The sequence below is a fragment of the Bactrocera tryoni genome, unplaced genomic scaffold, assembly GCF_016617805.1.
Source record: "Bactrocera tryoni isolate S06 unplaced genomic scaffold, CSIRO_BtryS06_freeze2 scaffold_151, whole genome shotgun sequence".
Lineage (NCBI taxonomy): Eukaryota > Metazoa > Arthropoda > Insecta > Diptera > Tephritidae > Bactrocera > Bactrocera tryoni.
Genome location: NW_024395869.1, coordinates 1 through 106872, shown reverse-complemented (window position 1 = coordinate 106872; position 106872 = coordinate 1). Strand labels below are relative to the sequence as shown.

The 106872-nt window shown below is 34.9% G+C and overlaps 3 protein-coding genes across 9 annotated transcripts; all 3 read left to right on the top strand.

Annotated features, from left to right (window-relative positions):
• The first annotated feature begins 4367 nt into the window (after window positions 1-4367).
• On the top strand, window positions 4368-4856 carry LOC120780100. The gene is made up of 2 exons (XM_040112383.1): window positions 4368-4463; window positions 4737-4856. The coding sequence occupies exons 1-2, from the start codon at window positions 4371-4373 to the stop codon at window positions 4839-4841; spliced, it is 198 nt and encodes a 65-aa protein (XP_039968317.1). The 5' UTR covers window positions 4368-4370; the 3' UTR covers window positions 4842-4856.
• Window positions 4857-25334: 20478 nt separating this feature from the next.
• On the top strand, window positions 25335-61618 carry LOC120780099 (growth factor receptor-bound protein 2). Its single transcript, XM_040112382.1, has 5 exons — window positions 25335-25698; window positions 59999-60096; window positions 60171-60290; window positions 60369-60534; window positions 61378-61618. The coding sequence occupies exons 1-5, from the start codon at window positions 25621-25623 to the stop codon at window positions 61549-61551; spliced, it is 636 nt and encodes a 211-aa protein (XP_039968316.1). The 5' UTR covers window positions 25335-25620; the 3' UTR covers window positions 61552-61618.
• Window positions 61619-67955: 6337 nt separating this feature from the next.
• On the top strand, window positions 67956-96314 carry LOC120780098 (cholinephosphotransferase 1). Of its 7 annotated transcripts, none has more exons than XM_040112381.1 (8): window positions 67956-68845; window positions 79625-79865; window positions 79956-80114; window positions 81649-81777; window positions 87039-87170; window positions 95165-95323; window positions 95402-95566; window positions 95792-96314. In XM_040112381.1, exons 1-8 carry the CDS (start codon window positions 68628-68630, stop codon window positions 96023-96025), a joined length of 1437 nt encoding a protein of 478 aa, XP_039968315.1. In that variant the 5' UTR covers window positions 67956-68627; the 3' UTR covers window positions 96026-96314. The 7 variants fall into 7 exon arrangements, with proteins under 7 accessions (XP_039968315.1, XP_039968311.1, XP_039968314.1 ...); XM_040112374.1 differs by lacking the exons at window positions 81649-81777; window positions 87039-87170 and adding an exon at window positions 89893-90024 and having other exon boundaries at window positions 67958-68187; window positions 68585-68845; XM_040112375.1 differs by lacking the exons at window positions 81649-81777; window positions 87039-87170 and adding an exon at window positions 89893-90024 and having other exon boundaries at window positions 67958-68187; window positions 68463-68845.
• The last annotated feature ends 10558 nt before the right edge of the window (window positions 96315-106872 follow it).

The following is a 106872-nucleotide window of genomic DNA, read 5'->3' as shown; positions in this document are numbered from 1 at the left end:
ACAGATTATTTTCTTAAGCAACAATATAATCTCCGAAAAATTGTTTAGATCGGCTTAACTATAGCATATAGCTGCCATACAAAATGAACGATCGGAAAAAAGTTCTTGTATGGAAAACTTTTGCATTTGACAAGATATATTCACGAAATTTGGTACAGATTATTTTCTTAAGCAACAATGTAATCTCCAAAAAAATTGTTCAGATCGGCTTACTATAGCATATAGCTGCCATACAAACTTAACGATCGGAAAAAAGTTCTTGTATGGAGAACTTTTGCATTTGACAAGATAAATTCACGAAATTTGATACAGATTATTTTCTTAAGCAACAATATAATCTCCGAAAAAATTGTTTAGATCGGCTTACTATAGCATATAGCTGCCATACAAAATGAACGATCGGAAAAAAGTTCTTGTATGGAAAACTTTTGCATTTGACAAGATATATTCACGAAATTTGGTACAGATCATTTTCTTAATCAACAATATTATCTCCGAAGAAATTGTTCAGATCGGCTTACTATAGCATATAGCTGCCATATAAACTGAACACATAACTAAATGAAATGCACCTGTGAAGGGTATACATATAAGCTTCGGTGCAGCCGAAGTTAACGTTTTTTCTTGTTTTTTATATACAAACATTAATTTTTCTTAAATCCTAATTGTGTCCAGCAAATGATCTCACCAAAAATAAATAATTACTATCATATTTCAAAACCTAAAATATTCATTAGGCATTATACATACAACATATACATACATACATATGTATAACTAAATAAATGATATTCAAACAAGTTCCAACTTTGTAAATGCTCTTAATCCTTATTGAAAACAATTTGAGCTCATAATAAATGTGATAATAATTGTTAGTCTTGGCTGGTTACATATTTCGTTGTACGAAAAATCCAGCTATTTTCTCAAAAAACAAAAAAAAAGTATTCCAAGAAATCAAGAAGTTTTAATCGCATTGCAAACACACCCATCCTCTTCGACATTTTTCAACAGCTTCCTTGCTTGTAATCCTCCGAAAGTCCAGCGGATTACAACATCAGCTTGAAATTGCAAACGAAACCGGTATTTTTCCACGGCATCTACTAAAAAATAATAATTTGGCTTGTGATCGCGTCAGCGTACAACTGCTTAAGCCTTTGGCGTTGCTCATATTCAGCCAACAGCAGCAAATTGATACTTTTTATAATGCTATGGATGCTCATGTATTTAATATTTTTTCCATTTTGTGTATCAACTTGACCATTTTTGGCCAGCTGCGCGCTGCTCGCGTTGTTTACTGTCATAAAGCCCGACATCCTCCTCACTTTTGACAGCTTTCAGCCAGCAAACATACTATATGCAAATTAATGACTTCGGCCCTTTCCTGCTTAAATCAATTTTCCATATACATACGTATGTATGTGTGCATTTATACCCCGCAGTATTTTCCATGTTTGCGCTTTTTATGTTTTTCATAATTAACTTTTTATTTTCTCGAGGTCCATCCCTTTTGTTTTGTGCCGCAATGTCCAGTTGTAATCCTTTTGTTTCAGCCCAGCCACCCCTTTTCCTTGTGGTGTTTGAGGAAATCACCTTCTCCTTGCTTTAAGTTTATCTTATTTTCCGCCTTAGCGGCTTAAGACTGCCCTTTGAAAAATGATTATGTTCCCGTTGTCTCAGAGGTGCTGTTATGATTCAATTAACGGCGGACAAGTTGACCAAGTGTACAAAATTTATGTGTTGCTGCTTTCTAGCCCTTAGTTTTCCGCATCCTTTTCCTGCTTGTTTTCCTTTTTTTGTTTGTAAGTTGCTTGGACAAGTTCTCTGATTACACAATATTGTTCCTGCCTTGCGGCTCTCACACTCATTCGCTCTCTGTGTTGTCATAAATTAAAATATTCTTAACTTATGACGAAGTAACTGTCAACTTTAACGGTTTATTTTGGTAATCTTGACTAATGGTCATTTGATATTTTTTTTGCTGCCTGCGAGGACGTGGAAAGAGTATGGAAAGGGAAGGAAAATCACAAAAATTAAGCAAGCGCACCTACCGCATCAGCCATTAAATTGGCTTGAGGAAAACAGTAATATCATCTCTGAGCTAATGTGAAATAAAATAAATTTTAACGAATATTCGAAGTTTAAATGCATTTTTTTTTAAACGAAACATGTCCGGGCTATAAGATGGATGCATTAGAACCTTCTTACCAAGCTCCCTGAGTTTCTGACGAAACACTATTACAGTGTATGGCCTAATGTTGTCCTCTTGAAACACAATTCTACTCTATTAACCATAGTAGTTGATTCCTGCCAATCCCACCAAAAGTATGGAAAGACCTTCCTGGCTTTGCCTTCGCGCCGACTCACCGTGTAACAACGAATCAGTATTAAACTCAAGGTACTTCAGAGCCAGGTCCTTCTCCACTTGATCTTTCCAATCGAGTGGAGGTTTTACTATTCCTCTGCTTCCCCCGGGGGATATACCTCATACAGCGCGTCGTTCCATCGAATGCAGAGCATGGAGTCATGTGTAGAAGTTCACTCAAGTGAGAAAAGTTCTCTAACTGCCATTCACTTGGGAGTGGCCCGACAGGATTTTTTTAAATATGACTCAAAGAGCTCACGACTTCCGGTCTTAGACCAAATATCCTCTGGGCAGCCAAAAAAAACATCCATTTGAAGGCGAGCTAGAGTGAGAAGGCGAATCATTACTCATTTGGGTTGTGCGCTGGGTTTGGAACTCGCCATGTAAAAAGCGTTCCTCAATGAAAAGCAAACAAGAGCCTTGGACGAGAGACTCGGACCTAGGACGTTCGATACTAATTGAATATACCACGTCAGCTTTATAAAAAACCCAGCTAGACCTCAAAGTTTCTAGACTAGTCGAACTTCAAGGGGTAGAACCATTTGCATGCCTCACCTACTTCAAAATAATATATAATGATATAGACCCATTTGTGAGCTATTAGCTTAACACTGGTCGAAATATTGCCTATAGTTTTGCTTTCTCCAAACTGGATAAGGAAGCGAAGCGAATGGATCTGGTAGTAAACGAGTGCAAGACGAAATACCTCCCGTCATCAGACAAACGGTCCTTCGTCGTCGCACTCGCGACTTGGTTCCCACTCCACTTTTGGCAGTCACAGCTTCGAACTCGTAGACAATATGGACTATCTTGGAACCAGCATTAATAGCAACAACAACGTCAGCCTCGAAATCCAACGCAGAATAACTCTTGCTAACAGGTGTTACTTCGAACTTAGTAGACTTTGTAGACTAGAATTGAGAAGTAAAGTCCTCTCTTGTCTAACAAATACCTCTACAAAACATTGATCATCTCCGTCCTGCTATATGGTGCAGAGGCATGAACGATGACATCTGATGAGTCGACGTTACAAATTTTCAAAAGAAAGGCTCTGCAAAAGAGTTATGGTCCTTTGCGCATTGGCAGCGGCGAATACCGCAGTCGATGGAACGATGAGCTGTACGAGCTATACGACAACATTGACATAGTTCAGCGAATTAAGAGACAGCGGCTATGCTGGGTAGGTAATGTTGTCCGAATGGCTGAAAACACTCCAGCTCTGAAAGTATTCGACGCAGTACCCACCGGTGGAAGCAGGGGAAGAGGAAGACCTCTACTCTGTTGGAAAAACCAGGTGGAGAAGGACCAGGCTACACCTGGAATCTCCAATTGACACCGAACACCGAAAAGGAAGAACGACTGGCGCGCTTTTGTAAACTCGGCATCACGTAAACGGTGTCTGTAGCCAATAAAGACGAGAAGAATTTTAACACTAGTCTAAATATTGCACTCAGGAACCATAAACGTTTCTGGCAACAAAGAGAGTTGAGTCATCTGCGTATACGAGTTATAACAGCCTTAATGTAAGCTGAACATCCACCAAGTCACACCACCAGTCCACCAATACACATCAAACGACTTGTATACAAACTCACCGCCTTTGCCTCACTGCCTTTGCACAACCTTTTATAAAACATAGCCGCCTTAAAGAACAGTATATGTATTTAAATTTAAGTTCAAATTTGAGTGCGACAGTTAATCGTATTTTTTCATATACCTCAACATTCCTTTCATAAATTATGACCGCAATTACTGTTTCAGCCCATTCACACCTTTGAAAGCAATTAATTACTTTTTGGAAGCGGTCAACGTCAGCAAAAGTGGCGGCCTTGTTAGCGTTTGACCAATATTTAAAACGTGCGCCATCAGCCACCAGGCATCATTTTCCAAGCGAGCATCGGACAAGAGCCAACGGCAGACGAACAAATATCAACTACGCGCGTCTACTGCTCCACTTACGCTTCAAAGCCAGCAAAGCAGACGAAGAAAGAATTACAAAGTGTGCGAAATGTTGCGATTTCTCGCTTATCTGCTTGCCATCGCCCTTATCTTATCGGCGGCGCGCATGCAAATTCTACACGCTGCAGTTATCGGCCACGGTGTAAGTACCAGTCGTAAGAAGTGTGCTAACGAAGCGGACCGCTGAGTAATCAAGCGAAACTTGTTTGTTTTAATTGAATAAGATTTATTTTAATTTATTGAAATCTCGTTTTTTTTATGCGGTTTATTTAAATGCGCTCACTTTTTGCTTGATCCGCAGCAGTCGCTTATAATTTTACACCGTCTGGCTAAGAAAGTAGCTGCGCCCAAATTATCATAACTGTGCTGTGTAGCAGTTCTTAAATATGCAAAATTTTCTTTTGTCTTTTTTCAGTCTTTTCCGCGCACACAGAATTGGGCCGCTCCTCCACCGGATTTGAGTTTACCTCCAATTTACCTGCCCGAGTTCACGCCTATAAGCGAAGATCCGCAGGAATGAGCAATCATGAAGCTAATAAATACTTAAGTATTATTAATAATAAATAAATATTAATTTTAAATATGATAAGCTGTGTATTTTATTGGTCTAATAACTTAACAACGAAGTGGAGTGAGTCCGACTTTGATATCTTAAGCCCGATATAGGCTAAAGGAGTTATAATACCTTATTTTTCCGAATTTTTCATTGTATTTACATAGACATACATATGTATGAAGCGAACCATTCCAAGTACCGACAGACCTTACAATTCCGTTGCCCTCCAAAATATTACTAATCTCTAGAAAGATTCACTGTAGCTCTGTCATTGCTCATTAGGGTGACTTAATCTAATCAAAACCAAACTATTTGATAAGTAATGTTCTCAAATATCGGATCGCCTTCGCAATATCTGATATTCGGCATCTTGCGAAACTTTCTAAAGTATGTAGATCTCGAGGATTAACCACACCTTCCAGAGTTAAGCATGAGGCAGCCTTTTAAGTTGGCGATATATTTCAAGCAGAGGACTTTTCCATTGGAAAACTCGTGGAGACAGCATCAACAGCAGCAATTCCAGCGTCAAAATATACATGGGCAGCTAAGAAGCATTCAAGACTTTAACCTCGTTTCGTTTTCGTTTCGGATCTCGCAAGGCACTTCTGTCGCCAGAACCAAGCGAAATGGTAGAACTGAAATATACAAAGTTCGTGCTGGCACTCGATAGAAGAGTCAGTGGGAACATTATTGAAATACTTCCGTGTCAAAGTATTGTGGCGACACACACCTGCAGAATGGGATTATCAGTTCGAGGAGACTGCAGGAAAAGTCAATAGCAAGGCACCAGTGTAATAATGGAGCATATCATGAGCACTTGTTTCGCATTGTTAAGATTAGGCTTTAAGAATTTTGGTGTCCCACGGTAAGACACGCTGGGAGAGATATCGTTAGTGAGGCCACAGAGTCTGTTCAAATTCTGAAAAAATAAAGCTACTCTGAAGACATCTAAAATTGCATTAGGCAGAGCACATTCCAATACTTAACCTTGGCTCTATGAACCGCTTTTTATTCTCCAGAGTGTATACATAGAAAGGCATTCTCAACTCCAGCTCTCCCCTCCTTGCTCGCTCAAGCTGGCAATATTATAAGTCTTTGGAGCAGAGTTGAGAAATGAACTTTCAAAAAGCCTGAGCTCACAGCTGAAAGGGGGGGCGGGCGGTAATGAAACTACTCAAATATATTAAAGTAATGATCCACCGAAACCGCAATGAACAGTAACCGAAGATATACAGATAAGGGAAGGCAAATGTTCTGAGTAAAGATACGGAAGTAACGTCTCCTCGACGAACAAAGCTTATATCTTATAAGCTCTCCAACATTGTCCCAAAATATCAATTCTGTGTAAAGTTTGTGGCAATTTCTGTTGGTGAACGGTGTGATAAGTTATTCGAACTTCATGACTAAATGACTTAGTTTGCTAAGGAATATCGTTAAAATGGTTACGAAATGAGAGCATTGGAGCTGCATATTTACTGATACCAATGGAATTGTCATTGGCATTAGGTGACTGTTTATAGGAAGTCTTCTGTTTCGAAAAGGTACCGAACTTGCAAAGTGTAGAAACGATGAAAGCGTTATGGTTGACTTGACCAAGTCACTGAGGTTGTTAAAACGGCAATTTGGAAGAAGAAGAAATATGTCCTGATACCAATTAACTGATTTTAGACTAGTTTGGCAGTCTAATACTGTTTGAATCGGATCATTGAAATAAGTAAGGGACCCTTACTCGACCTGGATCACTTTGAAAATTCCAAAATATGAGAATTTCGGCATGTACTTATCTATTCTTTCGTCAGCTTCTTTTTATAAGCCGAGCAGCCTCGAAATCCAAAGTAGAATAACTCTTGCCAACAGGTGCTACTTCGAAATGAGTAGGCAATTTTTATAAGTCACTCAACATACACGTCCTGCATATGGTGCAGAGGCATGGACGATGACAACATCTGATGAGTCGGCGTTACGACTTTTCAAAAGAAAGGTTCTGCCGAAGATTTATGGTCCTTTGCGCTTTGGCAACGGCGAAGACCGCAGTCGATGGAAAGATGAGCTGTACGAGATATAAGACGACATTGACATAGTTCAGTGAATTAAGAGGCAGCGGCTACGCCGACAAGGTCATGTCGTCCGAATGGATGAAAACACTATAGCTCTGAGAGTATTCCACGCTTCCGGGGGAAACAGAGGAAGAGGAAAAGAAAGAGGAAGAGCTCCACTTCATTGGAAAGACCAAGTGGAAAAGGACCTGGCTACGCTTGGAAGCTCCAACTGGCCCCAAACAGCGAAAAGGAAGAACGACAGGCGCGCTGTTATAAAGTCGGTTATTACCAAGCAAGCGGTGTCTACGCCAATTAAGAAGAAGATTTGATCTGCAAAATGCTTTCATCTACCTTTTCAATCCCACAAACTCAATCAAAATATTTGTATAAATACAGTTGAGTGAAAAAAAGTCAACAATAGCCGCTGCAGTGAAAGAAAAGCTATGTTAAACAACAACAATTCTCAACAATTGAAATAAGTAACAACAACACGAACTACTTTGTATGCCAAGACAAAAATTTAAGCAATCGCCCGAGGAAACAAGAGGAAGGCGTCGCCAGCAAAAGGTGTGAAACAGCGACAATGAGCTCAAGAGTCAATGAAGAAGTTAAATGGGCACGCAGTGACAAAACGTGTAAAGAAGTGCACATCCTCGAATGACAACGCGCGCGGAATAAACAACAGCGGATAACACACACAGAAAACAAAAGAAAAACCTTAGAAGACAGCAGTAGGTAAGACAGCCAAAACGGGGTTACGCCGCAGGACTTGTATGCAGATGGATTTTTTCGTAAAGAAATTTCGGCGAAATGCAAATGTGCAATGGGAAAGACACAGTGCCAGTAAGCAACGAAAGGAATGGGAAAGCATTAGCGAAATAACAGCAGCAAGTACAAAACGCCGCGCAGGACAGGCGCGCGGTGGAAGGGATTGACAATGCGCCGCGGTACGCACAGCCAACATACACGAGTATGTAAGCGAATAAAAGGATTTTCCTCACGAATAGACGCGCCAACAGTATATTACTAGCTTCTTTCATGTATGTGTGTGTGTGTGTATATATATGAAACTATGTATGCATGTGTGTGTTTGTCTGTTCGTCGCCAGGACACACTCGAAACAGCTGGCCGTGTAAAAGATTAATGTCCGAAAAATGGTAATTTGTAAGCGCAGTGACAAGCTGCCAAAGGTAAGCTGGCAAGCGGACGCGCGGGTAAAGGGGTGCGGCGCGCTATGCGCTGACACACGCGCTTAGCTATGCAAAAGTCGAAATTGAGTTGTAATCTCTGTGATTGTCCCACTTATGTTAATGCATGTGTATGTGAGTGACTTCCCGGAATGGTACGGCGCGCTTGTGCGTAATTGTCTATGAGTGTGTGTATGTGTGCGCGCACTTTCTTTTCTTTCATTTATGCTTAATTTATGGGCCAACGGCACTATCACACCTTTCTGCTTGACATTCGGGACGCATCCTTTCTTTGCGTTAGCCTTTTTTCAGCAACTCTATCTATATATGAGTATGTGTGTGTGTGCGTACGTGTTTTCTTTCGTTTTTTTTCAATTCTCCAGCGTTTTGTTGCCAGTATTTGAAAAGTACAGACAATGCGACACGTTTGTTTTGTAAATATTGCGTTTGTTATTAATGATCCTGCACTTCAGTTTCCAATTCGTCGCAACCGAAACTGAAAACTGTGTGCGCGTACTCGCTGTAACGTCCGAATCGCATTTGCATGCCATCGCGTCGGGTCGATGAGAATTTTCGGCATTTTTTGTTTTTTGATTTTGAAAGTTTTCCTGCTTTCCCGCATTGAAATTTAATATTTGTCATTGATTTTGAGTTTGGTGCGATCACAAATTTGCATACATACCTACAAGGCCTCAAATAAATGTTGCAAGGCCGCCAGGCGCTCTTATTTCCCCCTCATACCCGTATTTGCATACGTTTTCCATTTGTCATTTTTCACCGTCGTGTTGATAAATATTTTCGTAAACATAAATATTTTCAACTGCAGTCCCCGCCTCTTTGTATGCAAAATATCCTTTTAGCTTCATCCTTTAAATTTTTAGCTGAGTTTCTCTTGCGCTGTATCAGCTTAATGAGTTCTTAATTATTTGGTGTAAGTCTTTTTTTGCCACAGCTGTTGGGCAATTAATAATTTTTATGCAAATCTGAACCTACCTGAAGTTGGATCTAATTTCAGCACTGAAAAAATAATAAACTCAAACTTCGTTTATATGTGGACAACATCTGTTCGAAGTTATAGTTTTTAGGAGGAAAATAATTCTGATGAAATTAATTTCGACGGACTGACCAGTTATAGGAAAAAGTTCTTGAATAATTTTTTCTTCATCTTTCTATCTAATGTTAAGGTCAAATCTTAGTCCCTAGTGAGTATTATATTTTTTGCAGAAATTAATATTTTTTAAGATTATTGGATATCTAACAAAAAGTGATTTTTTTTCAATTTTGGAATCGCGGGTCTATCACTGCGATCCATCACAAAAACTTTTGTCGTGATCCAAGAATAAATTAATAATTTATTCTCCCACTTACTCGCAGAATTGATGCCACAAAGGCTTAAAGTTGAAAAGAAGTTGATTTATTCTCAACTCTCAGATTGTTCCTTAACTTGTCCTTCTCATTTCACTCAGAAGCTTATAACAGACACTACAAAAACAGACCGATAGGAACAGCAAATGACGCCATATATTTTCACGCAATTTTGACATTTTTCATCACTAAGGTTTGCCATTTGATCATGGAAAGATATACGATCCAACAACGAGTCGAAATTATTAAAATTTACTTCAGAAATTCGCAGTCAGTGGCCTCAACTTTAAAAGCGCTGCGTTCAATTTATGGTCATCATAATCGTCCTGTCAGATTAACAATTGAGCGTCTAGTGGAAAAATTTTAATCCACAGGCATAGTACAAAATGTTCCCGTGCCAGTGAAATAAAAAAGTGCCCGCAATGTCGAGAATATTGCTGCCGCTAGCGCATCAATTGAGGAAGACCCAAATCAGTCTTATACACGTCGTTCTCAAGGGTTGGGTGACGTCGTTGTGGCGATTTTTGCGAAAAGATCTTGGCCTATACTCTTATAAGATTAAATTGACGCAAGAACTGAAGCCGCTTCACCACCAGAATCGTTGTATGTACGTGAATTGAACTCAGAAACAACTTTGAAATGATCCGGTTTTTGATCGAAAAATCATCTTCAGCGATGAGGCTCATTTCTGGCTAAATGGCTTAGTCACCAAGCAAAAGATGCGTTATTGATCAGGCAGCAATCCACACGTACTTCATCAGTCAACCATTGCATTCCGAAAAAAATACGGTTCGGTGCGGTTTATGGGCCGGCGGCGTCATGGGGCCGTACGTCTTCCGTTATTATCAAGACCGGCACGTTACTGTGAATGGGAATCGCAACCGCTACCGAATATTTTTGGCCTGAATTGGATGATATGGGCTTAGACAGTATGTGGTTCTAACAAAACGGCGCCACAAGCCACACAGCGATTGTCACAATCGTTTTATTGGAAACCAAGTTTGGTGAGCGTATTATCTCACGAAAAGGCCCAGACAATTTGCCGTTATTTTTATTTTGTTCAGATGTGATGATCTGACAAAATTTTAGATGGGTGCCTACAATGAATGGTCAGTGCTTTCAAATGAGGTATGAAGCATTCAGCGCACAAAAGTACCACACAGCCAATAGACACACGAGCTGCACCCGCATGTGAAGAAGTAAACTCAAAGTTCAGTATCGAGGATGATGGTATTCACATAGAGAGACCTAGCCATAACGATGTTCGCACCACTGTATAGCGACTTAAGTACAAAAAGGATGATCTTCCTGCGAAACAATTGAAGGTCGGCGGAGATAGGAAGCGGCGGTTAATAGGAAGTATGTCTCAGTTCATCATCCCGTTGCCCATCGCACACCAAATCCTGCGAAGCATATTATGTGAAAGACTGAGCGGGCTAAGAGCTGATCGTTTCACCATTGACCAAGTATTCACACTGCGCAAACATCTGATAAAGACTCAGGAATATAAAGCCGACACCCGTCATCTCTTCGTCGATTAAACGGACTTTTGATATGCCGATAATTTGTCGTATTGCCTGAGTTTAGTATACCTGAAAAATAATATGCATCTGCGGAATGACCGTGACCAGCGCTAAGAGTGAATCTCACACGAGGCGAATCCTTATATTGAGAACTCTGCAACTTGGAACATTGAGGATACTTTACGCAGAGCAAGTGTCCATCGAGCGGACACGATATTTTATCATTCTGTACAGCGGTTTGTCTATGACAACGAGCAAGCAAGATGTCTCCGAAGCATCTTTTTGACCATCGGAAAGAAACCTGTCTAAATCGGTCTGATGAAATAAATGCAGTTAGTAGTTGGGAACTGTATTTGTGAAGCAGTTAAAGAGGCACCGACGTCGACAGCAATCATAATGGCAGTATGTATATCTCTTGAAATATAAAAATTGCGAATAACTGCTATTAAGGCTGATTAAGATGTAGAGCCACCTCTCAACAGACAAAACAAATACTCATAGTGTCCGAGATGCTGTATGCCATTGAAGCATGGACGATATCAGAAAGTCAACCAACATATGGCGCTTAGAGTGTTCAAGAGAAAAGTCCTTCGCGAGATGTTTAGTCCTTCACGCGTTGGAAACGACTATTGTGTCCGGATGGATAACAGTATGAGTTTGAAATATGTCGCGCTTTCATTTCAAAGCAGAAGAAGACCTCCATTCCGTTGGAAAGACCAGGTGGAGAATAACCTGGCTAGTACACTTTGAATCTCTCATTGGCGCCAAACAGCGAAAAGGAAGAAAGGCTGGCGCGCTGTTGTAAAATCGGCTATAGCCGCGTAAGCAGTGGTCTATGCCAAACAAGGAGAAGAAGATATAAACATCTTTATATATATGTACATATAAATCTTCTGACCGTGTGTTTGTAGTTAAACTGGTCCTAAACGGCTGGACCGATTTCGATGAAATTTTTTGTGTGTGTTCAAGGAGATTCGGGAATGGTTTAGATTCACAATTTGGTCCACTGGAAAATGTTTTTTTTTAATTAATTTTTCATTTTTAATCAATTGTTAATTTTGGAATGTTTGGCCGATAGATTGCGCTACCATCGCAGTATCCAATATTCAAACCTTAAATTGGCGTAAACGTGCCATAAACAAAACGATGCCAAAGTAAAAGGCGACATATGTAGACAAGTTTTCATAACGTGGACAGAGTTGTTCGTTCTTAAGTAATAAATTGGGTGATTCAATACATCTATGGGTAGCTGTAACATTTTTTTCATACCTGCTAACTATTGGAGGGGATATCTTGACAGGCAATTTAAAATTGCAAAAGATCTGGCATAAAAAAATTGCGGCATAACAGAACTGTTGATAAAAAGGTCTATTAAAATTTGAGATATACAGAATTTTTTTCGAAACATTGCAAGACTGATGCCATAACATTGGCAGCCGATTTTTTTTGTCTTTCCACGCTTGAGAACCGTTTCTTAATATGCAGTCCACCAGGCTGACAATTGACTCGTTTGATTTCACTGATGCACAGCCCAAATTCAATAGTATTTTTACCCCAAAAACCAATTCTTGCTTAACGAACGAAATGCTTTTTGATTCATTTTTGTTGCTTCACCAAAAATGCGATTATTCCTTAACTAATATTTATAATCTAACTAATAGAAATCATAAAGATGGTATTAGTAGTACTACCTACTTATGTATGTATCAGCCACAGTAAAACATGGGCGGGCCCTCTAGTATTCATATAAAAGTATAAATATATAAACCTTCAATCTTCTCAAAAGTACAACTGTACCTTCTGACAGTAGAGCGGCTTAAAAATTTTAAAATTCTAAACACGAATGCATTTCGGTATATCATTAAGTCGGTGTGTATGCTTGCCATATGCGTCTATGTGCTAAATGAATTTCAATTAAATGACATGCCATGATCATTTGACAGCCACTAAAAGATCTGCGTCTATATATGGACTTTGTCTACGAGCGCTGATCGTGTTCGGCTGATAAGCATAGCACGTGAGCGCTTATCAGCAGCAAGCCACAGTGCAGAGCGGGGCTTGTAGGTGTGGTGGCTAATACATTAATGGACAACGCGATAGCTATGCGCATATATTAGGACCTGCAAGGACACATATTGCATTTCGGTGGTGCTTTATCGCGTGCTGTGGCATGTACTTGCGGCTAGTTGTTGATGCTTGCCACAGAAAAGGTTAAAATGCGGCGTGCATTTATAGACAGACGTCAGCTGTTGGTGGCGTAACGCCAAAAGAGCAGACATAATAAATATTGAAATGACTAAAAATTAGCATAATCACCCTCAAAACAGAGCTTGGAAAGCATTTTACGAAATATTTCAACGTGACTAACTACAAATTTTAGTTATGCTTGTATATATGTACGTCTGTCCTGATGTAGTGTCATATGTGGCATGCAATGGAAATAAATATAGCATACGCCACAGCTAAGTAATAGCAACAGCTGCTGCATGCCACATGCCTGAATTGAATTTGAAATGCTGCTGTAGCGCCGCTTGCAGTTTACATCTTCCCGCACTCAAAATTACAAAACTAATTCATAGTGGCACACTAACGCATAGCGAGTGTATAGCAGACAGGACAAACACCCTCAACATCCATAAAGGTTCGGAAAGTAGTATGTATCTGCCATATGCGCAAAAATCGAGCACGCGCCGCAAAGAGCCGGCCACCGGTTAACAGCCGCTCAATCAGTCGGCAATGCGATCCTGCTGTTTAATTCATGTCATGTTGAAATGCCAAAAGTGGACTTGATCTATGCAATATTGAGCGACTACGCTCGCAGTACAATAAAAACAAACTAAAAAAAAATCGACGAAGAGAAATGACAGCCAAACGTACCGGCTCATCATCATTTGCGGCGATCCGTCAGCACAGCAGTCGGAGGCGCGCTGGCGCAGCAGTTGCTTGTTGCCACAGCACCCGCATACAGAGCAAGCTGCACATCCTTAGTCAACAAAAACACAAGCACGCACACACATGCTTCCTGTGGCAATAATAAAAATGTTTGCACTACCGGCTCGTGCCGCAGTCGTGCGCTCACCGCTGACTCAGCTCATCTTTCAGCTTCCATTTGAAACCCACATGCACTCACACCTCTTCACTCTGCTTATCGCCCTCGTAATAGTTTTGTGTTTATTGTTTGTTGTGCTCATCTGCCGTTCCTCATTACAACTCACCTACTAACATCAATCGCATGCAATATTGCGCATTGTTTGACTCGTCGGCCACTAATTTTAGCTCCATTTTCCAAGTGCGGCCGTTGCCTTTTGCCTTCGGCGGCATAAATATCGCATGCACAGTACTTACAACGTTTCCGCATCCTTAATTTGTTTTGTTTAAGCAATTTATTTTTAGTTGTCGCTCTTTTCCGTTGTAATGCCCTTTGTCGATTCGTTTCAGGCAATTCCTTTCTTTGTCGCCTCGGTAATATTCTATGTAATTGTGTGGGTTTAAATATGACTTTTGTTGAGGAATCGGATGTGGATTTCAATTATTAGTTTATCGTTTTCTATCTATTTTCAAAGATCTTCTTCTTCTTTATTGGCGTAGACAACGCTTACGCGGTTACAGACCAGTTAACAACAGCGCGCTCTTCCTTTTCGCAGTTCGGCACCAATTGGAGATTCCAAGTATAACCAGGTATTTCTCAACCTGGTCTTTCCAATGGAGTAGATGTCTTCTTCTTCCTCTGCTTCACTCGGCGTGTACCGCGTCGAATACTCTCAGAGCTGGAGGAAACATTCCATCCATCCATTCGGACGACATGACCTAGCCAATGTAGCCGCTGTCTCTTAATTTGCTGAACTATGTCAATGCTATCGTATATCTCGTATCGCTCATCGTTCCATCGTTCCGTCGTCTGCGATATTCGCCGTTACCTTCCGTAGAACCTTTCTCACGAAAACTCGTAAAGCCGGTGTTGTCATCGTCCAGCCTCTGCACTATATAGCTGGATGCAGATAATGAGTAACTTGTAGAGTTTGGTCTTTGTGCGTCGAGAGAGGACTATCTGAAACGTTTTCGTATCACACGGCTCAAAGAGGTTCTTCCTTATCCTCACAGAGCTTTTGGTATTGCTGAATGTCAGTTTACACGGCCATATTAGTTTTGCGGTAATACCAAGTTCAGACATAGCGGCATAAAGGCAGCACCTTTTCGTGCTGTCAAAATCAGCTTTGAAATCGACGGAGAAGTGGTGTGTGTCGATCCTGTTCTCACATCTTTTCCAAGATTTGGCGCATGGTGAATATCTGTTTAGTTGTTGATTTTCCTGGCCTAAAGCCACATTGAAAAGGCTCAATCAGTTTGTTGACGATGGGATTTAATCTTTCACACAATGCGCTCAATAGAATCTTATATATACGATGTTGGCTCATTCCAAAGAAATAAAGAACATGATTCTGTTCCACCCCAGATGTCTAATGTCTCTTAAATTGGAGCATTGAGAGTCATCCGGCTGAAGGCTGAGCGTTCACAAAGATCATGTTCCAAAGACTCATCATTCTCCGCGCATGCTCTGCATTCCGCCGAATCCACTTTTCCCATTTTCCGAAGGCGAGATCTTTAGGCTGGATGTCCTGTGCTGACCCCTACAATGTAACTAAGCTCCATTATGCTAGCAGTACGAGCTTTTTTGTCCATCCATCAGTAACACGACCTCAAAGCAACTTTGTCAATTGCGTTATGTTGCTTGTGTTCGAAGACGTGCGGTCCATTGCTTCAAACAACCTTTGAATGCGCTGAATAGCCTGGGACAGCTTAGCTGGCCAACTCGTCTGCCGTTTCATTTCCTTGTATTCCTACATAACTGGGTATCCAGTTGATATTAACTTAGTTTCTTATTGAGAATCTAATTATTGCCTGCTTGGATAACCTGTTATGTCCACAAGTTCGGCCCAAAAGACATTTGGTTTGAAGCTAATGGGTTACAAAAGAAGAAGCCCGCTCCTGTTCCAACTTCGCACTCCCTCCATCGGTGAATATATAGATTTCTCCGTTCGAACTGTCGTTCACAGAATCATTGGTCCATTCTGCTCTACTGGGGTCTCCCTTTCTCAGTCGCATTGCCAATTTAGCCCGAGTTTATTAACAAGGTTGAGCTTGCTACCATGCCCGTTGTGACGCCAGGTCTGACTCTAATGGTCTAGTACTTATAGATCAGGTTCCTGAATAGTGCCAGAAACATAGTAGCTTTAGCCTTACAAACGCAGAATAGCCAGGATTAAGTAATGATTATACGTCGCTATCTGCCAGTTACTACACTTCGCTTTTCAGGATTTCAACCAGACATTGAAAAATCATTAATTTTATTCGGGATCTTAAAGACCTTGTGAGGACCAGCCATTCAGCAATAAAAAAGCAAAGTTAGTTTTCCGTCAGACCAAAGCGTTTTTTCTTCAAAGATCATTAACCTTGCAGTTCTCAGTCCTTACCACAAAAACAGCTCGATACATTTCATTTAGGAACAAATCAAGAATTAGTCAACTTAGGTTGGCCTAAGTTTAGGAGCCAGAGAAGGTTTGGATACTAAGAGTTTATAAAAAATCTTGACTAGGATTCACTTTTAGCTTGGTGAAAGTGACTTAGGAATAGGAAATCTAATTTAAAAATATATTTTTTAAGGAAAGAAATTCTTATGGAGACGTGGAAGTCACATTAAACGGGAGCAATTGGAAACGATCTTACGTTGTATGAAAGTTTTGAAGCCGGTGCTGGTTGAGTTTGGGTTTTCTGGGATTTCTGAGAAGCCAATGTTTGATTTTACATAGCTATAGTTAGATTTTTTAGTGAAAAAGTATTATACAGAGTAAAAGGACCATCCATAAAACATTGAACATTTTTTCTTCTCCTGACAAAAGTTCAAACTTGTCAATTAATAAAATTTTATATTTGGGGTAAATTATATAAATACATTTCCTAGTGGGTACGTTAGCAACGCATGCGCATACTTCATCAGTGCGCAGAACACTTTTCGAATATTTAATTTTCAATCGCCACACTAACAACGCATAGTGTGCGCCAGCGCAGCTGTTTTTCACCGAAACTATTCTGCCCACGAAGGGATTGTCCTGTTGGCACGCATAATAAATGAGTCAATGAGAATAAATGAAGTACCGCAGGCAGACAAACAACCCTCCGGCGCGTCCTCCCCCACCGAAACAAATGCTAAATATAGACAGCGTGCAATGTTGAAAATTATTAAGAGCTACGAAATACTGTAACCGAAGAAATAACTGAAAGAAAAATAAAATTTTTAGTAGCATTTTCATGCCTCGCCTGGCAACGGCATTAGTGATCGCGACGACGCGCAGTCTTCGTGGCATGCGTAGGTGAAAGACTGCCAAAAGCAGCAGTAATTAAATCCACGTCTAAAGTATGGCGACGGCTCTTCGCTGCTTCCATTTCACCACACAGTTCGCTTCCACATGCCTGCCACACATGAAACACGGCCGCAGGATATTGAACTCTTAGGCGCATAATTCCTGGAAGTAACGCACAACAAGCCGCAATCGTATACCATTTTTATTTTATATTTTGTTTGTATTTGTTCGGCTTTGGTTGGCATGTCCTGGCGTGTCCTTTTTGTTGATTAGCCTGCTTTTCGTCTACCCACTTGAAGTGCTCACATATCCTTTTAAATTTTTCTTGTTTTTATTGTGTTTTTTACGTGGGCGTAACTGCGTCGGCGCGTGCCTATTGCCAACTGACACCGGCAACAACAACAAAGCGTCAAAATTTAATGAAACATTTGGGCCAAATGGAAAAAAATTGTGTTGGACCTTAGCAATGGCAGACAGTGTGGCCGACCGGCGCTCGCTGAGTAACGGTTTACCTAACGAAATGTCTGTTTATTGTAATAATAGCGCTTTCGTGCTTTGGAATGATTGTTAGTTATGAGTATTGGCTAATTAGCGGTACTGTCACCGTTGACAGTTGCTGACAGCTATTTTTATTTTCGCTTGTAAACATGACCGATCATATAACGGATTAGAGTGACAGCAAGCACTTACTGGGGTCGTACTACGCAATTTCACGAACTCTTGGCGATACGTGTCGGAGAAGATTGCCTGCAACTTCTGCAATCATTTAGTAAATTAAAGCACTCCGTCGATAACAAGTCTTATGAACCACCAGGAAAAATATTCTGGTTAGTCTGATAGAAAATGTTCTTCCTAGTATCCTTTTAAGAGACTTTCCAACCTAACTAAGATCAACAAACCGTTTTGGCGCCAAGAACTCAACTAGAGCTCTAGATTTTTCTATAGACGGCTCATATTTTGAAAAGTCAGACGATGTTGTCTAACTGTAAATTGATCAACCTTAAAAATACTATAAGGTATTTCGGATATAAGAATCTAAAGAAGCCTTTAAGAATTTCAACTTCAGCTCATAAAAAATCCCACAAAACTCTATTTTATATCGGTATGAACCTTTACAAGATCATTTTTTGAAAAAAAAAATAAAAAATCTAGTTGGTTTCAACTATGCAACATAGGCTTTTATTTTTTGTATTTAAATGGAGTTACTTGACTTCATTGTCTACTGAAGCTGATCCTAGTCTTTCCGATGGAGAAATATCGTATATTCACATGGCGTTGTGTTCTTTTACGGATTCACCAATCAAGTAATTCAATCCTTAATTTGGATGTAGTAATTCATTCATACCTTAGGCTTCGTTGAGTCAAGCCCATTATATTCTGCGTGGCTTGGCATGGTTGAGGGTGCTGGAAAAGACTGTACTAGCTCATGAAGCTCAAGACCTTTAGCAGCTGGCGCTCATCAGCATCTGTGTTGCACTAAGGTCCACACCAAACATGGCATTAATGTCATTTTGCACATAGCGGTGTCCGGAATGTGTGCGAATTTTGTTATCACATTCTGGGGAGCTAAGTATCTAAATGGAAAAGTCTCTGAACATTCTGGAATTCTCTTATGATTTGACGTCATAACGGATCTTTTCGAACATGGAGTTACCTAATCAAGCTTGGGCAGCATTTCCATTACCTACATACTTAGCTGCGAATAAGAAGTGGATGCGTAGAAGTCATTAGAGAGAGGAAGTAAGCTTCACAAATGCCTCAAAAGTTGGAAGAAAGGTTGGTGGACATTAGTTTCAGGTTTCCTGCCAATTGTACCATTTTTCAAGTGGAGGTTGCTGCCATTAAAGTAGCAAAAGATCTACTACTCCGGCGAACAGTTGTTGAAACTCTGAAAGCAATGTGGCGATACTAGGCTTGGGCTCACTAACCATGCGTTCAAGGCTAGTTAAGAAATGTTCAATCTCGGTATTAACAGCATAGAGTCACTTCGTGATAACGACACAGGGCACAGCTGAAAAACAGATAATTGCAAAGCTGATAGGAAAAGGCACTTTAGCCCTGTCATCAATACAATGGGAACTGATCGGAGCTCCGTTCTATTCAAGGACTTCGCGGGAGTTTGGACAGCACTGGGCGAGCATTAGTTAGACCGACCATTATTACCACAGTCGCAAGATCCATTAGGCCAAAATCAAAGCAAGAGGTCTACTGAGTTTTTGGCTCGCAGTAAGGATAGGCTTTCTCTAGTTACTGTGACTCCCGCTGAGCTGGTGAGATGAGAAATATAGCGCATAAGAAGTTTTGTATTAGCCTCAAGGCAATGTGTTGACTTATAAGATCTGATTACAGGAGCACTCCAAGTGCGAAACCCCATCTTGAGGATCAGACATTGAACTTGGGTTTCTATACTTCATTCCAATGAGGAATTTACACCGGCTTAAAGATCCATTACTTTCTCTCCTCCTTTAAAAATATCAAAAGATTGTGACTGCTATGAAAATGTTTCATTCGTTACCTGCTGATGATAACAGAGGAATCGGGAGGTCCCTACTGCGTCTCAAAGACCGTCGGCACTGAGCTACGAAGCTTTTTGAGCCATCTTCTAGTTGTCTAGAGAGAATATATTAAAATTGGAGGTGGCGCTTTACTAGTTGGTGGTAACACTAAAGAACAACCAAAAAACAATATACACATTAAAATTGGTCAATTGGACAAATTAGGAAAAGACTGCAATAGGAGCTAGACAAATGATTATATAAATATGGTCTGTCAGATAAAGCCTGGAGGTTATTGCCTCAAGAGCTCCACATGCAGCGTAAGCTTCTATACATTGAAAGGAGGAGAGAATATCTTCCTTATGTGGTTAATGGACGGTATGCTGATGACAAGTTGGGATCTCTTTTCCCTTACTGATTAGCACCAACCGTTGCTTTTTCCAGGGTTCGGGGAATATTCCGGCTTCGAGGCAGGCGTTGTTTATATTTCATAGTACTGCCGGTCGGTCTGCAGCGATTATTTTCAGAATTTCTGCTAGGATTCCGTTGTTGGTCTTGAGCTTGTTAGTAGCTAGTTGCAGTTCTTCGAGGGTATACTGGAGGATTTGTGGAAGTCCTAGAGTACATTCTGCATCACTAGACCCTTTTTCGTGGGTGTTTAACGATTTCTTGAAACAAGGTGTTCAGCTTCTCTCCCGCGGAATCAGTACATTTTGTATTACTTGTACCTAAAACTGCAAAAATTAAGCCTCTGCTGCACCTTATGCTACAACAGTGGCGGTTAAAATGTACTTTTTAGTTGCTAAGGTTTTGAACTTAACTAAGTTTAACATTGAAAAGTCATTCACAATAGTTTAAGAAAATAGTCTGAGATTTCTCTCTATCAAGCGGTAATACTTTTATTGATCTGCTCACGCAAAAATTTAGTTGTTACTACTCTCAAACAATAGTTTTTTTTAGAATTTTCAATAACAGCACTATTTTTTTATTCGAGTTCATAGAGCATTAAATTTTTGAAATTAATACGACAGTTTGATTGCCAACTTTACAGCTTGACAGCCAATGTTGTGGGCTAGCCGCTTGAATTCCTCAATAACACTGAGTTGCAACTGAATTTCAAAGTATCAACTTGCAACCCTGCACCATCATTGGGGCAGTAGAAAAATGCCAACAAAAGAGAATCCAGAAGAATTCAACTTGTCGTCTGTCATCGTTGTCGTCGGGTGTATGTAAACGCGGTTTGCGTCCGTCGCTTTTTTTCTGCACAAGTAATTCTAAAGTAATATTTAACACTCGCATTTCTCACAATAAATTTATTTAATTTGTTCACGGTGCTTTGCATAAAATTAGTGTATGTGTGTGTTTATGTTAATATTTAAATAAATATATAAGGCACAAAGTGGAGGTGATTTATGACGTATATATGTATATACATATATAAAGCAGTGGAAAGGAGTAAGAAAAGGAGACAAACTTGAGTGCAAAAGCGGAATGAAAGATATTCCTTTGTGCTGCTGGTTGGAATTCGGTGGTGCTTGTATGCGTGTGTGTGTGTTTCTAGAAAAGCAGGAATTGTGGCCTGAAACGAACCTAACAAAAATCAAGTGAACTGTCTGCATATATGGTCAGCTAACTTAATGAAGCGTAAAAAAGAAAACAAAAAAAAATTATAAAAAAGTGTGCTATTCAAAATTTGTTATGTGCATAAAAGGCAACAGTGTGCCGCTAACCAAAAATTATTTTTAATTTTGTTGTTGCTATTGACGCTTTGCTACTTTGCAACGCCCACACGCACTACAATAAATAAAATATATATTTGTAGCAACTCATTACTGGGTAGCCGTATGACAAGTCGTGCAGCTAGAAGACGCTCGGTAGGTCTTCGATGCGGCTTGTTATGTCTGCGTACGTTGTTGTTATTGTTTTACAGGATATTGAACTTGTGCAGCGTTTTGCCTGAAAGGGTCACATTTTCTACTGATCTGGCAACGCACAATAAACAGACCTGTTTGTAAAAACAACAATATTCATTAACCAGAAAAAATAATATTGTGCGCACAGGTTTTCTTGACTTGCATGTGACTAACTTAGATTTATGTAATCTCCACCAAAGCGGCTTAAGCAGTAGAATTCTTTCCAGTATACATTTAATTCTTCACAATTCTATTTCCATAATTAATTTGCCTATTTTCAATCAATCTTCATCAATTTAATTGCAACGCTCTAAATCAGCAGCAGTGAAGCAGGCAACAATTGCTGTCTCGAAATCTGCTCGACTCCAAGCGATCTCCATGCAAACATACACACACACATACACGTATGTATATGTAAATCTTCACAAAGTTCGTTCAAATTTATGTATACACATACATATGTACATATGTCCGTGGGGCCAGCGAAGATGTCATAGACATTGCCGATGAATCTATACAAAAACAAAACTCATTGAAAGTAAATAAAGAAGACACAAAAAGCGCATCATACAAAATGTGTAATACAAAATACATACATACATACTTACATACATATGTATATGTATATCCACTTATGTATTTTAATATGTTCGTATGAAATGCTAAACGACACCACGAATGCACGACGCAGCGCAGATAGCAAGAATGTTCAAAACGAATTGAATTCGAATACAAAAACAACAACAAAAAAGCAAGTAGAAAATCAGTAAGAGCAACAATCAACAACAGAAATAACAATAGCCGCATAGCGCATGGGTCAACGCATAGTTTTCAACGACACGAGGGGTATAAAATTTCGTTCGAGAACAAAACCTGACAGCACAGCGTAGCGCAGCACGTTGGCAACAACGCCACAAACAAAAAGTAAACATGCATACATGCATACCTATCTTCTGTATGTGTGTGTTTGCATGTACACATATAGCTAGCACAAATAACAATTCGCCGAAATATGCCGATTCAGGTGACGTTGGCAGCGCAGTGGCGCACACTTTTCTTCTGCTGAGAAATCAAATAAACAACAATAACAACGTTGTTGACGGCATTACCAGATGGTTGCGACTTATTTTTGTGTAGTTTGGCATTCGTGGGAGTGTATTTTGCTAAAGTGGCTGTCATTTCAAATATGATTCCTGACTTTTGCACATGTTGCTGCCACAATCTGCCGTACTCAAGGCTTCAATTCTCATTTTTGATATACATATTTCGAAAGAGAGTCTAAACCTTGCTTAATTTCTTTCCTGTAGCTAGCTAACTCCTACCTATTCAGAATCGACTACGCTAATGAGTCCCGCATGACTCTAACCACTTCTTTGTATGTTCAATGAATTCCACTCTCATCTCCTTATAGTCCGAAACCGTCGAAACAACACATAATCTGAGCTTGCCTGATGATTTCAAAGACAACTAAATTGTTGCTTGCAGGCGATGAGCTCGAGTTGCCAAGGGAATCTAAAGTGACCCCTGTGCTACTTTGTTCTCCATACTGTAGCAAGTGAAAATAATAATTTTACAGAATCAACCCCGACATACGAAATATATGGCCAGCGTGCAATGAATCCCCACATTACACTAACCACCTCTTTGCGTTTCCAACAAAACCCAATCTCATCCTGTGGTCCGACCCCGTCCAAACAACGGTTACCACCACAGTCGGCTCTACGTAACCAGAACGGATCCGTATTTTTATTCGGAACAAGACTGTCAAGCCCACAGAATTCCTCGAAAATACATCAGGAATGTTTTATGCCGATTCAGCAATAACAAAAAGCTGCATGTTTCCTGGACCTACCGTTAGATGACTTCGGTGACCACCAACCCTACTACTACTACTCAATACCCCATTAAATAACAGCTCCAACTAACTAACTTGTACCTTCTCACCTAAACACGGTCCAGATAATCATATCTATGTAAACTGGAATGGAACTGTTAGCCACGGTTATATCAACAATATAAATTCGTTAGAGCTTTAAGGTTAACATGCTCTATTATTATACCTTGAACAGAATATAAGTTTGTAACATACAGATAGAGATGTCGAAGACCCAAAAATTCGATTTAGTTGTGTCCTTTTCCCCCCTAAAAATTGACCGCAGATATCAGACCTCTATAGTATATAGCTGTCAGACAAATTGACCGACCAAAACCAAGTCCTTCATAGCACCTCTTTTTTCACGAAATTTCATAAAAAAATGTTTAATGGTTATTGTCCAACGCAGTGTTAGAGTATCTGAAAAATTATTTAGATCAGACTTCTTCTTATAGTCAAGTTTACAACAGCGCGCTAGTCGTTTCTCCTTTTCGCTGTTTGGCGATAATTGGAGATTCCAAGTGTAGTCAGGTCCTCAAAAGAGGGTCTCTCATCCGACGCTGTTTTCGCCTTGAAATGGATATTTTTGGCTACCCAGGGGATACTTGGTCTAAGGCAAGAAGTCGTGAGCCGCTGGAACCATATGTAAAATAATATTTTCTGGCCACTCCCAAATGGATGACGCTCAGAAAACTTTCTTCACTTGCGTGAACTTCTACACAACTCCATCATCCACTCAGACTCGGCTTGAACTACTATGGCATATAATGCAAAGAAAGGAATGAATGGAATTTTTTTCAAATTAAGAGTGCTATAACTTCGGTGCAAAAAGAAATTAACTCAAACTGCTCACTATTTTTTACACCTCTATATCAACATGTGCGAAATCACAGACAAAAACGCTTATAATTTCTCCAAAAAGTACATTTCACTAATCCCCTGATCATCTGGCAGCATTGACTTTATATGGGGATAAAGAGTTGATTGAGCTTTACGCCGCTTTGGCATAGCAAGCGCGCTCCGCACCCATACGTCAAACGCTTGCGGTGGGGAGTAACATGTAGGTGAGCAATGGAGCTAGCGAAATGTGCGCTGCCGCTGCCGATGTGCTGATTTCGTTGCTCAGCTTGCTGGTTCATTCTTCGAAGCTACGTCGTGCGGGCGCTACGTACAAATGTATTCTATCTATCAACTTACACATGCAAATTCTATTCATACATTATTCCGCTAAAATAGAACAAACGCGAAAATAAACCCAAAAAACGGAGGTAAAATAAATATATAAAATATCAAACAAAATTGTTGGCGTGTGCAGAACGCGTAAAAGAACAAGTGTTTGCCAAATTACTAAAATGTAAAATAGCATAAAAACCGAAAAAAGTGTAAATATTTGTTGGTTTTATTGTGGGCAACAAGTGCGGAAATCTCATGCGAATTAAAAGCTTTTCAAAATTTCAACTAAAAAAAGTTAATTGAAAGTATATTTAGAGCAAAAGTTTTTTTAACGTGTTGAATATATTTTATTTTTTTAGCTTAATAGTTTAGTGCAGCGTGAACAAACACACAAACAGCTGAAGGCTGATTTAACCTACAAATATACGTATATTTTCAATTTACTAATTTTAACGCAAGTACATAAGCAAAACACCAAATTTTATCAATAAAATTTAAACTAAACCATATTATACATATATAAAAAAAAGAAAACAACGAAGGCTGACAAAAACGGAAAACACACAAAATAAATACAAAAAAAAATAACTTTTAAGCAAAATCTAAAAGAAAAAAATATTTGCGTACTGCAGATAAACAACATTAATTGAGCGTTTTATTTTAAGCACAAATTAATTAAACAACAACAATCGCTTTTAATTAAAACGATTGTATAAATACACCGCCAAACAGGGATAGCAACAACAACAACCATAAAAAAACAACACAAAATATTTCATAGCGCAAAGTTATAACGCAACAAAAAAGTTAATCAAAATGGAAGCAATTGCCAAACACGACTTCTCAGCAACTGCCGATGACGAATTGAGTTTCCGCAAAAGCCAAATTTTAAAGGTAAGTCGCTACCAAGCTGATAAACATACGCGAAAAATAGATAAAATACATTGGAAAGTACGTAAAAGTATGTGTGTCAGTGGGTGTTGGCGGTCAGCGAGGCCACAGGCGCTTGAGGTCAGCTGGCCGCACTGTAAACATCGATATATACTCGTATAAATGTATTTTCTTACAGCTGATAAGGTCTTTGTTTAATTTTATTTTTCCTTTGTTTTGTTGTTTTTGCTCCAGTTTCATGATACTGCATTGCTGCATACATTTTAGCGCTGATTTATGGCTTTGTTGTTTGTTTTAAGTGTATCTTCCTGCTAAGCTTATCAAACAAATCTAGCAATTAAGAGAAGAGTACTTAAACTTCAATACTTCTAGTGCCGTTGGCAACGCTGTGTCTGAGAATATATTTTTTCTCTGATAAAAGCTGATGTAGTACACATTTACTCAGCAGCCTGAATATGTTCAAAGAGCAAACTCTCATAGGCATCTTCGATTCATTGTGGATTACACCAACAATCTGACTTAATGGCATTTTACACATAGTACCTCAGGCCACTGCCGGCAGGTGCTTTGCTGCGAAGTGCGCTCTAAGGCTTAGAATAGCTGAATCTATGAAGGAGTCCAAACAAGGGCACGTCGAAATTCACTTCTCCTTCACCAGCATTTCTGAAAACTTGGATCACTGCGTCGCAGAAGCTACTCGGGGCGGTTTTTCTCTGCTCAAATCCCTACGAACAGATATGTATGTGGATGAGGAGGAGTCGCTAGAGAAGACGCGCATTGAGCTTTTTCATGGATGGGTCGGAGCCAGTAGGGAAGGTTGAGGGGGAGTTTTCTGTAAGGAGCTTTCCGTCAATCTTAGCTTCAGGCTATCAAATCACCACTATCTTTTTCAAACATAAATGGTTGTTATTAGGGTGGCGGTAGACGTACTGGTACGACATGCAACCTCTTTTAAGGTAAGTGGGTATTCAACCCAAAGCAGAGCAACAATGTAAGCTTTGAGCTCGCTAACTTTGTTCTTAAAGCTAGTCAAGGAGTGTGTGCCTTCTTTAGATATATCATAGAACTACTTCAACTACAGACTGGTTTGGGTGCTTGGTCATAGAGGAAACAATGGCGGGTACAAAGCCGGCGAACTATCCAGGGGAACTCTTACCGACAAACTAGTCAGAGGAACTCTTGCTCCGCTCACATCATCATGGGACCAAGATCACATTAGATCATTTTACTTGGTGTGCACTTAGCAAGACTCGTCTTGAACTATTTCCCCTTAGCAAAGTTCTTCCTGCCGCAAACTTAGAGGTTCTTGCTGGACATTGTCCAATAGCCATTCATAAGGTAAGCTAAAAATATCTTGATGGATGCTATCAAAGTTGTTGGAGGAGGTTTGTGGTAGAAACATGCAGGTTCTTTCTCCAGACTTTGCAAGATCGATTTAAAAACATCTCGGCAATCTTGACTTCGGTGAAACAATCCGAACTGTTGTTGGGCTCGAAGCGCTTGGTCGTTTTGTGAGCGTCTTATGATCAATTATATAGGAGTTTTAAATAATACAACGGACCGGCGTTCTAATCTGTGCAAGTGAAACTCCTGTTAGGATCTACCTCATAACCTAATGTGTAGTTGCTCCTTTCAACAAGCTTTAAGAAATGATGAAAAAACTTAAAAGTCACATGAACTTAAAACAAAAACCGGGTTCAGAAATAGATGGTCATAGAGGAGTATACAGCGATAACACTTTCCTAGAGACGACATTACCAAGAAAATACACTTTAAAAAAACCTGATCTTTCCAGTGGAGGGGAGGTCTTTCTCTTCCTCTGCTACCTCCGGCGGGTACTGCGTCGAATACTCTCAGAGCTAGAGTGTTTTTATCCATTCCGACGATAAGATCATATATAGCCGCTGTCTCTTAATTCGCTGAACTATATCAATGTCGTAGTACATACATATATCTCGTGCAGCTCATTGTTCCATCGAATGCGATATTCGCCGTTGCCAAGGAACCATAAATCTTCCGCAGAACCTTTCTGGATGGATGGAGCCATGTGTAGAAGTTCACGCAAGTGAGGAAAGTTCTCTGAGCGCCAATCTTTTGGGAGGGGCCAGAAACGATTCTTTTACATAGCATCTCACGACTTCAGGTCATAGACCAAATATCCTCTGGGTAGCCAAGAATTATTCGTTTGAAGGCGAGCTATAAGGCGAAACATCCCTCCCCAGGCTTGTGCACTGAGTTTGGGTTCAGCCACGTAAAAAAACACCCCCGATGGACAGATAATGCGACGTATGTGTTCAGTTGTTATCTTTAGAAAGTCTGCCAGCACGAAAATTTTCACTTTACGGTCATCCAAGATTATTTTATGGACTTTTTTGATGTTTTCGTCGGCGACACCCTGTTTTGTTTTTATTCATTTTTATGACGCATTCTCTCTCATTAATTCATATATTTTTATTTAATCAAAGCTTAAACCCGTCATTCAGCATACACTGAAGTCCAGTAATTAAATCACGCACTTTAATTTGAATAAAATTTAGCTCAACAGCAGTTATGTGTATGAATATTCCACAATCGTTATCCATTCAGCGCATAAGCGCATTATTAAAGACCGGCCGCCACCACCTGTGCGTTGCGGAGAAGGATGCGCAACACATTTTTGCGCTGTAAATTCCTTTTTTTTGCGGAATCAGTTGTCTGGAGCATATGTCATAAACGTGTATAAACAAATTTAGCAGCATTCATTGCATGACTCAGTTGTGACTAACTTTACATTTTTACATCTGTATGTATGTACGTTATGGTTAAGCTTCTAAGAAGTGAATGTTGTCGAAGTCGCCCCATACAAGCATACACCACACACACACACAAGCACTCATACATTTGCATGTGTGTATTATGCAGCAACTGGCGGGCCATAGAAATGTTCAGTCTTCCAACTTTTTCATATGCAAATCTGCATAACAACTACAACAACTATGCGGGGAGTTCAACGTCATCGCCAATGTTGCCTGCTCTGACCCCTCGATCTCCTGTTATGCATACACGCCGCTGTGGTAGAGATGTTGGCGGGGAGATGTTAGTGCAGCGTGTGTTGCGCCAGCTCGTTAAGGTGAAAAGTAAATAGATGTGAGGTTCAAGAGATTTTCTGCACAACGCTGCGCTAAGAGGCAAGTAAAAAGAAAGCATTTTCATGCATAAAAGCAATAAATAGGGGAAAATATTGTAGTTTCTGTGGGAAAGACAAGCTTTTGAGTTACTCTTTTTTGTTTGTTGTTGTTGTTGTTGCTGTTTTTTTTCTTTGCATTGCTTTTATTTTTACAATTTTCTACTTCATCAGCGTAATTCAATTCGAGTTGTCAACGTGCACGCCAAACGGGCGGCATTTCGCCTTTGCGCGCAGTCACCGCTGCTCACCTAGCATTTTGCTCATCAGCTAGACACTTGTTAATCTGTTGCTTTCGTAGAATGAGGGAAAGAAAATTAATACGCCAACTCGGCGCAGGCCGTCAACCACACATTCTACCAACCACCCACACACATACATACATAAGTCCACTGTACTCATCCCACCTGTGTTTGGCGTAACTTACAAACTTAGGTGGGCGGAAAATTCGGTAATATGCCTGTGGCTGAATTTGAAAATTTCCATTTATGCTTGACTAAAAAGGCGAAATCTGGCAAATACCTAGGAAAAATTTGTGGAATTTGTTTTTTTATTTTGATTCGCATGTTATGTACGGATTTTTTGGGCTGATGTATACCTACGAATGCTTAATTTTGTTTGTAAGTGGCCGTTATGATTTACTGAGATTTGATGATCACCAAACACCTTTTCCCTACCATCGAAATAACACGTTTCCTGAGCGTCTTCAACTAGCTTTTGATGACCACATTCTTTGGCTTATGATTTACTGAGATTTGTTGATCACCAAACACCTTTTCCCTAGCATCGAAATAACACCTTTCTTGAGCCTCCTCATCTAGCTTTTGATGACCACATTCTTTGGCTTTTATTTTTTTTGAAGACTATCTCTTTCAAATGTTGGCCCCGGCTACATATGGTCCATCCGTGGAGTCCAATTTTCAATGACGCGTTCGAGCATTTCGACTGGTAACTGGCAGCTCTTGAATCTGTTCAGGTTTCTCTTCGTTTCTAATGCGGCAATTTTACTCGTTTACATACCTATTGTCCCAAAAATGGACATCATCGTTGAACAAAATTTGGCTCGAAAACGTCGGATCTTCTTGGAACTTTTCAAGAGCTCAAAGAGCGAAGCGATGTCGCTTGAGAAGGTCGAGCGGCTTCAGTATTTTGTATACTTTCAATTTAAGATCTCCAAGTTGTCCCATACGTCAGTCTGAGTTTCTGCGAACGGCGCCGAAACGACTCTCCACGATATTCGTGTACACTCTCAGCGACGTCTGCTATATTTTCTCTACTGCGTACTGAACGTGGTCTATTTGGTCGAATATTATCCAATAATGAGTGCTGGGACTCAAGATGGGTGATGGTGTTGTGAATAGTACGCTCAGTAGGCTGATTGTGTTCACCGTAAGTTGACACATTCTTTACAGAACGTGAATTTTCGTTTTGAACTATTTGTAAACCTTGTTCAGGCGCAAGTCTTTCCATGATGAAATACCAAACAGTACTGAACAAAAATACGTCACCACTCACGCGTGATCTGCGCAAAAGAGGCTATTGAAAAAGTACCTCCACTTGCATCACCCTCTATATATACCCATAAAATAACATAACAATATTCCTTTAAATTAAATAGAGTGAAGTCTGTTTTCAACTTCTTCTTTCCAACGGAGTAGAGGTCTTCCTCTTCCTCTGCTACCCCCGGCGGGTACTGCATCTTTTCAGAGCTGGAGTGTTTCATCCATTCTGTCTCATAATTCGCTGAACTATGTCAATGTCATCGTACATCTCGTACATCTCATCGCTCCATCAATCTGTTGACTGATGCCAAGAGCACACTGAAATTATGGATGGAATACTTCCCCAGCCTGCTGAATGGCAGTGAAAACACTTGGAACCCGTTTCCAAAGGCGATGACGATGAAGCAGACGTTCAATTGTCCAACAATGAAGAAGTCTGTTGTCAACAGTTCTTACTTTCGTAATACTTTTATCATTTAAATTTATAAGTCATTCTACGATAAAATGACAGTTTTGACATATTCTCATAAGTCTAACCATATATCAACCCTTTAATAGCACCCATTATTTAGGTTGCTGTTTACTAACCAGCAATACTGTAAAAATAGTTCTGCTTTCTTTCCACAAATTGATGAATCGGTACACTAAAAGTCACTAACCTCAAAGTCGAATGCCACTAATCAATTGTGGGATCATCTTTGAGTCAATTAAGAACTTTTTTTTTTGTAGATTTTTTGATAAATGGCAAGTATGCTGGTGGCTTATCTCGAGCTTTTTTCAGTAGCTAAGCTGCGCACAGAGTTTTTATAGTATTTGTGGAACACATGGTTGTCGTGGTGAACTTCACCTACCATCTCCCAGCAAAACTGTCAGTTAGAATTTTCATCATCGTCAGCATAGTCGCGAGCATGACCGTGAATGCAGTGCTGACGAAATGCTGCAACATAGAAATAAACGAAATAAAGTGAAAAATCGTACGAAAAAGATAAAATAATAATAACAGCAAAAAAATGTAAAAATGAAGCAAAGAAAATATTGTATATAGTAGCAATGCCGATAACAGCAGTGAGCTGAAATATGTGCACACATGCTGGCAATTGTAATAATAACAAGAAGAATAAACGTTAAATTCGGACACAATACCCTTGACGGGTGCATTTTTTATGGCTTTAAAGGGTATTGGAAGATATTAAGATTTTGATCGCTCAGTTTGTATGGCAGCTATATGCTATAGTGGTCCGATCTGAGCAACTTTTTGGGAATTTGTATCGTTGCCTCGGACAATTATCCGTGCCAAATTTCATCAAGATATCTCGTTAAATAAAAAAGTTTTTTATACAAGGACTTGATTTTGGTCGATCTGTTTGTATGGCAGCTATATGCTATAGTGTTCCGATCTGAACAATTTTTTGCGAATTTGTATCGTGGCCTCGGACAATTATCCGTGCCAAATTTCATCAAGATATCTTACTAAATAAAAAAGTTATCCATACAAGATCTTAATTTTGAACGGTCAGTTTGTATGGCAGCTATATGCTATAGTGTTCCGATCTGAACAATTTTTTGCGAATTTATATCGTTGCCTTGGAAAATAATCCATGCCAAATTTCGTAAAGATATATCGTCAAATAAAAAGTTTTTTATACAAGAACTTCATTTTTGTCGATCTGTTTGACAGCTATATGCTATAGTGGTCCGATCTGATCAATTTTTTCGAAGTTTGTAGCGCTGCATTGTATAATTATTTCTGCCAAATTTCGTAAAGATATCTTTTCAAACAAAAAAGTTTTCCTTACAAGGACTTCATTTTGGTCGTGATAAACTTTATAGAGTCTCCGAAATTTCCCTCTGGGTCTTACAAATTTCGTGGCAAACTTCATACACCCTGCTCAGGGTATAACAAGTCTAGGGCAACAGCAAAAGCAATGCAACAGTTTTTAAATCGCGTCGTCGCAGCAACATAACTATCACATAAGTACATACATATGTATGTACATACTTGCCTCCACACTTATGAATACAAATGCATTTTACCGCACTACTCAACACTGTCTCGACCGGCTGTTGACTGTCATCAATTGTAGTTGTAGTGCTGCCAGCTGTTGTTGTTGTGTTTGTTGTCGTGTTTATTTCTTCATATGCATATATTTTCTTCTTTCACATGATTTACCCTGTGCCTTGTGTTGCTTGCTTTTTGACTTTTGCTGTTGATTGTTGCTGCTGTGGCTTGCCGGCCTGATCTCGGTTCGTGATAGTTGCATTGCTTCGTGTTTTTTTCTTTGTTTCGTTTATTTCTTTTGCAGCCTTTATTGTTGTCTTGAGTGCAATGTGCCGTGAGCACCAAAAAAACAAAAACAATTTGCAAAACAAAAAAAACAGAAAACATAGTACAAAAAATTAGGCCGCATGCCAGCAGCCAATATTGCAACAACAAGGCATACTTAAAGCCAAGCAACAATAATAACAAAGGCAGCATAATGATAGTGCTGCAGCCTGCAAGCCATAGAACGGCAGCTGTTGGGGCGTCTGCCAGCAAGCGCAGCTGATGTCTGACATGGTAACTCGTTCATATACATACATGCATACATACATACATACATACATATGTACATACATACAGAAAAATCTTTTCGGCTTGCAGACATGCATTCTAAGATAGTAAATATGAAGAGTATGTGTATTGACATTGGCGGACATGCAAATGTAAACAGTTAGCAAAACGATGATTCTTCGGTTGCGGTTGCGATCGTTTTTGTGATGAATGCGATATATGTATGTAGAAGATAACTTGTTGACTATTGACATCACAAAAGACTATTGAAATAACAATAACTGTCTTCGTCAGCTCGAGAACATCAGTCGAATCTAAGAAGCAACTTGCATAGATCAGCTTTATACTCCAACTTCTCGATCACGGGTAGGATACACAGACTTGGTGGTACTTAGTAATTTTATCTTAAGTATATCTCGAGAACATCAGTCGAATTAAAAAAGCTACTGCCATAGATCAGTTTTATACTCAAACTACCCGATACCGCATTGGATACACAGACCGACCTACTGGTCCTAAGTATTTTGATCTTAAGAATTCGTCATATCCAACGTCAACGCTTTTTGATGATACTTTGCTACTTGATCTAGTCCTTTGAACCAAGAAGCTCCTAGATAAGTCTGGGCAGAAGCATAGAAGGTGTTTCAGCGTCTTAAATGCCTACTATGCATTTTCTACATGTGTTGTCGTTACGGATACTAATGCCCATTCGGCTCCGGTCACCCTGATCCGTCAGTCCTTTCAGAAATTTTCTTATATATCGTTTCTAGTGACTTACGTATTTCCTGTTCCGCTTCGGTAGCAAAACAGACGGCAAGCAGATCTCATCAGCTATTTCGTTTTCTGAAATTATTTTCTGGCCTGGATCCCAGCATATATGTATACAACCGCTTTCCTTCAGTCACTATATCTACTACATCCTTCTAAGTACGCTCTCCGACCAAACACGTTATAAGGTAATTGCCTTAATTGTAGCCTGGCTTTCAACGTATATATTGATCTTTTTTATGTGGTTTTCTGCGTTATTAACTCTCTGAGCCAATTTCCTGACCGCAAAGACTTTTGTCTGCAGTATTCCGTAAGTTTGAAGGGTTTAAAGATCCAGCTTCGAGCAATAGATTCCGGCGCCCATTCCCTTAGCCAAACTAAAGAGTTGCCTGGCGTACAAATTTTTGTCAACTTACAAGGCAAAACAGGAGGAAACTTGAAGTTGGCCAATGCACTCTTCTCTTTTCTTCTAGTCACATGTTAGTAGCGGGGCTACCTCCCAGGAGCTTCAAGAGATCATTCCTTGATTACATCGACAATATTGCACAATTTTCTGACCAGACAACGGGCGGAATGCCATTCACAGAGGCGCTTTAACCCCTTATCTGACTCTCTCCCAGTAAATGGCGTCTTTAGAGTCAAAAAAACTAGTCATAGCAGAGAAAAGCTTGAATCCCCGCATATCTGTTTGTTCGAATTTACTCAGTTCAGCTCTTAACGATGACTCACGCCTTGTTATGTCTATACTGTCACTGCTCTTGTTATTATGTCCGTGACTCTACACATAAGCATGTATGTAATTCACAAGTGAGTGCTGGCTGTGTCCCTGACACGAGCAACAATTGTGTCTGGGGTTCTGTGCTGCCTAACAAAAGGTTTCTGTCCGTCGTGTTGGTGGGGCAGCGCGTTGGCGGCATTGCCAGTCATTACTTTGCCATCTGCAATGCTGCACATCACATGCTGTTGCCGGGTATACAAGTATTTTTCTATTTGCTTGTTGCTATTATTGTTATGGGCTGGTCAAGCAACTTTTCCTGCTTCGCTATATTTCCATGCATTTCTCCTTTGTTTGCTCGTTTATCCATACTTTTGCTTTGCTTACTTTTAGTTGCTTTATTTTTTTTTAATATTTGTATACCCTCAACAGGGTATGTTAAGTTTGATACGAAGTTTGTAATACCAAGTAGGAAAAGTCGGAGGCTCTATATAGAAAAGTCAACCAGTTTTTGAGAAGTCGATCTGAAATTTTGCACACGTTTTTTTCTCTCCAAGAAGCTGCTTATTTGTTGGAATCGTCTATATCGGACCATTCTAGCATATAGCTGTCATACAACCTGACCGATCAAAATCAAGTCTTTACATGGAAAACGTTTTTATTTGACAAGATAACTTCTCGAAATTTTACACAGGTGATTGTCCACGAAAACGCTACAATCTCCGAAAGAATTGTACAGATCGGGTCACTATAGCATATAGCTGTCGTACAAACGGAGCGATCCAAATCAAGTTCTTTCGTGGAAAATCTTTTTTCTGACAAGGTGTCTTTACGACATTCGGCACAGATTTTTATTCAGGCTAATGCTGTATTCTCCGAACATATTTTTTCGGATTGGATCACTATAGCATATAGCTGCCGTACAAACGGACCGATCCAAATATACTTCTTGTATGCGGAACCATTTTATTTGTCAAGATATCTTCACGAAATTTTACACAGGGGATTGTCCACGAAAACGCTACAATCTCCGAAAGAATCGTGCAGATCGGCTCACTATAGCATATAGCTGCCATACAAACGGACCGATCCAATCAATTTTTTGTATGGAGATCTTTTTTATTTGACAAGATAACTTTACGAAATTTGGCATATGTTGTTGTCCAAGGCAGCGCTACAACCTCCGTAAAACTTGTTCAAATCGCACCACTATAGCATATAGCTGTCATGCAAACGCATTGATCAAAATCAGGATAAAGAACTTTTTATACCTTCTGTTACTCTAAGAAATGCGTCTTTGCAGGGTATTATAACTTCGTGCAACTGAAGTTAACGTTCTGTCTTTTTCTTTACTTATCATAGCCAAACTTTGCCGACTAAATAATTTTTTTCAATGTTTTTTGCTCGAATTAATCATGCTTACTTTTGTTTTGTTCTTTTTTTCGCTGAAATGAAATTTGCCTAGCAACATTGTTGCTAAGCCGTCAGAGACACAGCTGGTGGAAAACGCGCGTTGTTGTTATTTTTTATTTCGTGGGTGCATATGTAGTATGTGGAATTTGCAATTTTTCGGCCGCTCCTTTTTATTTGCTCTCCGACATGCTCTCGTTGCATGCCCGCCTCACTAGCGACTGTCATTTGCGGTTGATTGCTTTTTGACTGCCGCCGTCTGTAGACTTTTTGTAATCCTGCCGCCAGCATTGTTGCTTTGCTGTTGTTTTCCACTACTTTTTCTTTTATTAATATTTTTTCGTTTGTTTACGCTGTTGCACTTCCTTATTGCGTTCACAGGCGGCACGCATGCAATTTTCGCTTGCAGTATTTTCACGTATGCATATAAAAATGTATATAAATACATACATACTTATATGTAAGTTTGTATGTATGGTATGCCGGTCCGTGCGTTTCTGCTCACCTTAAACGTCGACTTTCTGTTTCTACTGCGCATTTTTAGCATTATATGTACCACCTCCTTACTTGCCGCAGCAACTTTTAGTTTCATTTCAGTCCATTGTATTTTCTTGACCCATCTCCCCTCTCTCCTTTTGTTTTCACACTTATCGCTAGCTATGTACGAATATGTCTTGCACACACATGCGTTGTAAGTGGCTGACATTTCTACTTTGGTCAGACCAGTTTTTTTCGACTCATTACTAGTGGATTTTTTACAGCACTTTATTGCATTTTCTTTCACTTCTTCCTGCATTTTACAATTTACACCATCTTTCTGGTCCGTACTCAGGCGCAGACTTGGACTCGCAACTCGTACTCCCAATCGCCGCGGCTATTTTTAGCAGTTTATTCACTCAACAATCTCTGCTCTCGAGCTGCTTTTACGCTTGTGTGAAGAAGCTTGAGAGTGTGCAGTGAAATCCAGACTACATCCAGCGCAACGCCCTGGACTGCATACTCTAAACTTATATTTATACATATACATATGTATATGTATATATGTACATTTGTTTATATAAGTTGCATATTATGTGTTTTTATGTATTGTTTGTAGGGTTTATGGTGTCGTTTGTGGCCTGTATCATCGTTACATGTTTCTTGTTAACTTCCTAACTTTTTTCTTACAACCGTGGCGGTACTTAAATTTGTTGCATGCAGTGTTGCAATCTGGTTTTGTTCGACATTCTCTTTTGACTTTGTTTTGTCACGCTTGCAAAGGTCAAGCCAAACAATTTCCGAAGCCGTATATAAATTATTTTTGTTAATAAGTAAGTAGCTGTTGGTTGCACTTACTTAGATTTTATAAACTTTAGCTGTAAAGTTGTGGAAAATATCCAGATACTAGTTATTTCATTGTTGTATGTTCCTTTGGGACTAATGTGGTCTCATTCCGGTTTTCTCAAATTTTGTGAAGAATCCCAGTATATTTCTAGCACTCGCATTTATTTTGCTTTCGAAACTGGAGTATTTCGTCTGGACTATTTTAATCGCGCGAAGTTAGATGAAGATAGAACTTTTGTTTCTTCAAACTTCTTGATAGTTCAGAGAGGTAGTCAATAGAATTGTGTCTCATACTAGCCAAAACTCGGAGTTACTATATATTCCGCTAAAGACTGAATCATCGTTAGCATCCCCTTATCTTTGTTGAACTATGATAGACAGAGACACCTTAGAACCTTGATTGATTGGTTCATAAACGAAGCATGCACCGCCATCTTAGGTCTATTGTGCCCTATCTTAAATCCCAAAGACTAACCTAGCCGCAACATATTGATAAAGTCCTATATGCCTATTTTGAAACATGGATCTAAGAGCCTTTATCCTGCACCTACAGACTGCTGTGAAGTCAATTAGCAGGTGTTCTGGCATTTCAGGCTCCCCGTCACAGAACCAGCAAATTAGGCAACAAGATAGACCCATGCTGTTTAAGTGCTTCTTCAGCTTGCAGTGGTCAGTGTAAAATGCGATCAGTAGCCTGGGTTTGTTCCCAAAGAGTTTGATTACATTGCTGAGGTTATGAGCATCCCATTAGCATGCCTTGAGTTATTGCAATTACCTCTTTCTGCCCACTCCTTTTTCCATGCGGAGCAGTTCCTCTAGGTATGGGAACCCACCCCCGTGAAGGGTTCTGGTCTTACCATGGAGGTGGATGCGGAACGGGCGAGTTCATCTGCCAGTTCGTTCTCGGCTATACCTCTGTGACCGGGCATACAGATGAGATGCACTTGGTTACGTTCCGCTAGGCTACTCAGCCGTTCTCTACACCCCTGCACCAGTGGCGATTTGATCTCATAGGAGAAAATTGCTTTAAATGACACTTGACTATCGCTAAGTATGGTTGGGATCTTACTCATAATCGTGTTCTGAGCTCTTTTGATTGACTTGCAATGTGACGATTTAATATCTAAGGAGGCTATGAATGTCCCCCCTCCAACAAACTGTACTATCGACCAGAATTTCACCATGCGCCAAACCTTGGAAAAGAGACGTGAACGACACACACCTCCTCTTCATCGATTTTAAAGAAGCCTTCCACAGAACGAGATGGAACTGCTTCTATGCCGCTATGTCTGAACTTGGTATCCACGCAAAGCTAATACGGCGGTGTAAGCTGACGTTGATCAACACAAAAAGCTTCATCAGGGTCGGGAAGTATCAGACAGCGAGATTACCTATCGTGCGACTTCTTCAAACTAGTGAGCTAGAGAGAAAAAGTACAATTTTCAATATGAGTGTACAGCTGCTAGCAAACGCCGATTATATTTATCGGTAGTTTTGCTTTCTCCAGACTGGCTATTGAAAAGTAAAGTCCTCCCTCGACGAACAAATATCAAAATCTACAATTCTCTCATTATTCCCGTCCTATTATATGGTGCAGAGGCATGGACAATGGCATCATCTGATGTGCTGGCCTTATGAGTGTTTGAATGAAAGTAAGATATATGGTCCTTTATGGACATTTACATTGTTCAACGAATGAAGAGACTGCTCGGGATAAGTCTTGTTGTCCGAATGGATGAGAAAACTCCATTTTTGAAGGTATTCGATTTAATACTCGCCTTTGAAAATAGAGGACGACCTCCACTCCGTTTGAGAGGTGAGGTCGAGAATAGAATTTGCTATCTTGAGTTGACGCCAAATAGCGAAAAGAAGAAACGACTGGCCCGCTGTTTTTAACTGGGCTTTAACCGCGTAAGCGCTGTCTACGCCAGAAAAGAAGATACATTTCTTTGGAACGTTTCTCGCATTTCCTCTTTGACTCACACAGTTTCCACCATTATATTCATATGAGGGCTGTGATCTGTGTTTCGTATAAAAAAAAACCAATATTTTTTCTAAGTAATGGCTTACCCTTGTATTCAGCTAGCTACGCGTCAGATATACATATGTATGTACATATATGAAGGTTATGTAGGTCTTTAGAACGGATCTCTGCATTTCTCTCAACCAACTTGCATTTTCCCCTTTCTCAGACGGTTCCTTGTCAAATGTTTTCAGACTTGAAACAGTTTTAATTATACGAAGGCTACGAAGAATTTTTTCCTATATAAGAATATTTTTAAAGGCTTGATTTTAGAATTGCTTCAGGATATCGTCGTTCAGATAGGTTATTTCTCTTCATATATTAAGTATGCTAGCCTTGAACAGCATCTAACGGTTTATATAAAAAGAGTTTTCAGATCACTAAAAAAATTCGTGTAATATCCTGTTATTGTAGGACAAAATTTTATAATGTCTAAAAAATTCTCTAAAATTCTGTAAATTTATTATTCATTTCTTATTATTTTTTCACATTTCTTGCATATAATCAATGCCATCATTCATACCCCAAAATAACTGGAAATTTATTGCGTTTTAAATTTTTTAATTCTTTTCCATAAAAAATAATTACACCAAAATACATAAATATGTATTACGTGTTCACTAAAAGAACACACAAAAAAAAAAAACAAAAAGATCTCTGGTCCACGCATTTATTTTTCCAACCATTTCGCTCATATTTTCCGCCTTAAATATGCCATTTTACGCCGTTTGTTTATTTTATGAATATTTTTGTGCTGTCTCCCGCCAACTGTGTGTATTTTGCATAATTTCATTGGCGATTTTCGTTTATCCGAATAAATTTTCATTTAAATATCGCTCCGTCGCCATGCTCATGCAGCGTTTTCATAATTTCATTTCGTGATTTTCCCCCTTTAGTATCAGCTTCTACAGCATCAACGCCAACAAAAATTTATTTGAGCATATTTCATTTTTTGTCGAGAAATTTCTTATTTTTATTTTTACTTTTACGCTTCTTTTCTTTTACGCCTATTCTTTCGCTTTTTATTCTATCAAATTTGTTTGTTCTGTATTAGAAAGAATCATGAAACTTATACAATGTCTTTCGTTTTTCTTTTATGTATTTTCTTTTTTTATTTTTGTTTTTTTCATTTTTTTTCATTTTTTATTTTTTTTATTTTGTTATTTTTCATATTTTATTATTTTTTTTATTATTTTTTTATTTTATTTTTTATTATTTTTTTTTTATATTTTTTTTATTTTTTTATATTTTTTAATGTTTATTATTGTTGTTTCGCAATTTATGACACCAATTGATTTATATTACCCACACTTTGACAACAAACTGCTAATTCTTCTCGTTCTCATTATCAATTTGCCGTCTCACCTCCTCTCTCTCCCTGAGTAAACATTGAGAATTGAGGTATTTGGAGCAAATATTTATTACTTAATTTTCGATCTTCACTTTTGCTTTTTCAATTACAAGAATGCCGGATATTGTTTATTAAAAAAAAAGCAACTATTTACCGTTTTTCGTATCTATGTACGATGTGTATTTATGGTTTCATTGTATATTGTATTCGTGCCAGCGCTCATGTTTCTGAAGTCAATTTAGCCTCGCTGATGGATTTTTGCGGTTGGAAGCTTTGTGAAATTGATTGCTGCTGTTATTTTGACAAAATAATGTTGCAATTTTGTGGTGTGAAGGGTTGTCCTTCAATATATATGTAAGTAGATACATATACATATGTACTTATGTATATATTAGATAATGGATTCCCTAGTAAATTGAGAATAAACTGCAAATTCATATGCTAGAAAAGCCAGAGCAAGATGCTTGTGATGTTTGTTATTTGAAGACTGCTAAAAATGGGTTCCTAAAGATTAGTCATGGTAGCGACCATTCACAATCAAGATTGAATAATTCTTTGGCATATTATCTTTGAAAGAAACGAGTTTATTGAAAAGTATAGCCAACAGAGTTTTAAAGCAATAGAACACCATAAGCGAAGGTCGTAAAGAACTTAACAAAAATGGCATATATAAGAAATATCTATCTATCTCTAAATATCTTAAAAACCTAACCTCAATTATTGCAGCATTATCTTAAAATCAACATTGTACTCTTTCCTCTTCTTCTTCTTTATTGGCGTAGACACCACTTACTCGGTTATAGACGAGTTTACAACAGCGGGCCGGTCGTTTCTTCTTTTCGCAATTTGGCGCCAATTCGAGGTACCAAATACATAGGATTCAAGTAGCTCACCACTTCGGGTCTTCGACCAAGTATCCTCTGGTTAGCCAAAAACATCCTTTTTGAGCTAAAGTGAGAAGGTGAAACATCCCCTCTCCAGGGTTGAACGCTGGGTTTGGGACCCAACGAAAAGGAAACAACAGCTTCGGATAAGTAATCTGTCCACTGCTCATAATTTGGTAGACTTTAGGCAAAATATAAAAAAATTAATTAGTTGGCTTAAATGTTGTGTTTCCAATGCATCTTGGCTACGGAATCGTTGAAAATATTGCAGATATCTTTTATGGAGTCTACTTTAACCCGAACATAACAATTTGAATGACACAAAACAATCAGTGAAGTTCGTGCATTCATCGAAAAGTTGTTTCAAGCGTGTGGTCTCGTAGTGTTGGGAGTCAGAGAGATAGCGGAGGATATGAACATCTCTTATGGGTCGACTCAAATTATTTTAGTTAATGTTTTGGGTGGAAAACGTTTATCTGTTTAATATGAATGACCATTTCGTTGGAGCATCATTTTCCAAGCGACCGACATGACCTAACCCCTAATTATATCCATAAACGCCGTAGAGCTCACACAGTTCGTGATTCTTTCTTCTATCGCACACGCGGACAGCCCCAAAGATTTTACGGAGAACAGTTCACTCGAATGCTCCAAGTGCTTTCATAGCTGAAGTCGTCTTCGTCCATGTATCTCAGCCGTATTATAGGACGAAAATAATGAGTTACTTATAGAGCGTGATTTTTCTTTATCGAGAGAGGGATTTGCTTCTCAATTGTCTACCGATCCCAAAGTAGCACCTGTTGGCAAGAGTTATTCTGTATATGGCATCCAAGTACTTCCTCTGGCCGCGTTCACCACAAGACCAACATCTTTCGCTTCTTTTTCTAGGCTGGAAAAGGCTGACGGCTCTGTTGTTAGTGCCTAGGATTTCAAACTCATCTGCGTACCTTTGTAACTTCAGAGTAAACTGTGTCACTCCGGCAGATCCTGGGGCTGCAAGCCAGCTATCATAAAATGATGGTTCACCAAAATCGTAAGGCCGAATATCACTTATGAGCCGGTTGCTTCGGCATCTAAGGCAACGCAGTTTTCGGTAGGCCTTCAACTATCGAAACTGCAAAGGCTCGTCTGTGTCTGCGCTTCAGGGGTAATGCGCACTTGCCCAACTGCAGCATATGAAGTCATGCTGGAGCTCACAACGCTGGACCTAGTGATCAAACAGGTAGCGAAACAGACCATGCTGCTCATGGCAGCAGAGGATTTCGGCAAAGGGAAGAGCCCTAGGAACCTAAAGACACACCACTGGCCCTCCTTCCAAAGCATGGCGTTACGAAGAGGTTTAACTTTACAAAGAAGTTCAGAGTTACTCTCGGCAGTAAGGCGAAGTGGAACAATGCCACGCTCGACCTGCTACTGCGAAACAGCGCTATACAGTGGTACACTGACTCGAAACTCGAAAATTCCGGAAGAAATTGGAGCAGGCATTGCGGGACCGCATACCAATCTATCCATACCAATGTTACGTTTTCTGAGCATCTTTCAAGCAGAAGTCTTTGCTATAAGTCAGTGAGCAGAAACTATTGCAACCAATGTATAGCTATACTTAGCGATAGTCAAGCGGCACTATGAGGTTAAACCGCTTCTAGTGGAGGAGTGTATAGGAAGACTGAACCGTCTATCAGTGTGTAAACCGGTACACATAATCTGGTTGCCGGGTCATAAAGGGGTAGCCGTCAATGAGCTGACCGACGAACTAGCCCGCTCTGCGGCAGCATCCACGATGATGGGGACAGAACCATGCATTGCAGTGGTGTCTCACACTATAAAGGAGCTGCTCCACACGGAGAAGAGAGTGGGGAGAGCACAGCATTGGCGGCAGACAGCACGAATGCGCCTTGCCAAGCTACTTCTGGGAGGGTACAAACTTGCAAGGTTTAGGGAAATAATCAACCTCCCCCGAGACAAATTCCGCCGCCTTGTCGCGCTCTATACGGGGCACTGCAGGCTCAGGAAACACTTATCCAATATGGGCATAGTCTTTTGCGCAAACTGCCGGTTCTGCGTGGAACAGGAAACTTTAGAACACAGATTTTTTAATACATACCATCTATAAAAATTCTATAAAGCCTTACTTAAAAATCCGAATATCTCGAGAAGTATTAATGATAGCAATTTTTGACCTCGAACCTTTTTTGTAGCAAATAAAATTTCCGACAAATTTATTATGTACATTTTTTCTATAGCTCCTGTCATTTACGAGATATATACAAAAAATTGCGAAATTCTTGGAAAAATCTGGTTTAGAGCCCCGTACTACCTCGCCGGTGTGAGTTACGACTTTGTTGCACCGGGCACTTTTGTAGAGTGAACAATTCAGAGAAATATGAGTCTAAAGTCAAAGCGATGCCATAAAATACCTCTGATCTGTAGGAATTTAAAGATAAAAACTCACGATTGTAGTGTATTTTCTATGGAAATTTCATGACGGCACTAAAAAAAATTAATAGTTCAAAATCGCCCTAATAAATATATCTACATATATAGCTTTAATAATGCGTGTCAATTATTGGCAGCAATTAAATAATCATCGAAATCAATTGTCACCAATGCGTTAAAAGCCAATAACAAATGCTCACGGCTACACTGCAATGCATTCCCGTTAGCGTGCGCAATCGCACACACTTACTCATATTACTTTACATACACACATACACATGTATGAAGAAGTGCAATCGTCTCTTTTCATTGAACTCGCATAAATTTTGATTGTATTCCGGTTGAGTAATCGCTTTTGTTCAGCATTGGAATTTGCTGAAAAGTCATCAATGCCAGACGATTGATTGGCGCAATGCAAAAGATAGACAAATTGAAAAAGATATAAAAAATCTTAATGGTATTAAATTTTTTATAAACGCATACATATGTGCAGGGGAAGAGGAAATGGTAGATGAAAGAGACAAGTGAAATAAAATCGAAAGTACTGCAAAGAGTATGTGTTGAGTGAGCTAATGGACGACAATGGCGGTAGATTTTGAAATTAGTGTAAAGAAATAACGGCGAAAAAAATATACAATATAAATAAATTGAGAAAGTATTAAATTCCTATCATATTATGCGCTTAAAATCTTCAAAATTGTTAGTGTGGCCGTAAAAATTTTGGGAAAACAAATAAGTCACGTAAATATTGATATATTGAATCGCGGAATTTTCGCCTTAAGCAGTACATAAGCTGAGAGTTAAAGTCACGCTATAGCTGATATTTTTCTCGTTGTTATTATTGTCATGACAGCATTAACTATACTACATGGTTTTGGAGTTTGCGTCTTAGTTGCGAGTTTAAATGAGGGAATGATTTTCCGATTTTGTCGTTGACTGCAGGAAATCACACTATAAGCTCACACGTTTTTGAAACCTTTTGAGTTTCAATCAACTTGTGTAAAACAGTTTACTTTTTCACTGATTAATAATAGACTCAAGCAAACTTCTTTCAATTTGCCTTTTACCAACAACGACGATAGGTGCGGTGATGGAAGCTAGACGACCCATAATGTCAGATATCAATCTATTTCAATAATTTCTCATACACATCCATGTTTTGTGGAGACTTTTGTTTTCAAAACGTTCGTAAATGTCAAAATCAGTTTTTCTAAGTTCAAGTCGAAGCCAATATGTGTCACTTTCTTCAAAAATTAAAGCCTGATTAAACCGTTGAATGATAATCATTTCCTAAAACTCTCAGAACTACTTAAATATAACTGTTTCAACACCATATGTCGATGCCGCCTGAACTTTTTTTTTTGTCTTTTGTAGTTTTTTGTATAAAAAGTTGATTTTACCTTATAACAGGTCAGTGGAAAAGTTGTTCCCGGCCTAGTATATGTTAGGTTAGGTTAGATGGCTGTTAAAACATCGCATGTGGACTGCTATATGTAGTCATTTATAAAGCCATAGAAAAGAAGAACTCCTGTGCTCGAACTATAAATTAGCAAAATACTTAGTAGCCAATACAAATTTACTCAGGCGTTTAATTTCCCTTCCCGCTAGCTTGGTGTGATGTCTGAAATTATGCGCTTCCAAATGATTAAGTCTTGATCTTCCAAACGCAGGACAGTCAAGAAAAAAGTGTTGAGTTGTTTCCACCTCATGTTCTTCCATACAGGATCTGTAAATAGCGTCTGGTAGGGCCTTACTGCGTGGACGCCAATAGGGCATTGGTCCGTTAAAAGTCACACAACAAGGGAGAGGCTAGCCTTACTGAGGCCAAAGAGATCACTAGATCTCCTGCGATCGATCTTGAGCCAAAAGGCTTTTGCGAAAGCGCATGTACCGATGGTGGCAAAATACTGGATGCTATTGATAGCGAGGATAGGCACTCTTCGACCAGCTCTGAACGCACTATTGCTGATTTCAAGGCTAGTATCGCCGCTCTGCTATCTGAAGGATGCTGCACTCCGGAACAGTAAATCTACGACTGCCTTAATGGCTGCAACCTCGGCCTGGAAGACACTGCAATGGTCAGGAAATCTGAAATTGGAGTCGATAGAGAGCTCCTGACAGTAAACTCTTCCACAAACCTTCCCCCCACAAGCTTTGACGCATACGTGAGGAAGCTCTCTACGCCTCTCTTCCAACGTCTTCTTCCACCGACAACTCCCTCGCCGGTAAGTGGGTAAAGAAGGAGGCGACAGAATTCGGTTTGGCGACTCCATGATCAAAGTCATCCGGTATGAAGTCAAAGTAAGTGAGGATTTCTGAGTGTTCAGACCCGTATTCTTTTAGGAACCCAATCACTCTGAGTCTGATGGCAACTCAAGCAGCCATACACCCTCCAGCAATGTCCACTGGCAATATGTCCAGGTTGGCGTTAAGTGCCTTGCTTGGAGTGGACCTTAATACAGCACATACGCTGATAAACGCCGCCCGTTGAACGTTCTCGAGTTTCTTTGCAATAGAACATAATGGGCTTGACTATGATGTCGTAGAGCCAGCGGACCACTTTCGGTGAGAGACCTCACCTTTTGCGAATGGCTCCTCTACAACAGTACAAGGTAATCGAAGTCTTTTTTTCTGCACTCTTTTCGATATTCGGCTTCCATGAACGGCTTCCTATCCGGAATGAGCCGTAGATATTTCACTGTGTCCGTTGGTTGCAGACGGATGGCTCCCATTCGCGGCAGCGGTGCCGCCGCTTTAGCTTCGATGCCGGCGCAGTTAAAGTTTTCTTCTTGTTTGGTTGGGGTTCTCTTCCTTTGTAACTTTTTTTTTTGATTTTTTTCTTATTTTGGTATTTTTTTTTGCTAATCAAGTGACAAAATAGTGCTCAACTCGGATAAAATTTTCCTGAATATACTTAACAATGCTAGTAACATATCTACATATATTCATTTGATTAGTTGGTATATTGGAAGATTTTGGCTATGGTTTAGAAGTTCTCTTATTCTGAATAAGAAGAAAGGGTAAAAGCTTTCAAGAAATTTATTCTCGCGATTGAGATAATAACATTCCATATCAAACTTATTTGAAATTCAATAAGATTATGCCTCATAATAAGCAATATTTATTTGCTTAAGATGGGTACAGAGGAAGCAACTTACACATACATATGTATGTATATTGCAGCAACCAGAAGTTGGTAGACTAGCTACCAAACTTGCGTTCTCCATGTAAATAGAAGCTTAGAAAACAGCCTCTCAACAACATAAAGAGCGCTAAGAGCACTTAGCATGTTTATTTTCTCCATAAAATAGATAACTGAATTTCGGCTGACTAAGCATTTCCAAATATTGACCAAAACTATCAACATCATTATATATACTTAACGTTTATTGCGCTAATCCAGCTACGGTTTATCGCCCATGAACCGGCCAACGCGCACAACAGTCAACACCAGCACTAACAACAACAACAACACAAACAAACAGTGAGACCTAAATTTGGACACATGCGCCCATTAAAAATTGGCTGCTAATTTTGCTGAAGTGCGGCCGAGGCGGCGGGGCGACCACTCTTGCAACAATGTGTGGTACTTGTGGCTATGTGTGTATGGTTGCAGCTATGTATGTATGTTTGCTTTTATGGACATGGTCGGTCCATTAGATAAATCCACATACAAAGTTTGCTATTTTATGCGCAGAAATCAATGTTTGTGTTTGTTTCCAGGCGGCAAGGCTTTATTGTTGTACGTCGCTCGCCAGCTGTATGAGCAAAATAGCGGAAGAAAAGTAATAAAAAAGACGCGAAAAATTACTTTAAAATTAACAAAGTGAATTAGCTGTAGACAAATGGAATTTCAATGAAATTGCGTTGGCACAGCGAACAAGAGAAGACGAAGCGGCGAGTGGCGCGTAGTTTGAGGAAAAATCAACGCATAGAGCGTAGCAGTAATGATTGGGTGTGGAAATTGCAAATATTGAAAAATAATTAACTTTTCTTTAAGTAAAAATATAAGAAAATGTGTTTATTTATGCAAAGAGTCCAGTAAATACTGCAAGCAGGCTAATGAATAGTTCGAGAAAAGCTGGTAATAAATTTGAAAAATGCTACTGAAAGTTTTCAAGTCATATGTCATCTTTATAAAAACACGCCAACAGTAGCTACAGTGTGCAACAGCATGCAAAAACGCAATTAAAATAATTTTTATTGAAAAAACAGAGTAAAAAAGAGTAAACTTTGACAAATCATGCGGAACTCTCTTGTTTACATACCCGTTGAGTCAGAAATGGGCGTCATCGCTGGGAAGATATCTCTTGGGAAGATCGAGCTGCTTCAATTCTTGCACAGGCTTATTTGGTACGATTTCAATGTAAAATCTCTATGTTAAATTCGCCAAGTTGTTCCATACGTCAGTTCGAGTTCCTGCGAACGGCGCCGAATCGACTCTCCATGGTACACTCTCAGCTGCGGCTGCTATATTTTCTTCATTGCGTGCTGGTCCTAGTGTATTCGGTCGAATATTATCCAATAATGAATGTTGCGAAGGCTGGCAAAAACTCTCATGTCATTGCCATGGTCTTTATGTCTCTCTCGGACTTTAGGCAGTTTCTCCTTCTTTCTATTGAAAACTCTAGAGACACTCATGCACCTGTACATCAGAGGTCGAATTCCAAGGAACGGGCTACTTAGTGCTCAGCATGCTTACAGCAAAGGCAGGTTGGTCGATACTGCCTTGCACTCGCCAAGTTTCATGGCTGGATGGAGCCCATATACATAAAGATTTTGCTGTAGGGACCTTTCTTGTCATCAATGAGCCTACAACAACGTCCTGCTGGAGGCGATTATTGAAGCTGTTAATATGTTTATGAACGAAGCTAATCTCAATTATATAGTCTGTAGTCTCCTTTGCGACAGAACGATTCTGGCGTAGTGGGAAAGTGTACGCTCATATCGAATCGTAAATAGACGAACACCGCAAGGGTCTTTGTTTGGTGGATGGCTCTTGAAAGGACCATACTAGCTCAGCAGCTGGAGCATATTTAAAGAGGGCCTCATCACATTTGTGGTGCACTAAGGACTACCCCATTAAGGGCACTCAATGCCTGGTTGGTGCTTGACGGCGAAGGTTGCTATTAGACTTAGGAAAGCTGGGTAGATTAGGGGCCATGGGCAAGAACGCACTGAAATTCTCGACTGCTTCGATTACATTCCTTCAAACCCAGACCACTGAATCGCAGAACCTTCTCCTGGTTTTTTTTCTCGGTTCACACAACTGTGAAGAATTTTTGGACAAGCCGTAACCGTTAGAGGAAAGGTGCAGTGATCTTCTTCACGGTCTGATCGATTCATCAAGTCTAGTTTCAGATTACTAGACCACTATAACGTCTTTCAAGCGGAGGTGGCTGCGATCAAAGCAGCAGTAGATTTACTGCTCCGAAGTGCAGTCTCCTTCAGAGAGGTGTCTAGGATTCACTCCGACAGCTGAACAGCTATACTAGCCCTGAACCCGCTGACTGTGCGCTCAAAACTAGCCAAGCAGTGCATGATCTCATTAGCATGCGTGCCCGGCCATAACGGAATCGCTGGAAACTGCAAATGAGTCGAGTCGTTTCTACTATGTGTACTTGCGTTTTGGCATTGGACCTTTGGACCTCCAATGAGCTCTACAAGCGCTGGTCAACAACCTGAACTTTTGCGATTGCGGTATCCTTTTGGCCCGGAGTGAACCGTAAGAGGTCATCCGAACTACCGGCTCTTAGCAAAGCCATTCTCGCCATAATTACATGCGGTGTGACTCAGTGTTCTGTCGGTTGCACTTTGCCAAACCTCTATGGAGGAAGACGAAGTAGAGTCAGCTTGTCACTACCTTCTCTAGTGCCCAGTTTTTGCTGGACAGATTGATATTTCTCGGTAGACACTTCTTTTGCGAAGTTTCTGGGGTAGATATTAACCGCCTTCATGAGTTTATTGTAAGCAGAAAACAATTCGCCGATCGATGAGGATCTGTTGACGCATCTTTTTGGGGCTTTTGGATAACACAGGACGAAATTTTGTCCAAGTGAGATTTAACAAGTGTGGATCAAGACTTAACCTAAAGGAAAAAGGAAGGATCTGATGATCCATCTTTTAGGAGTTTTTGGGTAATCCAGTAATGTACGGGCGATCCGAGGTGAGGAAGAAGAAGCAGAGGAGCGTGGTTGAATTTTTAAGGGTTAAGAATGGTTTATCTCGATTTCCGGCAAAAGTAGGAGTCCTATAGAAAAACGTTATACCACAATATTATATGTAATGAAGAGATCTATAAGTTTTGTATATTGAGTTTCTCATATAACCTCAAAATTTATGTGAAAAATGCAAATAACCACGTTTTCGGGTTTTTATCTTGTACAATTTTTTGCCTTCAACATTTTTTTTTTGTTTTTACATTTTACAAAAAAAATATTTATTTTTTGCTTTCATTGCTTTAATAACAATTTGAGTTGCTTTCCAAGTTTGTTTGCATATTTTGGTAACTCATGAAATTTAATTATTGTTTTTTTTTTTATAATTAAAAAGATTCTAAATGTACCGAAATTTATAAAAAAAAAAAATATTTTTATTTTTAATAATTTTTATTTAAAATTTTAGCCCAATTTCACCCACTGTGCGCCTCCAACATTTCCATGTGTTAATATGCGTGCAACTTGTCGGCTTTCAGTTATGTGCTTGTGCCTTTTCTATTTTTATTTTTTCCATATCTTCTTGCGCTGCCACTTCATGGCCGCTCAGCCGCACACCGTCCCATCTCCATCCACCAACACTATCGAGTGTATTTGTCGAGTTGATTAACTTCGTCATTGTCAGCGGGTACAGCATAAAGCAGAAATAAAACTAAAAAAATAAAATAAATAATATTTATTTATGCAAGCAAAGTCACACATGAGTCATGGGAAAAATACGCCATAGGTACATACTCGGCCGTCTATGTATAAACATAAATAAAGATATGAATGAGACGGTGAGTAGTTGGCAATGCCGTAGGTATTTCACTTGGGCTTCCAGCTGCTAGCCGTGGCCCCTTAATGGGCGCGTGTATAATCAAGTGTGCGCTAAGCAGCATTTACCGGTGTCTAGGTTCAGCTGGGTTGGGCGACGTGTTCATCGGCGTATTTCGCTAGTAATGCCATCAGTTAATATTATTCATTTCTAATTGTGTACAACGCCTTTTACGATATTTATGATATTCTTAGTTGCATCTGCAACAACAACAACAACTTCACAGACTCTATTTGCGCTGACTGCCTACCTCCCTTCCTCTCTTCTACTAACCTCTAATTTTTTATTGTTGTTGCTTTTCATTTCCATTTATAAGTAATTGCTTTATTTGTTGTTGTTGTCAGTGGAAAATTTCTAACTATTTCTGTACACATTTTTCACATATTTTGTTGCTGTTTTTGCAAATGCGAATTAGTCAATGAATTAATGAAGAAACTTATACATAAGCATGTGTGTGGATATGTGCTTGTGTGTGTGTGTGTGTGTGTGTGTGTGAGTGAAGGCATAAATTACTTTGTGAGCCGACGTTGCTTGATTTAAGTGCAGTTATGGCAGTAATAAATTAATGAAGAAAATTAATTAGATACATATATGACTAACAAATGCTATTATCATTTGAAATCTGAACTTTAGGGCCGCGGAGAGAGTAACTCAGCTTCGCTTTAAAAGAGATGGAGGGAAAAGCTGTCATATATTTTAGTTTACAGTTTCTTTTCTTCTTCTTTTTGCAAATTTTGCAGATCAAAAATATTTGTATTTTGTATCGATTAATCGATATTTTCGATTTTTTTTACTTTTAAAAAAACTCGTATACATGGTTTCTATCGATTAATCGATATTTTATATTATTTTTTATATACTAAATGACGAAGTATTTTTAAAATAGTGATTATAGGGTTTTTATCGATTAATTGAAAATATCGACTTTTTTATAGTTTTTACTAGAAAAGCTCATATACATATTTTTTATCGGTTAATCGATATTTTCTATTATAGTTTGCACTTTTTCTAAAAAGCTTATATGTGTTTTTAAAATAGTTGTTATAGGTTGTTTATCGATTAATCGAAACTTTCGATTGTTGTATTTATATCGTTTTATCGATTTTTTATTTGAACTTTTTTCTATAAAAGCTCATATATATGGTTCTATCGATTAGTCGATACTTTCGTTATTTTTTATCGATTAATCGATATTTTCGATTATTTCTGTAGTTTCTTCTTAATTGTCACACAATAAAATAGATTAAAAATACAACATCGAAATTAAGTATGCTGCATAAATGTGTACCATTGAAAGCCTCCACTATTGTATGGAATGGTAAAAATTTATATTTCTTTAATTATAGGACTTAAAACGATTATTTTTAATTCTGACTGCTTCTGAACTTCAATGCAAACGGCTCTAAACATGCAATGGACTAAATACTAATTTTTTTTACCGTTATTTTGAGTACTTGAGCCGCTTTTTATATAAACACCCATAAATAATCGATTAATCGAAATTTTGCGATTTTTTCTGGATTCTAGTTTTAAAAGTGAAAACGATCAAGGTCTAACTATTTACAGTTAATTTTGGTTGTCCAATTTTTAAGCCACTTGATGCCTCAAGAATAATTGGAATCGATTAATATAAAATAATCGATATCGATATATTCGATTATTATTTTTTTGAAAGTTTTATATTTTAAAGCAAAATATTGTATACTATAGTCTAATTTTTTTTATTGCAAATCCGCTCCTATTTTTGTATACTGTAGCCTCAGCCTTAGAATATGAAGGGTCGAATGCGTTTATAAAATGCGAAAACTTTTGGGGAAGAAGTCGCCTTCAACTCTAAAGTCCTTTATTAACTAATAGGTCCATTGAAAAGTCTCCGGCCTGACACATAGATGGCACTAAGAGCATTAAATCCATATGATTTTTAGTTAGCCCTAACCTTCAAAAGTCGCGTGTAAAAACTTGACAGTTGTCGGATCATCAGTTTGTGTATCATATATCACAGGAGAATCAACCATCAAGGATTGGAAAACTAACCTTAGACGTGGTGAAATGAGCACCGAAGACGGTGAACGCAGTGGACGTCCAAAAGATTACCGACGAAAACATCAAAAAAGTCCACCATATAACTTTGGTTAACCGTAAAGGGAAGTTGTTCGAGATAGCAGGCCCTCTAAAGATAACTGAAAGTGTACATAAATCATTCACGAATGTTTGGGCATAAAAAAGCTCTGTCCAAAGTGGCTGGCACTCGATCTTACTTTTGACTAACCAAAAATAACGACGAGTTGATGATTCGGAGCAGCGTTTGGAGACATTCAAGCGTAATAAACTCGAGTTTTGGCGTCTATATGTGATAATGAATGAAACATGGCTCACTCATTTCATTCCGAAAACCAATCGACAATCATCCGAGTGAACTGCGGGATTAACCTGCTCGAAAGGTGGTAAAACCCAAGGTTATGGCGTCTTCATTTTGGGGTGTGACTATTTCATAGCGTTATTGAATCGTTTGAAGAACGAATTCGCCAAAGAACGAACGCATTTCAAAGAAAAAAAAAGTGCTGTTTCACCAAGCCAATCCACCATGTCACAAATCTGTGAAAACGATGGCAAAAATCTATGAATTTGGCTTCAAATTGCTTCCGTATCCATTGCATTCTCCAGGTCTGGCCCCCACTTACGATTTCTTGTTCTCAGATCTCAAAAGAAAGTTCGTTGGGAAGAAATTTTCGTCAAATGAAAAGGTGTTCGGCGAGTCTGAGCCTGAATTCTGATTTTCCTAACTAAAATAATGGTTCAAAATTTGTAGTTTGAGTTAATAGGTGAGGCTTAAATAGCCGAACTAGGATTTATTTACATTTCTGTAAACTTCTCTCTAAATTCTTTTCGGTTATCTAACAGAAGAAAATAAATGACAGTATAACCGAATAAATTCGAATAGTTCCAGCCAGGCCGCATATCCTTTGCGAATATTAGGGTTTATATACATACCTTCAAAAACTTTTATAAGATACCCACAAAAGAACTTGCCTGCCTATCTCATAGCAAACTAAAAGTAATTTGACCGACAATCTTGGCGGCAATTAACTATTCCACACACGTTTTCAATTCGAAACACACGCGAAATCTCTTTAATCAAATAGCCTCGCAGCTATTTGTGCATAAACATGTATAAAATTATATAACAAATATTTGCACCATCACATACGCTGCAGTAAACAGCTGAAGTACACGCTTGAATATTTATTACTGACATGACAAGCGAAAAATGGTGGACAGATAAGAGGAGAATTGGGTGAAGGTTTGCGATTTTTGGCAGCGGCATGACGTTTCGAGAAATATAGCATGTAATAATAGATAATAACTTATCTAAAAATAATTAACGCATGAGTAATGTTAAGTTAGGTTAGGATTTATGGATTTGTCGCGAACATTTTGATGGTTTGATCACACACGATATGCAGATAATTATTTGTACACACTAGATTATAGTGATTGAATCACGAGTTTGGAATTACCCTTAAAGCTGAACAGTATTATGCATAATATTAGCAACGCAGAACTCTATTGGCGTCATTAGCAATGCTAAGCTCGAAAACATAACCAAACAAACTACCCGTGCATGTCGTGATTCGACGCCTTAAGTTCAAATGAATCGATCATACTTTCCAAAAACCACACACTGTTTACTGGAATCCTCAAGGAAGTCGTAGATACGCCAGACCATCCAACATATGGGTCCGGAAGGTCGAAGCAGAAATGTAGAAAGCTTTAAATAAATCAAATGCTGAATCCGGAACTCGAGTAACCAATTAAAAAAGCCATAAATTCGGTTTGGAAAATTATTTTTATATAATTATTTTAAAGTACAAAATGTGTGAAAATAATCATAAATTCAGGACCAATACACTTTTGCTCGATATGACCACCTTTTGCCTTAACTATGGCCCTGAGACGGTCAAAAAACGAATCGCAAGCTGCCCGTATGTGACTTGCCCGTATTTTGGCCCACTCACGGACAATGGCTTTCTTCAGCATCTCGAGACTAGTGTATTTTTTACTTCGGACTTTGCTCTCCAAAATGGCCCAGAGATAATAATCCATTGCATTCGCATCTGGTGAATTCGAAAGCCATTGTGTGGTCATAATGAAGTTCGGAACGTTGTTTTTCAGCCATTCTTGGTTCACTCGCGCTTTGTGAGACGGTGCTGAGTCTTGTTGAAACGTCCATGGTTTGCGACCGAAATGTTTTTTTGCCCACGGCTTCAAAGCAGCCTCCAGAACACTTTCCCGATAATATGTCGCATTTACTTTGACGCCAGGCTCGATGAAAACAATTGGAGAGCGCCCATCTGCGGTGACAGCGGCCCAAACCATTATTTGTGGCGGGTGCTGCCTCCTGGTGGCCAACCGATGACTTGGATTCTCGTATGAACGGTCGATCAAGTAAACCCTATCGTTTTGAGAGTTTACGAATTGCTCAATTGGAAAAAGTTTTTCGTAAGAAAACACAATGTTCGGAATTTGGCCGCTTTCGGCCAAGCGATGCAGTTGCAACTGCTTCGCTCTCTCAAGTCTTCCTTTTTGCTGCTTCGGTGTGAGATCGTGGGCCTTTTGGAACTTGTAAGGCTTGACCTTGAGCTCATTTTTCAATATGCGTCGGATGCTGGGGTCGGATATTTTCAGTTCTTTAGTCATTTGATTGGCACTTGTTCATAACATATGTAGGTCCAAATTAGAAGATTCCCTGCTAACACCACCAAACACATAGCAAAACTTTCCTGACCTCAAATTGCGCCACAGCATGCGCTAGTTCACCGTAATTAGTTGTCGTAAGTGAGCCACTTTTCATTACCAGTAACGATCCGCTTCAGAAATTACTCCATTTTGCTGCAATTCAGTAGTGATTCGAAAAGTTTTCTTATTAATATAGAGTCACCTTACAGTATTAAACGATTTCTTGGCAATAAAGCATAAATCATGCAATGCCGCTTAATGCGCAATTCCTTCTTAGCATTTAATTGAGTAATTATTCCATTTAACTGATAATTGTCAGTTGCGGTTTAGTGAATTTTCCACCTAACACAGCAACACTTTGCAATTAAATTTCGAATAACACGTTAACACTCAACTTTGACCTTGGCTGAACTTTTTTTTTTTACTTTCCACATATTCTTCGCCACTTTATTTATTAAATGCCATGTTCTTTGTGTTTGCTTTTGTTGTTGCGTTTTCTTGTATGTTTCATCTGACATTTCAGTTCATTTACGCTCACGCCCATTAACTCCCCTTTGTGGAAATTTTTATATTTCATCTGCCACCTCTTTTGGCATATTCATTTCATTTACGATGTGCTACCGCAACCGCGACAACAACAACAACACGCAGCTAAAAAATGTTATAAACAGTTGCGAGGAAATATATGTAGCAATGCCTTTGTGTAATGTGATAAATAATAATGTTGGTAGGTGACGATGAGGTGGCTTGGCGGTGGGCTTCGGAAAGTTGAGGCGAGTCACTGGGTGCCACAGTGTGGTGACTTACCGCACCTATAGCACTGCTATAAATGCATATAGTGTTACAATAAAAACAAAAAACAGTTGTTCGTTCAGACACATTTTGCTACGCGGCCAACGCAAAAATATCGATTACATCTCTAGTATGTTGAGGTTATCGCACGTGTCGTTAAGAAATTCCATTTTCCAGTTATTCAGTCTTCAAATATACTATGTTGTAGGTGATTTCTGTGTACGCTAGTTTTTCTTGTGATTTATTGTTTATTTTGTAGCTTGTTGCAGATTTTATTTGTCTTCCATAGTCGAAGCTCAAATTACTTGAGATAATAACACGTCATTGGAACTTCATCAAAGATAGTTGTAGCTAAAGCGGTCTGCCCACTGCTCGTTATGTAAATCAGACAAATCAAACGATTTTTTATTCCCTTAAAATGTTTAGTGTTATAAGCTCTCCAGCAACTCTAGGTCCAGACTACCAAATCACTGTAACGTCTTTCAAACGGAGATGGCTGCCATCAAGATAGCAGTAAATGTACTGCTTCGAAGTGCAGCTTCCTTCAGTAAGGTCTGAGCTCACTGACTGTGCGCTCAAAACTAGTTAAGGAATGCATGACTTCATTAGCAATAGCTTCAAGCTTCTTCCATATTAAACCCGTGTGGGACTCACAGTAGAACCGCTGGAAACTGCAAAACCAACGAGCTGACTAGGCAACGCATTCTTTCCGCAGTTTCATCTGTTCGGAGTCGAGTCGGTTCTCCGATGACTGCTTGTGTACTGGCGTTGGACCTTTGGACTTCAAGTGAGCTGGTAACGATCTGGCTTTTAGCGAAGTCAATCTAGCCACAATTATAGGTGTTTTGCCTGTACACTGTACAATAGTTTACATGCGATGCAGCAAAATATTCTGTCGTTGGCTCTTTGACATAGCTGTATAGAGGAAGGCGAGCTGGAATCATCTTGTTGTCCTTCTTTATTGTCCAGGTTTTGCCAGACAGAGTTTGAAATATCTGGATAGACATACCTTTAATGAACCAAGCTAAGTTGCTGGGAGTGATATTGACCGCCTTACCAAAATTTATAGTAAGCTCAAAACACTAGATCGATGGCTGATCATCATATGGTGATGGTGATAAATTTTTAGAAGTTTATGGGTAAGGACGAATATCTGTTCAAGTGAAATGCATCGATTTTGGATCAACCCTACAACCTAACCTAACCCTAGTGTTATGGATCTCAGTGGATTTAGGTTTTGGTAAGGTTCTAGGGCTGCTTTCCGAGACTTCGATTGTTAAAGGCAAGCTCTATGTCCACTGAAAACTGCAGCAGTTGGATCTCAGTGAATCTTGGTAAAGGCTAGGATCTATAGCTGATCTTAGAGATGAGGAACACACTTGGATTGTTAAAGGCAGTCCCTATATGAAGCCAGAAAACTGCTGCAATTGGATCTCATTACATTGAACACCTAAATGGCTGAATCTCGCAACGGCTTCATACCAAGTTCGTCCTGTTGAGACGATTATTGCTTGATTGCTTCCAAAAAATGTTTACAATTGGAATCCGTATGATTTTAAATATTACCGCTTAGATAACGACAATGACTTGATAAAATTTCTACAACTACGGAAGGTCTAATACCCTGCTTAGAGCGAAAAGATCTTTAGACTTCTTACAATTTACTTCATGTCGGAAGAAGCTTCGACAGCGGATGCCCCTATAGTTGTCAAGCTCAAGTGAAGCTCAGTCATTCAATAGTAGTAGTAGTAACTCCGATCTGTTCCCATTCTGCTGATAGTGAGCCATTAGTGAATTTATGTACTTCCTAGCACTTTCCCCAATTACGTCGGATCCGCTACGTTCCATACTAATAGTACAAAGTATTTTTTTTTTAATTTACCAATCGAAACAGCGTTAGGTCTTCGAAATAACACCCCTTAACACGATAAAATCCTTATCAATTTCGGTACCCTAGGAGCGGCCTTTGTGGAAACCGATGTTCAAAGTAATTCGAAATCAAAAATTGTAGTTCGATGCTATCGATGTCGAGGTTAGGCATTCGTTAACTAATATCGATCGCACGGTGTGAATTATTCGATAACATTACATAACATAACCTTACTTTTGATTTCCATTTTACTTTAAGGCTTTTTAAACAACTTTTTACAATACTTTTACGTGCCCTGCTCACAAATGACCTTCATTTGAATTATTTAAAAATTCATTCAAATCGTGCAAAAATTCGCGGCTTATAAAAAAATGCATACTCGCATTGCTGCACGTTCTGACAAAAGCATTTACAACTCTGACGAACTGCAGTTACTTGCAACGACCAATAATTACACGAACTTTCTTCAAACATACAAAATTAAATGTAGAGAAATAATTTATCTCGTTAGCGAATATTTCACTTTTTCTTTGTTTTTTGTTTTCTGCTTTTGTCGTTGCAACAGGGCGCCATTCCAATTGGAATTCACAGTTCATTGATATGACAAGTCTATGCATGTTCGAAGTTCGTGCTAATAAGACAAATAAAGTGCGATGAAATTCGAATGCGAATGTTGACATTGTGCCATGTCTAATTGACACATACATATGTATGTATCTATTTACAAACAAATATTTATATGTGAATTTACTAAAATTATAGAGTATAGGCGAAATATGTATGTATGTGCGCATGTTATAGAAAAAAAATCGAAAATATTTCGCAATTCGCTTCCGCACAACAAATTATTAATGACTTTTGTCAACGAATTCTCGCGTTTTTTTGTGTCAGCTTCACGTCACGCGGCGCTAGTTCACGCTTCAATGCTATTTGGGTCAACGCGACTACTGCCCGAGACGGAGGCTGCAGCACGTTACATATTTCAGAAAGTAAAAAAAGTAATGTGCGCGCTGTTGTAAAATTCTATAAACAATTCTCACACAGTACGACCAAAAGTGTTCATGAGTATACATACATATGTACGTATGTATGTAATGTGTCACAGCTTATATTGATATTCAGGAGGACTCATAAATACCAAGTAAACTCACATTCGCATTAATTTTCCACATCTCCGCTAGTAAAAGGACTTGTTTATATACATAAAAGAATAATAAATACAATTGCACTGAATTCATTAATTAAATTAACATTTTACAATACAACTTTTAGCTGAGGACTTTAAAAAAAAATTCAAAAAAAAAAAATTTAAAAAAAAAAAATTTTTAAAAAAATTTAAAAAATTAAAAAAATCAAAAAAATTCAAAAAGTTAAAAAACGTTGCAAGTGCCATAAAAAGTTTTGCAGTAAATTATTCTGGCTTGTTATCCAAATTTATTGCCAAAGCAATTCATTATACAAAACATCAAACAATGAATTAAAAAAAAATTGTTAATAGCAAAAATAAAAATACTTAATTGTTTTTGAACTGTTTTACATTTTTATTACTAACAAATTATCAACAACAAAGCCCGCAACTGCTATGAAATTTAATGAAAACTCAACTTGTAAAAAACCACAACTAAAGGGGTTATACATACATACATATCTACTTGTAAATTTCAAAAAATCTATTTTTTTGGAAAGCAAAATTATATTCCACCAAATATTAAAATTAATTAAAAATTCTTACTTTCCTATTTACAGATTTTAAACATGGAAGATGATTCAAATTGGTATCGTGCCGAATTAGACAGTAAAGAGGGTCTCATACCCAGTAACTATATAGAAATGAAAAATCATGAGTGAGTGTGTGATGAGCTCGTATATAAATTTTTTTAAAATATTATTTATTTGTATTTTTTTGTAATAAATGCAGCTGGTACTATGGCCGCATCACACGTGCCGATGCTGAGAAATTGCTCTCAAACAAACATGAAGGTGCATTCTTAATTCGCATTAGTGAATCCAGTCCTGGTGATTTCTCATTATCAGTCAAGTAAGTGTACATTTTGTCCCCCGAAAATGCATGAGATTTTTAATTTTCCGTTTTTTTTTTATTCCGATACACTCGCAGATGCCCCGATGGTGTGCAACATTTCAAAGTTTTACGCGACGCACAGGGTAAATTCTTCCTTTGGGTTGTTAAATTCAACTCACTCAACGAGCTGGTGGAGTATCATCGAACCGCAAGCGTATCGAGATCGCAAGATGTCAAATTACGAGATATGATACATGAAGAGGTGAGTGCTAAACGAAATGGGGTTAGCGTGCTTTTTTATGGCCGAAAACTATTTTTACCACGAAGATTGTAAGGAAAAGTACCACAGCTTTGGAGATATCGAACGGAAATTTCGCACACTTCCTTATCTCCGCAAGAAACTGCTTATTTGTCGGTATCGCTGACTTCAGATCACCATAAGTTGACGCTGCAATACAAAGTGACCGATCCAAAAGAGGTTTTTGTATGGAAAACTGATTTATTTGACAAAATATCTTGACGAAATTTGGCTTAGATGATGGTCCGAGACAATGCTACGATCTTAGAGAAAATGGTTCAGATCGGACCACTATAGCATATAGCTATCATACAAACTGATCGATCAAAATCAAGTTAAAGACCGTTATTTATGTTAATGCTCTAAGAAATGAACCTGTGCAGGGTATTATAGCTTCGATCAGTCGAAGTTAACGTGTTTACCGTTAAGTTAAACGTTCCCACGACAGTCGGATCTATGTAACAATAACGGACCTAAATTTTTTATCCGGTCAAGGACTGTCAACTCGGCAGAATTCTGCAGCTACAACAACAACTACTCTCCTGTTAACTCTTACTTATGACGTTTTATGCGCGCCTAAATTTAGGCAAAGTTTTTATTAATTGGTCTCGCCGTATATTAATCGTCTATATATTTCATGCGCTCCTAAATGTAGGCAATATTACTTCGTACGCATTTATTTTACTACCGATTTATACAATTTATTACCTTCTTACTATATTTATTGTAATCTTTTACGATTTTCTATTTATTTAATATATTCTCTTACGCCATTCTCTCTTTTCTCCTCCTCTCGCCACCGAACAGATGCTCGTGCAAGCATTGTATGATTTTGTGCCACAAGAATCTGGTGAATTGGACTTCAGACGCGGCGACGTCATCACCGTCACAGATCGATCTGATGAGAATTGGTGGAATGGTGAGATCGGCAATCGGAAAGGCATCTTCCCAGCAACCTATGTAACGCCATACCACTCATAATAGAATAGAAACTCGTAAAATAATGAATATATAAATGAAAATTACAAATAAATGAAAGAAAATTAAAAACAAAAACAAAAAAACACAATAACAACAACAACAAAACACTGCATACAAGAAACAAAAACAATAAACGAACATAAAAACAAAAACAATACTTGAAAAACGAACCACCAACAACAAGAATAACAACAACAACAACAACAAGAATAACAACAACAACAACAACAACAAAACACTCCGCCAACAACAATAAAAACACTTTCCACCAGCAAATTTTCACAAATCACACTCACACACACATCTGCCGCTATAACAGCAACAATAGCAATCAGAATTGTAGTACTGTAATCATGCACAAGCGCGCAACAACAACAAGTGACACTTCAATAATTCTTCAAATTTAAAGTATTTAGTATACATAGTAATTGGCGCATACTGGCAATAGCTAACAATAGGTTATACATTTATTTCAATTTATTTCGTTTTTTTTTTTGTTGGTGTGTAGAAATGCAACTCTCGCCAAATGCACACCACAGCCACGATTAGTTGTGTGACCCCTCATTCAGTGGTTCAATTTGTATACAAAGCCATACATACAGACATACTACATCTAACTGCGATACATCACAGCATCATTTATTACCGTTAGGCACACATATACATATGTATATATGCATGTATAAGTGTTTTTTGTATGCGATGAAAAAGCTTGAAAAGCGCACTTTACAGACCGTGTTTAGCCACAAAACGAAATAGTCTTGCATTGTCTGCCGCATGAATTTTCATTTGAGGCTGAAACTGCGACTGCAGCGCTAGATATGAAGCAGGTGCGCTTTTTGCGTGATTTGATGCAGTAAAGTAGCACAAGCTGCGAGTTGACCTATTTATTCGTCAATGTAATTTGATATAAATAAATAAATTCGGTAAAATTCGCAGTTGTTTTATAAGTTTTTTTTACTTTGTCGGGACATTTTGCATAGTTTTTGTTGTTTTTTGTTTTAAACGTAATTTTTATTATTTTTTTTAATGGTTTTATTCTTTTTATACTTGGTTTTAATGATTTTTTGAAAATAAATATATTTTTAATATTTTTATTGGAAAATAAATATATTTTAATATTTTTATTGAAAATAAATTTAATTTTTTAATATTTTTATTTGAAAATTAATATTTTTTTAATTTTTTTATATATGTACTTATTATTGTTTTCTTATTTTCATTTATTATCATTTTTATTTTTTTTTTTTATTTATTATTTTTTTATTTTATTTTTTGTTTTTTCTTCTAATTTTTTTTATATTTTATTTTTTTCCAATTTTTTTTGGTATTCTAATATTTTTATTTTTTTTTATTTTTTGTTTTTCTTCTAATACTTTTTTTATTTTTTGTTTTTCTTCTAATATTTTTTTTTATTTTTTGTTTTTCTTCTAGTATTTTTATTTTTTTATTTTTTGTTTTTCTTCTAATATTTTTTTTATTTTTGTTTTTTTCTAATATTTTTTTTTTATTTTTTTAATATTTTTATTATTTTTTTAATATTTTATTATTATTTTTTTATTTTTTTATTTTTTAATATTTTTAATATTTTTTTAATTTTTTATTATTATTTTTTTAATATTAAATTTGATTTTTTTATTTAATTACTCGTTGTTTTTTTTTTAATAGTTGTAATTGAAAAAAAAAAATACTTCGTCACTACCTTGTAAATTATATCTCGAAGACCTGTGAAAAATCATTAAGATCGTTTGAGTAGTTCACGAGAAAGCTTGACAACCGACTTGAAAACTCAGTTTGGAAAAAAATGCTTTTACAGTAAAATCAATTTAAATATGTGGGACAATATTCTGCGGTGTTATAGCATTAATTAAGACAATAAGAAATACTTTTTTTCAAGCCGTGTAACCCCGTAAGCGTCATTTAATGTTTTTTATTTTATTTAATTACATTAATTTGTGTTTAATTACTTTTTTTTTAAGTTTTTGGCAAATACGAGATTGAAAAATCTCGTTGAAAAGTTTATTGTTTTTTAAATTTTTTTATTATACTATATTTTATTTTTTTTGAATTTTTTTGAATTTTTTAGAATTTTTTTATTTTTTTTTTTACTTTTATATTAATTTTATTTTTCCCATAACAATTTTTATTTTTTTTATGTTTTCATTTTTTTATATTCATTTTAATTTCATTATTATTTTTTTAAATAATATTTTTTAATTCAATTTTTTAAGTTTTTTATTGTGATTTATTTTGGTATTATTTTATTTCTTTACTTTTATACTACACTTTATATTTTTTTAATATTCTTATTTTATTTAGGTATTAATCTTTATAAGTTTTTTTTTTTATTCATATTTATTTTTTTATATTCAATTTAATTTCATTATTATTTATATAAATAATATTTTTAATTACATTTTTAATTTTTTTGTGTTTTATTTTGGTTTTATTTTACTTTTATTATTTATTACACTCTATATTTTTTCATGTTTTTATTTTATTTATGTATTAATTTTTATTTTATTTAGGTATTAATTTGTATTTTATTTTTTAAGTTTTTTGTTATTATTTAATTAACTTTTTATAAATTGTTTTTATTTTCTTTTTCTATAATTTTTTTAATATTTTTATTTTACTAATATTAGTTTTCATTTAATTATTATTTTTTAAATATTTTTTACTATTATTATTATTTGATATTATTTTTTTGTTATTATATCGTAACATTATCCAACTGATTTAATTCCTTTTTTCATAAAATTGTTTTTTTTTTAAACGTCACCTAACCTTTATAAACAGCTAATTTAAATCTGTGAAAACTAAAAAAATTAAATTAATTTATAAATAACAAATATACATATTTCTTTATTTTTTTGTTTTTGTAAATTTTTCTTAATAATTATATATTGCCTACGAGGTTAAATTTCCTTTAAACTAAATTTACGCTGCAGGCCCGCGTTTCGTTGCGCACACAGCCTCAAATAAACATTCATACAAAAACACAATTTATACAAAAACAAAAATAAAACCGGTACACGCAATTAAAAGCGATTACAACAACAGCAACATAAACACAAACATAAATTTACAACATTTGATATGCATTTTTTAAATAATTTATTTTTAATGAATAAAATCAAATGAAGTTCATTCGTTTTGAGTGAAAAACAAAACAGATTTTTTTAGAAAACATTTGCTAGTTTGCCAAAAGCCACAAATTAGCTCACATAGAGAGCTTAACTTCAAAAATATAATGATAAAATTGAGCTAGATCTTTTCTGTTTTTCATATTTATGAATATTTTCTAAACAAACAGTTTGTTTATTAAAAAAAATTGCTTAATTGTAAAAAGAAAAAAAAAATTGTTGAAAAAAATATTTTGTTGCTGCGTTGCAAAAAACTTTGCTGCAATATACTTCAAATAAATGCCGTCTTCCGGTGCCCCTACTTTATTATTATTATTTTTTTTTTTTTAATTTGCATTTAAAATATTCTATATAAATTTTAATCAGCTGTATAACTGTATATTTTTATATAACAATGTATTTATTTGTCTAAATATTGTGTCATGTTTTAAATTTATAAATATATATATTATTTTTTGTATCTGCCACGTTTTTCGTTGCGCAACAAATTTTCGTAAACATAAAGTTTTGATAATAATAAAACACATGAAATAATTTACACAAATAAAAAGTGCTAAGTGACGTGCATCATTTAAAATTAAACATAAAATTAAATAATAGTGTTTATAATAATTTTATTAGGTTTTTCTTATATACATATATATACATACATATTTATAGCAACACTTGTATTTAGTACGTAAATAATGTTTACGCATTTAAATGCGTAAGAAATGTGAACATAAAAATAAAAAATATTTAAACAAACAAGTTTTACGTTCATAATTTGCGCCTAAAAGTATGGCAAGCGTTATTTGGTGACAAATTGTTTATTTAACAGTAAAATTTGCTGCGTGGCGCACGTTTTTGTACGCAATAGCGCTAAATATGCTAAAAATAGGGAAGCGGCAAAGTGTGCAATCAATTTTTTTTAATAAAATGTCAACGAAAAAAATCTGAATTGTAATAAAAACACGTAAATTAAAAAAATAAAACAAACATTGCACAACAATAAGATACACTCGTAACGGTTCTAGCAGTAATTTATATTGCCATAAATTAAAGAAGTATATAAAAATTAAAGTTTTGCTGCTCAATGCGCAGCAATGTTAATAGAAATGGTTAAACGTATTTATTGCATGCAAAACATTTGGCTGCTTTTTATTTTAAATTAAGTTTGTTTTCAATATTGTGGTGCAGCAACAGCCCGTTAGTGCAGTTTTCGTTTGCGCATGCTGTGTAATTTGATTTTAATATTTGTGTTAAGAGCGAAAGTATAGTTATTGTTCGAAAAATAAATTTAAATGTCAACTGGAAGTTTAGTTTGTTTGTGGTTGCCAGAAGAAAAAATTTTGTTCGAAATAATAGCCAATGAGAAGAAAAAAAATCGATTTTTTTGGTTTTTTAAGTGCTGACTACCCCTAACCCCTTTTATTAAAGTTAGCTGGCTCGTGTCATCATTTAATAATTCGTTTCTTTGACAAAGTGGTTTCAAATAGAATATTTTTGCTTAAACAAATACACACAAAGGTTTGACAAATGCTCTTTCGCAAACTTCAATTAATTTCTGTTCACTAATATTTTTCTCAATGATTAAACTTTTAAATAAAATTTAGCTTTTTCGACAACTTTGTGTTTGTTTACTCATAATTCAATTTGATTATTAAAAAATTTTTCTTTTAAATTGAATTTTTCACTTAAAAACATTTGTTTTATACATAACATACTTTATATTAAAACATTAAAATTATTAAGCATTAGGGTGTTCCATATGTAAAAAAAGCGAGAAAACAGATTTCAAAATTATTATAAAAATTTATAAAACACAAATTTTTAACTAATGCATAGTATGTATGCGAATTATGTAAGCAAATATTGAAATGGCACAGTTAAGCAGTTAATGAGCACAACTTTATTCATTATACTTAAGCGTATATACATATACATATTTTTTAAATAATTTGTGAAATGTTTTTGTTTCTTACATTTTAATATTTTTATATATTAAATAAGTAAGCGTGTTTATATTTTTAATTTTTATTTTTGTAATAATTAAGCAAATGATTATTATAATTTGCATAAATTATATGACATACATTTATATTATATAACATATTGTACGTTTGTATGCCTTGATATAAAATATGAATATGAAATAAAATTTAAATATAATAATAGTAATAATATGACAGTAAAGAAACAAGCCTCTCTTTGTTTTGCAAAATAAAAGGGGGTTCAATATTTCCTCCCACAAGCTACTGTGCAGGCTAGATTCAGATGCTTTGTAGTTTCTGGCTCCATGTCTATAAACCGATAGGTTGCACAAGAGGTTATACACACGATAAACAAGTGCGTATTGAGCTTGCAGTGTCCAGTATAAAATGCCACCAACAGTCGGAATTTGTGTCTAGAGGTTAAAAAAGCTTCCCTTGATTGCATGCCTGTGAGTATGAGGATCAACCGCAATGCAGGGTCCCGCTCCTACCATCCTGAAAGCAGCTGTATAGCGAGCAAACTCGTCAGACAGTTCTTTCTAGCTGACATCCAGCTAAGGTGCACTGGGTTGCGAACTGATAGGCTGTTCAGCCGTTCTGTATAAAAAGCGATGTAAACGCATAAGCTGTGATTGCTTTAAATGCCGTTTGACCATCACTGAGTATATCATGACATCCTGCTATGCCAGCACCAATACCTTCTGGATTGCCACCGATGCGCAGATGAAGGAAAATTTATGCAGCTTCTATAATTGAAGTCCAGCGAAATTTGTATTGCTTACGATGCCCATGCCACCGCTCTACCTGACAATCTTTGGCTTGAGGCTCCATAATGTACTTGTCAAGCTATTGCCCACTCTAAATGCTTTTGTGGGTATAAATTATTTCATCCTGATAAGACCTCTAATATTTTATATCCTCTCTAAACAGACATTGGACGAGTATAAACATGTACAATGAAACATGAATATAAGCAACAACAATCAATTTTTTCCTTATATGATATGTACATGTGCACTTCCGCAATTTTAAATTAAGTATGATTGCCATAAGTCAAATTTTTCGAATAAGCTACGAAAAAATTACATTTTTTTCCGAGCTTTGCATACTTTCATATTTTCGTAAGTTTGCGCAAACCGTTAATAGAAACTTGTTTCAAAAAAAAACACGCATGCAACCCTGCCAACAGCCAATTGTCAATCTGACTTTTCTAATTGGACAACACGCACACAACAATTTTGACAAACACGCACACGAGCTCCCGCAAATTTCCACACATCTCCTCATTGACATTTCTATTGGCCATCGTTTATGTGAAATTTTCGCTCGACATTTGTCGTTCTTTTGCACACATTCGAAAGCAGTGCATTTTCATCGGATCATTACGTGGAAATTGTGAGTGAAAAGTGTGCTGAAGTTAATGGATTGAATTTTCGTGTAGCAACAATTAATTTAACAACGAAGCCAATGTATTTGCAACAGTGAAATTAAAGCAAAAAACCGGCTAAATAATAAAAGTAAGAAAAGTAAATTTTACAAGAAAATGATACGTAAATTTGGTCAAAATCCGTGGAAAAGTTTATTGTATTTATAGAAGTGTGTGTACACGTATCAGCGAAAAAAATAAGTGTTTTTGCTTGAAGCGAAACTTGTACAAAAGCGTAAAAGTCAAACACGTGAATAAATCGCACAAGTAAAAGTAGTGCACATTAAAAAATAGGTGTAAAAGTTTGAAATCATACAAAACCACAGGAGAAAGAAGAATTGTTATTTATTTTACATATATATCTAGCTTATAACAATATACGAGGTATTTTAGGACATTTGAAGCAAATTCTAATAAAAAATTTTATACTTATATAAAAAATTACGTGAATTTTATAACAATCGCACGCATAACCAACGCAACTACAGAAACTGACCTCCACAGCAACGAGAAAATTTCGGGCGCATTAACATGTCATCAATCACATACAAGGAGCGTGTACTCAGCGCTCAACAGCTGAAAAAGTTGTCGGAACACAAATACTCCTGCACAAGCAGCAGTCTGCTGGATCCATGGCTACAGCCTTGGTGGAATTGGCTTGTCTCAATGACGCCGCTATGGTTGGCGCCCAATCTCATTACAATCATTGGACTGATTGTCAACATAGTGACAACATTAATATTAGTATCGTAAGTATTCAACAACAATAAATAAAAATAATTTTATGCATATAAATATGTGTATATTGTGCAAACTTTATGTACAAATATTTCGCTACAAATATTGACATTTGAAAATTATTGCGAAAATTATAGTTGAAGTGCCATGTATGTACATATGTATATAGGTGGCTGTTGCGTAGTAATTTTTATCGCGCTAATTGGTGCAATGGTTTTTTCTGATTAGCTAGGAAATTTTCGCAACCTTCCATTTTCGGTATTGCAATTCGCGCTTTTCGCACATTTCCCGTAATTTGCGGTGCCGATGACAACAGCTGCTGCAATAAAAACAATGCTGATACTGACAGCGCTGCTCTTGCCTCTGCTGCCAATTTGTTGTTATTGAGAGAAATTTGCCGAGAAAGTTGCTATATATTTACACACAACTGCTCTCTTTGTGGTTGCTCAAATATAGCGGATGAAAGCAAGTAACTGGTGATAAAGTGCATTGAGAATAATCAAATGGGGAAATGTAATGTCAAGAAAATATCAAATTTGTGCTAACAGGCATGCTTCCTAGTTTTAAAAAATATTTTTTCTAAAGTATTTATCAATTTGCTTATCTAAAGTATACATTTATCTTTTTTAAAATAAAGCCGGCACTTTAATTTTACATGCGCTGCAATTCCCTCTACTTAAGGTTGGCTCTCAATGTTTTTATTTACTTGTTTTACGTCAATGTTGAATGCTTTGCATACGAATTAGCTCACTTTATTTGAGTTTTTTGACACATAATATTCGGACTGAACTTGCACTTTTTGTTTTTTGAATGCAGCTGCCTTTAATTTGACCTCAAATTTCTTTGTGTTTTTTGCAACTCTTGTTTTCGCTTACATTTAGTCCACGAATTATACAAAACTAAAAAATGTATAACTTTAGAAAATAATGAATGCACCCAAAAAGGTGGTGCTTTAATTAGGAAATCGAATTACTTCATCTGAATATTGTCAGCAGAATAAAAGGTGCAGTGAATAATTTAGTTTGCTTAGTATTGAAACTTTATGGCTTTTCAAAATATAAAAGTAAATCAATTTATTCTCAAAATAATTATTATTCTCGTTGTTATAGTTTCCATTATACAATGAAATTATACATGCCTCCTATATTTATACCATAAACAGATTTTTATGACAAAAAACTTGAAATACATATGGACATACTATATTTTGTAGTTTAGCAAACTCGTGTGTAATTTTTAATTTTGTGACTTTATTACACGCTAACTTGCTGCACAGTCTTCGCTACTGGCATTAGCTTTCTTTTGATTTTCTTAAAATATTTTCGCTACTTTCGTTTTTGCTCAATCATGTACGAGTATGTATGTACATAAGTATGTGCGATTTTAATGATCGCTTTCATCTCATTGACTGTTACCTTCACGCTGTGTCTGTTGTTGTCTATTCCGCCATAGTCAAGCATTGGGCCACATCACAGAATTTGAAACGCCTACTGGCTGCTATTTGGTACCATAAACACACTGTTTGAGTACCAGTGTACGCCAAAAGAATGACTAAGCAATACAGATGTAAATCAATCTGTAATATGTACATATGTATGTATGTAAAATTTATAAATATATGAAATGCATACATTTATGTGTCTGTATACGCTTGCATCGGGTAAACAGATGCAATACAGACTAATTGCCGTCATTGCTATATTTCTCCCTTGTTGAAATGCATTCTTGTGTCATTTTTATTAGTTAGCGTATATGTTCTTTTAAGTTATTACTTGTTGCATGATTCACAAGCCCATTAGTGTGTTCAAAAATACTAAATTTTAGCAATTTTTTTGCAATTTGTGACTTCATATAGTTTTGGATAAAGCAGATTACGAAGTAATTTGTCAAAATTATCTTCCTAAAAGTTATTCCACAATTATTTGTGAATTGTTTTATTTATTTTAATGTGAACGGAAGATATTAAAAATTATACACACAGTAATATATGTAAATGGTACTTTCTCCGGAATCTACTCACTCACAACTTTGAATCTCGCAACAATGTTTTATATGACTTAAGATGAACTTTTGTCTATGGGGGTTAGTGACATTCTAGTTCGCTTTATTAGTCTTTTTTTATACACCACAGTAAATGCGTTTATTAAATGTCATAAAATATTTAAGAATGCTGCGCACCTGTCTAACAATAAACATGTGTATGTATTGCTTCAAATAAAAATAACTAAAAAATTAAATTTTTCTAAAAATTCAGTAATTGAATTACTTTCAATTGACACTGGTTACATTGGGGAGAACGTGTGTATGTGTGTGTGTATTTATGTACAAATATACTACACATATGTGCAAATGAATTGCCGGTTATGCGATCCCAAGTCTCACGGTGCCATTCTGAGGTCAATTACGTTGATACTAATTTCAATTAAACAGAGCACAGAACGAATGTAGTAAAGCAAGCGCAAGCAAAGCAAAGTACAAAAAACGCACCGAAAGGGTTAAACAAATACCGAATCAGTAATAAAATGGAATTTTTTAAAATAATGAGTAGTTGCTGACTTTGAAAGCAAAGTGAAAGCAATAAAATCTGTCAGTGAAGATATTTTCTACGCATGTCCCCAATATTGGTGAACGCTTAATAATAAAAGAATAATAAAGAATATTTTTATACAGACTTGCAATGAAATGAATATAGTAGCAGATATGCATTTACATATATAATACGGCATTTATTTAATGAATTTTCGAAACAAAAGTTAGTCTGGAATATATGATAATCTGTAGTTCTGCATTCTTTGTTTTGCCATTGATTATTATCTCCTGATTTATGATATACATATTTTTCCATTATAATAGCTTTCGTTATTTATAACGAAACTTTGCTAATCTTATCAAATAATACAGATGATTAAAATGTGTATGTACGTATGCATAACATAACTGCCTAACTCAATTTTATAAAGTTTTAAGAAAAACATCTAAAGTTAAACTGTGCCTGTAAAGGGACACTTCTAATGTGAAATTAAAAAAAAACAAATTTTTTGTTATTTCACATTATTATATTATAGTAAACTTCATTTCCACAAATTTTGTATGAATTTAGCTTTGGTAGACTGCATATACCATACATACATATTTCAATCTATTGTAATCACTGTATTTTTGTATTTTTCGCATTTTTGTATTTGGTATTGTATTTTTTGTTTGACTGCGCAGACCATGACTAGGCAAAATAAATGTCACCTTGATTAGACGGTTCTATTTTTTTGCACAATATCTTATCGCGTTTAAATATATAAAATCCGATAATACAAATGTCAATGCACCAAAAAAAAATTTCGAGCTTATGTAGATATATTTGTTTATAAAAGTATATAAAACAACATAAATCCTTCTAATTGATTGATATACATACATAAGTATATACATACATACATACATATATACATATGTATATATGTACCAAGAATTATATCATATGATCAATGAATTTTAAGTTGAGTATAATGGTCTATGGTGTTGTTGTAGCTGGTTGTAATTCTGCCGCTGCAGTGGTCTAGCGAGATGTTCGATGCCGATTCTTAGCTAAACATAACTCGCTGGAAGGCACCATTATCTTTAGGTTTACAGGTTATTCGGGTAGTTCTGTTTTTGTTGTAACGGTTGTAACGGTTGGCTAGTCCCCGTTAGGGGGGTAAAGTCAAGTCATCGAGGCCATCCAACGGTAGGCCTAGTAAACGTGCTGCTTCAACGGTATCGGAGGGAGAGAGGTGTTAGATGTGTAGCCACGACAGCCGGTTCCGGATTTACGTCCAAGCGCTATTTTTTCGGCATTTAACCCCGTTTGGACCGAAGACTTTTGGATTAAGTTTGTTGGGTAGTTCTCTACAGTTTTTATCAATATTTTATTGTCCGCGAGGGAAATAAATCAGTAGTCCATGCACATGGTTATATGTCTAAGTAACGTTTTGTAGAGCAGAAGTCAAGATAAAGCAAAAAAAAAAAATGGTTCCCTGATCTACATACTTTTCTACATAAAGACATATTCATATTATATTTATAAATTTAGCACCACAAACACTTTAAGGGGTTATATACAGAACGCCGAAAAAAGCGAATCCAGAATTTTTTCTGAGAAAACTTTCAAATTTACTGATCCAAAAATTTGTACACTATTATGGTATCTTAACTGTATTTTAAGACTTATGTGGTATTAGTAAAAATATTTATTTGGAAAGGAAACTACAGCTGATCTCCGGGAGCTCCTCTCAAAAAATACGTTTTATCGTGACCACTATATCTCTGAACTGGATGCTCTGAAATTAAAAAACCAAACAGATTTCGTTAAAATAATGTTAAATCTAATTATTAATTGAAGGAATAAGTAAAATTTTTTTTTTCAAAATGGCGGTTTCTCAAAAAAAAAAAAAAAATCGATTTATACTAAAATTTCGGTCTTAAATTGTTTATAAAAAAATATTTATCGGTGTGAAAAAATCTTCGATTAATCACTAAAAAATATATTCTGAAACGACTTTTCTAATTTGCGATTTTTTGAAAATTCTAGCTGTATATGAACTCTTAATATATTTTTATAAAGTTTTAATTTTTGAAATAGACGTTTTTGAATACCTTTTTATTAAGCGTGATTAGAATACAAGGTCTGTCGCAAAAGAAACAGGACTGTTAAAAAAAAACAACAAAAAATTAATATTTTTCAAAAGTTATATTTTTTTATTCAAAGTAGTTTCTTTCTGCTTCGATACAGCGTTTAGCCCGGTCAATTAGCATTTCAAATAAGTGTTTAAGGTCATTTTTCGGAATGCTCTTGAGAATATCGGTCGTCGCCTTTTGAATAGCTGAAATGTCCTGAAACCAGTGTCCTTTCATGGGTTTTCTAAATAGGTAAAAATCACGGGGTGCCAGATCAGGTGAGTAGGGTGAGTGATTAATGGTTAATATGGAGTTTTTTGTCAAAAAATCAGTGACAAGCGTCGACCGATGACACGGCGCATTATCGTGCAACAGGCGCCAGGACCCTGCCTCACGGTGGCAGGCATTCGAGCACGACGAATGCGTGACAAAAGACGCTTCATAACACCAAGGTAAAACACAGCATTAATCGTTTGGCCAGGTGGGACGAACTCTCGGTGTACAATACCCTCGGAATCGTAAAAACAAATCAGCATTGTCTTTATTTTTGACGTCTGAAGACGACCGACTTCTGATCGTCACAGAGGTCCTCACGACCTTCTTGGAATCGCTTAAACCACTCATGCAAATTACTACGGGATAGGCACTGATCACCATAAACTTTTTTCATCATTTGAAATGTTTCAGTAAACGTTTTCTCAAGTTTAAAACAAAATTTAATATTTGCTCTTTGCATTTTACGACCGATGACCAAAAGCTGCTGTCACTTTTTGATCGATAACATCGATTGTAGTTATCCAATTGTCTTAAAATTTTTACGAAATGTCAACAAGAGATCAAACTTTTTATTTCATATACCCACCAATAGGTGGCGCCACCAGAAACAGTTATATTTAAAAAGTTCTGTTTCTTTTGCGACAGACCTTGTATTGTCACTGACTTAATGGCTTTGAAATCTGTACACCTTATCTTGTCTACTTCCTAAATATATTTACGATTATATATTTAGGTAGATATATATCCACGAACACTCTGTGTAGCTTTGGTCAATTTACTCAATTATTAATTCAAACAAAAACAAAATGGCACAAAAATGCAATGAATGAAATGATTTCCGGCTACAATTGTTGTTTTGTTTGTATTGTTGCTTTGATTGTGTTACGTTATGACATATTGTAACATATATACATACATACTGACTTTTATATACATATGTATATGTACATACCTTTTAATGTATTTTTGCTGATATCGGCAGTCGGAATACAAAGACCATTTCTTACGTAATATTCATACAACTCGGTATTACGACGCATTACACTTTTTATACTCGCAAATTTGCATATACATACTGATTTGATGATGACTTACTAAATGTTCAAATATTCAAATGATGTTGTTAACTTACTTCGAGCTATTACTTTTTTTCCGAAAGATTTCCTGCTGGTTCTACTGACTACTATATGTAAATCTTTATAACATACCTATGTACAAGGTGCGTTCCAAAGTAAACAGGACTTTTTGAATCTGGTAGCGCCATCTATGTATGTATAGTACAAGGTGCGTTCCAAAGTAAACAGGACTTTTTGAATCTGGTAGCGCCATCTATGTATGTATATGTCGACTAGCATTAGAATCTGCTATCTTTATCGATTGTCTATTCCAAAGTGGTTGTGAGGACATAAATCCGTAATCAACGGAAATTCCATTGAAACTGTGCGTGAATTCATCAAAAATTACCCGAAAACATCATTGAAATTCATGGAAATGGAATTGAACATCTCCAACACATCGATTTATCGCATTTTGACCGAACATTTGGACTCACGAAAGGTGTGTGCACGGTTTGTTCCGCACAAATTGGCTGACGACCAAAAATTGCTCAAAATCCAACATTCGAAGGACGATTATTTGATCAAAAATCACATTTTAACCATTAACCACTCCCCGTGTTCACCTGTTATGGCACCGTGCGACTTCTTCCTTTTCGGAAAAATGCATTTGCCCACGAAAGGAAAGCGTTATGCAGACGTAGAGACCATTCAAAAGGCTTGCACCGGCACACTGGCGTCCATACCGACCAACGAGCTAAAACACTCCTTCGACATGCTTTTGGACCGTGCAAAAAGCTGTATTGAAGCCGAAGCAGACTATTTTGAATAAAATAAATTGATTTTGCCGATAAAACCATTTGTTCTGTTTTTTTTTGTAAGGTCCTATTTACTTTGGAACGCACCTTGTATATAGAAGTAATACTTTTTTATAACATTAGTAACCTGTTATTAGTTTCACTTATTTGTTATTACTTTTGTTGGAATAAAGTCTTTTTGAAAAAATTCTTGGCTTAAAAGAATTAATTAGTGAAATTTTCTTAAATTTATTTGTATAATGAAAATCTGGTAATAAAATGTAATTTTTTAAAGGCACTGTAAATATACATATGATATATGTATGTATGTACATATGTAAATGTACATATTAAATTATTTTTTCAAAAATCGTGCGCTTTATCAGTACTTACTATAATTTCAAATTATTTGACGTAAGTTAATGTAGTATTAACAAAATAATGCGTAAGTTGACGCATAGCAGTGTAATATTATATATACATACACACATACTCATGTCAGCATTGTTTACCTTTTTTGATGTCTTTATGACAAGCACACATCAGCTGATTCCACAATGCCACTAAGCCTCAATCACACATGAAAACACAAAGCCAGTTAAGAACAGCGTGAAATTCAGCTATTTTATAGAAAAAGTAAAAATTAATATGTGTATAAATGGTTAATCAACATTTAATAACCTTTCACTATAGAATATATTCCAAAGATGCGATTTATAATTTTCACACTTTCCAGCCAATTTTGCATATAAATTTGAGCGTGTTACAAACTATTAAGACAATTGCTAAATCTCTGAATTGAATATAATATCCACGAGTAGGCAATGCACACGCCGAGTCTGTACGTGTCGCTGTTTTATAGTTGCGCATTACAGCATTACATTTGCATTACAATTGTACTAATGTCTAAATCTGTATTAGCGTGCAAACTATTTTTTTTTTATTGCTATTCAACTTGATCCGCTGCACTTTGCACTCCTGCGCACATCACATTCGCAAGTGCATACAAATTAGCGACATTTAGCGCTGTGCGATTTCTCACCCACTCCTCTCCCTACAACACATGCAATTGTTTTGCTTAGCGACTTATGACGAATTCCCATTTTATTTTCTAACCGGCTTTTTCACAGCGCACACAGCACTCACTGAATATTTGTTAGTAGTTATATAATAGTGTATGTGCATATTCCAATATGCCGGCTTTCTTGTTTGTTATTAATTTTTTTATTCACACATTTTTTCATATTTTACCTGCTGCACTCATTTCATTCTACTTTCATTCTATCTTGCTTGCGGTTCTATGAGAAACTGCTGAGAGTGTTCGTGTTTGTTTTTGGCGCGAATTGACAGTTAATTGTCATCGTTGTTGCTAGCGCAACCGCTGATATTGAGGTTAACGTTGACAATGGCTTTGGTGTTGGCGTTGACTTTTGCAAGCAAAGCAGCAAATCGTCGGAAAAAGCCTACAATTGGTGAATCTATTCAACAGTTTGATCACTTCTACATCGCAAATGTTTCGCAACAGGTCGTTGAGTTTGAATTGTTATGATTCTAATGTGCCATGAAATTTGCATGCATTTAAGTACATGCACATATGTTATATTGCATATTTTTCAAATGTGCGCTGGAGGATTTTAAGTCACCGACATATGGTTACAGCGTTGAAATACCATAACGTATCATCAAACGATGACGACGGCGCAGACGTTCTATTGTCTGACCACGAAGAAGTTCGAGTTGCAAATACCGGTCTGAAGAACAACAAAACGGCGAGAGCCGATGGATTGCCGGCCGCGCTATTCATATACGGCGCCAAAGAACTGATAAGGAGCATGCATCAGCTTCTTTGTAGAATATGGTCGGTCGAAAGCATGCGCGACGATTGGAATTTAAGTGTGCTTTGCCAAATCCAAAAAAATAGGAGATCCCACAATCTGCGTCAACTACCGTGGGATAAGGAAGAAGCTGCCTTTATGCCGCGATGTCCGAATTTGGTATCCCCGCAAAACTATTACGGCTGTATAAACTGGCGTTGAGCAGTACCAAAAGCGCTGTCAGGATTGGCAAAGACCTCTCCGAGCCGTTTGATACCAAACGAAATTTCAGACAAGGCGATTCCCTATCGTGTGACTTTTTCAACCTGCTTCTGGAGAAAATAGTACGAGCTGCAAATCTAAATAGAGAATGTCCATCTTCTATAAGAGTGTACAGCTGCTGGCGTACGCCGATGATATTGATATCATTGGCCTCAACAACCGCACCGTTAGTTCTGCTTTCTCCAGAAGAGTTACATAAGGCAGCGAAAGCTCTGAAGGTATTCGACGTAGTACCCGCCGGGGAAAGCATAGGAAGAGAGAGACCTCCACTCTGTTGGAAAGACCAGGTGGAGAAGGATTTTTGAGCTTAATATTCAGAAAATAATTGGTAATTGGCAGATGTGACTTGTTAGTGGCGTTTTGAACTTGGAAGCTTATATTATACAAGGAGTACCTTCAAATTATTAAAAAGTTGTAAAACTTTAGTAGTTTTCCACTTTTATGCTGTCAGGAAAATGTTTTTTTAACTATTTAAAGTTCTTCGGATTCAGCATAAATCAATACATCATTTCCATTTAGTGACCATTGTAATCAAGGTATACATGCATATGTATGCTTGTATGTATATACATATGTGTAAAACGTATTAATAACTCATACACCTAAGTACATTAGCTAGGCTCGCGTGCTTTTTTTCGTACATATTTCTAATTGTTTTTTGTAGACCTTTGCTAATAGCATAAGCGAGTTGCTTGAATGCGTGTTGTCTACTCGAAGGGTCATGTAAACAGTGCAGGGGTTTTTCTAATAATAGTTGCTCCTACCAGTCAATGCCAAGCCATTAAGTATTAAACTAGGGCAATAAATTATAAATACTTGGAAGCGTATCAAGTTTTTATTATGCATTTTATGATTTTTTAAGGAACACCCAGTTATGTGGGAAAATAATACTAGGTCGCATGGAGGCAAAGATATTTTACTATAAATAAAATGATTCAACAATTTGATGAAATTACTAATACTCTGGCTTTATTAGTTAGCAAATAGCACATTTTTTTGCGTTGGGGTTATAAAAGAACTCCGAATATTTGGTTGCAGCGGCTACGACGTCGGTATAACTTTATACCACTTTTATATTACAGCAAGGCATTCTGGAGAGTCTCGTCAGACTTATACTGATTATTATTACAGAGCTTTATTTTGCAAAAGCTCTTCGGAGTGAATTCGGAGTATTTTTTGTCAAGGAAAAGTACATTAAAAATTATTATTTTAAAGTTGTATTTGCATTTAGATGTCGGAAATTTTTCGGAGTAAATTCGAAGTATTTTTTGTTAGATAGAATATGTTAAAAACTACTCAAATATAGTTTTATTTGCTGTAAAATATGATAATGTGATTATAATTATAGTGCATTCTACGAAAAAAAATCCGGAGTAAATTCGGAGTATTTTTGTTCTTGAAAAATATATTAAAAACGCCTAAATTATAGTTGTATTTGCTTTTACATGGTGTATAACGATAATCTGACTATTATTATAGTCAGTTCCACTGCAAAAAAATTTCAGAGTAAATTCGGAGTTTTCTTGTAAAGTTGTATTTGCTATTTAAAGTCCTATAACGATAATCTGATCATTATTATAGTGAATTCTACTGCAAAAAAACCGGAGTAAATTCGGATATTTTTGTATAACAAACAATGAAGAGTTTTCTTTGTTTAACTTTCATTTAATAAATATTTACTTGATTTCTCTTTATAAACAGTGAAGGCAATTTGAGACACTGTAGAGGCTATAAAATCCATGCACTCGTATAAATATACATATGTATGTATGTAAACAGTAAAAATAAAAGTGTCTCAATTATTTGCTTCATTCTCAACTTAACACCAACCGATCAAACCTATACAATAGTAAATATGTTATTAATAAACGAATAATTTAACTGAAGTTCTTGTCTTTTTTCTCCCCACATAACAGCTACAGTCCCGATGGCAAGTCGGCGCCACCCGGCTGGGCTAGCCTGCTGTGCGCATTCGGACTTTTTGTTTATCAAAGTTTGGATTCGATCGACGGCAAGCAGGCGCGACGCACAAATACCCAATCGCCATTGGGTGAGCTCTTCGATCATGGTTGCGATTCCATATCGACCGTTTTCGTCGCGCTCTCCGCGTGTATATCCTGCCAATTAGGACAATATCCAAATTGGTTGTTCTTTCAGGTGCGTACTACAAATCATTCAGATGTAATAATAAACATACTATGTATATGTATGTATGTATATATTTTTATAACCTAACATCTGTTGCAGTGTTTTTGTGCCATTGGCCTGTTCTATTGCGCCCACTGGCAGACCTACGTTTCAGGCACGCTGCGCTTTGGCAAAATCGATGTGACCGAAGCACAATTCACCATCATGGCTATACATATTATATCGGCGGTGTTCGGCTCGGATGTGTGGCAAGCGCGGGTATGATTTTTGTTCATTTTAAAAGCATTTTGGAAAATTGCTATTTAGTGTTTGCGGTTGAAATGTGTTTGCATTAAAAAAAAAGATTTTTAAAGGCTGTAATTCTAATTAAAAATTAGACTTTAGCTATTAGGTTTATATTTTTATTTATGTGGATTTCTGATACTTGACTTTAGGTGTTGAATGACAAAGAACGAAATACCAATTTTCAACAAAGTATTAGAAAGCCTTCAAGTGATTAGTCTCATAGTTTGCAGTATTTTTCGGAGTTATTTTCGAAGTTGTTTTCGGAGTTGCTATTACTATGTAAAAAGCCCTTTTTTAGGTTGGGAAACGGATATTAATCTTCTTAGTAGTACATTAGCATTAACAAATTTCGAAGTAAAATTTTTAATTTCTTCGGCGGTTAAAAAATCACTTTATACTTTGAGTTACCTGTTTTTTAAGTACCTGTTATATAAATTTATAAATTTTTTTTAAATATTTGTTTTATTTCCCTTTTGAAATATAATTATGTATACCCAAAATGCCAATTTTCGTCAAAGTATTAAAAAAATCTTAAACTGAATAGTCTAATAGTTAGCAGTCCATTCCAGTGTTATTTTTAGAGGTTTGAAGATGTTTTCGAAAATTCGGAGAAATTTTCGGAGTATCTATTTCTACGTAAAAAGTCATTTTTTAGTTTGGAAAACTGATTTTAATCTATTTAAATGTAAATTAGCATTCAAAAAAATTCGGAGTAAAAATTTTGATGTCTTCGGCGTTTAAAAAATTCACCTTATACTTTATATACATAAGTATACACATACCTGTTTATATAATATAATTATATCTAAATAACGAATTGCAATTTTCAACAAAGTAATAAAAAAATCCTCAAGTGAATAGTCTAATAGTTGGCAGTCTATTTCGGAGATGCCATTACTATGTAAAAACCGATTTTTTAGTTTGGGAGACTAAACACATTTTAACCGCAGCACTTTCATTATATACATATTGATTTAAACCTCTGCATATTTTTAGGAACTGCTAATTTAATACACAAATTGAAGTTTCTTTACAATTATACATATATTATTTACATTTCACTCGTACACTATTCAATATAATTTTATTTTTCAGTGTATTTTATGTATTTATGTTATTGTGGTTTTTAACCCGTTTGGCCCACAAAATTTTTACTAGCATAATATTAAGTAACCCAAAACAACCGTTACATTTTTCACATGTTTACACACAAAATATTTTTTTTCATAAATAAAGTGTATATTAGCAGCTAAATTATTGTAAATTAAACACCGAATATACATACATATCTTAATACATGCATAGGTGATGTGGCTAACATACATACAGTTGGTTAAAAAAATTTCAACAAAATTAACAATTCTACAAAATTATTTATATTATTTATGTAATTTTTTTTTTTTGGAAAAAGCCATCATTTTTGCATTAAGAAACCAAACAAAAAAATATCAATCTCTTACCTCAATGCTATCTTTATATACATTTATTATAAATATATACCCTTTAGATGTTTGGTAATTTTCAATTGTGGTCCACCTTATCGCTAATGACCTTAGTATGTGGTATTTGGTCATTATGGTTTATATTCTCAGTTATTTTGGCTGGCGGTGTTGGCAAGAATGGCTCCACAGTTGCAGTAAGTTTGTATTAAAAAAACAAAAAAAAACATTTTCTTGAACAATATAAAAATTAAAAAAAGTTGTTGCATAAGAAAAGTAGACAGACGGCGTATTAAATAAAAACTAAAAAAGTTGTTGCATAAGAAAAGTACAAATGGCGCACTAATCTTAAGCGTTGCAAGCAAATATGTAAAATTAAACGGAATTTTTTTTACATAAAAATGCATATGATTTACAATTTAATTCAAATAGTAATGTTTTTCTATTCAAAAATTTGAAGTCATATTTAAAAAGCGGTCAAAATCATCACAACGTTGCCAAATTTTTCATATAAAATTTGAAGTCATATTTAAAAAGCGCGCAACGTTGCCAAATTTCGCCTTTGATAAAACATATACAATTTCAAAAATTTCAGCATGAACGCTTTCAATGCCACTTTGACTTTAAAAAGTTGAACAATTTAGTTTGAAATCAACTTAAATATGAAATTTTTAAATATGCATATGCCCGAAATGCATTTTTCGAAATTTGTTTCCCTTACATTAAGCAAGTTTTGCAAGTTTATTTGTGGAATGCAAAAGAAACTTATGCCCTTTTAAAGTTTTATCAAGAAAATTACATTCTGATTTAAATTATTTTTGAATAAATTCATATAAATTTCGTTTCAATTAAAAATACACTTAAATTGTATTTAAAACAAATTGTCCGTTGCTTTGTTCGCTACTATAGTATACTATATACTAAATTTTACATTATTTTTGTACAGCTATTGGAATTTTTATACACAAATTACTGTAATTTTGCTTCAAATTCCATTTCTTATCTTCAAAAATAGTAATTACGTTTCGAAAATAGGTTAAAATGACACGTTCATATAAATCAATACAAAAAAATTTTGCGCATTCGCTGAAAAGAAAGTTTATATTAGCAGGCTACAGAATTTCTAGCATACTGATCTATTATTTTTGATATATACTCAAAGCAGGTGACCCTGTAAAGTAAAATTTGTCGCACAGCGCCACCTAACGTGCGCCTCAAATACAAATGAGCTTCAGAAATTAATTTCTCGACCCCAAAAAATATGCTTCCGTAACTTGCCAGTGTAATTTCCTATAGGGTCGCCTTTTTGAGCCGAAGTTAAATTTTTCCTACAGGGTCACCAGTTGCAATCGAAGTCAAATTTGTCCTACAGGGTCACCATTTTTAGTCGCATTTAAATTTTTCCTACAGGGTCACCAATTTTACTCGAAGTCAAATTTGTCCCACAGGGTCACCATTTTTAATCGCATTTAAATTTTTCTTACAGGGTCACCAATTTTAAAATAGGTATTCAACACATAGCAAATTATTAGATCTGTAGGCTTAAAATCTTTTAGGAATTTAGTTTTAGGCGCTGGCAGCTTTCATTATTTTTTTCATATAATTACTAAATGCGGTGTATTGAACCTAAATTTTGTAACACGCTGTAACTATTTGCGGAAGACAACTTTCTGATTGCAAAATCTAAAATAATAGTACCAATCCCAGAAAACAGAGCTGTTGTTAATTATTTTTTTTTGACAAAACACAAAAGAATTTTTTTTTAACAAAAATCAAACAAAAATTTTTTTTTTTTTAACAAAAATCAAACAAAAAAAATTTTTTTTAATAAAAATCAAACAAAAAAAAAATTTTTTTAACAAAAATCAAACAAAAGAAATGTAAACAAACAAAAATAAAAAAATACATATTTTCCAGAAATACTAAAATATTTTTATAACAAAAATACTTAAGCATTTGCTATTCAAAATTTGGCAAGACCTACTAATTCCTTTTATGCAAACGATTTATTCCAATATCTACTTTCCCCTACTATTTGAAATATTTATTTCTTAAATCTAGCTGTTAATGTTTGCTTAAACATTTGTATTTAATTTCCCTTAAATTATTAAAAAAAAGACTTAGCTGAGAGAATGCGATAATTTAGACAAACTTATGATGGCAACTCTAATTACATAAAACACTATTTATATATATATATAATAGTAAAGTATATAAACTATAATATGTTCCTATACAATTTAAATAATTACTTTCATTAAACATTAATTGTTATTGTATTACATTGGCTTACATATATATTTATGTACAAGCGAAGCATGCAATATTTAAAATCCTTGAGCAGTAGCAGAAAATTTTCTCAGTGTTTATTAAAAAAAAATAATTTTTATCAATGACTGAACGTGCTCACTGCTCATTGATCTTATTTACTGCCTGTTTTAAATATATACTATATAATTGTATGTATCTAAACTTAGTGCTCTCTATTAACATTTAACCTGTTATTTAGTTTTTCCCTCTACTGTTGTATTTTATTTATATTTTTCACTTATTAAAGTATTTCTTTATGGACGTATCTTTTTTCACTTGGTTGTGGTGCGCTTTATAACTGTTTTTCATCCATTAGGTTGCTAGTGTCAGGGTTTAGTGTCCTTTGTGGTGTGTTTTATAGGTATTGGTTAAAAAAAATAATAATAATAGACAACAGAAAATGGAATATGTATATCAAACAATTTACTTGATTTAGCGTTAAAATATAGTTTTTTTATTATAAAAAATCATATAATAGAACTTCAGTTTTTATTATAATTTTACTGTTATTTCTAGGCTGAAAAAAATCAAAAAAGGAAAAAATTAAAAAAAAAATTTAAAAGAAAAATTAGTTTACAATATTTTTTACCCTAAAAAGTGCAAAAATTTATCATATTTGTTGTGGTTGTAGCAGCGACAATTCTTATTTAAAAATAAAAATAAAAAAGCAAGTTTAATTATTTTTGTTCTTGTAGCAGCGACAGTTTCTATTTAATTAATAAAAAACTTCAATAACTTATTTATTAAAAAAAAAAACTCCATTGTTGTTTTTATCGTTTTTGCGTGTCTGAAAAATTAGTTTAATTTTACCATATTTTTCCCCCTGTGGTTGTTATAGCAGAATTTTTGGAAAAAAAAATAAATTTTCGGTTTTATTTGCTTTTTTAAATTTTTTCTTAATTTTCTTCTTTATTTTTTTATTTTTATATAATTTTATTGTTTAGTTTCTAATATTATATTTTAATTTTTTTGGTTAAATTTAGTTTTTTAAATTAACAATTTTATTTTTTTATAGTTTTTTTAAATTAATTTTTTTTTTAATTTTCCTTACTATTTTTAGTTTATTTTCTTATGTTTTTATTTTTCATCATTTTTATTTTATTTTTTATTAAATTTATTTTTTTAAATTTAAACTCTTTTTTGATTTTTTCTTAATTTTGTTGTTTAGTTTCTGATATTAAATTTTAATTTTAATTTTTGTATTTTTTTACCCTTTTCCCGTTTTATTTACTTTTCTTATTATTAATTTAATTTTGTATTGTTTTTAATTTTTTCGGTTTTATCTACTGTTTTTAATTATTAATTTCCTTTTTTTTAATTTTAGTCTTCTTAATTTTCCTTTTTATTTTTTATATTTTATATTAATTTTTTTATAATTTTATTATTTAGTTTCTAATATTATATTTAATTTTTTGGTTTCATTTACTTTTTTTAAATAACAATTTTATTTTTTTAAGTTTTTTTAATAATTTTTTTATAAAATAAAAATGTTAAAAAAAGGTAATAAACTAAAATTAGTAATAGTTTATTTTCTTATTTTTCATAATTTTTATTTAATTTTTATTAGATTTAATATTTTCTAAATTTAAATTCTTTTTTGATTTTTTCCTAATTTTGTTGTTTCGTTTCTAATATTAAGTTTTAATTTTAATTTTTGTGTTTTTCGTTTAATTTATCGGTTTTATTTACTCTTTTATTATTAATTTTATTTTGTTATAGTTTTTTAGTTTTTCCATTTTTTAAATTGATATTTTCTTAATTTTCTTTTTATTTTTTTATATTTAGTTTTATTATAATTTAATTTTTTTGTTTCTAATATAATATTTTAATTTTGTTTTTCTTTTTAATTTTATACTTTATTTATTTTGTTTTCTTATAATTATATTTTTTGTTTCTAATATTATATTTTAATTTTTTTTTTTTTAATTTAATACCCTTTTTTTGGTTTATCTGCCTTTTTTAATTATTAAATTTCTTTTATAGTTTTTTAATATTCATTGTGTTTTTTTATTTTCTTAATTATTTTTTATTTTTAGTTTTTTAATTTATTTCTTTTTGTTTTTTTATATATATTTTTTTTAATACTTTGTATATATTTTTTAATATTTTATATTTTTAAATTTATTTTTTTTTTTACGTTTTTCCTTTGTTTTATATTTTTTTATATTTATTTTTATATTTAAATACTTTTTTTATATATTTTAAATATTTCATTTTTTATGTTTTTTTAGTTATTTTTATTTTTTTACGTTTTTCCTTTATTTATATATTTTTTTCTCTTTTATATTTATTTTTATATTTAAATATTTTTTTTTTTATATACATACATATGTTTTTTAATATTTTATTTTATCTTTTAATTGTTTTTTTCTTTTTTTTTTACGTTTTTTTATTTTTATATTTTTTTCTTTCTAAATTTTTTTATTTTTTTTATATTTTTCTTTCTAAATTTTTTTATTTATTTTTTTTAATTTTTTTTTAATTTTTTTCCTTTTTTAACATTTTTTCTTTTTTTTTATAATTTTTTTCTTTTTTTTTTTTTGTATAATTAAAAAATTGTATACCTGATCTCATTTCTGGTACTTCTGAAATAACAACTCAAAAGAGTTTCCCTGGAACTTTTTAAGAAAGCTTTTGAAATTTATATAATAATTATTTTTAGCGCAGAGGTTTTAGGTTAGCACAGCTCAAAACAGCATTTTATAGCAACATTCAACGCCCACATACACACTAACCTCCATTTTATTGTGTTTTCTTCGTTGTTATTATTGCATTGGTACTTCTTTTGGCATTTTTATGCTGCCATTCGTTCGTCTCTTTCATTTTATATTATCAACACTTTTTTGTTATACAATTTTTTAATATTTACAGCTTACTACGAGAACAAAAAAAAAATAAATACAATTTAGTAGCCACTGTTGCAGCACACTTTGACCCCGGCGCTGTGATTAAACTAAGAGCAAACGTTTTGTATGAAACTCAAAATTATCAGACTTTCTTTTTCTCTTTTTTCCAATTTTCTTTTTCGGTGTGTCAAAAATCAAAATCAAAATAAATTGCGAAATAAAACAAACCAATAACAAACTCGAAACACGAAACAAATTGTCGTCCACACAAACACACACAAACGCACGCACGCACACTTTAGATTCCACTCATTGGCGGTCGTTGGAATTATATCATTTTAATCGGCATTACTTTGGGTTATCTCGCGAATATGATCAACTTTTCGAAAATGTTTGTTGAAGGCGGCAGTGGCAAAAATGGTTCCTCCGTTGCTGTAAGCATAAACAAAAAAATCCAAAAATTAAAAAAAAAACCAAAAAAATTTAAACCCCCTAAAACACAAAACCAGCTAATCCTTGCCCCTTTCTTGTACAAAAAAAAATATTTTTTTTACTAGTGGCTAATGCACTAAAAAGCGAATTTATGTTCATATTCAGCACTTAATAGAAAATATGCGCTAATTTTAACACCTATTAAGACACTGTAAACAAGCGGTCTATTTACGGCGTTTTGTTGTTGTAAGAGCACCATTAATTTAATAATACCTAATAACGCCTTGTTCGTCTCCACTAACCGATTTGTGATATTTACATATAGAATTATATATAAATATAATTACATAAACATCTAGTGAGGAGTTTTGTTTGACTTAGCATTAACGGTGTTAACGGTGTTTATCTGGTGCAATTTTCACCCTTGAGTTTTTCATCAAAACCATATTCACATTCTATTGTACTATTTATTGTATAATATTGTTAGCTGAGGCGGGATAGAGCCGACACGTGTATGCTATTACTTTTATTATAAATATACTTATATAAATATGTAAATAAGTTTATATACAGTTATAAGTAACGTGTGTGTCTTTCCCACTCATGTTGACCACCTTCAGACCCTTTATAGCACAATTTCTACAACCTTTTGGCGTTATTTCTGCTATTTACCAGCAAATTATCGCAAAAATCCTACGGCTTCATTGCACCAAAACGCATCGGGAAGCATTCTTGCATCGCGCATCGGTATTAAAAGCCATCAAAAAAATATATATTTTATGTAGTGTATCATGGAGCTTTGCATTTAAGGCATCATAAACACATTGTCATACAAACATAAGTTAGTTAAGTACAGTAGGCACTCGAAAAGAGTCTAGTCTAGCTAAAGTTGAGTTTTTTGTAGACAGAGTTTTTATGCTAATATCAGCTAGTGTATCGTTGGAAATTTTATTATTTATTAGTTTTTGTTGCTTAAAATTATACAAAATTTCGCATGAACCGTGAAAAAAATTGCCAATTTTGTTCATTATAGCATATTTAAGGTTATGTCGTTCAAGTTTTTGTATGGAAAATTATTTTATTTGCTGAGATATCTTTACGAAATTTGGTATGGATTTTTATCTAAGGCTGTGGTATTATCACCGAAGAAATTGTTCATTTCGGACGATCAAAATATATTTCTTGTATGGACAATTTTTTTATTTGCTGAGATATCTTTACGAAATTTGGTATGGATTTTTATCTAAGGTTGTGGTATTATCACCGAAGAAATTGTTCAGTTCGGAAAACTATAGCATATAGCTGTCATACAAACTGAGCGATCAAAATATAGTTCTTGTATGGAAAAATTTTTTATTTGAAAAGATTTCATTACGAAATTTGGCATGGATTATTTTCTAAGGCAATAGTATAATCACCGAAGGAATTGTTCAAATCGGACCACTATAGCATATAGCTGCCTTACAAACTGAAAAATCAAAATCTAGTTCTTGTATAGGCAACTTTTTTATTTGACAAGATCTTTTCACGAAATTTGGTATAGATTATTGAAAAAGGGAACTCTACAATCTCCGAACAAATTGTTCAAATCGGACCACTATAGCATATAGCTGCCATACAAACTGAAAAATCAAAATCTAGTTCTTGTATGGACAACTTTTTTATTTGACAAGGAAATTTCAAGAAAGTTAACATGGGCTATTATTCAAAGCAATGCTACAATCTCCGAATAAATTTTTCAAATCAGACCACTATAGCACATAGCTGCCATACAAAATGAACGATCAAAATCTAGTTCTTGTATGGAAAAATTTTTTATTTGACAAGATTTCTTTACGAAATTTGGCATGTATTAATGTCCAAGATAACAGTAAAATTTCTTCCAACAAATTTTAAAATCGGACCACTATAGCATATAGCTGTCATACAAACTGAACGATCAAAATCAAGTTAAGAACTTTTTATACCTATTATGCTATAAGAAATGCAACTGTAAAGGGTATTAAAACTTCGTTGCAGCCGAAGTTAACGTTATTTTTCTTTTTTTTTTAAGTATTTTAATGCTTCAGTTGATATATTTTGCATAAAAATGCTTTGCAAAGTTAAAATTATTTTTTTTTGTTGTAGATAAGTACATTGAATTAAGCAAAAATACATAATATTTAAATATTTCTTACTATATAGTTGCATATGTATTAAATATTTATTTTAATGTTATTAACTTATTCTTTTAAATACTAATATTTAGAATATTATAATTTTTTACATGCTTGAAGCATTTTTAAGCATTATTTGCCTTATGGTATTTCCCTTTATTTATATTTTGGTGAAATGTTTTTATTTTTTATTCAATAGTATTTCAATAAATATTAAAAGTTATGTAATTTATTTTTTATACACATTTTCCACAAAGAAACTTCAAATTCCGTTATACAGTTCTACACCTTACGAGCGTTAGCCCTTTTTATAATTTCTAATTTCTCTACACTTAACCGTTAGTTTTCCCATTATTTATTTGGACAAATGAAAATTAAAAATATATATTCTTTCTTTTATTATTGAAAAATGCCTTTTCCTTCAATTACCATCCAACCATCCAATTCAACTCGTTAAAACATCAACACCACCAACCACCACCACAACCACCTAAACTACTACTACTACTACCACCACCAACGCAACCAACAACCAATTTGTATCGTACCAAATCGTCATTCGATACAGTTACCCTTGCTTGGCTGCGAAGCGCGTGTTTTATCACTTTATCTTATATTGGGCATTTACATTTTATTTGTTTGTCGTTATGCGCGTGTGATTATGACGGAAGGATGCGGCAAAAATGGATCATCCGTTGCTGTAAGCGTAGTCACAAAATCAATTATAATACAAAAAAACTTTAAATTTACAATAATGATATGGGAAAGTGAAACTTTTAATTACGTATTTACATTTACTATCAGTGCTCGTGTCTATTTCTTAAACACTACTCTCAGGTGGTATACATAGTTGCTTTGTTTTTTGGTAAAAGCGAAACATGTCCAACATCAATTTCTGTAAATATTCTACTATATGCCGTGATGTAAATACGCTTTTCAATTACACTCTCTTTCACTGTTGCTCGTGATTTTGTAGAAAAAAATGTTATTGTAGTTTTATTTAGTTTTTTTTCTTTTTGCGTAGTAGTTCTTATTTATGTTTAAAATTTTGAGTTATTATATGAATTTGCCATTCCCCTTTAAAAAAGAAAATAGTTTTGAAGGAATAATCAGAAAACTAACAAAAATTCGGAATTATTTTTTTCGGAGTTAGGATTCCGAATTAAAATTTCGGAGTGAAATAATTTAAATTAAATTATAATACATTATAAATTAAAAATTAAAAACAGAATAAATTGAAACTACAAATTTTTCGGAGTAAATTTTTCGAAAATAAATTAGGAGTAAATATTAGTATTTATTACTTGAAAGCGCACTAAGAAACAAAATTGTTTTGAAAAAATATTCAGAAAACTAAATAAATTCTGAATTAAATTTTTCCGGTGTAAAAATTCCGATTTAAAAGTTTTAATTTATGAATAAAATGTTAAGCTATTGGTAGCATTTGCCACGCCCCATTAAGAAATAGTAGTAAATAGTAGTTAATCTAACATACTTTTAAATTTTAATATTTTTAAATGCATATTCAGAAAACAAAATAAATTCCAATTTAAAATTTTTTTGGAATAAAATTTTCGAAATTAAAATATTAAAATAATATTCAGAAAACTAAATAAATTTTGAATGAAATTTTTTCGGACCAAAAATTCCGAATTAAAATTTAGGAGTAAAAGTACATGCATTTCAATTTTAATATTTTTAAATTAGTATTCAAATAAATTATAATTTAAAAATTTTCGGAGTAAAATTTTCGAAAATAAAGTTTGCGTAAATGTTAGAAATTGTTATTTAAAAGCCCATTATAGATAGATAATTTATTGTTCTGCATTTTATTTTTTCGGACTAAAACTTTCGAAAATAAATTAAGATCAAATTTCAAATATTTTTTGTTTTTAAATCAGTATGAAATGATTGAAATTCTTTTCCTTTTCGGAGTAAAAAATTCGGAATTCGTCCGAAAAATAACTTTTCATAATTTTGTGAAAGTCGGTAATTGGTTTACTTAAAGAAAAAAAACATATAGTATTTTTAAACGTTTAAAGTGGGCATTATTCTCTTTCCAAACATTTTTTTCTTCTAAATGGGAAAATGCATTGTTTTTTATATATATTTTAATTATTTATTTTCTTTAATCAGCATTTTCAATACTTTTTTTTTAATTCATTCAGGTGTTGGCTTCTCTTAGTTGTAATTTTTTTCTATCGACATACATACATACATATATATTTTTAGTTGTGGTTTTATCGTGTTCTCTAAAGTAAACTCACCACACCTGCATCTTCGTGGTGTACTCGCATACTCATGCTCGTCTGTTAACCGTCTAATTATTACATAAATTCGTTTTAGTTTCGCATTGTTTGTTCCATTCGGAGCTGGTTCAGTCTTGTTGTTAGCTTAGAAATTCTCGCAATTCAATTCATAGCCGTATTGACTGAAGTTCGTTATTTCATTACTTACGTATGTATGTATGTACATATGTATGTATGTATAAGTTCATTGAAAGTGCGTTGCCTAACTATTTATCATGAGTTATTTATCGATTTCCGTTAATAATTTTTGTTTTTTTTTATATGGAAAATAAATTTAATAAAAATTTTTGTTCGTAAAAATATTTTTGGTAAACATTTTTAAAAAAATATTTTTTGCATGACTTTTAAACATAATATATGTATAATATTAAAATTAGTATTTTTCTAAAAATGTTTATGATATTGTTTAGATTTTGTTGTTAAAGTATATGCGTAACAGTTTATTAAAAAAATATTGTCAGCAGAATGCTGCTTAGAAGTACATAAGATCTCATTGAAAATGTGAACACATTTAACATTTTAAAAATACTCAAAAATATTTTTTTACTTTTTTGAAAATATTTTAGAAATATTTTTTTTTGTTATATTTATGTTAATTAAACATTTTTTATACTTTAAAATTTCAAAACTTCTTAACAAAAAGATTTGTTTGTAAAAATTTAATTCGTATTTTACAAATTTTTTTAACTTCAAAATTACTTCAAAAAGAAAAATAAACTTAAGATATTCCAAATATTTAATTTTAATTTTATTTTAATGTTTTTTTTTATGTTTCAAAAATTTAAAAATTCTTTTAAAAGAAAAACATCCTTAAAATGTGCCTAGTTAAAAGATATTTGTAAACTTAAAATTTTCTTAAAATTTTTTTTATAATTTAAATCTTTTTAATTTTTGTGTTTTATTTCATTTCTTAAATATTTTTTCTATTATTTTAAAATAAAAAAAATGTAATATGTACTATGTATGTATGTCAAAATTTCTTAACTAGAAAAAATCTTTAAGATGTACCTAGTATTTTACAATTTTTTGTTTCAAGATTTATTTACAATTTGTTGGAATGTTTATAGTTGTCTACTCTACAAAATTTCTTAATTCTTTTTTTTTTCAAAACATTTTTTAATATTTAAAAATGTCTTCATTTTTTTAATATTTTAAAATTTTTTAAGATCAAATATTTGAAAGCGTCTTAAATTTTTTAATATTTTAAAATTTTGTATTGATATATTTTAATATTTCAAAATGTCTTAACATTTTCTTTTTAATATTTTAAAGTTTCTTAAATTTGTTTAATATTTCAAAATTTCTTAGTTTTTTTTTAATATTTCAAGACTTCTTTAATAGTTTCTTAAAATTTTTTGTTTTTGATATATTTTTTTAATATTTTTTATATTTTTTAATATTTAAAAATTTCTTAAAATTTTCTAATATTTCAAAATCTTGTTTTTTTAATATTTAAAAATTTCTATTTGAAAGCGTTTTAATATTTTTAAATTTTGTATTGATATATTTTAATATTTAAAAATGTCTTAACATTTTCTTTTTAATATTTTAAAGTTTCTTAAATTTGTTTAATATTTCAAAATTTCTTAATTTTTTTTTAATATTTCAAGACTTCCTTAATAGTTTCTTAAAATTTTTTGTTTTTGATATATTTTTTTAATATTTTTTATATTTTTCATATTTAAAATTTCTTAAAATTTTCTAATATTTCAAAATCTTGTTTTTTTAATATTTAAAATTTCTATTTGAAAGCGTTTTAATATTTTTAAATTTTGTATTGATATATTTTAATATTTCAAAATATCTTAACATTTTCTTTTTAATATTTTAAAGTTTCTTAAATGTGTTTAATATTTCAAAATTTCTTAATTTTTTTTAATATTTCAAAATTTCTTAATTTTTTTTAATATTTAAAAATTTGTGTAATAGTTTCCTAAAATATTTTGTTTTGATATTTATTTTTTTAATATTTTTTTAATATTTAAAAATTTCTTAAAATTTCTAATATTTCAGAATCTTGTTTTTTTAATATTTCAAGATTTCAAAATTTTTATATATCAAAATTTCTTCAAAATTTCTTTTAACATTTCAAAATATCTTAAATTTTTTTTAATATTTCTAATTTCTTAATTTTTTTAATTTAAGAATTTAAAATTTTTTTTTAAATATATCAAAATTTTTAACAAGAAAAAGTCTTTAAGTATTTTCCACTTTATTTTTGAAAATTTATTTAAAATTTTTTAGAATGTTTATAGTATTTTAAAATTTTTCTATACTTAAAAACTTCAAAATTACTTTAAAAAGTAAAATAAAAATATTTAGGAGAAAAATGTTAAATAAATTTGAATCTTGTATTTATATTTATTAAACTTCAAAAATTTTTTGAAAAAGAAAAAAATATGCAAGATGCATATGCCTAGTGTTTTACATTGTTTGGCATTTCAATATTTGTTTAAAAATAATTTTTTTTTAATTGTTTCTAGTATTTAAATTTTTTTTTTAATTTTCTGCATTCCAAAATTTTTTTGAAAAGAAAAAATTCTTTAAAATATTTATAATACTTAAAAACTTTTTTTACTTCAAACTTTTATTAAAAAGGAAAAATAATTATTATTAAGAATTTTTAGTATAATTTATTTAATTTACAAATTTATAACTATACATTAATTAAATTGCTGCATTTTGTTTTTCCAGCTACAAAAATCTTCATCTACACATATTACAATTTCTCATTTAAGTCATGAGTTCAGAAACATGTTTTTAGTTAGCACTTGCCATACAAATCATGTTAGTTTTTAGCAAGTATTTAGCATTTGTATATAAATTAGTGCATATTTATGTATTTTTAAGTGTATTAAACTCTCTCATCCATCTCTTGGTTGCACACTATCGCATTCCTCTGCAGTTTTTTCTCCAACTCCACAATTTTCCGTCTATTTTTGCATCACTTCCATATATTTTTGCTCCAACCCCACCTAATTTTGTTAAATACAACTTTTATCTCATGTCTGCTCCTCACCACTCCACCACCACTCACCATGCTCCACAAAACCAATGCTTAAAGCAATTTTTTTTTTTAAATGTTAAAAGTATAAAAAGTTGCAAAATTCAAAACTCGCAAATGTCTAATAGTTAAAGTTAAACAAAAAAGTAGTTGCAAAGTAAAAGTTAATAAACAATAATAATATCTGTCTTCTTAACTCAGCTAAAAAAAAATATAACCATAATAAAATAAATCGTAATGCGCTAAAAAAAAAAATAAAAAAGAACGAAAGTATTGTCGTTTTAAGTAAATTATAAAATAATTAATAATTGCCAAACAAAAATTAAAATTTATTAAAGCAACATGTCTGTTTGTCAACATGTATGACACTACTTTCGTTTTTTTCGCCTCTTCATGTCTCTTGTGATTGTGTCTTCTTCAAATGCATAATATTTTCAAATCCAGCTTCTTTGCGACAATTGTCTAATATGCAATTTCTTCTCTTCCAAACAACTCGCTCACGCCCAACTCAACTCACGCATTCCAAGGGTACCAGCGTGCTCTCGCCCAGCATACCGTTAACAATGGTCATACTACCCGCACTGATAATTGCTCAAAAATCGCCACAAAATATTTTCACCGAACATGCATCGTTGTATATCTTGGCTTTTGGCATGGTGGCCGCCAAGGTGACCAACAAGCTGGTGGTGAGTACACACAACACACATTCATACTTTTATATTCACTTCATTTGTTTTTATTTATATTTACTCTATTCTCCTTAGATTGCGCACATGACAAAGGCTGAGATGGAGTATTTGGATTGGTCACAATTGGGTCCGGCTTTGCTCTTCTTCAATCAATACTTCAATTGTGTGGTGCCGGAAATTTGGCTGTTGTGGTTCTCACTGTTCTGGGGCACGCAGGATCTCATACGCTACTGCTCCAAAGTAATTCGAACAAAAAATAATTTATATTTATTATTATACACCGAGCAGGCCATATAAACTTTGCCATATTGTCCAAGACAACGCTTTAATTTCCGAATGTATTATTTATATCGAATTTATATAATTTACAGCTGTCATTTGACGTTTTCTCTTGTTTATTGTCTGTTGTTGTTGTTTATTGTTTAAATGTCATTATTTATTTTTTTTTTTTTGTCTTTCACTCAGGTGTGTTTGGAGATTTGCAATCACCTACATATTAATCTCTTCACCATCCCAAATGCTGGCAAAAATGCACCACAAACCGTCAGCCAAGGCACAAGTGCACCCACCACCAGCATGAGTATGAGCGCCACAGCGGCGGCTGGTGCGAGTGCGGCGGTGGCGCATGACAAGAACGGCGGCACACATCATCGCAAGACGACGCGGCAGGCTAGCAAAAAGCAGCAACAACAACACTAGAATTTTATTTTAAATTGTATAATTAAATAGAAAATCAACAAGAACAGGAATATACCCAACAACAATGTAAATCTCTATGAAATTGTTCCGTGTCAATATATACAAAACATACAAAGAAAGAAAAAAACTTGAAACAAGGAAAATACAAATGTGGAGAAGACAAAATTATACTAGCGTAAACAAACCAGGCAATTAAACTGATGACTAGCGTAAATTAAAATACTGTAATAAAAGAAATTGCTAAGCATAAGTAAAGCTATAAGTTTTTATGAAAATATTCAAATGCTGACATTGCTCTTTTTTTATTTTTAAGTGTTTGTTAACTCATGATAGCGCTGTAGATCATGTATGTGTATTTAAAGAACGTGCTTAAAGCCAGAATATCGGGTTCAATAATAATTTATAAAAAAAAAGAAACAAAATTTGTAATTTTGCGGAGCATTAAAACAGCCAACCGAATGTAGTTAGATACATTTATCAGATTATTATTTTTAGTCCCCATTCATCGTTAGGAAATTGATTTTTATATCAGCAAGCGCTGAAAATAACTTGAAAACATACATATTTGGAAAAATTAATAAAAAAAATATTCAGCAAAAACTAGTAAAGAACATATTTCCGCTTTACTCCTGTACCTATTTACATAAAATGTAATTGTTCCGCAAAATTTATCACGCTTGAGAAGCCTACAAAATTAAAATGAAATATTTTCTAGTTCTTTGGTTTAAATAAATGATTTATGCCTAGTGTTTTGAAAAGATACAAAATTTAAATTAATTACTTCCACGTTTCTTTGTTTGAATAATTTATTTTTACACAGATCCGTTGTCTACAAATATTCCATACAGAACGAAAGTAATGTTTTTTTTTAATTTTCATAACTTTTTTTTTTTTGAGGAATAAAAATAGTTTTGCAAATTTTCTATGAACAAAAGAGATTAAATATAATTTTTTGTGCTTGGAAAAAATAATAAAAATGAAACGCTTAAAACTAAGAAAGACTGGATTTTTGCAACTTCATCTTTGGGCGTAAATATTTTATTAAGATTTTGTGCTCTTTTAAGACCGCAGAGCACCGATGAGATGGAATTCACCAGACTGTTTTTAGTTGCAAACCATACTTTTTTCTAGTATCGAGCACTATAGGATTTAGATAAGGTAAGAGGATTGGGCTGTTCAATGGGGGCGTTTTTTACGTGGCGGGTCCCAAAACCAGCGCATAACCCTGTAGAAGGGATTTTCCGCTTTCACAATTTTTCTCGCCTTCAAGCGGATGTTCCTTGGCTACCCATAGGATATTTGGTCAAAGACCGGAAGTCGTGAGCTGCTTGAGCCATATGTAAAAGAATCGTTTCTGGCCACTCCCAAGTGAATGGCGAACAGAGAACTTTCCTCACTTGCGCGAACTTCCAACACATAACTCCATCCTCCGGCTATAACCGCGTAAGCTGTTTCTACGCTTGCAAGGAAAGTGGATTGGGCAAGCTTCGTCATCAAACTTTTTGGTCCTGGAGCCCTTTTTAGGCAAGTTTGTGATCATTATCCAGCTTGCGATCATTTCATGCACCGCCTATAGTATAACGACTTCTTCCGTTTATTAACGTAATAAAATAATCTTTAGGAGTTGGTTCGATATTCTGTGTGCTCCAGACAGAATATCGATCCAACTCCTAAAGCAGAAAAACATTTCCATAACATTATTTTGCCTCCATCATATTTGCTATCTTTTTTTGGTGTGCTTAGAATGGAAGGCAGTAATTTTGGGATCCACATCCGGTCCATGGATAAAAAACTTTTGTTAAATATCGAATAACTCGAAAATTATTTGAAACTAATTCCGATTTTCAGATTTTTAAAAATAGTATACATGAAGAAAATGCAAATGACTAAAAATCGATTTTTTGAAAAATCTAACTAGCCTTAATCCAGAGTGCTTAATCCATAATAAATTTACGCAAAAAGTAGCAACAATTTTGGTAATATAGTTGGCAACGCCTTAATTACACAGGATTGCTCAGCGATGTAGTAGATTTTGACACTTGTTTTTCTGCCTCTTTATCGTCATTTGTTGTAGGCATGTTTATTTGCCGCTTCGACATCTCCAAGGTATCCGTTGATTTTTTAGTAATGACAGCGAGCGAAGTTTGTTCGAGTTTGTTCAAAACGAATTTTGGTCTTTTGTGGTACGGTTGTGAAGCGCGGATAGAATATAAATAAGGTTTCCCCACTAGTTAACGTTGTCGGAAGCTGCGTTTAATTCAATAAACAGAATAATAAAAATTGCTTATCGTACTAGATAAAACAAATCGTTAGCATAACTTGCGATACTAATTAAGTGTTCTTAACAAGTGAAGTGTACAGCTGTTGCTGACAGAATTTATCTTAAATTCGAAAGATATTGGGAAATGAAATATACATAGCATATTCAACGCTAACTTATACAACTAATGTTGTTTGTTTAAAACCAAGTGCTTGTTGGTGTTGAATATAGTGTAGTGCAATCGAAATACAATACATAAATGTAATAATAATAAAATAAGTGTAGACATAAATTATAAGCATTTAACGCGGTTCAATTTATATCAGTTATCTATCGAGCAACTAGCCTTTGGCAAAAAATGTAGGTAAAATATATTTAAACATATTAATATACTAATACCAACAATTGTGTATTCCTATTGTGCTTGCATATGTACCTAATTTTAAGTATATTTTCACCCAAAACTGTGCAAGGTTGTTTACAAATTCCTCCAGAAGGCTATTCTTTCTACGGAAATTTCCAATAGTCTCCATTCATTCGTGATTCGTTCTACCCCGCTGCAATGCCATATTATTTTTTCACGTTCCTTCGCTGCAATCATTTTTACTGGCCTACCCATTTGTTATCACATTATTTTGCTTTGGTTCTTTCTTTCTTCACACTCTGCCTTTGCCGCTCTGTTATTCTACGTTGCACTCCACACTTGTTTGTTTGTTGTGCATTTTTACCAACCCCATGTGCATGCACACGTAAAAAAAAAATCATACAATTCTATATTTTCAGTTTTCCTTTGTTATTTCTCTACATCTATAGCCTTATAAAAAATTGTGTGTTTTGATTTTTTACAAGTAACTTCATCTGCTCGCCGGCGTGAACGTCTCGGCAATACCGGTGCATTTATTTTGCTATTGTGGTTTGTTATTGCACTCACGTACATTACAAGAATTTTGTAATTTCCTATGTGTGTGCTTGACGTTTTCAATTGCCTGCGTAGTTTCTGCACTAAAAATATTTTGTTCTTGCATTTTTCGAATGAAATCCTTTCCTGAAACATTTGATTTGACTTGAAGAGTAATTTTGCAATTAAAAATATGAAAAAACGTGAACGGGGTTGTGTTTGATCGGCCGATTAGTTTGTTTCTTTCTCCGCCACATAATCTGCTGAAATTTAGTTCGTCACTATAAAAAATTTACTATCAAATTTGTCGAACCTTTACAAATTTGCTTCAATTTAATTTTCGCTTTTATGTGGTTATAATAAAAAGTTAAAAGAAGCATTTAATTACCTTATGAATCATTACGTAATGTTGCTGCCAACACAAAAAGCTTAATGGATTTTTTGTAAACGTTTAATGGACGTTGTCTACTATAAAAAGTCAAGTTGTTGGGCAATTCTTTGATCTGTCTTTGTTATGAATAGTACAGCAGTCTATGTCTTTCTATATTGCTTAAATTTGAAATAACACATGTTTAAGAGATTTAAAAGAGTTTATAAATATTTTTGGGTCACTTAATTGTAACAGAGTCCTCAGAAAATCAGTGCCAGAAAATTAAATGATGGATTCACGTATTTTAACATTGGATATTTCCTAAAACAAGATATAAATACATAGTTTTACCATTCAGTCAGTTTTAAAAATTTAAATGAAAAAGTTAATATAAATACATATAATTACTAAATACCACCAACAAAGGGGAGTCCTATCGTCCGATAACCCTCATCTCCCCAGTAATCAAGACACTTAAAGCCTTGCTACTCCCGACCTTCACACACCACCTGATCCTAGTAAACCACCAGTATGGCTTCCGAAAAGCGCACTTAGTGTCATAAACGACCAGATAGTTCGTAGCCTTAACCAGAAACCACCGCGCGAGAGAACGATCCTCACAGCGTTGGACTTGTCAAAAGCTTTTGACACAGTCACACAAAACTACTGGAGGACTATGAAAAAACCACCTTCCCTTCAGTACTGAAGAGTTGGACCATGAACTATCTGAGCGGTCGTCAATCATCCGTACTATTTGGAGGTAAAAACTCAAAACTGAGAATATTTAAATAAAACTGTTCCGTAGGGTGGTGTCCGCTATTGTTTAACTTCTACCTCTCGAAACTCCCACAACCACCAGAGGAAATTTTTATAAATACGTACGCTGATAATTGCAAGATATTGACGTCGGGTAATGAAGTTGATGGCATGTGTTCAAATATAAACGGTTATCTCTCCGTCCTTTCTCGCTTCCTTGCTGCATGGGAACTATCCCCCACTAAATCCAAAACGATAATATTCCCAAACTGGGCGAAGGAGTACAGACTTAAGCTTAAAATTGCAGTCGATGGCGTCAAGACACCGACTGTCAATAATCCTAAAATTTTAGCTGTGACTTTTGACAGTCTGTGCTCCTTCACTCCTTATGCGACCAAAGCACAGACCCGCATCAAAATCTATAAGTCGGTAGCCGGCAGCCGGCAGTGATGCCCGTATGCTTACAGTTAAGGAGCACAATGAACTTCTCTCCATGCAGCTCCTGCTGGAGTGCTTTCGCAGAAACGAGAGTGACCCTAGTGCAGCTTCATTCTGGATACTGCAGCAGGTTAAACTCCTGCTTATCCGGAATAAACGCCGACATATCGAATACGTTTTCTGCGTGCAATGAGTCTCCCCACTATTCCGACGCGAACTTAGCTAATCCTTATCATCCTAACGGGGCTTAGGTACCCATTACAAAAACAAACAAATGTGTCATTTAACTAATTACTATCTATAAATATTTTTATTGTTGGTGTCTTATCCAATTAACATTTATGCGAATTACTTTTTAGCTGATTACCTACTATTTCGATTTTGTGTATTTAATAACCAGAAATGTAGCATAGCGTAATGCAATTAACAATTTTTATAACCTTTATCTACCACCGTAGCATCATTAATTGCTTAATTAATTTTTATATGCTTTTTAAAATACACTTGTTGCCACAAATCATTTTATGTCTCCTCTGTGTTTGTTTTTGCACAAAAAACTTGCCAAATAAGGCAGCATAATTTGCATATCACACAAAGTGGCGAATTTAACGCAATAAATCTCTATGAAATTGGTAAATGTTGAATAAAAAAAATGAAATTTAATAAAAAAGCAGAAAAATACGCGAAAAGAAACTCGATAAAGCGCAATTAAGAAAATGTCGCAGCTTGTTTGCTTCATTTGATTTTATAATTGTTTTTGTTTGTGTTTATTTACTTTTGTTTTGACTTTATTAAACGACAGTTATATTTGTGTGCACTGTGCAGTGTTGTCAAACTACTACAAGTGTAGTAAAGTAGTTATATTTTTTTATAATTTTAAATATACATTTATTTAGCTTGGAGTTTTTTTTTCTTTTTTTTATAATTTTGTTTTCTTTTATCAACGAATTTGTTGTATTTTACTTTGGATATTAATTTTTTTATTTAGTAAAATGATACTAAAATTAAATTTGTATAACTTATTAACGCTATGAGAAACACGAATTATAAATATGCAATTATAATTCGTGTTTCTCATAGCGTTAATTTTGTGTTAATAACTTGGTAATATTTTCATTTAAATTTAATATAAATTTTTGCATATAGATTTTGTATTTTTTTATATTTTTTTATATGTTTTTATGTATTTTTTTATATTTTTTTATATATTTTTGTAATATTTTTTATATATTTTTTATATTTTTTATATATTTTTTAAATATTTATTTTATATATTTTTTTAAAATATTTTTTTATATGTCGTTTTAATAAGTTTTTGGATTTTTTTATTTTTGTTTGATATTTATTTTAATTATTATTTTTTTACTTTTTTATATTTTTTATTTATATACATATATGTAGGTATGTAATGTTTTGTATATAATATTTTATTTTATATTGATTTATTTTTATTTTCTTTTTTTTTTTTTATTTTATTTTTATTTTATTTTTTTTTTTTTTTTTTTTTTTTTTTTACAATATTCTGCATGTTTTTGATATTTTCCGCGTATTTGCTGTAAATCTAAAATCTGTCTTTCAACGACTTACCCTTCATTTTTGACGATATACATTTGTAATTATTTTCACCAGTAATAGTTGTTGTATAACAAATGTTACTCATTATTTATAATTTAATTTTTTAACTTCACCCATTACTGCTTTTACTCCCTAATCAATCTTTTTGTGTTACCAACCCTGTTTCTGTGTGTTCTCTGTTATTTACATAGACAGTAGCGAAGCTTCAGTTGTCGCCAACAATTTTTATCATTTCCATTTCTTATCTGTTCATTTATAACATTCATTTTTCGCTTTTTTTATATCGATTAAACACAAGAAAATGTCGAAGGCTAGTTTGGTAAAAGCTCAAGCGAAAAAATGAGAAAAAAAATGCTTTTATTATTATTGGAGTTAGAATAGAGTTTGTTTCAACGACTGTGACCAGTTATTATTGCAATCATGAACCTACAGTTCTATTCTAATAAGAGTGAGCAGAAACTTTGTGTTGATCATTCCATTATTTTTTTAACCTTTCTTGGCCGTAATCTTGTCCAGATTGATGAAGAAGCAAAGTACCTCGTTCCTGGCGAGCTTCCTCTCTGCTTCCCAAGACATTTCTGGGCAATATGCGATTACTGCCTTGATTGCTTCTTCGCTGTCACGAAGATATTGACTCTGGAGTGTTTTGCTGATACATTAGAGGCTAGCTCCGCGTCTTTTTCAATAGCAAAGACCTCTGCTTGAAACGTAGTGCAATGTTCCGTCAGCTTAAGAGGACAGTATATCCCTGCACCAATGGCTTTCTTAATAGCAAAGACCTCTGCTTGAAATATACTGCAGTGCTCCGTCAGCTTAAGAGGCTTTCCCTATTGAAAAGTTGGCTCTGGTAGTCGTCTCTTAACCAATCGGCATAACCCAACTAGCTTTGCCCGAAAGTTCTTTATGTAAACTATTCTGCAGCCAGTAGTCTCCTTGCCGCGCAGTTTTTAACGAAGAAATCTAAAGATTACAGGCTTAGCAGCTATTCAAGAGCTGCTGGAGTGGTTCTGAGAGCCCCGTTATGCACAGCGCAGCGATTATCTGAGCCTATAATGTATACAATATATGCTTATATGTGAGTAGCATAACGAACTGAGTCGATTTAGCCAAGTCCTTTTATCTATCCATCCAGCCCAGGTAGGGGTAGAATTTGGCCACGGTAAGTTATGCCAGTACTAACCGCGCCCGACGCTGCTTAATTTCGGTAATCGGATGAGAACTGATGAATTCAGCATGGTATGGTCGTTGGCCTTTGAATGACTAGGTGGAGATGAACGTGGCTACACTTAGAATTTCCAATTGCAGCGAAAAGGAAAAACGACTGGCGCGCTGTTGTAAAGTCGGCTTAAACCGCGTAAGCGGTGACTACGTCAATAAAAGAAGGAAGGAAGGAACGTACGCCTGTCGTAAGAGGCGATTTAAAATCCAATAGGCATTATGTCTGTTATTTGACTTGACTCGAGATATCAGCACAGTCTTCTCAGAAATAGTGTTATAATACTCAGCTTGATAGTACCAAAAGCTACAAGGTCGGACCGAATAGGAAATCTTGTACCACGGGAGCAGTTAGCCCTTGGAGTTCGCTCCAATCTGCTCATTGTGTTTGGCCCTTCTTTGTGGCTGGGGTTTACACCTAAAGGCAGGTAGAATTGCAGATTCAGTTCAGAGTGTAGTCGCACATTGCGACCGGTTGTCGCACCAACAGAACGGCAGAAAATTTAGGTCGGCCTCGAACCTGAAAAAGGCGATAAAAGTGTTCCTTCCACCTGACTAATTGGAACCAAATAATACAACGCATTGTGTTGATCTATGCGCTTTTATCCTCCGTGGGGTAAAGACGTTCCCACGACAGTCGGGTCTACGTAACCGGAACGGACCCGGATTTTTATCCACCAAAGGATTGTCAACTCGACACCATTCCTGGATATTTCTTCAGGAATGTTTTCTGCAACTACAACAACACAGCCTCACGTAAAAACACAACGAATGTTGTCCATCTGTCTATATACATGTATATCCGCGAACTAGCCCCTGATGTTTTGATATATCGATCTGAAATTTTGCACACGCCTTGTCTCCGACAAATGGAGACAGCGATATCGGGTCACTCTAGTATATAGCTGCCATACAAACTAACCGATCAAAGTCAAGTCCTTGTATGGAAAGCTTGTATTCTTTTGACAAAATATCTTTTCGAAATTTGGCATAGAATATTGTCCAACCTACGCTATATTCTCCGAACAAATCCTTCAGGTCTATTGAAGTATTCTTTATTTCATTATAATACTATAGTTGGAGTAGCACTGTCTATATATAATATGATTTTTATAATAATTATATATATACATATATATTTTAATTTTTTTTGCAGTTGCTGTGAAGACTTATCCACGAGAAGTCCATTTAATAACTAACATCTCCGAAATTAACGAAAAAGTTCGCGAACATAAACGACTTCAAGCAAAACCGTAATTTGCGTATCGCCCATTAAGTGTGTGCGTGTGCGTGAGTGTATTTGTGGAAGCCTATGTTGTATGCCTAAAAGCAATGGCTACAGAGCCATTTTTAGCTGCCGTCAGGACCACAACAAAACCAACAACACAGACAAGAAATTCAAAGGATATAGCGCACACAACGCGAATACAACAAATTAAGACGCATGAAAAAAGCAAAACAAAAACAAAAGTGTCATTATCAAATGTTACAGTGCACGCGAATAATGTGCAACACTGCGGTTGTAGTCCACACACAAACCTACAGTCATTACAAAGCGGCAAAATCAAAAATGTGAACGACAGTGCCAACAGGTGTCCACAGCGAAGATGGCACACGGCTGTGGTAAGCAGTTGTTGTTGTTGTCTTGGCATATTACAGCACGGGAGCAGCGCTTTGAGCGTCAGCCGTTTGCTGTTCTTAACGCTTTTAATTACCTGCTTTATTGGCGATAGTCTACAAATTAAAAATGGTAAGTGTTTATTGAATTTTGTGTTTATTTTAGCAGTAAAACTTTTGGAGGTACTGTAGTTGTACATACTGCTTCCCAAAGAAATACTGTGACTATCGTAGTATATAGAGTTAGCCATAATGACCCAACCAATCCTTTATTTTGACACGTTCGTTGTAATATTCGCATGATTTCAAAGCAGAAATGTTGAAAGGTTGCCGGATAACTGAAAATTAAAACAAAGAAGTAGCTAAAAAAAAGTTGCATAGGACAGAGTTCCAGTTTAGTTTTAGTTAAAGTTTACATAAAATGAAAAATATTTTCTGAGCAGGGTTGCCACCTTTTTAATATTTTAAGTCAACGAACTTTATTAGATTAAAGAAATGTTACTTGAATGTCAAACTAAAGAGAAAAAGCTTACGGTTGGAAATATTTTCTGAACAGGGTTGCCACCTGTTTTAGAGTTTAACCCAATAAACTTTATTGGATGAAAGTACTACTACAATATGTATGCCAAACTAAGTAAAAGCTAACAGTTGAAGATATTTATTGCGGGGGTTGCCACCTGATTGATGTATTTTATAAAAAAAATCGTTAAAATAAATTTAGTTTAGTATTGGTGACAGATTATAGTTTTGATTTCAGATTTGGCAATATTTTCTGAGTAGCGTTGCCATTTGTTTAAAATTTTCACCGAACAAAAGTTATGATAAAAAAAAAGAAACATTACAATATTATTGTCAAACTAAAGGTACTTAAGAGAACTAACAGTTGAAGATATTTATAGTGGGAGTTGCCACCTGTATAAGACATTTAATTTAAAAAAATCGTTAAAAAAAGTTAATACTGGTTGCAGATTACAGTTGCGTTGTTGAGACTTCTTCTTTTATAAGAAATAATTTTTTCTTTATTATTTCGTTGTTCATCTTGAAAATGACGTGATGGTATATAACACCATTGTTGCCATCGTATTCCTGTAATGTGCTTTTTATGTTCTCCAATATTATCTGAAAGTTGAGATATTGATCTGAAAGTTTGCACAATTTCTTTTCTCGTCAAGAAGCTGCTCATTTGTCGGAACCGGCGATATCGGTCCACTATAAGGTATACAAATTGGTCGAATAAAGTCAAGTCCCCTTGTATGGAAAAACTTTTTTATTTGATGAGATATCATCACGAAATTCGGCATAGAGTATCGACGAAGGTAATGCTAAAATCTCCCAAGAAATTGTTCGGTTCGGGCCACTATAGCATATAGCTGCCATAGAAACTGAACGATCAAAATCAGGGCCTTGCATGGCTAACTTTTTTATTTGGAGAGATATCCTCATGAAATTTGGCAAATATTATTGTCTAAAGCAATGCTACAATCTTACAAGAAATCGTTCAGATCGGATCACTATAGCATATAGCTGCCATACAAATTAATTAATCAAAATCAAGTCCCTGTATGGAAAACTTTTTTTTTGGCGAGTTATCACAACGAAATTCGGCATAAGGTATAGTCCAAAGCAACGCTACAATCTCACAAGAAATCGTTCAGATCGGACCACTATAGCATATAGCTGTCATACAAATTAATTAATCAAAATCAAGTCCTTGTATG

What these genes read in the sequence shown, in the direction of transcription:
- LOC120780100 (XM_040112383.1), top strand. Translation starts at nt 4,371, where the DNA reads ATGTTGCGATTTCTCGCTTATCTGCTTGCCATCGCCCTTATCTTATCG. An exon ending in CTGCAGTTATCGGCCACGGT is followed by an intron (nt 4,464 to 4,736) that starts GTAAGTACCAGT and finishes GTCTTTTTTCAG; the next exon opens with TCTTTTCCGCGCACACAGAA.
- LOC120780099 (XM_040112382.1), top strand. Translation starts at nt 25,621, where the DNA reads ATGGAAGCAATTGCCAAACACGACTTCTCAGCAACTGCCGATGACGAA. An exon ending in GATTTCTCATTATCAGTCAA is followed by an intron (nt 60,291 to 60,368) that starts GTAAGTGTACAT and finishes ATACACTCGCAG; the next exon opens with ATGCCCCGATGGTGTGCAAC. An exon ending in GAGATATGATACATGAAGAG is followed by an intron (nt 60,535 to 61,377) that starts GTGAGTGCTAAA and finishes GCCACCGAACAG; the next exon opens with ATGCTCGTGCAAGCATTGTA.
- LOC120780098 (XM_040112381.1), top strand. Translation starts at nt 68,628, where the DNA reads ATGTCATCAATCACATACAAGGAGCGTGTACTCAGCGCTCAACAGCTG. An exon ending in CGGATGTGTGGCAAGCGCGG is followed by an intron (nt 80,115 to 81,648) that starts GTATGATTTTTG and finishes TATACCCTTTAG; the next exon opens with ATGTTTGGTAATTTTCAATT. An exon ending in AAAATGGTTCCTCCGTTGCT is followed by an intron (nt 87,171 to 95,164) that starts GTAAGCATAAAC and finishes ACGCATTCCAAG; the next exon opens with GGTACCAGCGTGCTCTCGCC.